This window comes from Salvia hispanica, chromosome 3, assembly GCF_029641045.1.
Source record: "Salvia hispanica isolate PSC_SH4W2 chromosome 3, Shi_PSC_v1, whole genome shotgun sequence".
NCBI classification, from domain to species: domain Eukaryota; kingdom Viridiplantae; phylum Streptophyta; class Magnoliopsida; order Lamiales; family Lamiaceae; genus Salvia; species Salvia hispanica.
Genome location: NC_142694.1, coordinates 16,320,759 through 16,435,024, shown reverse-complemented (window position 1 = coordinate 16,435,024; position 114,266 = coordinate 16,320,759). Strand labels below are relative to the sequence as shown.

The 114,266-nt window shown below is 36.3% G+C and overlaps 12 protein-coding genes, 1 long non-coding RNA gene and 2 pseudogenes across 16 annotated transcripts; 9 read left to right on the top strand and 6 right to left on the bottom strand.

Annotated features, from left to right (window-relative positions):
• Window positions 1-1,188: 1,188 nt before the first annotated feature.
• LOC125214831 (GNAT acetyltransferase (DUF699)) lies at window positions 1,189-11,399 on the top strand. The gene is made up of 27 exons (XM_048116002.2): window positions 1,189-1,348; window positions 1,715-1,830; window positions 1,927-2,018; window positions 2,555-2,726; window positions 2,811-2,933; window positions 3,136-3,309; window positions 3,530-3,640; window positions 3,718-3,851; window positions 3,958-4,051; window positions 4,222-4,320; window positions 4,616-4,752; window positions 5,097-5,194; window positions 6,025-6,145; window positions 6,229-6,316; window positions 6,429-6,528; window positions 6,601-6,653; window positions 7,428-7,604; window positions 7,688-7,725; window positions 8,321-8,414; window positions 8,900-9,079; window positions 9,195-9,303; window positions 9,390-9,459; window positions 9,531-9,675; window positions 10,279-10,407; window positions 10,637-10,762; window positions 10,840-10,905; window positions 10,979-11,399. Exons 2-27 carry the CDS (start codon window positions 1,726-1,728, stop codon window positions 11,219-11,221), a joined length of 3,078 nt encoding a protein of 1,025 aa, XP_047971959.1. The 5' UTR covers window positions 1,189-1,348; window positions 1,715-1,725; the 3' UTR covers window positions 11,222-11,399.
• Window positions 11,400-11,698: 299 nt separating this feature from the next.
• On the bottom strand, window positions 11,699-13,556 carry CPISCA (chloroplast-localized ISCA-like protein). The gene is made up of 3 exons (XM_048110764.2): window positions 13,306-13,556; window positions 12,134-12,352; window positions 11,699-11,954 (listed from the first exon to the last, which is right to left on the bottom strand). The coding sequence occupies exons 1-3, from the start codon at window positions 13,478-13,480 to the stop codon at window positions 11,812-11,814; spliced, it is 537 nt and encodes a 178-aa protein (XP_047966721.1). The 5' UTR covers window positions 13,481-13,556; the 3' UTR covers window positions 11,699-11,811.
• Window positions 13,557-14,298: 742 nt separating this feature from the next.
• On the bottom strand, window positions 14,299-16,109 carry LOC125215228 (ras-related protein Rab7-like). Its single transcript, XM_048116589.2, has 7 exons — window positions 15,884-16,109; window positions 15,756-15,782; window positions 15,566-15,665; window positions 15,346-15,492; window positions 14,999-15,222; window positions 14,648-14,680; window positions 14,299-14,548 (listed from the first exon to the last, which is right to left on the bottom strand). Exons 1-7 carry the CDS (start codon window positions 15,934-15,936, stop codon window positions 14,482-14,484), a joined length of 651 nt encoding a protein of 216 aa, XP_047972546.1. The 5' UTR covers window positions 15,937-16,109; the 3' UTR covers window positions 14,299-14,481.
• A 3,947-nt stretch (window positions 16,110-20,056) lies between these two features.
• Window positions 20,057-21,496, top strand: LOC125216294 (putative WRKY transcription factor 45). The gene is made up of 3 exons (XM_048117969.2): window positions 20,057-20,332; window positions 20,449-20,595; window positions 21,259-21,496. The coding sequence occupies exons 1-3, from the start codon at window positions 20,103-20,105 to the stop codon at window positions 21,404-21,406; spliced, it is 525 nt and encodes a 174-aa protein (XP_047973926.1). The 5' UTR covers window positions 20,057-20,102; the 3' UTR covers window positions 21,407-21,496.
• Window positions 21,497-23,935: 2,439 nt separating this feature from the next.
• On the top strand, window positions 23,936-27,304 carry LOC125211569 (small GTPase LIP1-like). 3 transcript variants are annotated; one of them, XM_048111426.2, is made up of 8 exons: window positions 23,936-24,330; window positions 24,746-24,837; window positions 24,922-25,063; window positions 25,324-25,628; window positions 26,444-26,497; window positions 26,580-26,707; window positions 26,913-27,126; window positions 27,230-27,304. In XM_048111426.2, exons 1-7 carry the CDS (start codon window positions 24,240-24,242, stop codon window positions 27,106-27,108), a joined length of 1,008 nt encoding a protein of 335 aa, XP_047967383.1. In that variant the 5' UTR covers window positions 23,936-24,239; the 3' UTR covers window positions 27,109-27,126; window positions 27,230-27,304. The 3 variants fall into 3 exon arrangements, with proteins under 3 accessions (XP_047967383.1, XP_047967382.1, XP_047967384.1); XM_048111425.2 differs by having other exon boundaries at window positions 26,913-27,304; XM_048111427.2 differs by having other exon boundaries at window positions 23,938-24,330; window positions 26,916-27,304.
• Window positions 27,305-31,778: 4,474 nt separating this feature from the next.
• Window positions 31,779-35,229, bottom strand: LOC125209346 (ABC transporter F family member 5-like). Its single transcript, XM_089066474.1, has 9 exons — window positions 34,350-35,229; window positions 33,813-34,154; window positions 33,495-33,635; window positions 32,992-33,168; window positions 32,733-32,891; window positions 32,557-32,658; window positions 32,323-32,451; window positions 32,110-32,214; window positions 31,779-32,031 (listed from the first exon to the last, which is right to left on the bottom strand). The coding sequence occupies exons 1-9, from the start codon at window positions 35,211-35,213 to the stop codon at window positions 31,936-31,938; spliced, it is 2,115 nt and encodes a 704-aa protein (XP_088922600.1). The 5' UTR covers window positions 35,214-35,229; the 3' UTR covers window positions 31,779-31,935.
• A 3,619-nt stretch (window positions 35,230-38,848) lies between these two features.
• On the top strand, window positions 38,849-40,985 carry LOC125210505 (uncharacterized). The gene is made up of 3 exons (XM_048110054.2): window positions 38,849-39,131; window positions 40,046-40,276; window positions 40,762-40,985. Exons 1-3 carry the CDS (start codon window positions 39,114-39,116, stop codon window positions 40,807-40,809), a joined length of 297 nt encoding a protein of 98 aa, XP_047966011.1. The 5' UTR covers window positions 38,849-39,113; the 3' UTR covers window positions 40,810-40,985.
• A 2,914-nt stretch (window positions 40,986-43,899) lies between these two features.
• Window positions 43,900-44,447, bottom strand: LOC125211810 (mitochondrial pyruvate carrier 4 pseudogene; annotated as a pseudogene).
• A 1,019-nt stretch (window positions 44,448-45,466) lies between these two features.
• LOC125216990 (large ribosomal subunit protein bL19cy-like) lies at window positions 45,467-49,098 on the bottom strand. Its single transcript, XM_048118792.2, has 5 exons — window positions 48,945-49,098; window positions 48,583-48,867; window positions 47,811-47,897; window positions 47,578-47,711; window positions 45,467-45,801 (listed from the first exon to the last, which is right to left on the bottom strand). The coding sequence occupies exons 1-5, from the start codon at window positions 48,969-48,971 to the stop codon at window positions 45,693-45,695; spliced, it is 642 nt and encodes a 213-aa protein (XP_047974749.1). The 5' UTR covers window positions 48,972-49,098; the 3' UTR covers window positions 45,467-45,692.
• Window positions 49,099-64,056: 14,958 nt separating this feature from the next.
• Window positions 64,057-65,800, top strand: LOC148930261 (cytochrome P450 71AU50-like). Its single transcript, XM_089069447.1, has 2 exons — window positions 64,057-64,935; window positions 65,105-65,800. Exons 1-2 carry the CDS (start codon window positions 64,060-64,062, stop codon window positions 65,717-65,719), a joined length of 1,491 nt encoding a protein of 496 aa, XP_088925573.1. The 5' UTR covers window positions 64,057-64,059; the 3' UTR covers window positions 65,720-65,800.
• Window positions 65,801-67,166: 1,366 nt separating this feature from the next.
• Window positions 67,167-68,947, top strand: LOC125209345 (cytochrome P450 71AU50-like). Its single transcript, XM_048108945.2, has 2 exons — window positions 67,167-68,094; window positions 68,178-68,947. The coding sequence occupies exons 1-2, from the start codon at window positions 67,228-67,230 to the stop codon at window positions 68,793-68,795; spliced, it is 1,485 nt and encodes a 494-aa protein (XP_047964902.2). The 5' UTR covers window positions 67,167-67,227; the 3' UTR covers window positions 68,796-68,947.
• Window positions 68,948-73,970: 5,023 nt separating this feature from the next.
• On the bottom strand, window positions 73,971-75,639 carry LOC148930260 (uncharacterized). Its single transcript, XR_016136904.1, has 2 exons — window positions 75,430-75,639; window positions 73,971-74,314 (listed from the first exon to the last, which is right to left on the bottom strand). It is a non-coding gene; the product is annotated as an uncharacterized LOC148930260 (long non-coding RNA).
• An 8,906-nt stretch (window positions 75,640-84,545) lies between these two features.
• On the top strand, window positions 84,546-86,216 carry LOC125209186 (cytochrome P450 71AU50-like; annotated as a pseudogene). The gene is made up of 2 exons (XR_016136575.1): window positions 84,546-85,399; window positions 85,490-86,216. The product of XR_016136575.1 is annotated as a cytochrome P450 71AU50-like (transcript).
• Window positions 86,217-88,272: 2,056 nt separating this feature from the next.
• Window positions 88,273-90,207, top strand: LOC148930259 (cytochrome P450 71AU50-like). Its single transcript, XM_089067247.1, has 2 exons — window positions 88,273-89,246; window positions 89,484-90,207. Exons 1-2 carry the CDS (start codon window positions 88,377-88,379, stop codon window positions 90,099-90,101), a joined length of 1,488 nt encoding a protein of 495 aa, XP_088923373.1. The 5' UTR covers window positions 88,273-88,376; the 3' UTR covers window positions 90,102-90,207.
• Window positions 90,208-102,352: 12,145 nt separating this feature from the next.
• On the top strand, window positions 102,353-104,114 carry LOC148930258 (cytochrome P450 71AU50-like). Its single transcript, XM_089067391.1, has 2 exons — window positions 102,353-103,278; window positions 103,359-104,114. The coding sequence occupies exons 1-2, from the start codon at window positions 102,400-102,402 to the stop codon at window positions 103,974-103,976; spliced, it is 1,497 nt and encodes a 498-aa protein (XP_088923517.1). The 5' UTR covers window positions 102,353-102,399; the 3' UTR covers window positions 103,977-104,114.
• The last annotated feature ends 10,152 nt before the right edge of the window (window positions 104,115-114,266 follow it).

The following is a 114,266-nucleotide window of genomic DNA, read 5'->3' as shown; positions in this document are numbered from 1 at the left end:
AGAAATGCAGCCAAAATCTTAACCCTAGGATTAGGTGATAACCAGTTTTGGGTTATTTTATAAAATCTAGATTTGATGTCATTGTTAGATCAATTTAGGTCATCCTTTATTAAAATGACCTAAAAATAAACTAACGGTGACTTGATTTTGTTTAGCGTTTCTGTATTTAAATCTAATTTTGTATGGATCAAAACCATATTTCCTAAATTATATAGGTGGAATTAGTGTTAATAGATTATGAGATCCATTTTCTAAAAAATGAAAAATTTATATTTTAGGATATAGACTGAAAATAAAAGAATTTCTATTTTTAGGAAACAAAGAGAGTAAATGATAATATATTTACATATATTCCAATATTTTGAGAAGTCTAAAAAATAGAAATATGAGTACAAAACTTGTCTAATAGGGTAAATAGCCATTTAAATTACAAAGTTTGGTCAAAATCTGGTCTATCCCACAAAGTTTGAAATCCACTAATTAAATAATGAAGTTTCAATTTTTATAGTTTATCTCATGGGGCGAATTTTAGGTGGAATCTTTGTTCACGTGGATTGAGATTTTAAGGTGGATTGAAATTTTAAATCACGAAAAGATGCGTGTATAATATAAAGTGTAATCACAAGGAGCTTGACCTTAAAGTTAGATTGAGATTTCAAGATGAATTTCAATGTAGAGAAAAGACCACCTATGGGATAAACAAGAAAAAAAAAATGAAACTTCATGATTTAATTAGCAAATTTCAAACTTTGTGGGATAAACCAGATTTTGACTAAACTTGGTGATTTAAATGACTATTTGTCCTATTACTCCAAAATTAACAAAGTCAACTCAATTCTATATAATTTAAACATAGATATATTTATAAAGATAATAGAATTAAATAATTTCAATATACTAAAGATAATAAAATATATTTAATAAATTAATATATAAATTTAATTACTGAATTTTAAAAATATATATTATATAAAGTCTAATAAATTCTCCATGCGTTCTGAAATAATAGTCCTATTTAATTATGATACGAGTATTAATAAATGTAAAAAAAAGTGAGTTGAATAAATTAGTAGAATATGAATCCTATTATTATCTCTATTTAGTTAAAAATATCAACTCGAAGATTCTATCTAAGTTATAAAATCTAAGTCATTGAAAGCCTAATATAAAACCCAAAGCCCAAATAATCTAAAGTTTAAATTATTCACTCAAACCCTCGCGCCTCCATCTCTTGACCACAGCTCTACCACTCTGCCTCGCCGGCTATCCACCGCCCAGCAACGCCAGTTTCCTCGCCGCCTGCCTACTTCACCTGCCTCGCCGCCCTCGCTGGGTTGTTCTCCAGCAGGTCTTGATTTGCTTCAAATTTCTTAGTTGATTTGGTTCTTTTCTTGTTTTTTTTGTTGTAATAGTATAATTCATGGAACTGTAAATTGGTGTTTATAGAGAAGTCTTGGCATTGTAAAGAGTCGGTCAAAATAACATTTTTTTGCTCAGACGTTTCAATCTTTACCAATAAGTTATCAGCTAAATATTGTATTTTGCTAGGTGAAGTTTCTGGTTGGGTTCAAGATCCAATTTTTATGTAAAATTGTTCGAGACAGAGCCTTAGAAACCAATGAATAGTTTTATAGTATGTAAGCTGTAGAAACATTACAAGATGTCTTCTGCCTACAAGATGGTTTCTAAAAACTCTCTTTTTATATGTGTATAGATACATTCACAATGAAAAAGAAGGTCGACGAACGAATTAGGACCCTAATTGAAAATGGCGTCAAAGCTCGTCATCGCTCCATGTTCGTTATTATTGGTGATAAGTCACAAGACCAGGTGTGTAATCCCAAAATTCTTAATGTTTTTGTTTTAATTTTGACTACTTTTTATTCGTGCTGAGCTGAATTTGTAACTTTTTTTTTTTGAGAACAGATTGTGAATTTGCATGCCATATTGAGACACTCATTGAAGAAGTCAAACCCGAATGTGTTATGGTGCTACAAGGAAAAACTCGATCTCAGCAGGTACTGGAAATAATATGATGTATTATGAACCACACCTTTTTTTTAATCCTACTACGTTGCTGAGGATGTGCCGATTAATTATTTGTGTAGGTTAATAGTTTTTTTAAATTGTTTTTACTAGTTGATCTTGGTAAAGTAAAATTAAAATGAAAGCTCCATTGGGAATTGTGATTGGGAGCGGATAATTGTATAGATTATACAGTTAGATATCTACATATTTGTAACAAAGGAGTACTATTCTTCCAATATATTGAATTTCTCTTCCGGAGCTGTAAATATTATGTGGAGCTTAGCAAGTAGCGTATAAGTTTTTCAATAATTTGTCATGGAAGAAAGTTTGTAAATTCCAAGATCTTTAGATGAAATCAGACTCTTGGTGGCATGAATTCCCATGTGAAGGCTAACCTTCAGAATATGTCTGTAGTGGTGATTAGTTGCTTATACTGTGTTCGAGTTCAGGGCATATATTGTGTGAAGGCTAACACTTGTCACACTAATTGCCTGAATACTAATAACTTTTTTTTTGGTAAATTTAGTCACAAAAAGAAGCGGGCGAAGCAAGTAAAGAAGCTAATGCAGAGGGGCTTGTTGGATCAAGAGAAGGCTGATCCTTTCTCACTTTTTCTTGAAACTACTGACATAACATATTGCCTATACAGAGATTCTGAAAGAATTCTTGGTAACACTTTTGGCATGTGTATATTACAGGTACAATCTGAATAACGGCACTGCCATTTGTTAGCAAAGAAGCATCCGCTGTTATAATTTGAATTTTTCTACTTCTTTACTTAGGATTTTGAAGCTTTGACGCCAAATCTTCTAGCAAGAACTATTGAAACTGTTGAAGGTGGTGGATTGATATTATTGCTGCTCCGCTCTCTTTCCTCACTCACTAGCCTCTACACTATGGTTATGGTATTGCCACAAAATCAAGTTCAATTCTACGATTTTTTTCGACAGGAGAAATAATTCGGAGAATAAAGAATCAGAAAGACCAAAAAAGCACAGCAAGAAACAAAAGAATTGCTTTTTTCATGGACATGAATTCACTTTTTTCTGTGTTTTTATTTTCTCGCACTAGTATTTTAGTTCACTTACTGGACTTGATTAATGTCAGGATGTTCATGAGAGATTCCGTACAGAATCTCATTCTCACGCAACTGGGCGCTTCAATGAGCGCTTCTTACTTTCACTTGCTTCCTGCAAATCTTGCATTGTCATGGATGATGAACTAAACATATTGCCGATTTCTTCCCATATGAAATCAATCACACAGTTGCCGGTTCAAGAGGTATATATGTTGCTATATAGAATTTTTCTATCTAAAGGAAAATTGTTCCGTAAAGAAATACTAATATTATTCTATGTTGCAGTGGCACATATTCTGCCAGTACCACCATCTGACTTTAGTTCCTTTTGGATATCTGCATGAAATGTATCACTAGATATAAGAAAACTTGTTGCCCTGGAGCTTTATGTGATTGTTTGCTGTTAATATTTGGTCATGACAGGATTCTGAAGGACTTTCAGAAGCAGAGAGAGAACTTAAGAGTTTGAAGGAACAACTGAATGGTGAAACTCCTGTTGGTCCTCTTATTAGAAAATGTTGCACAATGGACCAGGTAATATTTATTTTGTTGTCGGTATCAACAACCATTTTTTTCAGTTTGATAATATATTACTCTTTTCTTCCCAATAGGGTAAAGCAGTTGTTGCATTCCTTGATGCAATTCTGGACAAGAACCTCCGTAGGACAGTAGCCTTGCTTGCTGGACGTGGTCGTGGGAAATCAGCTGCTCTTGGTCTGGCAATTGCTGGAGCTGTTGCAGCAGGGTAATGGGTTGTACAAATATCACATATTTGATGAACTTCTTCCTTCCTTGTGCTCCAATTTTCTTGAACCCCTCTATTTTGACCCTGAAAGTACTGTTTACTGTAGATATTCCAATATTTTTGTTACTGCACCAAGCCCAGAGAATCTGAAGACCCTGTTTGAATTTGTATGCAAAGGATTTAATATGCTCGAGTACATGGTATGTGGCCCTCACTTCACATTTTTTATTTTTCAAAACTTTTTTTCTGTTTCGCAATCTAGTAGTTACTGACCTTAATTATCTAGTATGCCTGATAGCCTGTTATCGAATATGTATGTGGGGAAGTGTATACTGTTGAGTCTTTACGTCCTCGTGTGTTGTCCTTATAGGAGCACCTGGATTATGATGTGGTGAAAAGTACAAACTCTGAATTTAAGAAGGCAACTGTGCGAATCAATATTTACAAACAACACAGACAGACTATTCAGGTACGTAGAAATGTGATTGTAAAATCTTTCATTCCACTTTTATAAGCAATGAAGAAGTCATATCTGCTGGTCTTTGGACTACTTGTATGATTCCTATCATATTCATTCCTATGCTTTGAAGACATGGGGCTTTTTATTTTTTATTTCCTGCCATTATCGTTGTCGGTAAAGTATGCTACCCAAATTAAACAAGAAAAGAAAGGGCTTCTATTTTTTGCTTCTTTTTTGGTTTATGTTATCATTTACTTGAAACAAGGAAATGTTGCAAAATAACTTTATCTTGTCGAAATTACAGTATATTCAGCCACATGAACACGAAAAGCTCTCACAAGTGGAATTGCTGGTTATTGATGAAGCGGCGGCTATACCTTTGCCAATTGTGAAGTCCCTGCTTGGTCCTTATCTTGTATTCCTCTCATCAACTGTGAATGGGTATGGCATATGCTACTTACTTTTAGTTTATATACTCCATCTGTCAGCATGAAAAATGAAACATTTTCCTTTTTTGGGTTGTCCCATTAAAAATGAAATGTTTCCTAAAATGGAAATACCATTATCTCTACTTTTTCCATCTCTCTTACTCTATTCTCTCTTCATTAACTCACAAAACAACACTACATAAAATCCCGTGTCGAAAAGCAAACTTTTCATATTTAATGGGACGGAGGGTGTACTATTTTTTTCTGCTTTCTTGATTTTATTTTTTAGTACTTGGCACTTGATATTGCTAAAGGCGTTAAATCTACTACTTATTCATTTGCTCTCCTTTTCTAAAGGTATGAAGGCACTGGGAGGTCATTATCTTTAAAACTGCTACAGCAACTCGAGGAACAAGATCGGGTTTCAAGCAAACGTGTGGATACTACTGTATCAGGTCCAACATTTCTTTCCAGTCATGATCCTAGTCAATCATGCGTTTAGATTTCCTGTCAGTGACAATGGTTTCTTTGTACTTTTGACTTGATGGCAGGGTGACAGTCTGTTTTGTTTCTTTGTCCATGTTCCCTCCCCATTGAGTTTTCCATTTTTAGTTAAAACGAACTGCTACCTCTATTTCACTACATCATCATTAGTGGATTTCCTTATATTAGCCTGTGTTTGAAATTTTATAGACTTGTGGAAGCATTGACTGAAACTAAGAGCATATAGACTTCCTTTGGAAGTTGGACAGGCTGCGGAAATGGTCGAAAGTAGTTTGTAAATATGAGTGGCCACTTCCAGTCATGAATCTAGATTCCTGTGTTAGGGAATGTGTAACTAACTTAAGCTACAAATTTGAAGCTCTAGTGTCTTGTATACCTTCCATTATGATAGGAACAAAGAAATCATATTACCATAAAAGTAATAAAATGGAGCAGTAATTGTTATTGAGATTGAGTTATGCTGTTTTATTTATTATTTGATCTTAGTACAATAGTTTAGTGTCATTTCTGACCATTATCCTTTCTTACTCCTGTGTTGCATATGCAATTTTACAATGGCTGACTATTGATACTTTATGTAATTTGGTAGTATAATTTTGTTGTGAGCTCTTCTCTAAAATCGGGAACATTTTCCAGAAGACAATATTGCTCTACTGTCTTCCACTCATATTTGTTTTTTTTTGAAAAAAAGCAATATGGTCTTCTTATATGTTGGAAAAATATTCATTGTTATGGTTTCCATGCAAGTAGTTACCCTAATGTCAACAAACTTCCCCTGTAGGCCGATTCAAAAAGATTGAATTGAGTGAAGCAATCAGATATGCATCTGGCGATCCAATTGAAAGCTGGCTTCATACTTTGCTGTGTCTGGATGTAACACATTCCGTTCCTAGTATAAGCAGGTTTGTTTTTTACGTTGTCAATTGAGTTAAGGTGGAAAAGCATCCTGGTTTTGTTGAGCTAATTGAAATTCTTTGTATATTAGGCTACCTCCACCTAGTGAATGTGATCTATATTATGTCAATCGAGATACACTATTCTCCTATCACAGGGACAGTGAAATATTCTTGCAGGTAAGCATATACAAACATAATCATCTGTTTTTCTATATATTTTCTCTTGTATATGGCTATATGCTTTACATGTCTTCTAACCAATGTGGTTGCTGCATTTATTTGTGTTCAGAGGATGATGGCTCTATATGTTGCTTCTCACTACAAGAATTCTCCAAATGACTTGCAATTGATAGCTGATGCCCCAGCTCACCACTTATTTGTGCTACTTGGTATGGTGCTTGTATAAATTCATTTGCTTACTGTTGTTACTACGATCAGTATATTTACTCTTAATCGCACAGGTCCCGTTGATGAGTCCAAAAACAATCTTCCTGACATTCTGTGTGTAATTCAGGTATGCTGTTCTATTAGTTTGTTTCTTTTTCATTAGGTGATATAACCAAACTATCTTAAATAAAAATTACTAGACTAATGTGCTTAAACCTCACATTTCCTTATTGTGTTAGCTAGAAAACCTTTTATGAGTTTCAGGTTAATACTTCTGTTGTGTCGGTGAATGCATTTTTTTTCTTTGACCTTGCCCTGAATTTATTCATGAAAAGTCAACTACTTTGTCCCTTTTCATTTCAGCATATGTTCTTTAGGTTCTTTGCTGTCTTTACTTGTATGCCCAATTTTGTTTCTTACAAGATTATTTCGGCCTCTATTCCGTTTTTTTTGTATATATCTATATGCTTTTGAACAACTTTTTTCCTTCCCCAGATTTAAGCTTTTATGGCTGTGTCTTTTCCTAACTTAAATTGATTGGATATTGTTAAGGCCCAATAACTCTAATGGTCTAGAACCTTATTTCCTAGTATAAGTAAGTGGCTCAAGTCTTTGGTACAATACAATCTTTCCTTCAAACAATACGATATGAGAGGAAATGGCTGGGACCCTAGATGCAACCTCTTTGTCTATTTGTAGCAGTATAGTTCATTTTATGGATGTTCATATGAGTGATGAATACATTTTATTCTTTTCATGCACACTTGGGTTTTGTTTCTTCTTTCTATAATTTAAAATCGCTCTCCGATATAGCATTGATATTTCTGTATTATAATCGTTTACAATTAGGACTAATGACTGTATCCATACTGGTGTTGATATTTTATAAACTTGTACATAGATTTGCTTTGAGGGACAAATTTCTCGAAAATCTGCCCTTAAAAGCTTGAGTGATGGCCACCAGCCATCTGGAGATCAGATACCCTGGAAATTTTGTGAGCAGTTCCGTGAGACAGTTTTCCCAAGTCTTTCAGGTGCTCGAATTGTACGGATTGCCACACATCCTAGTGCAATGAGGGTAAATCCTAGCACCTCTTCAGTATATGCACAGATAATGTTTAAATGTTCACCCTTTGAACAAAATGTTCTATATATTTGCAGCTTGGCTATGGTTCAGCCGCCGTTGAACTTTTAACAAGGTAAGCTTATTTTTCTTCCAGTGTTTACCTTTTTCTCATTTTGTTCTTTAATAATCTGTCCTAAACTTAATAAATAAGGTTATAGAAACAAAAGGCTCTTTGGCATGATGACCAAGCTGCTTATGCATATGAGCATGTAATACCTTTGAGATTCTAGCCTTTTAGAAAAATTTCCTGATTGACTTGCAACACATTTGTGTTTTTAAATTTGACATTATATTTAGTATGCAGCTTTTTACCTCATGGAACTTGTGAAGAAATTATTGACCAAGCCATCCCAAGGGGATGTATTGATTTAATATTGTATATGAAGATATTGTTGTGTTACAGTGCATTTTTGAAATATTTAATCATATTCCTTGAATGGAAATTCAGAATTTGTGATCATTAATTTAAATTTCTTTTAACTTGTTGGTTCAAAGGGAGAAAGAAGCTCCAAGTTAAATTCCTGTGGTCTTTTTATGATTAGTAGCAGTATATGGAAGAACATATAATCTTCCTTATTATGCCAAACGGAGGAAGAAGTCCTTTGAATATAATTGGAACTTCTTTTTAATGTGTGAATATGTAATTACTGATGTGTTACTGCTTAAAGGTATTTTGAGGGCCAACTGACCGCAATCTCAGAAATAGAAGCAGAAGAACTTTTAGATGATTCTCCAGTCAGAGTTGTTGAGGCTGCAGAGAAGGTTTCGTCTGTTCCATACTTATTCTTTCTTGGTTTTGTGGTTATATTATTCTTGCACTGTTTATGTTTTTGCTAAAAGGATGCCTAGTTGTATTTTGCTAAAAGGATGCCTAGTTGACATCATGGCATGATTTTTTGAAATTGTTTTGTCATATATACTCCTGGGCGTTACTGTTTTGTGGTAAACTGTATCATCTTTGGTCTGAATCTATGTTATGTCTCGTGTGTGAAAAATAAGTTGTGCTAATGTTATGCACAAGCACAATAGCTTCACAATTAAAGGAAGCTGCACATTAAACTACTACTAAAGGGTGTATGCCTTTCAAGTTCTGCCCCCCCCTTATAATTTGGGGGGGGGGGGGGGGGGGGGGGCTTCTGGAAAATATTACTCCAACTGACAGTTTTTAAACTTTTGATGGTATTCATCTTTGGCTAATCTTTATCTACCTTTATCTGGATATAACTCCAAAAATAACATGTCTGCAGGCATCTCTGCTGGAAGAAAATGTGAAGCCTAAAACTGATCTACCCCCATTGCTCGTACCTCTCCGTGAGCGTAGACCGGAAAAGCTCCACTACCTAGGGGTCTCTTTTGGGCTCACTCAAGATCTTTTCCGCTTTTGGAGGAAACATGATTTTGCTCCATTCTACATTAGCCAAGTTGCGGTATGATTATTGTCTTTCTATTTATAGGTTTTTGATTTTCTGTTCTTTCTGCTTTTATATATTTCAATATAATGATAAGTTGGCTAACGAAATGGTTTATTATTTCTATAATTAGAACGCTGTTACCGGTGAGTATACATGCATGATTCTGAAGCCATTGCAATGTGATGACATCGAATCTAATAAATCAGATCCTTTGGGCTTCTTCAGCCCCTTTTATCAAGGTCTGTCCAAATTGATACCACAAGTTCATTGCAATCAGAGTTTGACTCTGTAATTTGAGATCCTTATGTTTTCCATATATTCTCAGTGTTCAGGAAGAAATTTACCAAGTTTCTAGGACGTTCATTTCGTGAAATGGAGTACAAGCTTGCTATGAGGTATACTTGTGATATTTGTCATCTCTGAAGAGCATTCTTGAATAATTTTATCATGCTTATGGCTTCTGCAGCATCTTGGATCCAAAAATCAACTTCTCAGATGTGGAAACTACACCCTCTTCCAGTGGAAATTTGAATTCAATTAGTGAAACACTATCATCCTATGCTATGATGCAACTAGAAGCATATACAAATAACCTTGTTGATTACCGCATGGTAAAATCTCACTTACAGATGATATATTTGTGTTTCATCTTTGAAGCTCTCAGTTCTTCTACTTGCCTTAGAGTCTGCATGGTTTGGTCTTTTTCATTCTTGGAGAAATTCTGCAGTGGAAAACATTACTACAAAGCAAGTTTTTGAATATAATTACTCGTAAATCTTCATGATTTATTTGGGATCAGTCAATCAAGGGCTAGTTGTCTTAGTGAGCTTCATTGGGATCATTCATTATTTATATCAGGAAAAGTTGAGGTTTGTTATTTGAGCATTAGTACTTGTTTTGAGCCCAGTCTCCGATCCTTGTGGTTGGTATTCCTCTTTTCGCACTAACCCCACACATGTCGTCTTCATACAACTCCTTGTTCAAAGTGGATCCTACCATAAATATAGAAAAACGCAGTTGCACAATAAGGCTTTTGTTTATCAAACCAATAACTCTAAAATGTAATCTGATTTGCCACTTTTTTTTAAAGCAACCATTTTGGATACTAAATGTTGGAAATAAAAAACATCCTATGTTTTGATTCGTTTACTTTTGATACATTCATTGGCTGATGGTAGTAAAGGTGTATCTGAGATCATTTTTCCATGTGTCAGACCGAGGATTTTGTGGATGATCTTGCCCGTGCATATATGATGGAGAAGATTCCGGTTTCCTTATCTTATGCTCAAGCTTCTGTTTTACTCAGCATGGGTCTGCAGGGAAAAGATATCTCTCGTATCGAGGTACTCAACTTTATTTCCTATGCATTCATTGGCATCCTTTAATCGAGAAATGTTGAGCATATCCTTAGATATGGAAACATCCGTATCTCACCATGATGAGTTAAAATTGCTTTTCAGAAATCTCACCATGATGATTTAAAATTGCTTTTTAGATATGGAAACATCTGTATCTCACAGTTTCTTATCTAACCAGAACATGTTTTGATAATTTGCTTCATTTGGTCTGTAGACGGAGATGAATTTGGAAAGGCAGCAAATATTGTCGTTATATATGAAAGTCATGAAGAAGTTCTACAAATATTTGAGGAGTATTGAACTGAAAGACACTCTTCCAACCGTGTCCCGCCTAAACGACGTAAGTGAACTGTACCATGCCCTGATGTAGACTATCTCGTTTTTTCTCTGCTTTTGTTTCTCATCGTTTGTTTTCAGATTACGATGGAGCCACTCCCCGTATCTCTAGACGATGATCTTAACGATGCAGCAAAGCAAGTTGAGGTTGGTGCAATTTTTGGCTCTTGGTATTTATATATAACACAATTAGATACTATTCATTAGTGTATAAATTCAGGAGGAGATGAAATCCAAGGGTGAAGGAGGGCTCAACCCCGAGTTTCTTCAACAGTATGCCATTGTTGATAAAGAGGCGGATTTTGAGAAAGCTTTGCAAAAGGGGTCTGGGAAACTCTCCGCCGGTGCTCTCGTTAGCATAAAATCTGAGAGGAAAAAGATCGACAAGCAAATCGATAGCGAAAAGAAGAGAAATAAACATGATCGAAGCAGCTCCAAATCAAACAAGAAGAGGAAAACCTAACTATATATTTATGTCCTTTTATTTTTCAAGCCTTTAACTGCAACGAGTGTAGTTTTGTATTGTTAGTAGTACAATTTTTTAGTGACACCATCTTTAATTTAAATATGTTGAAATTTTGAATGATTGTGGAGAAATTCAATTTTGTCTATTTCAATATATGCAGTATTCTAAATTTTGATATTGGCTAAATTATAAATTTGGTGCAAATTTACTCTAAATTATGTTACATGTACTAATTATGAATTGTGACTATGGATTTTCTGAGTTAAAGGTGCACAATATCCATTGCAGCTTACAAGGAAAAATGTTAAAAACTAAATGCAGTTGTGAAAATAAAAAAAATGGCATATGATAATTTGATATAATGCTTTCTTCCTCGCCAATTCAAGAGGTATTTTTGAGTTGATAATAACATGATAGTATTCAATTTTGTAATAAAGTAGCACTAAGAAGAGGAATGCAGCAACAAGCACCGCATTTAGATCAAAATAGTTGTGCATATGATACCAACATATAAAGTTTCAACTACTATGTCTTTGCTATGGTGCTGTATACATGTGAATATTCATTTTTCCAGAGTAACCAGAAGATTACATCTCCGCAGCAAATGATTTACCACACCCGCAGGTTTGAGTAGCATTCGGATTCTTGAAGTTAAAACCTCCCCCGATGAGTGCATCGCTATAGTCCAGTTGCATACCGAAGAGAAAGAGAAGGCTTTTGGGATCACAAACTGCATGTATGGTCAAAGATAGCAGCAAAATCTAAGAAGAGTAAACTGGATCATTACAAAAGGGTAAGGGGAAGGGTTTTCATAATATATAGATCGACAAGTCATAAAAATCTCACTGGTTTTTCGGTCTACATCACTAAGAAAACCTGATGATATTGAAGAAATGCAATTTCTTTTACCTATAATGAAACCATTATATTCCATGACTGAATCATCAGGTCTTGTATTTGCTTTGCTCTCGAACTCCATAGTGTAAGACATACCAGAACATCCACCTTGTTTGACCCCAATCCTGAGGCAAAGATCTTCATTGCGCTCAGATCTCATTTTATTTAAGTGCGTCAGTGCCTTGTCCGTCAAAGCAATAGCAGGCGCTAGTCCCCCAGCTGCTGATGGAGCTAGAGCATACCAAAAATGATAACAAAACTTTTATTAATCTCCTAGTGTTCAATCAAGTCAGGTCAATAATACCATTACTTATCTCCTCATAGAAAGGACTTATAAATCTTCATGTAAAAGAAACCATACTCTATTCCATGATTTCCATCACACGCAAGGTATTCCATCACACACTTGTCATATTTGGAAAGGTGATTAGGTAACAGACCTCGGTAGTATGAGAATGTATATCATTGTGGTATATACACAATCAAGCAATAAGACTTACATGACAGTCTAACGCTGATAAAAATAACAGGTCCAAAAGACTTAAATCCACATTAGATAATATAGTTAAGTTAAAACATGTAGTACTCCTTATCATTGAGCAAAAGCATGGGAGGCCATCATATGATGAACTTCACAGCATAGTGTATTCCATAATCCTTCCCTAAGACTACTATTCAACCGATCCTACATACCGTTGAAGGAAAAAAACAGAGTGACCACTAACAACCTATAGCTAATCCAATACCCCAAGACAAGAATTTTATGATAAGCTAATGGAGTAGTATATAGGTATATATGCTCACAAATAACGACTACTGAGTACGGTTGCATCGAATTAGGTGCAAATTCAAGAATCAAATTCCAAGAAATAACCAAGCCAAGGCAAGCTCAAATATCCAATCCCTAATTCAAATATCAAACATCACACATAAAACCGCCCAAACTAATATTAATACTCCTAACATTTTCGATTGATATAACCAATTTAGCTGCCCTATTTCCATCAAATAGCCTCTGTTCAACCTCGATAATTGCAAGCTACGACAAAAAACACAAATTCGAGAACAATTCTCCCAAATACGTAAAAATTGAATCAGCAACACGACAGATAACTTTTTCACTTTAACGACTCAAAATCAGGAAAGTAAATGGCTAGAAATTCGTAAATAAGAAATAATTGTACCTTCGACAGAGGCCGACTTAATTGACAAAAAGGGTTTCTTGCGGTTGAGAAATGAAGGGGAAAACCGGAAGGAGAGAGAGGAGGAAGATGAAGGGAGGGAAGAGAATCGAACTGGGGTTGAAGATTTGTGTAAGCGAACAAGCGGTGGAGGTTGCAGAGATTGAGAGAAAGCCATATTTCTGCTGAGAATTGATAGTCTCTAAGTTTCAGGTACAAATCGACAAATACCAAAGAGAAAAATGGAGAATACCAAAGAATAAATTCTGCAATTTATTCAACTCTATTTAATTGATTATATTATTTTCTTTGTTTGTGGCGCTAAAATATTATAGGGGGAAGAAAAAACAAGATATTTTGTTTTCTTTCGTTTCTCATGTATTTCATTTTTATTAGTCATCTTATATGAATATAATAATAAAATATAAGAAAGAAAAATTAAAATTTGTTGTAGTCGTCAAAAATAGAAGTAGATTTTGTGGATGGACTAAAACAATAAAAGAGACTATTTGACGTAGGAAGTATAATTTATTTCATATGACCAATCAAATAAACATAACTCATGCAACGACTCTTAAAATTGAAATTAATGGAATTTTTCGATTTTTATGAGCCGACCGTTGATTTTATTGATTCTCTGACTCAACCTGAATCTGTCATTGATTTCTAAATCTTTGTTAAGAATGATTGTTTGTTGTTTTGTTTCTTTTGCTTTCTCCTTTGTGTTTTGGATTCCCTAACCTTTGTGGTCGAGCATTTTGCAAATTTGTCTTTTGATAATTTGTCGATTCTTGACTTAGAGTAATCAATTTTTTTTATGCAAAAAAGGAAATAGCATGTTGATTAGTCCATTCAAAGTCATAAAATCTGAAGTACCAATTTTAAAATCCCAGATATACTTGCCACCCAAGTGATCTTGATTGAGTGCATATTGAAAATTTGTTTATTTGTTAGACTTGCATTGGACCAAAAATAAAACACAAACCAAACAATACATGTGCTTGTCTTCTGAAAATTGCAAGCTTTCACATTTAATTAATGATCAAATGTACATTAACGATGTGATGGTGCACTGAAAATGTGAGAATTGTTATAGTAATACACACAACTCCTATTATTATTAATGGAAAAAATGGATTTTACCTATCAATATATTAAGCATATATGATGATAAAATAATTAGCAAGCACATCCTCCTCTAGGAAAATCAGCTCCCGTCATAGATTCTTGAATTCTTTCAAGATCACTGCAACATTTTAATTAATTATTTAATCATCAAGACTAAATTTATAGTGCTTTTATAAAGAAAATAAGTAAATATTTAGTTGCATGGATGGAGGCTCACCAATGGGATGGCATCTCTTCATCAAGAGGCCAACTGAAACAAAAAAATTGATGTGGAATATATAAATTTATGGCAATGGTGTTCAACAAAAATTTAAATAATAATACTAGCATATTTCTAGTTATTTGGTACATGTTCATATGAAAACCAAAATTCGCGCTATCGTTCGAACTGAAAAGAAAAATTTGCACGACAACATGAACCTTTTATTGTATGAACATGAACCCCGGCACATCAACAATTTTTATAAAACAAAAACCTATCCCGCTCGATAGTTATAATTATTGAAGACCGAAGATCGTGAGTTCATATTCATGCAAAAATTCGAAGATTCAGAGGGAGAGATAGTACATGTTAATGGGATCAGTGGCTAGTGCAATCTGGGCACAATTGATGAATGCATCCTCAACATTGTAGTCTTCTTTGGCTGATGTCTCAAAATAAGGTATATTCCCTTTGGCCTCACACCACTCTCTAGCCGTCTTCTCCGACACCACCCGGCTATTTCCACCATCAACGTCCACCTTGTTCCCGATCAACACGAACGGGAACTTCTCCGGATTAGAAGGATCAACCTTCAACACACACACACACACACACAAAATCAATTAAGATAATCATATATTTAAAATCCATTTCGCGCTAGCATAAAATTACTAAAATGCCCTTTTCGGTTAAAAACAGTTTTATAGTAGTACCTGTTTGAGAAAGTCTTGGTGCCAAACTTGAAGAGTCTCGAATGACTTGAGCACGTTCACGTCGAAAACAAGAATGCAGCAATCCGCGCCCCTGTAGAACGCCACGCCCAAGCTCTGGAACCGCTCTTGCCCGGCCGTGTCCCATATCTGCTCGTTACAAAATTATAAATGGGGAACCATTATTGATCCGTTTAAAAAAAAAGAAAGAAATCTGGCTTACTTGTAAAGTCACAAGTTTGTCATCAATCTGCAACTCTTTAGTCACAAAATCAGCCCCAATTGTTGCCTTGTATTGGGCTCTAAATTTCTTGTACACATATCTAGGAAGATTATGAGTTAAACCAACAAATATATATGTAATTAATAACAATTAATAATATCAATATATCATCACTTCATGTTAAGGATACTGGTTCATCAAAGATGTTTTTCCCACCCTACAATATCATCACCATTAATCAGATATATGTCAAATAAAAAAATTACTACTATAAGATTATATACATATATATTGATATTGGAAAAAAAATAAGCATACCCACTGTCTCCAAGGAGGATGATCTTGAGCAAGCTTCTTTTTGGTGTAGTCATTGCAAAGAATGATTCAAGACTTTGTGCAGATTAATCTTGGACATATATGGACTATATTAAACCTTGATTGAAGTTTGAAAAGAAAATTAAATAATTGTAGGTGGTCATGGAAGAATCGTGCAATGCATGTCTGTAAATTGTGGATGAATTAGTAGTGGTGTCTGTCAATGAAGAAAAGTTGTGAGACAGCTTAGATTTCTGATTTTTTTAATGATCACATGTGGTGTTCCACTTCTTTAATTCTTGGTGGTTGTTCTTGCATGTAATATTTTCACAAACATGTAGGTAAATTAATATTTTATTTTTTTCCCATACACAATGGACTATTGGACTACGTAGGAAACTATGAGGAATTAGTCGGTTTATTATTTGAATGATAAATTATTGAACTATTGATTTATATCAATTTTGCAACCAATTAACATTCGGACATTGACATGCTTTGATGAGACTTACTTATGTAGTATGATCGGACATCAATTAAAATAAATATGCACTGAACAACATCATATTATATTAAATTAAATAATTTTATTTGTTGTACTCTGTTACATCTCATTTCTCATTTTCTCCATTCTACCTCAATATAAACCTCAATTCAACAAATGAAAAATTTAGTATAAACAACGTGGCTGCTTGCAATGTGATATTGTTTTAATTGATGTCCAAGAATCTCATGTAAATAAGTACTCAAACTAGGTTAGTGCCAAATCTTCATTGGTTGTAAAATCATAACAAATTAACACAATACAACATACTCCATAATTTGGTAATTTACATGTAAGATTTTAAAACTGAAACGCAAAACTGAAATTTATCGAAACTTTTGGAATTTTCGAGTAAATTGTCCTTTAAAAAAAACAAAATATAGTCATTTTGTCTGCACTTAAAAAAATCCTCCTTTCCGTGCAACTATTGTTATAGAGCTTGAATTTTACATAATTAGCCAAACAAATGTATTCGTGCAATCATGCCTATAAATTAAATATACAATCTTCATAATAAACTGAAATATACTGATTCATTTACCGATAGGTATTTTAATAATATTGGCTAGTTGTCAGTTTTAAAGTGACACCTTATAAATTATAAGTAAGAAACATTTTCTAAAAAATATTTAAATAAATATAAAATATCTCTTTATGTTTTACTACTACTACTACTTTTATACTCCTTGAAAATAATAATGATTAATATGTACTTGAAAACATATATATAGGGCGTTTCTCGACCATACGTGTACGTGTGACATCAAGAATCAAGATAATAGTTTCACCGGCAAAAGGTAGTAAGAAAAAGAAAAGGTAATCTGGAACTTTCTTGTGATTTCAAAAGTAAAGTAGATGACAATATTTACAAAGTTCAGAGATAATTGAGATGGAAACTCTATACTTTAAAAGTCAACCCCATGAACATGGTTCAATTGTAGATCGAACATTTGGAGCTTGTGGATCTCTATATAAAAGCAAGAAAATAAGCTCTAATCATTAAATAGATATGCTATGTGTGCATATTGGAGTATATGTATTATTAATTCTTTGTTCCAGCACAGCACAGACAAATTGATGCGAGTGAGCCCTTGGTGTTTAAAAAGATTTTCTTAAGGAAAGGTTGTAAGAACAGGGAAAAAGGAAAAAATGAAAAGAAAAAAAAGAAAAAAATGAGGAAATGTTATGCTATGCCCCAAAAGGCCCAAAACTTGTGTTTCATGATATTTAATTTAAATATATAAAACGGGCTAGGTTTGTGAAACAACTCAAACTTTATACTTATAAAGTTGTATTTAATTCATTATATTTTATAATTTTGTTAAATGAAGTTGTACTACTTTTTAAAGTTGTTTCGTGATATTTAACAATTTTTCAAATGTGAATTAAACAACTCAAACTTTATTATTATAATGGAAATATATAACGGGCTAGGTTTGTATAATAATCTTTTCTTCTAGCTCTTCAAGGAGATATCAGATCATTTTGGACTAACCTGAGCTATACAATAACATTCTAACTATTTAAGAAATGAGCATCAATTGATTATAGACTGGGATATTGGTATCTGAAATCATGAATTTTGGCCAAATTTTGGTATTTTTTACGAACTTTAAAATTGGTGTACAATATCACAAACTTTGCATTTTGTTTGTTATTTTCTATCTCAACTCAAATAAAATATCTTCGGAGAAAAACTAATTCTACGTGGGCAACCGTGAAATATTTATGATATTTTAGACCACTTTTTAAGTTTTTGGTAAGTAGGATAAAAGCCACGTAAAAAATCACGTTGAACTAGTAGTGCAAAGCAGGATAAAAACACACGTAAGTTAGTCGGATATGATGATTTAACCGCCATGAGAAATAACAAACAAAATGTAAAGTTTGTGATATTGTAGACTAATTTTACAGTTCGTGGGAAATATAAATATTTAGCAAAAGTTTATGGTTTTAGGGACCAATATCCCTCGTGGAATATCATGCTTGTGTCTTTGAAATGCTGTGCTTATGCAATGCAATATACTCACTCCGTCTACGAATAAGAGTCTCGTTTTTCCATTTTGGTCCGCTCACGAATAAGAGTCCCGGTTCATAATTACTATAAATGGTAAAGAGACCCTACATTCCACTAACTCATTCTACTAACATATCATTTAAAACTAATATATACAAGTGAGACCCATATACTACTAACTTTCTTCCACCAATTTTTCTTAACATTTTTTAAAACCCGCATCATTTAGAAATGTGATTCTTAATCGTGGACGGAGGGAGTATTTGTGTTTGTGATTTAATGAACTGTAGCTCTTATTTTGGATTGACGTGTACTACTATCTCATGGATTGTTTTGTTTTGGGCCTTAGTGAAATGCTAGAAAGAAGTAAAGCCCAATAACTTTGCAATACATTTCTTCTTTTATACACGAGCCCACCACACAAACTAAATGTGTATATTGACTCCATGTTTCTTCAATCTGAATTAGGATTAGTGTCTTCATGTTTTTGACATAATGCACGACACGGTACAAATAAGCACGGAATCAATGAATTATTATCAAATCTTATCATGTAATTCGTGTCCTTACTAGATCGACTCAATAAGCACATTATATCTGTGTCTGGCCCAACGTTGGAATACGCCATTACTTCTTCCGTCTCACTTTAGAGTCTCGGTTAAGTTTGGTACGGGTTTTAAGAAATGCAAAGGAAAGTTGGTGAAAAAAGATAATGGAATGTGGGTCCTACTTTTTTATATTAATTTTATAATAAAATGTGAGTGAAAAATGTGAGTGGAATGTAGGGCCTGATACCATTTATGGAATATTCCAACCGGTACTCCTAAAGCGGGACACCCAAAAATGGTAAACCGGGACTCCTAAAGTGGGACGGATGGAGTATTAATTAATACTATTACGATGATTATTATTATTATTATTATTATTATTATTATTATTATTATTATTATTATTTTAATTATCTTAATTATTAAATTTATGATTATATTTTTATTTTTTACTTTTCATATGACTCCACCATTCCTTGTCTTCACCTTCATGACTGTACTACGATGCCATCAGGTTATATCTCATTTGCAACATGCTTGAATTATTTTGTGTTGTCGAGCTCGTATCATATCATATTCTTATTATATCACTAACATCCATAAGATCAAGTCGATGATGAATTTATGTCGTGTGCGTATTTAGATTTAAATTGAATTCGTGTTTAGGATCATAATTTTTTAATAAGTCATATTCAGATTTGGTCTTTATAATTGGATTGTTATTGTATTAACTCGATAATAACACAACTTATGCAATTTACTGAGCCTAAACGTAACGTTTAAAATCCCAGTCGGCATACAACGTTAGCCCCCGTCGTGTATGGCGATCCCAGCTATGACGTATGTCCGCCAAATCTGATTGGTGGCATCAAATTAAATGACATCAGCAGCCGACGTCACCTAACTATTATCCTAACGCCACGTGTCTCCTTGTAGCTTCATGCTCTATGTCCACGAAAGGCCCCATGAAGCTGCAACCCTCACTTTTGAAGAGACAAAAAGATAAACATTCAAATTTCTTGAATAAAAAAAATCTATATTATAAAAAAGTGACTATTTCAGCAAATCAAACCAATTATTTTCCCTTCCACTTTTGTTCTAACACTTGAAAACATGTTGAAGCTAAAATCTACAACAAACACTACTCCTCAATCTCAAAACCCTAATTCTCTCAACCCTAATTGTGATCATCCACTCGAAGATCCTCTCTACTTCGACATCGCTAATTATCTCGTGTTCGATGAAGATTTTGGCTCAAACCACAATATTTCTTGTGAAAAAAGCCAAGGTGTTGTGGATTGCTCAAATGGATCTTTCACTTCACCTCCATTTGCCAATAATATGTTAGTTTTTCCTTTTGTTTTGATGCCTTTTTTCTTGATATTAGATGGGATCTCTGATTCTATGGTGATATAGATCGATATATGTTGGTAATTAATTAAGTTTTGGTGTTTCTTAGAAGGCCAAGGAGAGTAGTGGACAAGTACAAGGCACATGAGGATTGTAGATTTGCATTTAGAACAAAAACACAGCTTGAAGTAATGGATGATGGGTATAAGTGGAGGAAATATGGAAAGAAGATGGTCAAGAACAGCCCCAATCCCAGGTATATTTATTTGTGTGTTGGTTTTAAATATTTAGATCTTATGTTCTTGTAATTGATTTAACTGCTATTTAGGTATTATACATTTATAAGCATTTAAATTAATAATGAGAACTGGTTTGTTATTGATTTTATTAGTAATCAAATGATAGTTTCATATTGTAAAACACTAACTAGAGAATATAACATAGAGTTAAGAGTTTTAATGATGAATTTGATAAATATTGACCGTTAATTGAAGAAATTAAGATGGAATAAAATTGAAGAGACATGAGAATAAATATAATTTCAAATCACATTACACATATAGGTACTAGTGTTTGAGTAGGGCTCACACACAATGTCAAGTTGAGAAGGCTCAACTTGAAATGAAATATCTAATCTGTTTTGGCATTTCACCTATGAAATAGTTGTTGCTATAGTAGCATGTTGTAGTTCAATTATTTTCAATTTTTCTCATTGATGTAGTTAAATAATTAGTTTTTTTATTTAAAATTTTATGTTCCAAATGAATTAAAAAGCATATTGTTGTTGTGCACTTTTCTAATTAATGATCATATATATGTAAATATATCAATGCAAATTTAAAATGGATGATCTATCTCTCTCTCTCTCTCTCTCTCTCCAAATAAAATGATAAAATGAGAACATGTATAAAATGTGTAGGAACTATTTCAAGTGCTCAAGTGGAGGATGCAAGGTGAAGAAAAGGGTAGAAAGGGATTGTTTGGATTCAAGTTATGTGATTACCACTTATCAAGGAACACACAATCATGCCTCATCTACCTATTATTGCACTTCCTCTGCAATCTGATTAACTCACACCACTGCTTAGACAGTCTTCATGTGTATATATATATTTGCAACAAATATTAATTAATACTTATTTGGATGTTATTTGTAATTTTTTTAGCTATGAACATCTTGCGATATAATGGAGAGGTATTAGAATGAATGAAATATACTCCATATAAAACATGGGATCTTGTGTTAGACAGTGAGACACTGAGACTGCACTAAGATACAATGCAAAATCAAATGCCAACAAATTAGAATTATAAAAAAAAGTTAATTAAGTAATTTTGTACATATATATTTAGGTTTAATTTATTCTGATAAAAACTAGTACTAGAATTTTTTTATATATGAGAAAATCAAAATTATAATTGAATTGTTTTGATCTATACCAGTTAAAAATTGAAATGCAAGAGTTTGTCTTAAGTTGGTAATGTTGTCAATCGCTAAGATCCTAAATTGACAAACAATGTATTTTTTTTAAAACATTTGACTTATCCACTTTAGAATTTAATTGCTCCATAATTAAATAAATTAAAAGTGATAAGATCGAACTATATATATATATATATAGAAAGTTCCATCAAGAGAACAATTAGGTTGATACTGATAGGAGTTTGACCAAATTGTTAAATCCCAATATAGACTAGGATTATGCACTACAACAAAGTTTTCCAATAGAGAAAATTTATCAAGAATCATGACACTTATAATGTTACTATTAAATGAAAGTGCGATACGTTATATAGTACTCCCTCCGTCCCAAGGTATTAGACCAACTTTCCTTTTTGGGATGTCCCAACATATTAGACTCATTTTCTTTTTTAGCAAAAAGCTTCTATCTTATTTTATTCTCCACCTACTTTTTTCTCTCTTCTCTCCCCTACTTTTTCCCTCTCTCATACTTTACTCTCTCCACTTTAATTATTTAAATATCAATTCCTTAAATCATGTGTCCAAAAGAAGTGAGTCTAATACTCCGGGACGGAGGGAGTAGTAGTTAATATGTGTGTCACAAGAACATAGATATGTCACTAGATTTCGTGAGATTGAGAGTGTACGATAGTTAATTTTGTGACATTACTAGTGTTTGATTTATTTTTTAAAAAATAACCATAATTTAGGAAGAAAAAACATCCCTTAATTAAGCTAAGGGTAAGTTATCTTATTTTTTTGACTTTTTAGAACGTTTCTATTTATATCCTTAATTTTGACTGAGACATCAACAATACGAATGTTTTATGAAGTATGGATGATATAATTAATCGTACAAATTAGCATCCATAATAATATTAAAAAATATCATTAGTCGATCCTTTTGCTGTAGTGCATGTAAAAGTGCAACTATATTTAAATAAATTTTTATGCCTTTTTGGGCATGCACTCTTAAAGCAATAATGTGGCTGTCCTTGGCCGGCCACAAAGCAATATCCATTCTGTGTTGACTGTAAACACTTGACTCAAGTGTTTGTAACATTTCTCACTTGAAAATCATGGGTAAACTCCACTCTTGTTTTGAAGTGGTAGGAGCTTGGAGGGCTTGCGTCTTGGTGGTTCGGATGGGAGGACGTGATCGTACGTGTTTGCAAATGACTCGGAGGATGGTTCGAGGTTACCAAGGGTTAGAACGAATTGATTTCGACATTTTAATGAAAAGAAGTTTCATAAATGAGTATGATACGAAAATCACAGCAATTAGAGTATTACGGGAACGGGTTGTTAGTTGTTACAAAATGTTATAAGTGAGATTTGCTACATCTTATTATGGTTTAGCAAATTTGATCACACTGCGTTAGTAAAATTATGTAATTATTTTAATTTCTATTTCAGTAGTGGAGGAAATTTTTATTTGAAAATGTTTGAAATGAAGCTTCAATTTAATGTAAATTTCATAATCTTGCCGAATTACTATTTTCAGTTTTTCACACCAGGAATGATTTATATTCTGCATTTGTTATTTTCAAAGCATTTTACATAAGAATAAAGTTGTATATTTACACAGAATATGACTATATTCTGCATTCATGTATAATCGTGGTAAAATTTATACTATTTGCTATAGCAATTAATTGTTTTTTATTAATTGTACTACTTATTTATAGGGTAAATAGTCATTTGTATTTAAGTTTTCTCAAACTCTAACACATAATTTTCAAATAAAAATATTAAATTATGAAATTTCAATTTAAAATGACGTATAAAATAATATACTATGTGGTCACTTAAAAAAAATATTTTCTTATATTTTTGTTTATATTTATAGTATTTCTTTTCTTATTCTATTCAAACAATGTCTTTTTTAACATTGCAAGTACATATCGATTTGAATACGAATACGATTATGATAAATGAAAAAATAGAAATTTCATAATATAGTAATCTAATTTAAAAAAGATGGTATTCATAATATAGTAATCTAATTTAAAAAAGATGGTGCACGAGGATATTGTCAATCACAATAAAAGGGTATATTTAAAATGCCGAAAATTCCTTTCAAGACAGAGTCAATTTAGTTGCAGGAAATATACCAAGATACCATGTCATTTAATTGATCGAATATTTAATAATTACAAACCGATTACAAATATTGGCATGTCATTTACTTAATCGGTTGAATATATTTTCCCCCAAAAATTAGTAATTTCAAGCAATTAATCTTCCTGTTTGAAACATCTTCAATTAAGATCACTCGAACTGGAACAAATTCTCGAAAAAGCCCTATTCAGTGCCCCTTTTCGATCTCACCGCGCTTTGTGTCTCATTTACGCAGCCGATTTTGAGATTTTGGTTTGAATTTTTGGAATTGGATTTGAGTTGAGGGCCTATTTTGAGATATTGCTAGTTAGAGAGAGATGTTTTGGAGGGAGAGTATGAGGGAGAGCGGAGAAGAAAGCGGTGGCCCTCCTAGCGGCCAGGTTAGAGTGCTAGTTGTTGGAGATTCAGGTGAGCTAATGTTGTGTCCGAAATTCTCTCTTATTGTTTGTGATTCATCGTGCTTTTGTTGTTAGCGTGTTTGGATTTTGAAGCATATTCTTTGTTTGATGAAATTGAGTGATATATTGAGTCATAATGTTTCTTAAATTCTCCCAAAAAATGGTTGGAATTCATTTGTTTAGTTAAAATTGAATTGTTTTTCCTTTATTGAGGTTGTAGTTTGAACTTGCCTTCGGTTGTATCGTTGCTTGTTGATGGTGAATCGGTGATTCAATACTAGAAAGTATATATACAGCTATTTTGATCGATCAAAGTAGTGAATTAGCTATGTGATCATGAGAGGTCTCGAATTGCAAGGAGTTGATTATGTTTAAGGTTTCAGATCATGCTGTGACAATGCCTTTTGATTAATGTGTCCGTTTAGGTGTGGGGAAAAGTTCTCTTGTTCATCTGATTATGACGGGGTCGTCCATTGCTCAACCTCCTCAAACAGTTGGGTGTAACGTTGCTGTCAAGGTAATACTTGCGTATATATTCTTGAAAATGAATCTATTCTGTATACTCTGGATTGAGTTGATGTATTTCCTTTCCCATATGCAGCATGTTACATATGGAAGTTCTACGGGCTCATCAAATAACATCAGAAGCAACTTCGAGAGAGATTTCTTTGTTGAACTCTGGGATATATCGGGGCATGAAAGATACACTGACTGCCGGTCTCTTTTCTATTCTCAAATTAATGGTATATAAAAAACATTTTTCTCTTAATATTTTCTTTGAATTGAGTAATTTGTGCCTTTCTGTTAGCTGATCTTTCTGAACAATTACTTGCTATTTTAAGTTGATTACTCTTTTATGATAATGGTTTTCTGCTTAGTTGATTTTAATTGGTTATAGTACTTCATTGAAGTTTAGTTTGTTTAAAATTTTCTTAAGTTTAATTGTTTGATGCTTGACTATAAGTCCCTTTTTCTCCTTTTGTCACATGATCTTTGATTTTAGGTGTTGTGTTTGTTCATGATCTTTCTCAAAGAAGGACCAAGAGTAGCTTGAGCAAATGGGCAGCTGAAATATCCGCAACTGGTACATTCTCGGCTCCTTTATCATCTGGAGGTCCTGGTGGGCTTCCTGTTCCGTATATTGTTGTCGGAAATAAAGCAGACATTTCGGCAAAAGATGGTGCACGAGGAAGCAGTGGTAATCTTGTTGATGTAGCTCGACAGTGGGCTGGAAAGCAGGGCTTGCTCCCATCGAGCGAGGACCTTCCTTTGGTTGAGAGCTTCCCTAGCAGTGGAGGCCTTCTGGCAGTACGTCCGGCTTTCTTGCTGCGTTCATTTCAATTCATTTATCTAGTTGATGAGTTGCCCTTGACAGTGCATAAACCTTTCTGCTACCTACATTTGTTCATGAAATCAGTAGTAGTAATATAATTTGTGAATAAAAGAAAAGGAAATTTCATAACCTTTTAGATCTAGGAAAAGTTCCTATAATTTTCCAACAGAGCGATGAAATTTAATCTACTTTGTGGCAAAAGCATTGCAAAACATATCTGTCTTCTCTACTCTGCTTTAGTTGTGTTTTTAGTTTCTAAGGCAGGCATATGATTCAAAATCGTTTAATTAATAAGTTCGGTAGCTGAGTTGGTAGCTACAACATGGGAGAATTATAGAAGGGCTTTGTTATTAAGTTGGTAGCTATATTGAACATAGTCAAAAGTGCTTGGTGATATCGGTTTAATTATACTAGTGTCTAACTATGGAGTATGGGGGTATTGGTCTTCTAGGCTTCCAGCACTTGTTGATCTGAATTTGGAGTTTGTAGAACCTATTTGTAGTGTGTTTGATAATGTAAGTTTTTAATTTATTCTCTTCTTAGTACAGTAATTTCTCCTAGTGAACTAAACAAAAGTCGGCATTGATTTTATGAAAATAAATGGGAAAGCAAGGACTCTGGTGAATATGATTTTTCGAGGTTTCAACCTCATTACCATTTGGATTATAGATTATAGTATTTGCTTATATTGCCATGGTTTTGATTCCCAGTTGGATGTGTAGTAGTATGATAAAATCTGCCTTACTAGTTTCATATTGATGTGTTAACAATTTTTGGTTTCTAAATGCAGTCTGCCAAGGAAGCCAGATATGACAAGGAGGCCCTGATGAAATTTTTCCGAATGGTTCTGTACTTGTGCTCCCACTTGTTACTTATTGTCTGCTGCAAAACTTTTGTTTAAATGAGTTGTATATTTTGCGTGACAGTTGATCAGAAGGAGATATTTTCCGGATGAATTGTCTAGTTCAACCCCGTGGTCTGCCCAAGTCAAAGGCTCGTTTCCTGGGCCTGGTGAGATTTCCAGCGATGATGACCAGCAGTATAAAAATTCAAGGTACGACATACGCAACACAGCTAAGCATTGTATGTTCGAATTGCCTCAAGTTTTGTGCTCATTTTTCTATGTTCAGCTTGACCGCGTATTATTTTCATATAAATTTTCGTACATGCTAAGATAAGATGAGAAGAAACAAAATAGTATTGCTGAACTAGTTTCCAGTCTCCATATGGCATACTTCTTACTCATCTTATTCTGTTAGTAGCGCTTTAGGTCAGCCGTACAAGTATGATGTACTTCCTCCACTTCCTGCTCAGCACAACTTGACACCGCCTCCGACACTTTATCCTCAGCAGCCTATGTCGAAACCAGACAATTACAACATCCCAGCATTTGCCAGGACAAATTCTGAGGATTATGCTCGTGCAAGATCAAGGCGTACAGATATTAACGTGTGATCATTCCTTATAGTATATGTATGTACTCATCCTCTAATGCAATAATTTCGGAGTACTTTTGTTTAACAGATAGTACTTCTTTTCCGATCAGTTTTATGCTCACATTTGACAACGTGTGCAGGTTAAAATCGGTTACTCGTTTACACTTTATGTATATTTGATATCTATATGTAATCGGCTTTAGTTTTTTTCAGTATTTACGATAAGTATGATTGGGCTACCGTGTGTACATGAAGTGTGTTCTAACTTCTAAATCAAAACCAAAAATGATGTTTCCTCTTTGAAATATGGTGAGCTCTTGAAAATAAAAATGGTGAGTGCTTGTTCTTTGATTTTTTAGTTACCAAGACAGTAACATATGGCTTCATTTTAATAAAATTCTCTGTATATTTGATAAATTATATCTATAGATCATAATCGATCATATGGCTTATGTCGCTTGAATATGAGATTATAAAATGCACACAACAAAAACGGTTGTCCCAAGCTTTCACGCAGAAGAAGACTAGGTGACAACAAAAATAAAAATGAAATAATATGATGCTAATTACTAAATGTCTTTGCTATACGCTTTCACATCTTTAATATATTAAAATCATAAATAACGTTGTGACTTGAATAAAACTCAAGAAGATGTGGCATTTTTAAAAATTTTATACAGACATTTTAAAATGTGTGTGAACCAAAATAGTATATTTAATTGAAGATAAATCCCGAATTTTATAGGAACGTTCCAGTGGTTTTGGAGATTCCTGACCCATAAACGAGCGGTTCTACTTCTATGGAATTTGAGCAACGCATTAGCTAATAGTTGAACTAAAATATCACTAAAATCTTTATTTTCTTTCTATTTACTTTATTTTTTTTTTCTATTTTAACTATTTATTATCATTTTCAGCTATTCTCAAGCTGAGTGAATGAAATTAGTGAAGGCCAGAGGGAGTACTTAGTCAAAAATCCATAGGTTTTGATTAATTTGTTTCGATCTATAGGTAGAAATAAAAGTAAAATTATTTATTTAAATTATTAATTGGGCATAATCTATATAAAACTTTTAAGATAAGTTTGAATAAAGAACCCTGATTAAAAACCATAATTGTGAAAATAATAGACTGATTAAAAACCTTATTTGCAAAAATAACTAATATATTAAAAATGAATACACATGTTCATCAATTTATAAATATTCGTATCACATAAACCTTCATCTGTTACGAAAAACCCGACTAAAAATAAAAACCATAATTACAAAAATAGTAGCACATTAACAAATATAATTGAGGTAATGAATAGATTAAACACGAATGCAACGGTTATTAATTTATGAAAATGAACCTTAAACACTTTCTCTCTTAAAAAAAGTCGATCAATGTAGCATGTTTCATTCTCTCTTAAAAAAAACCCTTGATAAAAAACCTAGTTCGATGCCGGAAACCACCTAGACGGCATCGGCATCGGCACCTAGGAATTCAATTTTTTGAATTTCAATATACAAAAGTGATGATGTGCACATCCCCATTCCATCTCCCTCCGCAAAAACATGGGCATCAACTCTTGGTTGGATAGTTTGTTCACCATGTAAATTTATTTGGTATTGATCAAAAGATACGGGAAAAATAAACTAATTATTTTTTTTATGGTTCTGAAATTTTTTAGGTTTAGTATGTTATGTAAATTTAATTTGTTTCTGCTTGTAATGGATTCTATCATCTCAACTCTGTGATTTACTATACTATTTTAGTAACCCGCTTTCAAAAGTGATGACTTAATTCACAAACGAAAGTGTGCTTAAGAGTTAGGACTATGTTTGAAAATAAAATGATACTCCCTTTAAATTAAAGTAAAAATTTAAAAAGGTTTAACAAATATGATGTTGGTGATCTAAAAAAAACACGTTTTAAGTTCTCATCTTATACAAAATGATACACTCATATTTATAGTCAATCTCTACATATCTAAATTTTTTTCCATGAAAATCTAAACATTTTATTATAAATATCTATATTGAGATAATTCTACTTAAAGTATTTAAATATTCTAATACCTAATTCTAGAGAATTCTAGTGTTACATAATATCCAAATTTAGATAAGACTATGCAAATATTCGTATAGTATAAGAGCATCCGCAATGGTGCATAGGCCAGCTATAGGCCAGCCATTCTCTCCTCTGCCACATCAGCAATACTAAAAAAACCACCTGTCACGTCAGATTTAGGCCAGCCATAGGCCAGCCGCAATAAAAATAATTCAAAATATACTACATTTACGGAATTGAAATTGCGATATACGGAATTAAATTTACGACACATATACGGGAAAAATAATCCATTTCATTAAAAAAAAAGTACAAAGATTTAAAAAAAAAAAGTACATGATTTTTTTTTAAAAAAAAGGGCTTCAACAAACGAGGCCCGCCACTCTCTACTCCTCATCGCCGTCGCCGTCGCCGTCGTCCTCGTCGTCGTCGTCGCCGCCGTCGCCGCTGCCGCCGCCCGTGGTATCTGAGCCCACGTCGGAACCCCCCAGCCGTGACCTCGCCATCTCTAGATCAGCACGTATGCTCTCGAGCATCTCGTGCAGAAACCTCTTCTCCGTGGGGTCAGTGGCGTTCTTCCACTCTCGGAAGACCTGTAACATCTGAGCCCGCGTTTGGTTACGCGAATGGAGAGCGTACTCGAGTGGGGCGGGTGGGAGGGCGGAGGACTGGACCTCGCGGGGTGATAGGGGGGATCCGCCCCTCGCAGCCCGCTGCGCCCGCTTGTGTCCAATCGGGCGGGGGCGACCAGTAAAAGAAGGAGGGGATGGAAACTCCTCAGCATCCGGGGGGGAGGTCGTGGGATCCGCCGCTGCTGCCGCTGTAGTCGCCGCTATAGTTCAGTCGCTGCTTCTTCGGCCACCCAACGTCGCACCCCGCCCGGAACTTCTCCGAGTCCTTCAGCAACAAGAAGCACTCCCAGAAGGTGAACTCCTTATACTTTCCCTCCAAGGGGAACTGACTCGCGGCTATCCTCCGGGCGTCATCCTCAGTCTGCCCACTTCTGAGCTGACGGAGGGCGTTGGCGTACAAATTCGCAAAACGGCCCACCGCGGCCCTGGTGCGCTCCCACCCCTTCCGGACCTCCTCGTTGCTGAAGTCCTTCCCGTGCGGGCAGTGGTTCTTATAGGCAGCCCTGATCTTCGCCAACATGTTGACGACCCGCTGGTTGTTCGCAACCAGTGGATCGTCGCACACCTCCAACCACCCCTTGGCCACCGCGGCGTACTCATCCTCCGTCCACTTCCTCCGGCCAGTGGCAGCGGGCTGCGATGACTCGACGACCGCCTTGCCCTTCCCCTTCCCCCTCGTCTTCTTCCTCGGCACGGCCGGCGTCGCTGGAACGGGAGTATCATCGTCCCCGAGATCGATCCCCATATCATGCAATGACAGAAGGTCATCGCCAGAGAACTGCGTCTCCACCGGGGTCGACGTGTGGGACGAAGCCGTCAAAAAATCAAGCGAGGGCCGATATACCGCGTCCCCTCCCGGTGACCCCTGCACCCCCCCCGGCATCCCGGGATGCATACCGTGCGGCATCCCCCCCGGCATCCCCCCCTGCCACATCATCCCCATCATCTGCTGCAGCATCATCTGCTGCTGCATCTGGGGCATACCCCCCCACCCTGGCGCTGACTGCCCGCCGCTCCCCTGCCCGCCGCCCGGCATCCCCCACGGCATACCCCCCCGGCATATCCTCCTGGTTCCCCCCCATCGCCCTCCCCCCCCGGCGCACCAGCCATCATCCCCATCATTTGATTCCAAGGGATGTTAAATCCCGGGTCCATCTGCCCCCATCCAGATCCCACGGGTACTGTGGGAGTCTGAGAGCCGCTCGTCGCCGGACTGGACTCGTTGTTGTGATCCATCACTCGATGATGCTCTTGAACAGAAACTTAGAGAGAGAGAAAACTCGTTAAAACAAGTGGTGCAAATGAAAATGAAACGAAAATCGTGTTTATATATGATTTAAAAAAAAATATTAAAAAAAAATCGAAAATCGGCGCTGGCCGATCGGGCCTCCACAATGGCGGCTAGCCGATCGGCTAGCGTTTCGGCCAGCGACGAGCGATCGGCGAGCCCACGCCGATCCGCTCGCCGATTTTGCGCTGGCCGACTGCAATGGTTCGGCTAGCCGATCGGCCAGCGCGACGAATCGGCTAGCCGGTCGCTAGCCGACCATTGCGGATGCTCTAATGTCTTGATATTTTTATTACAAAAAGTTAATTTTCTTTTATTCCAATAATTAGCCTCTAATATCACAAAAAATTCAAAAATTTTAATTTTTACTAGTACGAATTTTAACTTGTCATCTTCTCGAACTTCGTCTTAGGTGCTGATTTCCCATTTGCGAGATTAGGTGGCAAATTTTACTACGTGGCTTGTCGGGAAGTTGACGTGGAGTACTTTGATTTCCCATTTGCGAGATTAGGTGGCAAATTTTAGCTTCGTGGCTTGTCGGGAAGTTGATGTGGAGTACTTGCAAATAATCGAATTATAATTCCCCATCCGCGTACCAAAAGGCTCACCAACATTATTTCCCTCAAAACATATAATATTGTATCAATATTCTAAAAAATATCTTTTAAGAGGAAGACACTTTTCTTCATATAATCCATAAAAAGAAGCATGGACTTTGAGAAGTTAACTGCAGAAATTTCATAAGATTGTATGTTTATACAAGTCATGATGTTCTTACTGATACAAGTTACCTATGTATGTAATTTCCAAATGAACAACATATACTAATTGAGCTATCATCCCCCCTAACTCTAATGCATATGACTCTCTTTCATTTCCATCTTTTAGCATTTTTATGTCCTTTGGATTTCTGCTTAGCAGCTTGAAACGCCTGCATCTTCTGCTTCTTCCGAGCTTCCCTCTCCGCCTGCTCGTAAAACAATAGCCCACACACATTGTGAGGTTACTTAACAAATGACCTAACAATCTCCAGCTTCATACATACCTTTGTCATCTTGGATTTGGATTTAGCTTTTGGAGACTTCTCCTCTAACTCGGCCTCCCTTTCGAGCTCCCTTTCTCTTGCTTCTAGGTTCTTCTCCAGATAATACTACGAGCATCAAAACAAATAATTACAGTGTCGATATTCTAAAAAATCGTATAAGAGGATGACAGTTTGATATAATCCATCAACAAAGAAGCGTGGACTTTGAATTACATTGTAGTCTCCTGCATAGTCCTGTATCGTCCCATCTTTTATTTCCAATACTCGATTAACAATTTGGCGAATGAAATATCTGTCGTGTGAAACAGTGATGACAGTCCCTCGGTACTCATTGATCGCCTCCTGATAAGTAAACATACCAAATCAAGAAAGAGTATCATGAATGTAATCGGAAATACTCCATCCTTCCAAAAAAAAGTGATACGTATGGGGGGTTAGAAAGCAAACCTCAAGCATCTCTTTTGTGGGTATGTCCAAATGGTTGGTAGGTTCATCCAAAACTAGAAGTGTTGAAGGTGTGACCATGAACTTGCAAAATGCAAGCCGGGCCTGTCGAAGGAAATCTAAATTCAGCTCCAACAGAATATTGCAACGAAACAATTACCATAGAAATGGATGTATACCTTCTCACCACCACTGAGAAAGGAAACCTTCCGGTCAAGCATATCCGCCTTGAAGTTGCAGCGACCTAGGAGACCCTTTATGTCATCGAGTCTCCAGTCTTCTGCAACTTCACCAACAGTTTCTATCACTGTCTTGTCCAGATCAAGGGCCCCCGCCTGCAAAAGGGATTGGGTGTCTTAAACCAAATAGAATAAGTGAAAACAGACGACAAATACCCATTTTTTTAGAAAGACATGGTAAATAGCAAAAACATTCCTGATTTTGCTCAAAATAGTTTGGTAAGACATTGTGCTCCCCAAGCAAAACTTCACCTCGGTCTGGCTTTACCATCCCCATAATCAGTTTCAGCAACGTACTTTTTCCACACCCGTTTGGACCAAGAATAGCAAGTTTCTCTCCCCTTTCGACTGTCAAGTTTGCATTCTTAAACAGAACCTGGGAAACGATTATTACATGAATGGAGCAAAGAAAGATGGCTGGTAGTAATGAAATAAACCCCATAAACAGAAAACATTCGCTAGTAGGGAAACAATTTTTTCATGAACTCCATAGAAATAGAACTTGCATATCTAATGCCTCACATAGAGTAAACTCTAGTTCTTCGTTTTGGAACAGATTCAATTCGTATGACAAACTATATGCTTAATGGCCACATGACTGATATGCTGAGACACAGAGTTCAGAATTTCGAAGCACTGAAATAAGTCCTGAATTCAAAGGAACAAGATCTCTATATAAAAGCTTTAGTACAAGTCAATTACCTTATCCTCAAAGCTGAAATCGAGGTTTTTCATAGTCACCACAGTTCGACCACTTCTTCCTCGCTCTGGGAACCTAATTCTGATCTGCTTTCGAATAAAAGGTTTCTCAACTTGCTCCTCATCCTTGAGTTTTTCGAGCTTCTGTTTCCACCACAATTTAAAAGACAAGAAGAAATTCTCAAGAACATAACAAGAATCATAAAATTGCGACTTACTACATGTCTTGAAAGTTGAAAAATGCGGGGGAGGTTAGAAAATCGGAAAGTATGAGACTATACTTAAGATCAAATACAATTGAACAATAGATTTAACACAGACCTTTTCAGCAGTAGAAGCACGGCCAGCATTAGCTCCTGCACTCAACCGGTTAATGAGCTCTCTAGTGTGTCCAATCTCCTTAAGCTGTTTCTCCCATGCACCAAACTGAGCTTCAACCCATGCCGCCTTTGCAATAACATAATCTGAGTAATTTCCCATATATGTTCTCGAAACACCCATGTCCGTTTCAACAATCTTAGTACACAACTGATCAAGGAAAGCCCTATCATGGGATATGATCACCATTGGCACATCTTGCCTCTTCAGGTAACCCTCGAGCCACTGAATCGTATCAAGATCAAGGTGATTTGTAGGTTCATCCAAGAGCAACAGGTCAGGATCCTGCAAATAATCTCACAGACGATTAACAACAACAACAACAACAACAGCTACATAAGTCATGTCAAATGCAGTCTAATCACACTTCTAAACCATTACAAGCAGCACAACCAACTCAAAACTATAACAAGCAGCACTATGAACTCAAAACTAATTCAAACATAGTTAAAAATCTAATCCTCACATGGCTAATGATACCTGCAGCAATATCTTGCCAAGTGACATCCTCATCTGCCACCCTCCGCTGAACGATCCAACGTGCTTATCCGCGTCCTCAGGTGCAAATCCGAGCGCAGGCATCAGCTTACTGATCTTGACATGAACCTCATCCAAATCCACAGCTTGAGCCCTGCACTGCAGCAAATCAAACTCATCCAACAGTCTCCCCATCAGCTCCATATCATCCACAGACCTCTCCAGCGCCTTCTGCACCTTCTCCAGCCTCTCAAAGACCTCCATTTCCTCCTCAAACGCGCTCAAAAACTCGTCCCACACAGTCCTACAATCCAAGACCTCAAATTCCTGGCTCAAGAATGCAACTTTCATGTTATCCTTCGCTTTGATCACAGTCCCAGAATCGGGTTCTTCCAAACCCGATATAATCCTCAACTGGGTCGTTTTCCCCGCGCCATTAACGCCGACAAGTCCAACCTTTCCCCCCCTTTTCACTTCCCAGCTAATGTCTTTCAACACTGTCACGCCTTTATAGCTCTTGCTCACGTTTTCTAGCCTTACCCCCGACGAAATGGAAGAGGCCCCGGTGAGAATTTTGTTGCCGCGGTTGTAATTGTTGATTGATTGTGCGGAGCTGTGATCGGAGAAGAGGGATTCGATATCTTCGCGGTCTCCTTGCTGAAGAGCGGCGGTGGGGGTGGCAATTGAGGTTGATTTGGAGGAAATTCGACGTGGGTTTTTCCTGAAGGGCGGGGTGTGGAGGAGTGTGGCGGAGATGGGGCGGAGATGGGGCTGCCGGACGGCGGGGATGGATTCGGGAAGGGGGATTTTTCCGATGAGAAATGGAGATTTTAGGCCTATTAATTGGAGGTTTGTTGATAATTCCATTATTAATTTCGTGTTAAGAATTACTACTATGAATCTTGTTTGCATGAAATGTATATATAAATAAAAAATAATTGTAATTTATACATTTATGGACTAATTATTTACTTTGTTTAAGTAGAACATTTAGTTCTAGTCTAACATTAAAAAATATTATTAATATTATAGTTGTATAAAAGTATAAAGATCACAGTTAATTTATTCAAGAATCATAAGAATTAATACTCCTGATAATTCCTATGGTCTATTCGTGTAAATTTAAGTCTTGTTTCAAGCAATCAATTAGATTGTGGTGCATATCCCCAATAATTTACAAGCCACGTTAGACCAAAATTTCTACACCATGCATTAGCCACGTGTACATTCTGGAATTAATGATATTCAAATCCGCCAAATTCATGAAATTTCAAAATTTTGACATTCTAGCAAATTCGATGTTACACGACTCATTTATATATGGACTAAAAATTTCGTTCATTTTCTCACTCCACATAATAATTAGATAAACTTTGACACGTTAATTTAACTGAGTCGGAAAATTAAGTGTTTTTATTTTGCTTACGGTTGAATATTACGTATCATTTTGATCATGAGTTATAGTGTTGGAGAGAAATTGAGATGTCCACAATCAAGGGAAAAAATCAAATTACCATATAGAATAGAATATTTTCCTTATTCTAGATTACCACGTATAGCATTTCATAGCATACAAAAGGATGTAATCAATTGAATAACACAATATATACTTCACCGATCTTTTCATCACATTATTCCATTACAATCAAATATATAGCAATGAACAATCATGTTTTGACAGAGTTTCTTGATGTTTTGACTGCACCTGTGCATTCCCTCTTGAGATGCCGAACTGTCTGCAAATTCTGGTGCAAGGTAATCGATTCTCCATCTTTCAGAAAATTACATAATTACAACAACAACAATGACAAATCAATATTTTTAGAATGTAAAAGTTATTTGAATGCTCGGAATATTATAGTGAGAAGTTACTTGGAGAGGTCATTATCATTCTCATATAAAAGCGAGCACTTCGAAGACAAAGAATCAGCCTGGAATGGCAATAACAACAACTTAGGGCATATGGGCCGGTTAAGGGTCCAATCTGCTTCGACTGCACAACACTTAGTAAGCAGCCTATAGCCATATGCAACCCTGTTTTGGGCCAACTCAAGCTTCTCCATTCACAACTCCTCTCTCATGTCAAATATCGTGGACGAAGATTACAAAGTTGTGCAACTGTTGTCGTGCAGGTCACACAACCGTATCCACACCCATGTGTACCTAGGAAGGGCAGATTGTTGGAGGGAGTTGGCCGACAACGGCATGCTTGATGATCTAGAACTTGTCGAGGAGAGTCCCATAAAATCTAAGCCAAAGTATAATGACTACTTTGCACATTGGCGCGTGTACCGTATGGACTGTAGTTGGGAGATACTAAAATTGGACATGATGAATGAAGTGTTTGAGACTATCAGAATTCCGATGGATCATAAATATAGTATGATTTTTTGCAGAAGATGAGTGCTCGTTTGTGCGATTTGATTTAATAACGTGGTGGATGGAGATTTATGAAACGAGATGTGAAGGAAGGGAATTGAGTTGGATTCGTGTGAAGAGTTACGAACAAGAGTATCCCTTTTGTGATGTACATCCATATGAGGTCAAGGATACGATGATTTTTTTGGAGTATCGCGACTCTATGTTTATGTATGATTATCATAAAAAGTACATCGTCTGCAAGGTGTCCACGTTGCGTAAACGTTACTACTTTACACGTAAGTTTATTGTGTATAGCGGCAGCTTCGATTCACTTGAAAATTTCTAGTGAATTTATGATTATTTTCTTATAAATTTTGATGCCCACACTATATTTTCTTGTTTTTTATAAGAGAGAATTTAAAAACATCACTCGCAATCAAAGATCCGTTTTTTCTATTAATTTCAAATCCAAGTAATGACAATCACTCATTGACTCGAATCAAATAAATCGGTGTTCTGCTCCGATACCTATTAGATGCTTAACTTTCAAACATGGTCCTCTATTAAGGTTTTTAGTTCAATTGACGTATGCTTTCTTGATGTTTAAGTGCATCCATGCTTAACATTATTGTTTCCTTTTTCTTATTAAATATATTGTAATTCAAGGAACTTTGTCATTTACTAACTGGCTCTTTGGCGTCATCTATATAGGTGGATTGATCTTACTAAAACTCATGCATTATTAAGCTTTTCTGTGTTTTTTGGAGTTCTTAAAACAAATAATGTCATCCAATTTTTTTATCCGATAGATGTCATTCAATCCTATATAATTGTCATCTTTTTAGCAACTACCTTGCTCGCAGAAAACAATGAAAGAAATATCCATAAGGTGTGCAGTAGAATTTCAATTTATAGATGGTAAGGCTCTTTGAAAATCCACTTTCTTATATCTTTAAATCACTTCAATTAAAGGGTGAAGTATGGGACATTGAGCAAGGTTTTACCCACCAACAGGGGCGGTCACATAAATAATCATTCATAGGGGCTGAGATTTCTAAATTTTATTTTGATGTATATTTTTGAGTAATTTAGATAATTTGTAGAACTTTTACACTATAACTTATACTCCACTAAACTTGACTAAAAATTTTTTAAAAAATTAATAGAAAAAAGTTTAAAAGAATATTTTATTGAGGGCTTAAGCCCCTCCCCCTACACTTTGGGTCCGCCCATCCCCACCAAGCATTTCTCAGATACAACCGTCAGGTACTCGATAGCTTTGTAAGTTCATCCATCCAAATATATACTCCTAACTAGTTTACTCCCTCTGTGATTTTTGTTGGTTATATCATCGTGGGTTGTTTCTATTATGGTAGGATTTTTTATGTGGATGTGAAACTTCCTCTTTGGATGCATCAGAACTTATTTTATTTCAAAGCTTATGATCTGTCTAGCAAGGTCTATAAGGAATATGCTCTGGATAGAACATTAGTTGCAATTAGAAATCAATGTTGACATGGAATGGTACAAATATTTAATGATTAAAATATAATATAATATTACATGATTAGACATGATTCAGATGATTATACTTGTCTTTAAACATGACTTACTTGATATAAACCAAATTTACACAATTTAAATCTGATTTACACAAACATAGATAATAAAATTTAATGGGTTACCCGAATCAAACTCTACCCAACACAAACTTAATTCGAAATTACCAAATTTTTATCAGGTCAACCAGATAAGTGCACAAACTGATTAATTTCGTGAGTGTTCATATTGTGTCGAAAATTATCTGGAAGGTCCAAATTTATCAAATGAAATCCGGCAAAGTACAACCCGCTTCAATCACGAGCTTGGGTGAAGCCCGACCTCAGCCTGTCCGGTTCGATACGGGCCTGGGCCAGCTGCGCAAGCCCAGCCATTAGACAATTCTAAACATCTAAAGAGACCCTCACAGCTAAGCAATGTAAAAACTAGAAAAAGTAACGTTGCTATGGTTAGCCAAACCGTGTTAAATCCCAGGGGCGATATTGTAATTAAAAACACAATTTAATTTTAATAACTACTTTTGATGATCTTATATTATAATGCTCCGTATTTAATTAGATTTTCACACAGTCACACATCATAGTTGTATTAAAAGGGCAGACGTGTGTAAAGCCATCTGTCTTAAAACCTGTGATTGCTTTCTCTTCTGCCCACCACAATTCCGCTTAATCTTGGGCCCTTTTTTCGATTTCTTGAATTTTTCATCGCTTGCTCTGTTTTCCAGTCGTAATTATATTACCCAAAAAGCTATCTTTTTTTTGTGGAACTGCTTTTTACAAGATTTTGGGTGGCAAAAAAGGGTGTTCGTTTAATTCAAGAAAATCCCAAGATTTTTAGTTTTATCTGATGGAAGATCGCAAGGAGGTATGTTGATTCTCGGATTTTCAGTGATAAAAATCGTTTCTTTTTTCCGTATCAAGTGCTTTTTTGTTGTATTAAAACAAATTCATGGTGTTTTCAATGTTTCTAAGCGTATGATTGTGTGTAATCTGTGTTTGATGTTTGAAAGAATCTGAATTGGAACTCAGATTTTCTGATTTCATTTAATTTTTCCTTGTTTGTAATTATCTGATTGTTGTTTTACAGTTGTTGCATGCACAACTATTATTTTAATTCTTGTTCTGTCTTAATTGTTGAAATTCTTTGTAAAGACTTGGTTTTTTTCTAGATGAAATGATGAAAATCAAATTGTTGAATTTTCTTTGGGAGTAATATTCTTGATGAAGTCAGAATTATGGATGTTGTTGTTTATTATTTTTTAGCTATTTTTTATGTTGGGATAGAAAGTCCAGTCTTAGTTGTGAATGTTACTGTTATGCTTCTCTGCCATTTTGATTTGTCTTCATTGAAATAATGGAAGATGCTTTCTGCAAAAAAGGAAAAAACTTTATTTTTTGATCTGTCTAACTGTCACCATTCAATTCAGAAGCACATGCTTAAGAAAGGCATGAATGAGTCAATTATAGAGATTAACAACTGTATCTGAGTAGTCATTATGTGGCTTCAATATTCAAATCAGATGTTGATCTGCATATGCTTTTGGACAGCTATTGGCAATGGACCGATTCTTCTTTTCTTCGTCTTTGGGTATATGACTAACCCTTTTGATTATATCGTATGAGTCGTATGACCTGAGTCACTAATTTCATTTGCAAAATCAACAATAATATATTGTAGATGCAATTAGGTTGAGATTGATGAGCATGAAATTTGGCATAATATTGAAAAAGGCTGGATTTTGATTGTTTCCTAATCACGAGCTTTTGGGGATTGTGTAGAGGAATGCGCCATGGCTATCCGTCCCACAGTTTGGGGACTGGGACCAAAAGGGACCGTTACCCGACTATTCTATGGATTTCTCGAAAATAAGAGAGATGAGGAAGCAAAACAAGAGGGACCCTTCAAGGGCTAGTCTTGGGAACGAGGACGAACTCATCCCTTCAACCACACGAGACACCACCGTAGCTCCTAATGATCATCGCGACTATCATCAGAACAACTCCCCAACAGTACACTTCTGTTCATATAGTATACCTGTGTTAATGGTCCACTTAAGTATCAGATGATGTGTATTTAGAAGAGTCGAAAAAGATATGCGCTATCAACCAACGTCTGATTTGAATGAATTGTTTTTTTGGGAAAAGTTGTGTATATCTTTTGCTTAAGGTCCACAAATGATTCAAGATTTTGAAGGCATGTGGTGGTGGTGTCATATAGCATCGGAGTCGTGTAGGTCGAATAGGATTGGGACGGGTCCCTTGATTTCGTACTTATGTTGGAAATAATTGCATTATGTCTGGTCCAATAGAATCTACTGGTGTACACTTGCTATGGATGAATGAATAAGCCATGTGATGCAGAAAGCAATGTCGAACGTATTGTTTAATTCATAAGAAGTGTCACTTCTTGTTGAGCAACATTGGTGCCTCATTGGCATTAGTATTTTTTCTTCAGAGTAGTGGTTTGTGATGTTGCTGACATTGTTGTGGTGCAGGCGAGGCGAAGCATCTTCAGCTACTTTAACTGCTGCGTTAAGGCTTGATTCGCTACGGGAGGCTGCATTTCGAGCTGTATGTTTGATGGTGTAATGAAATGTTGTTATTTACCTTGGGTTTTGACCATTGTTTATGAAACAGTTATTTGAACAGAGCATGATTACTGAAGATTTCATGTTAAACTTTATTACTTGACTTAAATTTGATAATAAGGTTTTGGTAATTAATGTGTTATAATTATTTACAATGCTTCATCTCGAGGTTTCTCATTAGTTATTCTCTAAGTTGATATTGAGAATTCATATTATCATAGGTGTGTGATCAATGTGTTATATTTAAATTTACGTGTTGTATTGATATAATTATGTCTTTATGTTGATAATTTTAATACACAAAATTGAAAAGTTATTAGTTATTATTGTAATTTAGTTAGCAGATTAACACCACTCTATTATCATATATCTATTATCATATATGTAATGAATCTCATGCTATAAGTCAAGACACTTGATAGAAAAACACGACATATTTTATGTTATAAGAATATCGATATAGGGGAGTGATCAATTGCTAACTAATTAGTATAACCAAACTAAGACTAAATCTTAGCCATTAGATTAGAAAATCTAGTGGTTGAAATAATGCCACGTGAATTATATTTTTAATTAAGAAAATTAATAAATAATATTAGAGGGTATTAATGTCAATTCCCTCTCACTAAAATCATCTTAAAACTTTAAATTTACGTAACTCTCTCAATTTAAATTATTTTTTCGCAAAAAATATATCAAATTAAAGATAATATTATAAGGATTCCAACGAAATCTCAATTGCATATGTTCCGACGACATTCGGATGATGAAATTTGATATTTTTATTTTAGTTTTCGTAAATGTTGATAACCAGATTTTTATCAACAAATACATCAAAAAGTCTCAATAAAACCATGTAAAAATCTCAATAAATATGTGTTGATATTTTCTTGTACTAGTGTTGATATTCTTATGTCATATTGTTGATATTTGTAATACACTATGTTGATATAAAAAAACATTCTCGAAAATTATCATATAATAACATAATGACGATATTACCCTTTTGTTGATATTTTGTCCACTATTTATTGAGATTCGTAAGATTTAATCTCATCCACTCATTTTAAATCTAAAGGTAGAGATTTGGTCTTGATTTTAAATTAGAGTGCTATAAGCATTAGAATGACTCTATGGATATAACTCATACAACATCTTACAATTTTTTCCATTATGATGGCTACGTTACATTAAAATTTTTATATGATTATAGTATTTTATTTACAGAGGATCCATTTGAATGATTTGCACATTGCCTATATTCTTGTCCCACCCCTCAATTGTTGAATGCCTAATTGGTTAAGCTATTAATATGTAACAAAATAGAGTACATTTAATTTGATATATTTTTCATAAAAATAATTTAAACTAACAAATTTTATATATTTAAGAGAGAAAAAGTAATTGTATAATAATTAAGTGAAAATTAATGTTAAAAAACAATACCGATCCCTACATGAATATGTCAACAAGACACCACTACAAACTGAAAAACAGTCTTTAAAGCATCCTCAACGCCGGATGTCCCGGCGGACTTCGGAGAGCCTTCGGGGAAGGGCGTGCGGGAAGTCCAGCATTAGGGCGACGGAGGGCGGATACGGATGTCCCGTGCGGACACGGGAAGGGCGCGGCCTTCGCGGGAAGGGCGTGCAGACATCTGCCATTGCGGCGACGCGCGGACTTCCCATTTTTTTATTTTTTTTTATTTTTATTTTTTTTAATCTATATATACAGCTCGTATTTTTCCCATATCCGTAGTGAAATTTTAATTCCGTAAATTGTTTAATTTGATGAATTTGTGAATTTATTTTAAACGCGGGAATTTGTAAATAATAGGCTACACTTAAAAGTGATGAATGCATTAACTTCTTTTTACATTTTTAATTCATTAATAAAAAAAATCTATTTAAAGAATTTTGCTCGGGTTTTTTTTTGTGTGCGTGGGTCCATATTATCCTCGTCCCATCTTTTTTCCATTAAATCATAAAAACGCTCTGCCACTGCTAGTGATTAAACTTAAAGTCTTGTGTCAGAAATAAATGGAGTTAGGTGAGAAATTCAATGTCATGTGTGGTCCTATGTGGCTATGTATAATAGATGAGATATTTATAAATTATAATAGTAATTGATTTGTATATTCTTAAGATATTCCAAATTAATTAATTTAAATTTTCCTGTAGCAAAAATTATTGCGTATTCTTTTTTATTTTATTTTCTTACTTCATATAAGTTGGAATACATGAATTATATAATTAACGGAAAATTCGTGAACTTTCGATTTTTGTGGTTTTTGTACACTATTTTGAATATTCCTCTAATTTAATTTGGTAGGCAGTCAAAGATTCCACGTCGCAAATTCGGCGAAAAGAAAGTCAGTCACACACCCACAAAAACGCTCAAGCTATTCAAATTAGACCAAATAGAGATGAATTCACGCCACGTCGAAGAGGGTTAAACCTCCTTAAATAAAATAATATTATATGATTATATCGACTAATGTCAGCAAATAATCACTTCTATTTGTTAGACGATAAATTGTGACTAAATCATCTGACGGTGGTTGTTGTTTGCGGACCGCATATGCTGATGTTGGATTTCAAATCAAACAAATCGAAATTGGCTTTGAATTTTTTTAATAAAAAGATAAAAACTGTCACATCAAATATAAGAATATTAATATCAAACAAAATAGAAAATCCCATGGCATGGGCAACCCTTCTGATTTGTTCAGTGTCGCCATTCATCAATAATTCACCGCACCTCTTAATTTCATTTTCCCAAACCCAACCATTTTTATATTCCAAGAAATTCGTCATTATACTCTGTCCTTCCATAAAAAGTATTGTCGTTTTGGACGGTTCATCAAAATTAATCTAATTGAAATAGAAAATTTTAACTAATACTAATCGTACTAAGTCATTCTGAAGATGGACCTCACAATTCACTAACATTACTTTCACCACATTTTTTTCTCCATATTTCTACTTTACCAATTACACGTAAAAACTCATGCAATTGTCAATTTATTTTTAGACAGAGAGAGTATTAAACTAAGTTACGATGATTTAGTATAATTCATGTAGGTTAATTAAAATCTAATTTAAGGCGTTGATTTAATTTTACAGAAAATGAAAGAAAGTGGAATAGTAAAGTAAAAGTGACCGGTGATCATTGGTCGACGGAGGAGTAGTCGTGGCGGAGCTTGCGGGAGAGCTGATAGAGACCGGTGCAAGCCATGGCGGAGTTGACGCCGAAGAGGTTGAGATTCCACGGCTTGATGACGAAGCAGTAGCGCGACCAGATGACCCCCGAGATGGCGATCACCGTCTGCTGCGGGTACGACAGCGTCTCGGGGGGCTTCGAGAAGTCCGACACGTTGGCGATGCTCAGCCCCCACTTGAACGTCGGCGCCCAGAAGTGGATCGTCTTCGGCCCCGCCGGGTGGTTCCACAGACTCCGGAGCTTCGAATTCATCTCTCTTTCTCACTTTCTCTATCTATGAGTAGCAGAGTAGGTGTTACTTAAGTTATAAATATCATCATATTTTGTAGTTGCTGTGTCTTTAAACAATTTGTCTTAACTATTTGCTGTGTATGTCTCTATCGGATTTGGCTTTTTGCTTCATGGAAGTTACCTATTTCAACCGTAAGTGTCGTACTAATCTTATCCCATATACTTATAATCTAGGTATGTCAAATCCGCCGGTTTTTGAACGGGTTTTTCAAATAAAATCTTTATTCCTAACTTTTTTTTTGTGTCTTTCTGAGTTTTGCGACAAAATGGCAGTTCAAAATTTTTAAATAGAAACCGAATCATAGTATTCCAATTTTGAATTAAAGTATAAAAGACAGTTCTGGTTTAAAATCATCGATTCAATTCTGATCATAATTAAAGATAGTGTCTACTCCATATCTCTAATCTAATTCACTATTAATTTTAATTTAAGATATGAAAACATATCGTCCACTATTAATAGTCTTAATACTGAATGATACGAGTGTTATTGTAAAATTAGTAAAATGAGAGGATACAAAATGATTGAATTATTATTACTAAAAAATAAAGCTAATATTATAAAGAAATAAACTTGTCAAAAATAGTGCTAGTACTAGATGGTTATTTTTATGAACAATCCAAAATATAGAGAAGAAGTATTAGACAATAAACACTACATAATACTTATATCTAGATTAATATTCATGTATATACTTAATTGATAGTGGATAAAAAAATATTCACCTATTTAATGTTACTATAATAGGTGGAGTGGAGTTCCATTCCGGCGGCTGTAAAGTCTGTTTGGTCTTATCTATCCAAGGTTTTGGGATTAAATATTTTCCTATAGTGGATAGTTGTTCTTGTATCCGAGTCATCGCTCTTTGTCTCTATCGCAGCGCAGCCGGATTATATATTCATTAGTTTTCTACATATATAAAATTTATTGTAACCTTGGAGTGCTATTATTTATGTGACTCGGTCAGACCATATTATTATTCAGTAATGAAGCTAAAATTATTCAAATGGTGATCCATTTGTGTGAGCTAATGTGGTTGAGGACCAATTCAAGTGGGCAGACATTAATTATGATAAGGAACAGAAAGGAACCTATCTATGCTATTAATTGGTCCTGCCCATAAATTAAAGTAAGTTGAACAAAAATATCATTCATTTATACAAAGGAATGCACATCCAACCAAAACTCAAAACCAGTTTAACTGAAGCTAGCTCGTACACAAAAAGCTACAGACTTACCAGAGAAGCTACATGCTTTGCTTTGTGGCTGTAGAGATACACGGAATACAGATCTAAGGTTGGTGCTGATCAACAGATGCTCTTTCCTACTTGAAGGTGGAGAGCCTTGGAAGTTTGTCGCGCAAATAGTAGAGCCTCGCCCTCCTCACCTTCCGGTGCTTGAGTACTTTTATCTCTTTGATGTTCGGTGAATATCTGTCCAAGTTACAATACCATGCAACACAAATCAACTTCTTTACGAATTGCTTTCAGATACAATATAACTGTGTACTAGTCTAACAATCAGCAGTTGCTCCAGCACAAAATGCAGGTCAATCTCAAATGAACATGTTTGCTAATCGAACCTATAAAGTTTGATATTAGCAACAGCCAGTCAAGAACTACAAGAATAATACTACCTAACACAGGTATAATCAATGCTGTAGTGACAAAACTAGACAAAAAATATTCCAATGCAAGATAAGTTGAATATACTTGCCAATGAATTGGCATATGCTGACGGAAATTTATTTATAGAATGAAGTTCACGTTTGCAAAATGAGCATATGAAAAACACATATTGAGGCCCAGAAACCCTAATTCATAATCCATTCCACATCTCCAAGGTTCAGATATTCATTTGAGACCAATGCACAAGGCTCTCATCTTACAGACATGCTGATTATAACCAAACATACCTATCTAACCATTGTAATAGAGGTATAAAGGTAATGTAAACTGGATTGTAGTCCTTGTAGTTGTACCTACTAAGTAACACTCCCTTTCTTTAACCATTTTTACTGCTCCTTACATTCTCCTCTTCAATAGTAAAGATAATTACTTGAGTCTCTGCTAAATCTCACAATTGTAAATCATATTCAGGGACAAGTCTATTTATTCTCGCTACTTTTCTTATCCTGTTGCAAGACTTCATACAAGTACTGAGAACAGAATCCTTTGAATCCCCAATATAGTGACTATTCTATTTGGAACAAAGTTTTTAAATTGATGAGGATTACCCAAAGAAAATCGTACTTAGTTAAATTTTATCAAGAGCAACAAATATTGAGTACTTATTTCTGATAATTCTCAATGCAAATTTAGGAGTGGAAGAACCAATACTTACTCCCCAAATTGGAGCTACAGCAACTTGGGAACATTAAAGCTGCACTCTACTATTCTTCTCGCACCAAAAATTATTGTGTTTCACTTCAATTCATTACTAACACCAAAATTACTCTGAGAATATTTAATTGAAGAGAAAACAAGCACAAAGTTTCTGCTCCTGCACCAGCATAACATATCACCTAATGACTGGTACCATACTTTTAAGTCAGTTTAAACGTATTTTAACATTTAACTATACATTTCCATCCAATTATAGTTACATCCATTGCTTCATCCTCACGAAAACAGTTTTGGGCTTTTATCCATGACAAGAAACATCTAATGAGATGGACTTGGTGAAGTGAATGACAAGATAATGTGACATTTAACTAAAAACAAGGAGTTCATCTATCTTAAGTGTTTCTTAACAAAACATAGTAAAGCATACAGGTGCAATCACAAGTCAGTCCTCTAGAGCTTGTGTTTTGAAGAGAAAATTGTGGTGTTTTTCAAGCTATCTATCAGATGGTGAGGTCAATGTTTTTTATTAAATAAACAAAAGTAACAGGATATAGTAGAAAACACCAGAGGCACTGGAGAAACGAACAGAAATGATGACCAAGATAAAACCAAACTGAAGTTTCCATTGGCTGAAACCCAACTAAAGTTGAATTATTCAAGACATTTAGTATTAACAGAGAGGTCTGGATAATTGACCAAGTTCAGACTTTCTGATATTTTCTTGGTTTCCTAACTACCCTGTCACTGTTAAAAGTTTAAATAGATCTCTGCAAACAAGTCTTGTTGCAATTATTAGTTTATTCTCATACAATAAGAAACAAAATCAGTAGATTAAAACAAAAACAAGATGATAAGTGTACTTACACTGGGAACACAATCTCAACTCCAACACCGGCAATAATACGTCGAATGCGAATTGTTGTGTGGATGCCAGCATTTTGCTTCGATATAACTATACCTTTGTATATAGACAATCTTCGTCTGTTTTCTGGAACTTCCTGCAAACAAATAGATGTTCTTGCTTTTAAAACTTGACAAAATTTGGCAAGTAACAATAACATTAGAGATGATTATAGTATATTCCATGGACAACTTACCAGCTTGATTTCCACGATATCTCCTGTGCGAAGATCTGGGATAGGCCTTTCACTGTCTGACGCTTCAATTGCCTTTTTGTTTAGTATCTGGTTGTAACAAGCAAATGCGGAATTCTTACACACCAATAAGTAAAGTCCTATTCTGCTTCTAAAATGTTCACAGGAATGCAAAACTATTTGATACAAGAGCTGTGTAGAATATACTTAGAACGTTAACTAAGGAGTACTATAAAATGAGTCTACAGTTTAGTATTTCAAACAGTGCATCATTTATTGGATTCCAAAACAGTTTTCAGACCAATTGTGCTACACTAGTGCCAAGTTTCTGAACCAATACAAAATACTACACAACTTTTACACTTCCACTGGTTATAGTTAGTTTGCAACAACAGAATTCGGAACAAAAATCACATTTATCAAGGATTAGTGTAAAGTAGAATAAAAATTCATCAATTGCTTCATGTTAGGGCCTTTTCTATACCTTGGGCTTAATTGGCACGAAACTGTGCATACTCTCCACAATGCCCCAATTTAACCTACCTAATCTACTCATGGAGAAACTCTGCATACTCTCCACATGATATTGTAAAATATTAAATGAGGATGCCATCTGTTCATGACTCAACCTAATCCAAAGTTTCCTTCATCTCCAGAATCAAAATTACTGAAAACCAGCAAAATTTTGTACATATTTTTTCTCTGGCCTTATCCTAGAATCAAAGCTAAACGAGGAATTAAGCAACGCTGATGAATTGAGAAAAGTGAAAAGTACCCCCATTATGTCGCCGAGCTTTATCCTAGGTTTGAAAGGCGGCTTCTCAACCTCAGCCTCTTCAGACTCCACAATATCCACATTTTCCTGGCTCTCTTCCACTACCGCTTCTGCTTCAGGATTGGTTTCAGCCCTCACCAAAAAAGACAACTTTTTATCCTTCTCCGCGAAATTAAATCCAAAAGGCCGCGCTACAACCAATCCGGGGCGCCGCAAAGAGAGTGCTGAAAGCGCCAATTTCCTCGGCTGGCATTGCGCCGAACATCTGGGGACCGTGAACAACGTCTGCGCATGTACATATATTGAAAAGCGTTTATTATTGAGTTTTGGAAGGCAATGAATGCAGAGAAGGGGAAATTTACCTGAGGAAGAAAGTTGGAGGACATCATTGGAGAGATTGATGCAGCGATTCGGAAATGATTTGATATCTGTTGAAGATGAGCTGAATATGTGTATGTATGTGGAGTGCAGCCTTATCTGCTTAGGGATTGAAATTTTACAGTGGGTTGAAAAGTGAAGTAATTTTTGAATTTGAGGTTTAATTAATTAATTAGTTAGGAGAATTAGGTTGAAATTGATTTGTTTAATCAATTATTTAGATTCCAAAACTTTAAATTCTGATTTGTTGGACACACCACGTGTACTGTGTTACGTTGAATATCATTTCCTACAAAACGATGATCGCGTCATCTTTATTGGGATTCTCTTTTACCACATTCAAAGAGCAAAACATCAACAAAATCGGAACCATCATAAACACCATTGATGTTGCGGCTCTTGAGTTTGTGCTCTTTGATGATGGAGGGCACGAGTTTCCTAACACGGGGTTCAGTGGCTAGCTTTACAACGAACAACAATGCCTAAAGGATCATAATTTGTAAAAGTATGAGAGTCAAGAGAGAGATCAGAGTAGTTGAAGGGTTTAGCTCCGTGAAATTTGGTGCCCAAGCGGCCGAAACCTTCCTTCACGTTGAGCTCCCTGAAATTTGGTGCCATCATAGCGTCTTGCAAGTGTTGACTCATGATCACAAGTATGTTAAGATTGAATCTCGCCATAATCGAAAATAAATTCAAATTTTATAATACTAATCAAACTTTATATTTTTTCAAAATATATATTTATAATACTCATAAAAGATTTTGTTTATATATAAATTGGAAAGTACTAATCTAATAGTAATAAATTGAATCATTTTCTTTTTTGACAAAAAACAAAACATCAATTCACTCTTACTTTATTTCATCACATATTTTACTCTCTTTTTACTTTATCCATCTATCCTATTTTTCAACATAATTTATTAATTTCCGTGCTCAAAATTTTTGACTCAACTTAGTTGGGAATAAGTGAGTACTAATTTTAATTTCAATTTCAATTTCGTAAATGTTGATATATTGTTTTTACGTCAACAAATGCACAAACAACCTTTCAATACAATACATGCCTATCATCGGTAACTAGGGGTGTGCATTCGGGTTTCGGTTCGGTTTTTCGCCCAAACCGAACCGAACCCGAAAAACCGAATTTAGGCTAAATTCAAAACCGAACCGAAACCGAAAACCGAAAACCCGAAATCCGAAAAACCGAACTTAAAAATCGAATTAAACCGAAAAACCGAAATTAAATGAAAAACCGAAAAACCAACAAACCTAAAACCGAAAAACCGAATAATCTACACCTAAAATCAGGAAAGAAAAAAAAAACAGAACATAAAATTTTAACAATTTCAAACCATTACATTGATAATATCCATAATCCATCAAGACATCAACTAACAAATACAAATATGCAATCCACATTACACAATAAAGGGCGTCGGAGCTGTGGAGACGTGAAGCTATGGAAGGGCGATGACGTGGTGCGTGAGACAAAGCCTTCTGAGTTGGGCTGGAGCTGGAGGGGCGACAGGCTTGGAGGGAGGTCGCCGGAGCTGGCCGATGGAGGAGGGGCGACACCGCGACAGGCGACGAACGGATTGGTGGAGGGGTTAGGGAGAGAGGAGAGCGGCGGATTCACAGAAGTCGTATGTTTCAATTTTCAATTTAGGGCTTTAGTTTTTTAGTATAATTAAATACAGTACTTAATAAACATACATTAATACATACATATATATAGGGTCTTGTTAGGTTGAGATTATTTAGCTAAATTGAGAAATGAGATGCAATATGGGCCACTAATCCACAAGCTAAACAAAATGTCAACAAATACAATATTATGTCAACAAGGGGGTAAAATTGTAATTTCATAAATAAAAAAAGCGTGAAACATCCAAACTGATTTCAAACCAGTTTCTTAAAATTTCTCTAAAATCTCTCGTCAAAAATCTCAAATCTCGCTGATCTTCATACAATTCGAATCCTTCAAAATCTGCAAAAACTTGCTGATTTTCAAAATTCAAACCGAAAACATTGAAAATCTTGCTGATCTAAATGACGAACGAAGAGGAAAATCGGAAAGAATCGGTTGAAAAATCGATTGAAGCTGAGGAACAGCAGTCAAAATCGGCGACGCATGAAGCTACTTCTTCAGGTTAAGAAATTGATTCAAATTTTAAGTATATTGCTTTGATTTTGGTGTTTTAAAAAACATCTTGATTTCGTTTTTTATGAATTCGATACTTGCTAAATTTTTTTGTTGATTTGCGATGGTAGAATCAGAACAGATTGCAAAGAAAAATGCTGCTGTAAAAAAAGGAAGAGAAGAAGCTTCACCTTCCAGTTAAGATTTGTTTTAATTTTTAAAATTATTGACATTTTATATACTAGCTATTGACATAGCTATAATAATATTCTGTTGACAGTAGTGTATTGTTGTTTGAATAGGTATTGACATAATAATATTAACATATTGTATGCTTGTTAGAGTGGCTGTAGAAAACATAAAAATGTATGGCTGTAGTAGTATGTCAACAACTATTGACATAAGGTATGCTTGTTTCAATGGCTGTAGAAAACATACAAATGTATGGCTGTAGTAGTATGTCAACAACTATAGACATAGGGTATGCTTGTTTCAATGGCTGTTAGGATGGCTGTAGAAAACATATGTATGGTTGTAGTAGTATGTCAATAGCTATTGACATATTCTAAGCTTGTTTAAATAATAGTTGACATAGTCATATTTATATAAACAGAGTATACTTGCCATAAACTTTATAAGATAATCAACAGGTTATGTCAACTTTAACTGTTGACATAATAGTAATAATATAATTGTTCTAACTATATATGGAAAATACCTTTTAATGATAGAGCACACTTAATGCCTGAAATTCTGTTAATTGTGATTGGTATATCTAATGAAATAATTTGAGTAACATACACACACTTGATGTCAACAGAGTACACTTGTTATTGTCATGATACTTTGTATAATTGATATAGATTTATTATGTTTGATTTTAAACCAGAAAACAGAAGAACATCCAAGCGAAAAAGGAATACCTCAGTATCTCAGAAAGAGTTAATGATTGTTAAGAAAAAGCAAAAGAAAAGTGTAGAGGATGGAAAACAGATTGTTATTGCTGAAAATCTATCTCAAAGGCTTCTAGTGAAAAGGAAGCCGATGTATTTTGTTGATGCAATAAGCGGACTGAATGAGAAACAGATTAATTTTGTGAAGGAGTTGGGTTTCGAGAGTGTCCTACATTTCAAGATTGATTACATTCCTAGCAGATTAGCATTAGTATTATTAAAATTTTTTGAAGAGAATAAGTGCAAGATAAAGCTTAACAATGGTAAACAAATTCATATCACTGAAGAGGATGTGGAGCTTGTATATGGATTCCCAAGAGGTGACATTACTTATTCTAGAGATAAGTATAAAAGTAATGCAGCTTTCATGACGAAGATAGCAAAGAAATGTGGTACGAAAAAAGAAAGTGTGAACCATAACGATGTTTTAAAGGTTATGTTGAATGATCTTCAAGGAGGAAGGCAGTTTAAGACAATGTTTTTGTTATTGCTAGAATCAACATTGATTGAGCAATCAACATGTGGAATGGTAAAATCTAAGATTGGAGAGATAATTGATGATCTGGATAACGTGAGAAATGTAAATTGGTGTTCGTATGTAATATCTGTTCTGTTCTCAAATTTGCAAAACAAAATTGGTCAATCATAGAGAAGAATGCATTTGCTGGACCACTTCCCTTCCTTATGGTATGTTTTACATTTTGCATTGTTGATTATTAACATAATTACATTAGGTTGTGTGTGTAGTTGATATAGCTCGTACTATAATTGACATAAGCTGTATTAGTTATTTTAAGTGGCTTTTGTATTTAGCTGACACGACACAATAGTAATTGACATGCATTTTTTAACATATGCAGCTCTGCTACTTAGACAGAGTTATACAAGACAAGCGTCCTGTTCCTCGGACATTTCCATTAATGAAAGGATGGAAAAGTGAGCATCTTCAAGCTAGAGAAGATAGAGAGATCAGTGCAGGAGTTTTTGGTTTAGGAAATATAAAGAAGAGATACATTCGAAATGAAGAGCAGCAGCAAGAGAATGAAGAACAAAGAGTTGATGTAGATGACAGTGGAGTGGGGTCTTCTTCTCAGAACATACTCCCATCAGATATGGTGAAAAATGTTTTAAAATACATCAATCAGATAAATGATGGAAGGACCAATCTTGTTAGAGTCCTCAAAGAAGCTTCTTCACAGATCAAGAATAATGATTTATTTGGATTTGTTTGTGACATTGCTAGAAGCGCAATTGGAAGCCAAAAATCTCCGGTTGTATCTGTGAGTGACACTTTCCTGCATTTGTCCCAGTCATTTCACATAGACGACAATGTTGCTGTTCATAACTGGAAAGCGGTATTTGACTCAATACGGAATGCTGAAAAAGAAAACGAAACACTTGAAGATTTGAATGAATTTCCAACTTTCAGATTGGGAGATTTCTTTGATAAAGTAAGCACATAATCAACCTATATTTAGATTAATACATCATTTTATTGATACATTGTTGAACTAGTTTTTGAACAGGCTGTAGAAGAAAGATATAGAGAAAATTTACCTATATCACCAGTTGATAATCCTGAAGAGGTCAGACAAACTGTTGACCATCTCTCCAACAACAAGAAGCCAATGCTTCAGAGCATGTCAACAAGCAAGCATCAGTTTTAGGATCTGAGAACAGAGGAAGTGAGATGGAAATTCAAGTACAAGTTCAAGCTGATAGGGCATCACCAACTACTAAATATGCTGGACATGTCAATACTCAAGAATCAATTATGGAATCTGAGAACAGTGGAACTGAGTTGGAAATGCAAGAAGAAGTTGAAGCTGATAGGGCATCACCAACAACTGAATCTCCTGGACAAGTCAATAATCAATCATCACTTATAGAATTTGAAAACAGGAGTAGTGAGTTTGAAATTCAAGCAGAAGATGAAGCTGATAGGACATCACCAACAAATGAATCTCCTGCACATGTCAATATTGAAGCATCAATTATAGGATTTGAGAACAGGAAAAGTGAGTTTGAAATTCAAGCAGAAGATGAAGCTGATATAGACTTAAGAACACAAAATGCCTTGCATCTATTATCAAAAGCATGTACTGACTTTGAAATCAGCAACAATGAAGATGCAATCAAGGCAACAAATGTTATTGTTGATATCATAAATGAACAGGTACAATTTATAATGATTATATTAAAATCTTGAATATTTTTATATGATTTTATATTAGTTATTGACATTGTGGATATCATAGTTGACATAGATAAAAATATAATTGACATGGTATAGCATGGAGTTTCAGGAAGACAGGGAGGCAGTTGCATGCTCAATTGTTGAGTATATGATGAGAGAGGGTATTGAAACACTGGATGACACTCCTCCTGAATCCAACATACAAATACAAGAACATAAAGGGAAAGAGAAGATGCATGAGGAAAAAGAAAAAACTCCTGAAAACACGGAAAGAAGAATGATTGTTTACAAGGTAAAAAAATGAATGAATTATTGTTTACATTGCTTGTAATAGTTGTTAAAATGTAATTGACACGGTTATTGACACGATATGTAGTGCAGTTGACATGATATGTAGTGTAGTTGACATAATCATATTAGTTATTGAAACAATTAGTGTAATATAGTTGACATGATTTGTAATTGCAACTAACATTAAATTCACTGACAACAGCATCTGAACCCTGTTCCGATATCTGAGATTCCACTGGCTGAAGCTAGAGAGAAACGAACTCGTGCTGAAATGCGTCCTAGCCCAGTGCTACGCTCACCATTTGAAATACGAGCCGTACATATGAAAACAACCCTGAACCCAGACGAAAGAGATATGTACTACTACATAGTAGAAACTGAAGGAACAAAAGAGTATGCACAATTTAATTCTTTGAATAATCTCTACAATCCTTTTATATTTACATGCAGTTGACATAATTTATGAATGATATTTAAATGTTGTCTGCACGCTTTCATTTCAGTGATTTATGTGTCTACACTAATGGCTTTGTTTGGGCAAGCAAAGGAGTGTTTTCATCTCTGAAACCCCATTCAGAAATCAGTACAGGTGTAATTGATGTATGGGCAGCACACCTGAACTACAAGGAAAGAGAAAGGGCAAAATCGTCACCTCCGCGCCTGTTTCTGACAACATCCCCATGCGTGAGTAATTCTGTGTCAACTATTTGGATGACAAATTTCACTAACAAAAAAATGTTAAATGCAGTATATGAATATAACAAATCGGCAGCCTCATTGGGATCCATTACAATCCCAGAACAACTTTGTGTCGCGAATTCAACAGGAGATTAGAACAATAGAAGATTTTGATTGGAGAAAGATTGATTTGGTAACAAATTTATTTTTGTGCAAAGATCTCACAGTTTCACCTACATAATTGACATGGATTGTACGTATAGTTGACATGGCTTAAAACATAGTTGACATGACTAGTATATGCCGTTGACACGAAGTTCACCATAGTTGACATAATTATATTAGTTGTTGACATGGCTAGTACGCATAGTTAACATGGTTTGTAACATAATTGACATAACTTGTACGTGTAGTTGACACGATATGTAGCGTTGTTGACATGACTGTTATGTGCCATTGACACGATGTGCATCATAGTTGACATAATTATATTACTTGTTGACATGACCAGTATATATAGTTGACTTAATTTTTAAGTGGTTGACATGTGCACATTAAAAACATGAAGGAGCATGAAAGCAAGGCATGTCCAACTTGTATTGAAATGTCAACAACTTATAACCAAATGTCAACACTTTGTATAAAGGTGTACAACTCAGAAAACAAATCTTAAAATAAAAAAAACAGAATCATAAATAGATGTCAATAGAGATTAAAATCAGATATAAACAACAAATGAGAAAATGTCAATAATTTGTAGTCTATGTCAACAAATAAATAAAAAAAAACCCCTGACTATTAAAAAAAAAAAACAATCATGTCTCCTTTCTGCCACAACTTCTAGCATTATGATCAGTAACTTTGTGACACTTTCCACAACGCCTATGAGGTTTATTTGCTTTTTCAATTGCTTTCTCTATGCTTGACTTAATCCTGCTTTTCTTGTCAGTTGCACCTCCTTTTGTACTAACCACATCTGGAGCATGGGCAGTTATTTCTTCAGGAACAGCAATACCATATATGTTCATGATTGAATCATTTTTATCAAGAGAAGACGATCCAGCACAGTCATCTTTAAAGATTTGAGGACCAATACCCGCAAGCAAATTATCCAAAGCAATCAAATGATCTTTATTTCTAAAAGCACGCTGATATAGACCAAAGTAACGACCATGACACCTGTTAGCAATCTGTAGTTGTCATCTTTGTTAGAACCTGTGCACATATAAAATGTCAACAGCATATATAAGATGTCAACAGTCTATATAAGATATGTCAACAGCTTAAACAACACATGCTAAAACTTAAACTGAAATATGTATAGAAAACAGTTTGCATACCTCTGTCAGACGCACTTTCATCAATTGTGAGACCATGAACTGCCTTTAGTAATTCACTTTTAAGCCAATGGTTACCAACATATTTCTTTGGAATATTGTTGACATCTTTGTTTCCGAGGATGAAAAAAAGGTGGCTGCATAGATAACCACACCTTAAAAATAGTTTACACTCACATTCATATGACTCAGTCTCTATCTCATGTCTAACTGTAAAGATCTTCTTTCTAGCATCAGAAACTTTGAAGACCTCGATGTTCTCCAATGTGGACATGCTAATCATCCGACAACTCTTATCAGCCTCAACAATCAAATCTTGTACCACTCTAAGCATCCTATCTGTGTAAACAGATCCCAATTGCTTCTCAAATGCTAAATCAGTGACATATTTTGGAGTGATTACAGAATCATAATAGTCAAGCCTTTCAGTTTGATTCCTTTGAGCATCAATGGCATTGTTATACTGAAGAGTGAAGTCAGCAAAATTGAACAACGGTTTCGAGTACCTCTTAAAAAAACTGTTTTCAGATTCTGAAAAAGATGTTGTTCTCATTAAAGAACCCATAGGAACATCTCTAAAGAAGTTTGTGATCCACATCTGTCTGATCAAAAACATATCCTTAAACCACTTATGATCTTCTACACTATATTTTTCAACAATACTAGTCCTTAATATATCAAACTCATCCGGATCTAACAACTCTGACCAAACACAAGATTTAAACTCCTTACTAAACTTTTCTCTATCAGAAATTGATTTAGGTATCTTCTCAAATAACTTGCTCATAATATGCCACATACACAAACGATGCCTTGTACCAGGTAATACCTTCTCAATGGCAAGCCTCATTCCCCAATCTTGGTCAGTGATTATGATTCTTGGAGCAACACCCATGCATTCAAAAAATACAGTGAAAAGCCATGAAAATGCATCACAATTCTCACCAGATACGAAACCAGCTCCAAACGCAATAGGACACCCATGATTGTCTTTCCCGGTAAATGGACCAAACACCATACGATACCTATTGAACAAATACATCAACACAAAACATCAATAATGTCAATTATAGGTATATGCTATGTCAACTATTAAATCAGAAATGATGCAAAGTACAAATGTATCATATGTCAACTACCATATCAACTACTATCTATGTCAATTACTAAGTATAATAAATAAACTACCTGTTTGTTGAATATGTTGTATCAAATGCTACAACATCTCCAAACATGTGGTAATGCTTCCGAGACTCAGCATCAGACCAGAATAAGCTCACTAACTTATTATCTTCAGGTGATAATTGATATTTGTAAAAAAAGCCTTCACAAATTCTCTTCTTCTCTTGCATCTGATTTAGGATCATTTGCACATCCATTTCTTTTAATTTCTCTTTAATATCACGTGAACAATTCCTAACATCAGTCAACGTACACCCAACAACATCATAACCACCGAAAAACTCTTTTAATAAGTTAAAAGTAGAGGTAGGACCGATGTTAGCTTTGGTGCAATCTTCAACAAACTTGTGATGAACATCATTCAAACTCCGATTACCTTTCATAAATCTCTTATGATCTTTGTCAACCATAGTATGATTGTGTTCCTCAACAAACTGATGCACAAGGTAATACTTATCACCAAAATCAGAAAAAAACTTAAAACTAATTCTCGCTCCACATCCACACCTTTTGGTGCCACGTCTACGTCTCTTCTTTGAAGATACTTCATCATCATCAGACACATTACCATCCTCAGATACATTAACATCAACATCCAACGAATCTACTGTATGAAATCCTTGTCTATTGCAAACAATATACTGAAAAATAATAACACCACCACTAGACCTATTTCCAAATCTTCGACAATCAAAACAACACCCCTGAGCATACTTTTGATAAAATGAAATTCCTTCCTCAAGAGAAGAAATTTTTTTACCTTCATAAGGCCTCAACTCAGGCTTGCAAATTGGAATAACAGACCCTACAACATAGAATATTTACCAAGGAACATAAATCATGTCAACAGATTTTCAAGTCATGTCAACAGAGAATAAATCAAAAACATAACAGCTTTAGTTATCTCTAAAGAGGTGGCTGCACTCTTGTAAAATTCTTAGACAATTGTTATAAGTTATGTAAGCCAAAATATCAGAACAAGCTTCAAATTACTAGGATCAAAATGTCCAGTTTAATTAGAATACACCGATTGAAACACATGATGTCAACAGAATAATTAACAAGTACACATAAATCATGTCAACAGAGCATAAATCACCAACATAACACAACAAAATAATGTTAATGAAACAGAAAGTGAACAAAGAGCATGGCAACAACACAGAATATTTACCAAGGAACATAAATCATGTCAACAGATTTTCAAGTCATTTCAACAGAGCATAAATCAACAACAGAATGTTAACAAAGAGCTCATAACCCATACTTTTCCCTTGAAAGTTCACAACTGATTAAGAAAAAAGGGTTAAACAGTCTACACCTAAAGTATCCATAGATTCCAAACTCAACCATGTTTCTCAACCTTCTAAGTATTTATGGTCTTTTGCTTAGCCAATAACTAACTGATTTTTTAAAATCAAGTTAAAGACTCTGATTATGGTCATATCATATGGACTTTTACATTAAAGAAAATCCAACCAAACATTGATCCACTAAGACTAACATTTATTTCCTCAGTCAAGAATTATTGAGCTGATTTCTCAAGTAGCTTCACATAAATCAGAAAATTACCCCTATAGTTATATCTAAAGACGTGGCTGCACTCTTGTAAAATTCTTAGACAATTGATATAAGTTATGTAAAACCAAAATATCAGAACATGCTTCAAATTACCAGGATCAAAATGTCCAATTTAATTAGAATACACCAATTCAAACACACTATGTCAACAGAATAATTAACAAGTACACATAAATCATGTCAACAGAGCATAAATCACCAACATAACACAACAAAATAATGTTAATGAAACAGAATGTCCACAAAGAGCATAACAACAACACAAAATATTTACCAACTAACATAAATCATGTCAACAGATTTTCAAATCATGTCAACAGAGCATAAATCACCAACATAACACAAAAAATTCATGTTAATGAAAATCAAACCAAACTACCTCCACCATTCGTCGACGTAGACTCGGAATAAGATGAAGAATCCATCAAATAACACTTAGCTGTTGATTATGAACTGAAATCGAACCTGAAGATGAGAAAATAAAATAAAATAAAACTAATTAGGAACAAATTTAACTGGGCATCAACAAATAAAGGATAAAAACAGAATAAAAGTGGGTATAATCGACCGAAAAACGTCAAAATCAACAGAGAAATCCGTCGAACAGGTCGTCTATTTTTCTAAAATTGAATCGCAAATCTGGTATCGTTGAAATCGTTGAAACCGTCTGAGTCTAATTTTGCAAATCAATTTAATCATAAATCATTAAAATAGATTCAATGAGAGATATGATTCAATCCTTAAATCTCACCAGAATCGCCGACGAAAAATAAAATCTGGTGAAGAACCCTAAATTAAAACGGGAAAAGACAGTTTTACCCTTTCATATTAAATTAATCAAATAATATTTATTGTCTGGCAAAATCTGGACCACTCATTTAATAAAAATGAGTGGCTGATATTGCATCTCATTTCTCAATTAGCCTAAATAATCTCAATTGATCATGATCCTATTAATATATATATATATAAAATATAATATAATTAAATATAATTCAGTTTTTCGGTTATTCGGTTTTTTTTCCGACCGAACCGAACCGAAAAACCGAAATTTTTCAAATTTTGAAATCGAACCGAACTGAAAAACCGAACAAACCGAACCGAATTTTAAATTTTCGGTTTGGATCGGTTCGGATATTCGGTTTTCGGATTTTTTGCTCACCCCTATCGGTAACATTGTATTGATATTTTTGTGTTTTTGTGTTGCAAAACACATACATGTAGTTGACCAAATCTATTACTATAATATTATAATAGATTGACGATTTTACGATTTTGTTGATATTTTGTCTACTATATATTGAAATTCATGAAATTTATAAAAATAATTAGAAAATTAATTAGGGAGTAAAAAATCAGAATTAAAAGTTTAATTTGGTCAAAATCGGGATGAAACCCGTTGACCGTTAGTTTTTAACGGAAATGTTGACGGGAGGACCAATTGTGATACGATTTGAAATGTGCAGGACCAATTGTGATCCGAACTGAAATGCGCACGACCAAAAAATCTGAAAGATAATGTTTAGGACCAAAAACGTAAAATGACCATATGTTCAGGACCAATTATGAACTTTACTCTTAAGAGATTACTGTATGTATCTTATCGTAGGAGTAATTTGTGGTATTATGTATGTTTAATCGTCGAATTACACTTTAAGAAAAGAAAAAATAACACCTAGCTAGCTACATCTTTAATTTAAGAGATTACTTTATTTTGTTACTGGAGGAGTAGAATAGGAGTAATTCGTGGTATTACGTATGTTTAATCTTCGAACCACTCATTTTTAAAAAAAATAACACTAGCTACATCTTTAATTTAAGAGATTACTGTATGTATCTTACCGTAGGAGTAATTTATGGTATTATGTATGTTTAATCTTCGAATCACTCTTTTTTTTTTAAATAACACTACATCTTTTTTAACTCAAGAGATTACTGTATCTATAGGAAATAGGAGTCATTTGTAGCATTATGTATGTATAATCTTCTAATCACACTTTTTTTTAAAGTAACACTACATCTTTAATTTAAGAGATTATTGTATCCAACCATTAATCATTATTCTCCTCCAGTTTCATGGGAAGCTCGGAGGAGACGAGGTCAGACATACCACCTCATGTTCATGAGATAAGTGAGGAGGAAGAAAAGGAGGAGCAGGAGGGAGAATAGGAGGAGGCTGAGGCTGATAGGCGAGGTTGAAATGGAGGCCGGTAACAAAATGGTGGAGACTTTTCTACTCATGTCCACCGTAATTGCAGGGTCTTGCTATGCTGCTATGCTCACCCTCAGCGACAACTTTGGCCGCCTAAGTGGTCCTACTACATTGGCGTACCTTCTCTTTGTCTTCTTTAACCTCGTGGCCATGTTTAGTGCTGTCTTGAATGTGGTTAGCATCATATGGTCATATTTTCTTGAGAGGAAGTCAGTCGGACGTGCTTTGAAGTTCTCGGCAACTTTCCTCGCTTTTGCCATGTTGTCTATGAGTTCCGCTGTCTCCTTTGGAGCTGCGGTAGTTGTGAAGAAATCCAAGATGATCTAATTAGATACACTTGCATTTGGAACAATTTTCTGCGTCATAGTGTATCAGTTCGCGCTTCCTCTGCTGATCAACACTAGATGCGTCAGATGATGTGCCTTATGGGTGGTCGTGGTCATGTGCCCATGCTCGTTGATGTTGGCTGCCTTGCTGATTGAGAAGAATGGGGAACTTTTTTATACCAGTTGCTTCATAATACAAGGTAACCGTGGAGGGAAGAAAAGCTAAAATTGCATTCAATACTGCGACAACCGACCATAATTTAATCGAGGTATTACATAAGTGTCCTGGGCAAGGCTTGTGAAAGGAAGTTGCATAAATTTGATGTAAAAAAGTACAATTATTACTCATACACTACAAAAATGTTCGTGCTCTCGTGCTAATTTCTAGTTTGTGCTAATTTCTATTTCGTGCAGATTTCTAGTTTGTGCTGATTTCTATTTTAAAATGATTTCAATTTCGAGGATTCATTCAACTTTCGTGCTAATTCTAGTTCTTGTTGATTCTATTTTGTGCAGATTTCTAGTTTGTGGCGATTTCTATTATAAAATGATTTCAATTTTGAGTCTGCTTCACGAGACCCTCCATAGGTTCTATGTCCATGGTTGTGGTGCTCTCGACAACCATCCTTCTAGTTTTTGTGGTTATGATTTTATTAATTAAAATTGATTCATAAATGTATATAATAAATAAATTTAGCTTGATAGTAATCTTGTTAATAACCAAATATTTTCATAAAATAATCATAGAAATAAACCAAACAACAACATATGTCCTTTGTAACCAAACCATAGCATATTACACTGAATGGATCTAATCAGATTAAATTGATTGAGAGAATCAACCTTGTTGAGTACAAACCAATCCCACATCGAGAGTTTGAGGAAAGTTGGAAGATGTATATAATTCTTGTGCAACCCTAATCAGTTTGAGGCCTTTTGAAAGTGACAAAAAATGTTTGACTCAAAGTGAACAATATCAAACTGCCGTTGCAGTCGACAATCCGAACACAATTAGCTTTACTCGGGGTAAAAAAAACTAACAAATGGAATCGTGGAGATCAATCTTGGTTATGATGTTCATCTATCACCTTATAAAGTTACAACTTTCAATACTACCTATTTCACACTTTGAAAAATAAAAAATATGACTACCAATTCAAATAAGGGTAATTCCACCCAGATATTATAGCAAATAGTGTTATTCCTCGCCACCAACTCAATATATCAAAGACAAAAAAAAAAAGTGTATTCGATCCTTAAAAAAGGTCAGGGTTTGATCCTCGACTTTGTATATGCATAGTAAATTTAAATTCTTGGGCCAATTGTCTCGTGACTCTCCCAACCCTCTACATTAGCAAGGGAATTAATTAGCCGATAGATGTCCTGGTTAAAAAATGTATTCGAATCGAATCATAAAATTACGAGTTTGATTATCAAATAATCTGGAATCTAGCAAAATGGATCCATTTAATCATTCCATGTAACCGATGATTATGCCAATGCAATCTATACACGTGTAAGAATTGGGTGAGGAAGAATAGAAAATCATAGTACTATTAAATTTCTTTTAGGAAGTTCAAGACATCTCGTATCAATATTTTTGGAATAAGTTCCATGTTACAGATTTGTGTTGACTATTTGAACATTCGAAAATCAATTTATTTTCTCAACATTTGAACGTTGTGGTACCTTTTTAATTTCATTAGCGAGATAGGCCTGAAAAGCCGCCATTTCGAGCTCATGCCATTTGGTTCAGGTAGGAAGAGGTCATATCATCCTGTGATTTAATATTCCAATTTCAAAGTTTACGAGATATACCATAATTTGACCAAATTGCATGATTTAAACAACTATTATCCCTTTTTAAAAATAAACAACATGAGCATATAATTATAAGAAATGAAGATGGACTTATTGATATAACAACCACAAACTAACAAGGATTATATAATATGAAGATGGACTCACTGAAAAAAACCACCACTAAGTAACAAGGATTCGTTGAGATCAACATTTATCTTGATACTCACGTTGATCTATCCGCTAAAGAAGTAAACTTTACGATACTAATTTTTGTTGTCTAAATTTTTTACTACACCATCTAGGTTACCATCACACGTTAAATATGCCACCACTAACAAACCACACATTTCATAAATCAGATTACAATCGAATTTCACACTGAGATATATTGCAAAAATGGCATGGCTATGGGCGGTTTTATCAGCAACCCTACTTGTTTATTTCTTTAAAAAACTAGTCTGCCCGAAAACCCGAAAAAAACTGCCCCCGGGCCCGATAGGCATTCCCTTACTAGGCCATTTCCACCTCCTCGGCAAGAATCCCCATGTCGACCTATGCAATCTAGCCCGAAAACACGGCCCGGTCATGGGGCTGCGCTTCGGCCCCGTGCCCGCAGTCGTCATCTCATCCCCGGCCGCAGCCGAGCTCGTCCTCAAGACCCACGACCTCGTCTTTGCAAGCCGGCCCCCTCATGACGCCGCGCGCCAGCTAAGCTACGAGCAGCGGAACCTCGTGTTCGGGCCGTACGGCCCGTACTGGCGCAACATGCGGAAACTCTGCACGTTGCAGCTGCTGAGCAATTTCAAGATCGACCGATTCCGGCCCGTTAGAAAGGCCGAGATCGGGCTTCTTGTTAGCTCTCTGAAGCACGCCGCGGAGGGGGGAGAGAGCGTTGATCTCAGCGCGGCGATCTCGGCCGTCAACTGCGACATGAACTGCTTGATGATCTTGGGGAGGAAGTATTCCGACGGGGAGCTTGATGAGGAGGGGTTTAGAGCGCTGTTCATGGAGACCGTGGCGGTGGCGGCGCAGTTCAATCTCGCCGACTTCTTCCCCTACGTCGGGAGTCTTGATCTGCAAGGGCTGAACCGGAGGATGAAGCGGTTGAGCAAGGTGTTTGATGGATTCTTGGAGAGAATCATCGACGATCATGTAACGAAGAGGGGGGAGGAGGAGCGGAGCGAGGACTTTGTTGATACGATGATGGCGATCATGGAGTCTGGGGAAGCTGGGTTCGAATTCGACCGGAGACATATTAAGGCCGTGCTACTGGTCTGTCTCATGTTACTTGAGTCTTTATTTTAGGCACGAGGTTTTAAGAAATTTTATTTCTAGTGTCTTAAGTACGGAGTATCAAAAGAGTAAAGTACAAGAAAATAAAATAAAAGAATTACTCAAGTAACATGAGATAAAAAAATGAGATTTTTTTACATTGGTGCAGGATTTACTCATAGCAGGAATGGATACGTCTGCAGCTGCAATAGAATGGGCAATGTCGGAGCTGATGAAACATCCAGCAGTTATGAAGAAGCTCCAGCAAGAAGTGCAATCAGTGGTGGGATTGGATCAAATGGTTGAAGAATTACATTTAGACAAACTCGAATACTTGGACTGTGTGGTCAAGGAAGCCCTGCGTCTCCACCCTGTGGTGCCCCTGATGATCCCGCACGAATCCATGGAGGAATGTGAGATCCAAGGTTTCTACGTGCCTAAAAAAGCAAGAGTTATCGTGAACGCATGGGCTATAGGAAGGGATCCTGATGTTTGGGCTGACCCAGACTCTTTTACACCAGAGAGGTTCATTGGTAACGAGATAGACCTGAGAGGCCGCCATTTCGAGCTCATACCGTTTGGTTCGGGTAGAAGGGGCTGCCCGGGGCTGCAACTAGGGCTGACCGTGGTGAAACTAATGGTGGCGCAATTGGTGCACTGCTTTGATTGGGAGCTTCCTGGTATGAAGCCCGGTGAAATAGACATGTCTGAGCACTTTGGTTTGGTGACGGCTAGAGCTAAGCATCTCATGGCCATTCCTAGGTTTCGACTGCATGTGTCTTGAGATACATCTTATGTATTAGCAGTATGATAAATAATTATGTTGAAATAAAAATGTCGTGCACGTGGAATTAGGGCTGTAATCGAATTTAGTCCATCATGGAGTTTGTACTTTTTTTAACATTGAGAATTTCTCATTAATCAGTTTACATTTCCTTTTCTAAAATTACTATTGTTAGGGAAAATGCCAAAAAAAAACATGAAGTTCGGCAAAAAAATCTGATCCATCCCGCGACTTAAAAAAAGACATTATATCATAACTTTAATATTTTTCTCAATTGTCCAATAGTAAATTTCAACATGCTAAGTTTCTAAATTTATCAACATAATTCGTATATATGTAAAAATTAGACATAAATGACTAAATGTATTAAATGACCTCATTTAATTAGCCAAATGTTTTACTCGCATTATATTTTTCATTTACCAAAAGCAATTTGAGACTTTGAGACTTAAATAAGTGGGAAAATGAAATGAAAGAGTGGATCTATTGATAAACATGAAATACTAGTATAATTCAACTAAAATCTATTCATTTAAGTGTTGATCTTTTGATTTCTTAATTCGACTCAAATAAGGAAAATATCTCTTCTTAATTCTTCATTCTTGACTCAGTCTCCTTTTGAATATTCTCTATTCTTGCCTACTTGTTTCAACAGTTAATATGACCAAAGACCATGAATTCCACACTTCAATTGTCATATCGTAAGCAACAACAAATGAACAAACCACATTTTTGCCGTACTCCTTAAAGTCTATCTATCACATAATTCACACGGGTGGACCATCGAAGATACTGTCGCAATGGAGTATTTCCTATATACGTCAATAAATGTTCCAATTTTAACTGTTTCTTATTTAAGAAATTGTTTGATTTTGTAAAAATAAAAATAATAAGGAAAACTTAGTGTAACTTGATTGCTACTTTTATATTGGTATTACTCCTTCCGTCCCTGAAAATTTATCACTTATTTTCATTTCCGTCTGCCCCTAAAAATTTATCACCTTTCACTTTTACCATTTTTGGTAGTGGTCCTCATATTCCACTAACTAATTCTCACTCACATTTTATTATAAAACTAAGTATATAAAAATAGGATCCACATACCACTAACTTTTTCAACTCACTTTTTATTACATTTCTTAAAATCCGTGCTTGGTCAAATGACGAAAAATTATAGGGGACGAAGCGAGTATGATAGAATGTGAGTGAATTAATATGAGATTCACATTTTTAGTAAAAAATAATAAAAAATATTTATCGACAAATTTAAAATACTACTAGAAAACAGTGGGTGGGCGGAGGGAGTACTACATCTTTGACGTACACATAAATCGCATGTGTGAACCGTTGAAAATAGGTATTATCATGATCACAATACTATACTAGATTCTAACAACATTTTCATGCACGTTTGTATCTATAAATACTCCATCTTCATTTCCGGAATGAGCACCTAAACAACTAGCTTCACCAAAAATACACAAGCATTGTTAATATTAAGTTGAAAAATGGCCATGATTTGGCTTGTTTTATCATTAATTGTGTTATTGTATTTCCTCCAACAACTTCTCGGGCCGAGAAGCAAGAAGAGGCTGCCTCCCGGCCCGAAAGGCCTTCCCATATTAGGCCATCTCCACCTCCTGGGGAAGAATCCTCACCGTGATTTACACCGCCTGGCCCGAAAACACGGCCCGATCATGGGCTTGCGCTTCGGCTTCGTGCCAGCACTCGTCGTGTCGTCTCCCGCTGCAGCCGAACTCGTCCTCAAGACGCACGACCTCGCCTTCGCCAGCCGGCCTGCCAACGAGGCCGCCGCGTGCATACTCTACGACAAGAGAGACTTGGCTTTCGGGCCGTACGGCCCGTACTGGCGCCAGATGCGGAAACTCTTCACGTTGAAGCTGCTGAGCAACGTGAAGATCAGCCATTTCCAGCCCATGAGACGGGCCGAGCTCGGGCTTTTCGTTACTTCTCTTAAACGGGCTGCTGAAACCCGGGAAGCCGTTGATCTCAGCGCCCGGATTACGGCCCTCAACTGCGACATTAACTTCTTGATGGTGTTTGGGAAGAGATATTCGACTATGGAGGACAAAGGATTCGAAGAGGCGATCAAGGAGGCGATGGTGATTCTGGGGAAATTCAATCTGGCTGACTATTTTCCGTACATTGGCGTGCTCAATCTCCAGGGATTACATGGCAAGATGAAGAGAGTGAGCAAGATTATTGATGGAATTTTGGAAAAAATAATTGATGAGCACGTAAAGAGGAACAAGAAGCAGACAGATGGAGACATCGTTGATACACTGATGGAGATTATGGAATCCGGAGAAGCGGGATTTGACTTTGATCGTCGCCATGTCAAGGCCATTCTCCTCGTAATAATAATATTTATTGTCGCTCTTTTAATAATACTAGTTTGCGTGAATATTCATGTTTAATTTTTTTTTATATGTACAAGGATATGGTCGTCGCAGGGATGGATACCTCATCAACAGCACTGGAGTGGGCAATGTCGGAACTGATGAAGCATCCAGCAGTAATGAAGAAACTCCAGGAAGAACTGGAGTCAGTGGTGGGATTGGATCAAATGGTTGAAGAATCACATCTTGGTAAACTCAAATACTTGGATTGCGTGGTCAAGGAAGCCCTGCGTCTCCATCCCGTGGGGCCCTTCTTGATTCCTCATGAATCCATGGAGGACTGCGAGGTCGGAGGGTTCCACGTGCCTAAAAAAGCAAGAGTGATGGTGAATGTATGGGCTATAGGGAGGGATCCCGATGTTTGGCCTGACCCTGACTCTTTTACACCAGAGAGGTTCGTTGGTAGCGAGATAGACCTGAGAGGCCACCATTTTGAACTGATACCGTTTAGTGCGGGAAGGCGGGGCTGCCCCGGGATACAATTAGGGCTGACGGTGGTGAAACTGGTGCTGGCGCAATTGGTGCATTGCTTTGATTGGGAGCTTCCAGATGGGATGAAGGAGAGTGATGTGGACATGACTGAGAAATTTGGTTTGGTTAATGTTAGATTGAAGCCTCTCGTGTCTGTGCCCACTTATCGTTTGCATAAGCATTGAAAGTTTGTGTTATTATTGATAGTTTGTTTCTAGCATGTGCTATGAAACAAAAGGCTAATTAATGAGTAACGATAATATAAGATGTAAGACTACCATGTGTATTGTATATCAATCAATGCATATTAATGAGGAATAATCACTTCTTCCGTGAATGTATGCAAAGAATGATGATTTGAATATTAATGAGCAGAAAAATAATCTGAAAACATGCACATTTCTTGGGATTCTTCTTCCATTGAAATGAATCCACCTCAATGTGGTTGTTTCACAAGCCAACAATAGTTGACTAACCTTGTAATGATTTGCATTTATTTCAAAGAGTGTTTGGAAATTGTTTTCATTTGCAGCTACGATTGCTGCACACCTACCACATTCTTCAAACTTGTTTTGATCATAATAATACGTGCATAATAGAATAAAAGACTATAAATGTATTAAGTTTGGAATGATTCAATATACATATGTATGATTTGAATAAATATTACTACCTCCGTCCCTCAAAATTTATCCCATTTTGACCCAGTACGCGTTTTAAGAAATGTAATGAAAAGTGAGTTGAAAAAGTTAGTGGATTGTAAGTCCTACTTTTATATATTAGTTTTATAAAGAATGTGAGTAGGAATGAGTTAGTGAAATACGTGGTCCATTATAAAAAATGATAAAAGTGAAATGAGACAAATTTTGGGAGACGGACGGAAATGGAAAAATGGAACAAATTTTTAGGGACGGAGGTAGTAATTAGTATCACTATTCAAAACAAATTAATACTCCCTCCGTCCCATTTTAGAAGTCCCGGTTGAGTTCGGCACGAGTTTTAAGAAATGTAAAGGAAAGTTGGTGAAAAAATATAGTGGGACGTGAGTCCTATTTTTTTATATTAGTTTTATAATAAAAGGTGAGTGGAATGTGGGGCCTAATACCATTTATGGAATATTACAACCGGGACTCCTAAAGTTAGACACCCAAAAATGATAAACCGGAACTCCTAAAATGGGACGGAGAGAGTAACTTTTTAATCAACACTCAACACCATTTAACAACAAATTAATTAGAATCATAAAGAATCAACAAAGGAAATCCGAAATCAAGCTTATAATACACTCTATCTATGACTTAAAATAAATTATCTAGGTGGGCTCGTTTGGGCTAGTTGGAGAAGTGCTACTTGGCAGAGGGCTGGTTCTAACTAATCAGAGTATGGATTGGCTCGGGTTGTATCAGCTCCCTTAATCTTAACATTTTCTCTCTTTCTCTTACTTTCTTCCCAAGAGTTTTCTCAATTTCAATTTCAGTGAGTTTTCTCAATTTCAATTTCAGTTAATAATCATTTAGCTATTTCTCGTTTCCTCTCATATTTTCTTAATTTCAATAAAACTTATATCATTCAATACAAAGATTATTAATAGGGGACATGACAATGATGGTGTATTTTATAACCACTCACTTTTCTTTTTCTGCTATATCAAATGATGTGTATTTTCAGTCAACTCACTTATCTTTTTCTACTTTATCGATTGTTTATACGTCAAATTCATGTGATATATGACACTATAGGACAACCATAAATTTATCACCACAAGTGTTTCATCACTACAAGTTAATTGTCATTATCTAATGCAAATGAACAAATCACATCTTTTCCGTAAGCACCTTATAATCAATGCGAATGAACAAATCGTACACACCTTGAATTTGTCATACATGACACTCTAGGACAACCATGAATTTATCACCACAAGTGTCTTATCATTACAAGTGTATTGTCATTATCTAATCTAAGATGACAATTTTTGGCATGACACGATAACACGACACGAATCTGTACGAAATTAATGGGTATGTGTCAAAGCTTATAGGGTTCGTGTCCTTATCGTGTCGACACGATAATAACACAAAAATTTTGTGTCATGTTCGTGTTATACGTTAAGAAATAATATTAATATATTATAATAATATTATTAATTTATTTATTTTAAAATTTAAATTAGGTTTAGTCTGATGGAGCACTTAGTACTAGCATAGTGTCATGTCCGTGTTACACGTTAAGAAATAATATTAATATAGCCGTTATTGTGTCATGTCATATATATGTTGTTATCGTTTCGTGGTTGACCCGAAGTGGTTTGTGTCGTTAATGAGATCGTGTCGTGTTTGTGTCAGAGGGTAGCAGGTCGTGTTTGTGTTCGTGTTTGGAGTGTAATTAACGGGTCGTGTTCGTGTTTGTTGCTATCGTGTCGTGTCATTATCGTGTCGACACGATAACGACACAACACACACGATTTGACCCCCCTAATCTAATGCGAATGAACAAATCACATCTTTGTCGTACACACCTTAAAATCAATGCGAATGAACAAATCACATCTTTGCCGTACACACCTTATAATCAATTCTTATATAGTTGAATTATTTATTTATTTTTTTTTGAAAAGTTTCTTCAAAATTAAGACATTCCTATATTATAATAACTTGCTCACTTCTTTTTACTTTTTTCTCTCACTTACTTTATTCTCTTTATTCTATTCACTTTTCTACATTATTCTTTCTAACTTTTTTCACTTTCTTACTTTTATCTCCCTCTATATAAGAGCATCTCCAATGGCAATAGTCTAGCCAAAAACTCCTCCTGCCACATCATCAGGACAAGAAATCCCTCCTGCCACATCATCAGGACAAGAAACTGGACAAGCAATAGCCTAGTCATAGGCCAACAAAATTATAAAAAATCAATACATTACAATCACGCAAAATACGAAATTAAATTTACGACACAAATATAGGAAAATGCAATAAATTTTATTTAAATTAAATAAAGTACATTAAAAAAAATTACATAATTAAAAAAAAACCCCTCCTGCTTCCACACACGAGCCCCGCCTCACTCCTCATCGTCGCCGTCGCTGCTACGTGCGCTAGCCGCCATTGCGGCCGCATACTCTGGAGGAGATAAAAAAGAAGCCCCTTCTTCACAGGGTCAGGTGCCGCCTTCCATTCACCTATGATTTTCCACATGTTCAACTGTGTTTGTAGATGCGCGAGGCGGGAGAGCTCGGTGGGGGGCGATGGGGGGAACCAGGGGGGTATGCCGGGGGGGATGCCGGGCGGCGGGCAGGGGAGCGGCGGGCTGTCAGCGCCCGGGTGGGAGGGGGGGGTATGCCCCAGATGCAGCAGCAGATGATGCTGCAGCAGATGATGGGGATGATGTGGCGGGGGGGATGCCGCACGGTATGCATCCCGGGATGCCGGGGGGGGGGGGGGGGGGGTTCAGGGGTCACCGGGAGGGGACGCGGTATATCGGCCCTCGCTTGATTTTTTGACGGCTTCGTCTCACACGTCGACCCCGGTGGAGACGCAATTCTCTGGCGATGACCTTCTGTCATTGCATGATATGGGGATCGATCTCGGGGACGATGATACTCCCGTTCTAACGAGACCGGCCGCGCCGAAGAAGAAGACGAGGGGGAGGGGGAGGGGGAAGGCGGTCGGCGAGTCATCGCAGCCCGCTGCCACTGGCCGGAGGAAGTGGACGGAGGATGAGTACGCCGGGGTGGCCAAGGGGTGGTTGAAGGTGCGCGACGATCCGCTGGTTGCGAACAACCAGCGGGTCGTCAACATGTGGGCGAAGATCAGAGCTGCTTATAAGAGGCACTGCCCGCACGGGAAGGACTTCAGCAACGAGGAGGTCCGGAAGGGGTGGGAGCGCACCAGGGCCGCGGTGGGCAGTTTTGCGAATTTGTACGCCAACGCCCTCCGTCAGCTCAGAAGTGGGCAGACTGAGGACGACGCCCGGAGGATAGCCGCGAGTCAGTTCCCCTTGGAGGGGAAGTATAAGGAGTTCACCTTCTGGGAGTGCTTCTTGTTGTTGAAGGAATCCGAGAAGTTCCGGGCGGGGTGCGACGCTGGGTGGCCGAAAAAGCAGCGACTGAACTATAGCGGCGACTACAGCGGCAGCAGCGGCGGATCCCACGACCTCCCCCCGGATGCTGAGGAGTTTCCATCCCCTCCTTCATTTACTGGTCGCCCCCGCCCGGTTGGACAGAAGCGGGCGCAGCGGGCTGCGAGGGGCGGATCCCCCCTATCGCCCCGCGAGGTCCAGTCCTCCGCCCTCCCAGCCGCCCCACTCGAGTACACTCTCCATTCGCGTAACCAAACGCGGGCTCAGATGTTACAGGTCTTCCGAGAGTGGAAGAACGCCACTGACCCCACGGAGAAGAGGTTTCTTTACGAGATGCTCGAGAGCATGCGTGCTGATTTAGAGATCGCGAGGTCACGGCTGGGGGGTTCCGACGTGGGCTCAGATACCACGGGTGGCGGCAGCGGCGACGGCGACGACGAGGACGACGGCGACGGCGATGAGGAGTAGAGAGTGGCGGGGCTCGTTTGTTGAAGCCCTTTTTTTTTAAAAAAAATCATGTACTTTTTTTTTAAATCTTTGTACTTTTTTTAATGGAATGGATTATTTTTCCCGTATATGTGTCGTAAATTTAATTCCGTATATCGCAATTTTAATTCCGTAAATGTAGTATATTTTGAATTATTTTTATTGCGGCTGACCTATGGCTGGCCTAAATCTGACGTGGCAGGTGGTTTTTTTAGTGTTGCTGACGTGGCAGAGGAGAGAATGGCTAGCCTATGGCTGGCCTATGGCTGGCCTAAGCACCATTGCGGATGCTCTTAGGGCGCACCAACAACATCATAAAAACAATCACAGACATGACATAACATTTAAACCGCTCTTATAACACCATAATCATGATTTCAAAAAATAAAAGAGTTTAGGAAATAATGCCCACCTTGAGTACTTAATCCGAAATTATATTCTTTCTTTTGCGATCACGATTCACTTGCTAGGTATCACCTTTGAATTTAAAATAATCAAGATGCATGTATCTTAAAGCTTTGATTGTTTTTATCGATAAGATTGCAAATTTTCCAATTAGAAGCTTAAGTATTTCGATTAATTTCGGTCGCCCAAGGCATCGCGACGACGCCGGCCAGCCGTTCACGTCTTCAACAATTTTTGCAAAAGAAAACTCGGCTCACAGGGATTTAAGTAACTCGTTCCAATCCCAAATAATTATATTAAAACATCCTCCACTTGCTCAAGGAATAAAACAACCACTCTTAGCCCAACTCAAAAAGAAATAGACAAGAAATAAAATTTCCCTAGCCCACTAAATTAAACACATTGGCTTAATGAAAGAATAGAAGTACATAATCCCTTCAAAAAAAAAAAAAATACACGTAGCTTCCATTTTGAAACCATCATAAAAAAATAATAATAGCATTAACAAGAAGCCAAAAACTCCCTTTCCCAAAATTATTCACGCCCACTGTCTTCTCTCTCTGTCACATTTCTTCAAGAACACATCGAATTTGAAAATATTCCTCAAAATTAGAGAAGAGATCTCCCCGAGTTCCCGTCGGGTTCTCCGCCATTCCAGCCCGCCACCACTGTCGCTAGGCCTCTGATAAGTTCTCGCCGTCTCCTCTCCACGCACGATTATATTGAAAGGGATCTTTGGGCTCAAGAAAAAGGATTTAGTATTTGGGTTCAAAGAAGGGATTTAATTAAATTAAATTGGGCTCAAGACCTTGACTCTTTTATACCAGAGAGGTTCGCTGGTAGCGAGATAGACCTGAGAGCAGAGGTGGCCAAACCAAACCGGACCGCCGGTTAACTACCGGTTCCCAACCGGCACCGGTTCCGGTTCGAAATTCGGTTTCACGGTTATAACGGTTCGGTTACGGTTCCAAAAATACGAAACCGGAACCGGCGGTTAACCGCCGGTTAGCCGGGAATATTTAGCTGTCGCCTGTAGGTTCCTAGGGTTGCAGGCGTAGGGCTGAAAAAGGCCGGAAAACCGCCAGTTTGTGTCGGAAAACCGCCGGTTTGTGACACAAAACCACCGGTTCCCGACGGTTCAGGGCTAGGTTCAGGCGTAGGCGTGTAGGGTTGCAGCGTAGGGTCTGAAAAGGTGTCGGAAACCGCCGGTTTTCGATCAGAAACCGGCGGTTTTCTGACACAAACCGGCGGTTCGGTCAGAAACCGGCGGTTTTCGACCGTTTTCAAATTTGAAATTCAATTTTTTTTCTTTTTTAATATCAAATTTTTCCCCCATTTTTCGTCTATAAATACCCCCTTCTTCATCACTTCTACTCACCTTATTCTTGTGTTAACAAGTATTTCTCTCTCAATCTCCAATTCTCTATTCTCTACCTCATTCTCTCAATTTACTCTCTACTTGTTTACTTAAGTTGTACTTGTATTGTTGTATTTTGTAACTTGTAATTGTATTATAGAAATTTACATTCAAAGTTTCAAATCAATAAAATTGCAATTCTTTATCGTTATCGTTATCAATTCTCTTTGGATTTTACTATAGAATTGCAATAAAAGTTATAACTCTAAGATTTAAATAACTCTAAGATTAAAAAAAATAAAATAAAATTGAACCGGAACCGAACCGGAACCGCCGGAACCGGAACCGGAACCGGCGGTAACTGGCGGTTAAACCGGAACAGGATAATCGGTATCCGGGCCGGTTACGGTTCAAGCTTTCGACGAACCGGAACCGGCGGTTTTCGAACCGTGGCCACCTCTACCTGAGAGGCCATCATTTTGAATTGTTACCTTTTGGTGCGGGAAGGTGGGGTTGCCCCGGGATACAATTAGGGCTGACGGTGGTGAAACTGGTGCTGGCGCAGTTGGTGCATTGCTTTGATTGGGAGCTTCCGGATGGGATTAATATGACTGAGAAATTTGGTTTGGTTAATGCTAGAATGAAGCCTCTCGTGGCTGTGCCCACTTATCGTTTGCATAAGCATTGAAATTTTGTGTGTTATTATTGATAGTTTGTTTCTAGCATGTGCTATGAAACAAAAGGTTAATGAGTAACGATAATATACGATAAGATGTAAGACTACCGTGTGTATTGTATATCAATCAATGCATATTTTTTTTTAGAAGATAAGGTAATTTTATAAATTTAAAGTGTTTCTTCAGAAGGCAAAATATTTTCTGGAATAAAGTTTGCCTCTACAAAGTTTAGACTTCTAGACAATAAGTGGGCAACACGATTACAAGCTCTAGGGATGAATTGAAAATCGATGACGTCCCTTCTAGCAATAGCCAAGATGTCGTCTTTCACAACTTCATTGTAAGGGTCAAGATCCACATCACCACGTAGTCCCCTGATCAAATTTTGGTTATCACATTGCACATATACCTTAGAGATATTATGCAAAAGGGTCATATTCAAACCATACTGAATTGCGATACCTTCCATCAATGTCGTTGACCCAGCCACTCTAAGTTTGGTCTTACAAGCAAAGACAACCACCCCCTTTTCATCTCTAAAGATCGCCCCCAATCCAACACGACCATTCTGGAGAACATTTAATCACTATTCATCATAAGAGTGCCCGATGGAGGAGGTTCCCATTTCTGCAAACTGCAATGTTCAATTTTATTTCCAACATTCTTTTCAAAAGTGTCAAGCATTTCCATCCAATTTTTGTGTGCCAATAAAAGGATTTCTTCCCAGTTAAAAACTTTTTGGTCAAAGTAAAATTCATTTCTCCTCTTCCAAATATTCCATGCAGTACAAGCAAAAAGTGTAAAGCAAAAAGTGTAAAGGCTTCATGGGGTAGTTTTTCCAAAAGAAACCAAACCACTTGCTTAAAAGAAGAGCTATTAAGGAGATGAGAGTCCAAGCGAAGAGGGCCATACCTCCAGACATTAACCACTTCAGTACAGTGTAGCAGTAGATGATCACTTGACTCGCAACTCAAGCCACAAATCTCACAAACAGATCCCGCCAATGACGGACTCAGAAAATATAAATCGTGGGATCGGATACAATGTATAAAATAATACTCCCTCCGTCCCAGATTTGTAGTAATGTTTTGCCATAAAAGTCCGTCCCACATTTGGAGTAACATTTAGAATTTACCATATTTGCACATAAAATTTTACCCCATTATTCACTAAAATTACACCCAAATGTCATTATCTACATTAAAATAAATCAAAATAAAAATAACAAACCAAAAAGTCAAAAAGGGACCCACGAACTCACTTAATTTATTACACACTCCATCATCTCACTTCATTTATTACACACTCCATCAACACACTTCATTTATTACACACTCCACCTCTCACTTCATTAATTACACACTCCACCAATTCCTTAAAACCTGTGCTATAACTAAATGTTACTCCCTCCGTCCCAAGGTATTAGACCAACTTTTTTTTTGGGATGTCCCAAAATATTAGACTCATTTCCTTTTTTAGCAAAAAGGATCTATCTTATTTTATTCTCCACCTACTTTTTTCTCTCTTCTCTCCCCTACTTTTTCCCTCTCTCATACTTTACTCTCTCCACTTTAACTATTTAAATATCAATTCCTTTAATCATGTGCCCAAAAGAAGTGAGTCTAATACTCCGGGACGGAGGGAGTACTACAAATGTGGGACAGAGGGAGTATTTTATAATATTTAAATAATATTTTTAATTTGTATTTAATTTTATTAATATTATACAATTTCTAAAACAGATTGAAAATTATAAATTAAATATATTAATTAATATTAAATAAAAATCAAATCAATGAAGTGTTTCGGTTAACAATTTTTTCATAAGTTTTGATCTATATTCATTACTTCCAGTTGATACAAAAATCAAATTAAAAAACCACATTTCCATCTTTTCGGATAATTATGGGAAGCAAAAAACCAGACATAAAAATTGTACTCCAACAAAAACATAAAACAATAATATAAAAAGCTTCTAGGTTTAACACTACGCTAAAAAGTTCCGCCGCTTCTTCTCAAAAATTTATAGTACTACGTGTTCTCAAAAACCTTCCTCTTCACTTCAGATTCAAGATTCAAGCTATCTTTATCCTAATTCCTTCTAATTTCTTATCTTATTCCATTTTATTTTATCAATTGGTGATATCTATTTCTCTCTTCCTTCTTAAATCTCTAATTTTGTGGGGTCGGATAAGGAGTTGCAGTGGCTCGGGCGGCCAATCGCAGAGGTTTTCGGCAGTACTCATCGGCCGGTGGTGCCGTGGTGGGGTCGGCCGACCCCACCCGACCCCACCTGGGTCCGTCGTTGGATCCCGCATCAATGCCTCGACAATACAGATTTTCCTTAGTGGGCAAGATGTTTACACATGCTCTCCATAAGAAGTGTCGAATTCTTGGTGTAACTTTTGAATGCCACAATCTTTTCTAGCTAGTTTCCAATCTACTTGAGGAGGCTTTATATTCTTGACTTTTCGCAAGAAATGTACCCGCCAAGTGATACGCTGTCCTGACCGAATATATTCATTTCTTATCATATCCCCATATTCGTTTATCATCCAGTATGCGATTGCTAAGTGGTATAGCACAAATACGGTTCGCTTCATCCTTGTTAAAAAGTTTGTATACTGTCTCTTCTTTCCATATCAAATTTTGTTGGTCAATCAAGTCAGAGACGTAGGAGTTTTATGCTCCTTGGAAGGTTTTTGGTGCTGAGGGATGCAAGTCATTTATCCATTTTTCACCAATAATTGAAACTTTTTTCCCATTACCAATCCTCCATGCCATTCCTTTATTCACCAGCTCACGGGATGCAAGAAGGCTTCTCCACAAATAGCTTGTATGATGCCCTATAGTAGCACTGAGGACCTCCTTTCTTGGATAATATTTTGCTTTAAGAAGTTTACTAATGAGAGAGTCAGGTTTCTGTATTATTCGCCATAATTGTTTACCTAGCATAGCTAAATTGAACCGGCGAAGATCACGAAATCCCAATCCCTCATCCAACTTGGAGGTAGTTAGGCAGCTCCATGCATTCCAATGGATTTTATGTTTTTCTCGCACTCCACCCCAAAAGAAGCGTGCCATTGCCTTTTCAATCTCATCGCAAATGGAAGCCGAGAGAAGAAAGCAGCTCATTGTGCAAGATGGTATAGCTTGAATGATAGCCTTGATAAGTATTTCCTTACCTGCTCGTGAGAGTGTATTTTTCTTCCAATTCTTTAGTTTTTTATGCACCCGCTCCAATAGAATCTCAAAACCTTGTTTCTTTGATTTCCCTATTACAGTAGGAAGCCCCAAATATTTTTTGTTGAAAGGGACATCATTTCCCTGTGTTTTTGCATACAGTTAGCTCAGATTTCTCGAGATTAATTTTCTGCCCAGAAGCTTTTTCATAAATGTGGAGAATATTTTCCAGTTCCAAAGCTTCCCTCTCATTTGCACGGCAAAAGAGAATGCTATCATCAGCGAAGAAGAGATGAGACACTGATTGTGCTGACCGTGCAGCCTGGTAACTGTGGATATGAATGAGGAATAATAACTTCTTCCGTGAATGTGTGCAAAGAATGACTAGAATAATAATGAGCAGAAAAATAATCTCAAAACAAGCACATTTCTTGGTATTCTTCTTCCCTTAGAAATTAATCCACCTCAATGTGGATGTTCCACAAACCTACAATGGTTGACTTACCTATTAAAAATTTGCATATATTGGGAAGAGTGTTTGGAAATTGTTTTTCAACATTTGCAGCTACGATTGCTGCACACCTCTCACGTTAATTCTTCAGATATTTATATGTACTTGTTTTGATCGTAATAATATGTAGAATAAAAGAATATAAATATAGTAAGTTTGGAATAATTTAATATAAATATGCACGATTTTAATACAATATTACTCCATTTAATAAATTTTTTAAGCATACAACCCCGTGTAAAAAAAGAAAATCCGAGATCAAGCTTAGGGCATTCCCAACCCCATTCCAAATCCAGGCCCCAAGTCCCCTCCACGTTATCATTCCTCTAAATTAGAATTCCAGACCACAACTCTTCTAACCCTGCAAGCCCCAACTCGGGACACAACTATTAAATTGCACTATTCACAACTTCAACCTATTTTATGAGTGAATTAAAAAACGCTGAAAAATTAAAACTGGGAAAATTCATTGCTCAGTCGAAAAATGAATATTACAAATCCTAGAAAAAAATTATTAAGACCTAGAAAATAAAAATCACAACTCCTAGAAAAAAATATTGAAATAATTTAGAATAGAAATGGTGAAATTGGTGAAAGAATGTTGAAGAAATGGGTATAAATAAGCAAAAAAAAAAAAAAAACAAAAATTTAGGGGTTTGCAACCTGTCCCGCGTCGCGTAACCCTGAGCTGGGCCGGACCCCGGGAGCGGCCCAGGGACGCAAATGCAGCCCCAGGACTGGCCCAGGCCTTGACTCTCCGCCAATAAACCCTGTTCCCGGGCTGGGACTCGCGATTTGCGGCCCGACCCATAGTGTTGAGGATGCTCCCATAAGAGCATCTCCAATGCCGGCTAGCCCGCGTTGCTAGCCGGTTGGCTAGCCGAACCATTGGAGCAGGCGAGCGAGAAATCGGTGAAATTTTCGGCGTGGGCTGGCCGATGCGCTGGCCGCCATTGTGGCGGCCCGATCGGCCAGCGCCGAATTTTGATTTAAAATATATATATATATATATATATATATAAACGCGATTTTAGTTTCATTTTCATTTGCACCACTTGTTTTAACGAGTTTTCTCTCTCTCTAACTTTCTGTACAAGAGCATCATCGAACGATGGATCACAACAACGAGTCCAGTCCAGCGACGAGTGGATCTCAGACTCCCACGGTACCCGTGGGATCTGGATGGGGCCAGATGGGCGGGCAGATGGCCCAGGGTTTAACGTCCCTTGGAATCAGCTGATGGGGATGATGGCCGGAGCGCCAGGGGGTGGGAACATGCCATGGGGTATGCCGGGCGGCGGACAGGCCAGTGGCGGGCAGGGGTGGGGAGGTATGCCCCAGATGCAGCAGCAGATGATGCAGCAGATGATGGGTATGCATCCCGGGATGCAGGGGTCACCGGGGGAGGGGGGGGGGGGACACGGTCTATCGTCCCTCTCTGGATTTTTTGACGGCTTCATCTCACACGTCGACCCAGATGGAGACGCAGTTCACTGGCGATGACCTTTTGTCATTGCATGACATGGGGATCGATCTCGGGGATCCGGACACTCCCGTTCCAGCGGGGCGGGCCGCGGCGAAGAAGAAGAAGACGAAGGGGAAGGCCAAGGCGGTCGGCGAGTCGTCGCAGCCCGCTGTTGACGACACCCCCGCCCGGAGGAAGTGGACGGAGGATGAGTACGCCGGGGTGGCCAGGGGATGGTTGGAGGTGTGCGACGATCCGCTGGTTGCGAACAACCAGCGGGTCGTCAACATGTGGGCGAAGATCAGAGCTGCCTACAGGAGGCACTCCCCGCACGGGAAGGACTTCAGCGGGGAGGAGGTCCGGTAGGGGTTGAAGCGCATCAGGGCCACGGTCGGCCGTTTTTCGGTGTTGTACGCCAACTCCCTCCGTCAGCTCAGTAGTGGGCAGAATGAGGAGGATGCCCAGAGGATAGCCGAGAGTCAGTTCCCCCTGGCGGGGAAGTACAAGGAGTTCCACTTTTGGGAATGCTATGAGTTGCTGAAGGACTCCGAGAAGTTTCGGGCGGGGTGCGACGCTGGGTGGCCGAAGAAGCAGAGGCTGAACTATTCCGGCGACTACAGCGGCAGCAGCGGCGGATCCCACGACCTTCCCCCGGATGCTGAGGAGTTTCCATCCCCTCCATCATTTGCCGGTCGCCCTCGCCCGGTTGGACAAAAGCGGGCGCAACGGGCTGCAAGGGGAGGATCCCCCCTATCGCCCCATGAGGTCCAGTCCGCAGCCCTCCCAACTGCCACACTCGAGTACACTCTCTATTCGCATTACAAAACGCGAGAGCAGATGTACAAGGTCTTCCAAGATTGGAGGACCGCCACTGACCCCACGGAGAAGATGTTTCTTCACTCGATGCTCGAGAGCATGCGGGTTGATTTGGATGCCGCGAGGGCACAGATGGGGGGTTCCGACGTGGGCTCAGATACCCCGGGTGGCGGCAGCAGCCGCGGCGACGAGGAGTAGAGAGTGGCGGGGCTCGTGTGTGGAAGCCCTTTTTTAAAAAAAGAAATCATGTATTTTCTTTTGGAATCTTTGTATTTTTTTTTAATGAAATGAATTAATTTTCCCGTATCTGTGTCGTAAATTTAATTCCGTAATTTAATCGTAATTTTAATTCCGTAAATGTAGTATTTTTTGAATTATTTTTATTGCGGCTGGCCTATGGCTGACCTAAATCTGATGTGGCAGGTGGATTTTTAGTACTGCTGACGTGGCAGGGAGAGAGAATGGTTGGCCTATGGCTGACCTATTTGCATTGGAGAAGCTGTAATATCTCTATATATTACTTAAATAAATTTCCTAGGTGGGCTCGCTTGGGCTGGTTGGAGAAGTCTTACTTGGTAGGGGGCAGGTTCTGGTTGTCAGATGACGAAGGCAGACTGTGGATTGGCTCAGGTCGTATCAGTTCCCGTAATCTTAGCATTTTCTCTCTCCCACTTTTTCCCTACTTTTGTCAATTTCAATTTCAGCTAATACTCCATAATTTAGCTATTTATTGTTTCCTCTCCTTCTTTCTTAATTTCAATAAAATTATATTATTCACTACAAAGACTATTAATAATGAACATAAGTGAATTTGCATTTTTAACCAGTCACTTTATTTTTCTATTATCTCAACTGAGGGTGTATTTTTAAACCAATGAGGGTGTATTTTTTAAACCCTCACCTTTTTTTTTATACTTCGTACGTCCTAAGTCCTAACCAAGTTGAGTATTTTTTTAGGAGTGTTTTGAGTTATTTTTTTTTAATATAAAATATTCAATCACTCTTACTTTTTTTTTACCTACTTTACTTTCTGGCTTTATTTTCCCCGCTTTATTCATTCTTTCTACTTTTCAACACAATTTCTGAAATTTCGTATTTAAATTTTTTTACTTAATTTAATTAAAACAGAAGGAATATTAATTGTTAACCACTCACTCTTTTTTTTTCCCTATTATATCGTTGTTTATAAGAGTAATTCATGTGATACATGACGCTCTAAGACGACTAAGAATATATCACCACAAGTGTGTTATCACCATGATTGTCTTGTCATTATCCAATGCGATTGAATAAATCACATCTTTGCCGTACATTCTTTATAATCAATACTCCGTCCCTTCGCGAATAGGAGTTCCGCTTTTCTATTTTAGTCCGTCCGTGAATAGGAGTCCTGATCACTTTTACCATAAATGATAATAGGGTTTCACCTTCTAATAACTCATTCTACTCATATTTCATTTAAAAGTAATATATACAAGTGAGACCCCCACTAACTTTTTTCCACTCATTTTTCTTAATATTTTTTAAAACCTGTGCCGTCATGAAATGAGACTCCTAATGACGGACGGAGGAAATACTTAAATCCCATGATGGAACTACGAGAGATACTCCCTCCGTCCATCAATAATTATTCTATTTTGCTATTTTTATCGTCAATCAAAATTATCGCGTTTGATTTCTTACCAATTTTAAGTAATTGATCAGCACTCCACTGACATTATCTCATAAATATTTTATTTCCCCGTCTATCTTTAAAAAATTCTATTATTATTTTATAATATTTACAATTTAGAAAATCATTTACCTGTTTATTTTTTGTTTTGGTATACATAGCCTAACGTTCCACCGATATTTTACACTCATAATTCATTAAAAATGGATCTCACATTTCAATTACTTTTTCTTTTTATTTTTTTTTCACAAAATCAAATGCAGCTTCCGTCCGTGAAATGTTGTCCAGTTTTACCATTTTAATCTGTCCGTGAAAAGTTATCCATTATGCTTTTTTTTTCTTTCTATTTTTAGTAAATGGACTCAACTTTCCACCAACTCTTTATACTCATTCTATCATAAAACTAATATATGCATATGGGATCCTCATTCCATTAACCTTTTCAACTCACTTTTCTTCATATTTCTCAAAACTTGTGACGAGTCAAACTTGGACAATATTTCATGGACGAAAGGAGTAATTTCTTAAAATCTGTGTCAAATAAAGATGATTCTTTAAATGGACGGATGGCGTATTATAAAGCTAATATATAAAGAATGACTCACCTTTCACTATCTTTTTCAATTTACTTGTCATTAAAGTAGTACTCCCTCCGTCCCTTGTTACTCGCACTTTTCATTTTAGGCCGTAAATTTGCGATTAATTTTTCGTGTAATAATATTAGAATTTTAAGTATAATGAGACATCACTTAATAAAGGACCTCTTAACTTGAACTAACATATTAATTAAATGCATTAATTCTAACTTAAACTATAAATAGTGTAAGGAGTTTGTGACGAGCCGAAAAGCAACAGTGCAAGTAACATGGGACGGAGGGAGTATTACTTGTAACTCCTATAAAGTTTATTTGAGCCATATATTTATGGATGGATGGAGTATTTATCATTATCTTAAAATGGCAATCACTATATCCATGAAAAGTAGTTTTATTTGTGGAGGACATGAGTTTTATTGAGATATTGGTAAAGTATTGAGAGAAGAAAAAGGGGACAAAGCGTGAATACCATAAAATGGCAAAATAAGATTATTTTTGGGTGACGGAGAGATTACATTTTTTAACGCGCGTTTGTGATTAACTCCATTTACGTTTTTAGCGCGTTTGTTTATAAATTCCATTTTCATTTCTAACACAAAACAAAAGAAAACAGTTTCACTACTTAACTTAGCCATCAAAGCTAGTTTCACCAAAAGAAGAGAAGCAAAGTTCCAATTAAGCCGAAAAATGGCCTGGACATAGCTGGTTTTATCAGTGATTGTGTTTATCTATTTCCTTCAACAACTTCTCGGGCTGAGAAACAAGAAGAAACTTCCTCCCTGCCCGAAAGGCCTTCCCATATTAGGCCATCTCCACCTAATGGGGAACAACCCTCACCAAGATTTGCACCGCCTATCCCAAAAACACGGCCCGATCATGGGCTTGCGCTTCGGCTTCGTGCCAACGCTAGTCGTGTCGTCTCCCGCTGCAGCCGAGCTCGTTCTCAAGACTCACGACCTCGTTTTCGCCAGCCGGCCTCCCAACGAGGCCGCCGATTACATACTCTACGATAACAGAGACTTGGCTTTCGGGCCGTACGGCCCGTACTGGCGCGCCATGCGAAAACTCTTCACGTTGAAGCTGCTGAGCAACGCGAAGATCAGCCATTTCCAGCCCATGAGACGGGCCGAGCTCGGGCTGCTCGTTGCTTCCCTCAAACGGGCTGCTGAGAGCCGCGAAGCCGTGGATCTCAGCGCCCGGGTTACTTCACTCAACGCCGACATGAATTTCTTGATGGTTTTTGGGAAGAAATATTCGACTTTGAAGGAGAGAGGGATCGAAGAAGTGATCAAGGAGACGTTGGAGATTATCGGGAAATTCAATCTGGCTGACTTTTTTCCTTACGTTGGCTGCTTAATCTTCAGCGATTACATAGCAAGATGAAGAGACTGAGCATGATTTTTGATGGGATTTTGGAAGAAATAATCGATGATCATATGAAGACGAAGCAGAAGAAGCCGGCTGCCGACATTGTTGATACACTCATGGAGATTATGGAATCCGGACAAGCAGGATTCGAGTTCGACCGCCGCCATGTCAAGGCAATTCTCATCGTAATAATATTGTCTTACGTTGAATTATGCATTGTATCGAGAAACTGAATATCCACATTTTATTTTTCTCTTTGTAAGGATATGATTGTGGGCGGGACGGATACCTCATCAACAGCACTCGAGTGGGCAATGTCGGAACTGATGAAACATCCAGCAGTGATGAAGAAACTCCAGCAAGAACTGGAGTCAGTGGTGGGATTGGATCAAATGGTTGAAGAATCTCATATCGACAAACTCAAATACTTGGACTGTGTGGTCAAGGAATCCATGCGTCTCCATCCCGTGGGTCCCCTCTTTAATTCCTCACGAATCCATGGAGGATTGTGAGCTCAGAGGATTCCACGTGCCTAAAAAAGCAAGAGTTATGGTGAACGTGTGGGCTATCGGGAGGGATCCCGATGTTTGGGCTAATCCGGACTCTTTTACACCGGAGAGGTTCATCGGTAGCGAGATTGACCTGAGAGGCCACCATTTCGAACTGCTACCATTTGGTGCGGGCAGGCGGGGCTGCCCTGGGATGCAGTTAGGACTGACGGTGGTGAAACTTGTGCTGGCGCAATTGGTGCATTGCTTTGATTGGGAGCTTCCGGATGGGATGAAGGAGAGTGATGTGGACATGACTGAGAAATTTGGTTTGGTTAATGCTAGAGTTGAGCCTCTCGTGGCGGTGCCCACTTATCGTTTGCACAAACATTGAAATTTGATGTTATTATTGATAGTTTCTAGCATGTGATAGAAATAAAAGATGCTATCTTACTTTTATATAATTTTATAATATAATGTGAGTGAGACAAAGTTAGTGGAACGTAAGGTCTATTATTAAAAATAGTCAAAAGCATACTGGAATTTTATTGGTGTATAGACAAAAATGACAATATGGGAAATTTATTGATGGATGAACGAAAATGTCAAAATTAGAAATTTATTAATGGACGTAGAGAATAGCTAATTAGAATATACTCCAAGGGATGTAATCAATTGCTAACTAACTAACAATCCCAAATTGAGACCAATTTTCAACCATTAGATTAGAAGATCTTGTGGTTAATATAAGGGTTTTTGGCTTTTTAAACCAAAATCTTTCCCCAAATTCCGGTTTTTCCCATGAACTATGAGATTTGTTTTTAAAACCCCGAACTTTTATTTCGTTAGGATTTTCCCCCGGCGGGTCAACGATGAAACCCGGGTTGTCTACATGTCAATTTTAATCCTATTTGTCACTAAATTGATTACTTGGATCCTATTTGGCACAATAATACATACAATCACAATTATTACATAACAAATGACAACTTTTGAATAAACAAAACACAACTTTAACATTTTGAATTATGCTATTCGGGTCGGGTTGGGAAAATCCTAACGAAATGAAAGTTCGTGGTTTTAAAAACAAATCTCATAGTTCATGGGAAAAATTGAAATTCGGGGAAAGGTTTTGATTTAAAAAGCCAAAAGACAATTTTCAACCATTAGATTAGAAGATCTTGTGGTTAATATAATGCTAAGTGTAATATATTTTAAATTTAAATAATTATTAATTAAATTAAAAGGGTATTAATGTTAAATCTTATATGTAGTAATTATAACTAACTACTTTCTCTCTCCTCAAAATCATCTCAAATCTTTAAATTTACGTAACTCTCTCAATTTATATTATTTTTCGCAAAAAATATATCAAATTAAAGATAATTTAATAAGGATTCCAACGAGATCTCAATTGCATATGTTCCGACGATATTCGGGTGATGAAATTTGATAAATTATATTTCAATTTTCGTACATGTTGATAAGCAGCTTTTATCAACAAATGCAACAAAAAATCTCAATATTATGCATGTCCAATCTCAATAAAAATGTGTTGATATTTTCTTGTCCTTGTATTGATATTCTAATGTCATATTGTTGATATTTGTAATACACAATGTTGATATAAAAAAACACCCATGAAAATTATCATATGATAACATAATGACGATATTACCCTTTTGTTGATATTTTGTCTACTATTTATTGAGATTTGTGAGCTTTAATCTCATCCACGCATTTTAAAATCCAAGGGTGGAGATTTAGTATTGATTTTGGATTAGGGTGCTATAAGGATTAGAATAGGACCCCTATACTCCAATACAATAAATGGTCATGTTTCAGAAAAGGAAAATTTAAAATTGTTAATTAATGACATTCTATTTATCTCGAAGAAGGAAAGGTAAATGAAAGAAGTAATACATATCATGTATTTACCATCTCAAAAAGTGAAATATACACTTCCAAAGAGTAACACTTTCCAAAGAGAAAATATATATAGGAAGGTAAATTATTTTTTAAAATAAAATATTACTCCCTCCGTCCCACATAATTTTACCCAGTATTCCATTTTGGACCGTCCCACATAATTTTACCCATTTCACTTTTATCATTTTTTATAGTGGACTTCATATTCCACTAACTCATTCCTACTCACATTTTATTATAAAACTAATACTTTAAAAGTAGAACCCACATCCCACCAACTATTTTAACTCACTTTCCATTATATTTCTTAAAACCCATGCCGGGTCAAAGTGTGTAAAATTATGTGGGACGAAGGAAGTAGTAGTATAAAATGCATTCCAAAAATATAAGTACAATATCTTCTCAAATACCTTTCTCTTTTGAAAAATAATTTTTCATAAAAAAAAAACAAAGACAGTAGTTATAGAATTTTACCTCTTTCATTTTAACTTTACCCGAGATGCTCTTAGAAGAAATCCTTACCACAATTTTCTTTTCTTTGCCTAAATTGAATGGACATGCCACTTGTTATAGCCGTATACACCTTACAATCACATGGGTCACGTTTATAATTATATGATCTTTCGTCTCAAACACATGATGACACTATACTAGAAAAAAGAAAGTACGACTACTTAACCATCTAGCTTCACCAAAAAAAAGAAGAGAAGCAAACCTCAAATTAAGTTGAAAAATGGCCGTGATTTGGCTTGTGTTATCAGTGATTGTGTTTATCTATTTCCTTCAACAACAACTCGGGCCGAGATACAAGAAGAAACTGCCTCCCGGCCCGAAAGGCCTTCCCATTATAGGCCATTTCCACCTGGTGGGGAAGAACCCTCACCGTGATTTGTACAGCCTGGCCCGAAAACACGGCCCGATCATGGGCTTGCGCTTTGGCTTCGTTCCAACACTCGTCGTGTCGTCTCCCGCTGCAGCCGAGCTCATTCTCAAGACACACGACCTCATCTTCGCCAGCCGGCCTCCCAACGAGGTCGCCGCATGCCTACTTTACGACGGGAGAGACTTGGCTTTCGGGCCGTACGGCCCGTACTGGCGCCAGATGCGAAAACTATGCACCTTGAAGCTGCTGAGCAATGTGAAGATCAGCCAGTTCCAGCCCATGAGACGGGCCGAGCTCGGGCTGCTCGTTGCTTCTCTCAAACGGGCCGCTGAGAGGAGGGAAGCGGTCGATCTCAGTGCCCGGGTTACGGCCCTCAACGGCGACATGAACTTCTTGATGGTGTTTGGGATGAAATATTCGACTATGGAGGAGAAAGGGTTCAAAGAGGCGATTAGAGAGGCGATGGAGATGGTTGGGAAATTCAATCTGGCTGACTATTTTCCGTATGTTGGCGTGCTTAATCTTCAGCGGTTACATGGCAAGATGAAGCGAGTGAGCAAGTTTTTTGATGGAATTTTGGAAGAAATAATCGATGATCATATGAAGATGAAGAGGCGGGACGAGCAGACTGCGGACATTGTTGATACACTGATGGAGATTTTGGAATCCGGGCAAGCAGGATTCGACTTTGACCGCCGCCATGTCAAGGCCGTTCTCCTCGTAATAATCTTCTCTTTCTTTAATGCACTTATTTTTAGCACAGAGTTTAAGAAATGCATATTTATTGTGTTAATGATAGGTAATTAAGTGAATAAAATAGAGAGAATAAAGAAATATATGGAAATGACTAAACCATTAAGAAACTTACCGAAATAGAAAAGAGACTTGACCATAAATGAACGAGTAGGCAGTATATTGAGAAACTGAATATCCCATTTAATTTCTTTTTTTTGCAAGGATATGATCGTCGCTGGCATGGATACGGCATCAACAACCCTGGAGTGGGCAATGTCGGAACTGATGAAACATCCAAGAGTAATGAAGAAACTCCAGAAGGAACTGGAATCAGTGGTTGGAGTGGATCAAATGGTGGAAGAATCACATCTTGACAAAGTCGAGTACTTGGACTGCGTGGTCAAGGAATCCATGCGTCTCCATCCCGTGGCGCCCCTCTTAGTCCCTCACGAATCCATGGAGGATTGCGACGTCGGAGGGTTCCACGTGCCTAAAAAAGCAAGAGTCATCATTAACGTGTGGGCTATCGGGAGGGATCCCGATGTTTGGGCCAATCCCGACTCTTTTACACCAGAGAGGTTCATTGGTAGCGAGATAGACCTGAGAGGCCACCATTTCGAATTGCTACCATTTGGTGCTGGAAGGCGGGGCTGCCCCGGGATACAATTGGGACTTACGGTGGTGAAATTGGTGCTTGCGCAGTTGGTGCATTGCTTTGATTGGGAGCTTCCCGATGATATGAGAGCGACTGAAGTGGATATGACTGAGAATTTTGGTGTTGTTACTGCAAGAGCTAAGCCTCTCGTGACTGTACCAACTTGTCGTTTGCGTAAATATTGAAATTGGATGTTATTATTGCTAGTTTATAGAATGTCCAGCATTGAGTGATGTTTTGTACCTTGTCTGTTTTAATTAAGTGATTCAGTTTCGTTTCTTGTGTGGCAAAGGCTTGTTTGGCGTGGGTGCTCTTTATGTTTTCTTGTGAAAGGGCTTACATAAGAATCTTTTTCGATAATTTTTTGGTATTTTTCGATGCAATACGAGCGATATACTCTTTTGTCGGTATTTTTACCCACCCCTACATAAGATGTTGTTGGTGCATCCGTAACAAGGTAAAGGAGGGTGTCGGATCACTCGGAGGGATGCGGGTTTAGGCACTCACATTGCTAGAGGGGGAGCTAGCTAGAGAGTTGGGTACCAAGAGGTGGGGCATCGGGTTTGGGTACGGGTGGGGGACGACGAGCAATCCGCGTCGCGACAGAGATGTCGTAGTACTACTAAGTAGAGGGAGGGATCGGAGGGAGGGAGGGAGGGAGGGAGGTCTACACAAAAATTGAATGACTTTACTTATTTACAAATGTATGAACTTCAATGAAAAATTGAATGATTTTATTTATAATAAATTATTTATCCTAAAATAGCTAGAGGGTAGAAAGGTCTACACGAAATCAAATCTCGTTACATTTAACCAAACATATTGTTTTTACTTGTATCAAAAATTGATTGAATATAGCTTTGATTTTAGTATTATAAATGTATAAATTTTAAATCAATTGAAATATAGTTCAGATAATATTTATTTTTAAAAAATAACTCCAAAACGAAATAAGTACTCCTATCAGATTAATGTAAAAGAATATTATTTTATTATTGAGTGATATAATATCTATATAACTTAATTATAGAGAACCAAATTTATTACTTCATAATTGAAAATCAAATTTTATTACAATTTTCAACCTAAAATGTAACATCTCGGAATTTAGAACCCTAATTTTAGAGCCCTAGAATTAATTGTTGATGACGTGGAATCGAGAATGCTTTTATTTCATGTGATGATATGGTCGAATTGAGTCTAGGGTTTGCGTTGAAAGTTTGAAAAGTCAAACTTATTGATTTAATGATGTGGCATGTGATATATTAATTTATGAGATTGTGTGGTAAATTAATTGTCTAAGGGTGAGTGGGAATATTAGAGAAAATTTCCATAAATACTTTCCACCCAATTCTTGTGATTTTCGACCCCCCTTGATTTTAGAGGAGGAATTCTATTTTTCCGGATTTAATTTAATTCTTGAGATATTTATCCAAATTAAATCCAAGACCCAAATATTTCCTTGTGAAGAGAGAAAAATCGAGCCCCTTTGTTTCTTGGTGATTTTCGAAAATCACCTATTGTGGGAAGGAAGGAATTTATTTTATTTTAGTTAATCCCTTATTTGATTTCCTTCCATACCTAGAATTAATTTATTCTACCAAATCTTTCCATACTTCAAGAGATCTTGCCTTACCTTATTCTAGGCAATATTAAAAATCCATGCCTTATTTAAATAGGCATAGGGACGCCTATTTCCATCCCAAGTTGGGAGAATCCTTATTTTTATTTTGCTCCGTGATATTTTATTCTACTCCGTAAAATATACCAAAACAAAATCTTGGCTAAATAAATAGCCTAATTTTCGAAACCTACATGCCTTGGAACCCTAGAGTTTATTTTTGGTATTTCTTCTTCCCTACTCTATAATATTGATTATTTAATTGTGGAGAATAACATCTTACCAAATATTCTAAAGATCTCATTGGACTCTATAAATAAGAACCAAAACCCCTAACCCTAGCCCCCACATTTTCGAAAACCCCCTCCCCTCACCCTCTCAAATTTTCTTCTTCCACACACCAATATTTTGTCATCCTTTGAGAAGAATTAGAGTTTGAACGCCAAGATTCTTGAAGAACCAAGTCTCTACTTTGTTTCTACCGATCGTTTTTCTCTAAAAAGGTATTTTTGTTTATGAGTTCTTCTTCTTCTTCTTCTTTTTCTTCTTCTAACCGATTAATCGGTCTTCTTGAACCCTCATGCATCTTGGTTGAGTGAAAGTGGGATAAAAGGGATGTGGGAATATGTTCATGTGTGTGTGTGTGTGGCGTGAGTGTGTGTGTGGCGTGGGTGCGTGTGTGGTGTGCGTGTGTGTGTGTCGTGTATGTGTGTTTGTGTGCGTCGTGTATGTGTGTATTGAGTAGTGTGTTTTTGATGGCTAAATAATCTTGTGAGATAAACATGATCTTGATTAATTAGTAATGATAAGATAAATCAATGGGAAAAGGGAAAAAAGTATTGAGACATGCATAAGTAAGAGTAGCATTGAACCTAATTTGTGATATGTGCCTATGTGATTAAAAGGTGAAACTTTGGTTGCGAAGCCGGATAACGGAAAAGCGAAACTACTTGAAAACTAAGCAGTCGAGGTGGGCTTTACTCTAAAAACTCTCCTTTTATTTTGTCGAAAATATTGCTTGGTGTTATAAGGGTGGTTTAACTGTTATGCCATGCCTATGTTTGTTTAAATGTGATGTTGGATATGCTTATACGAATTCGGGTCTGAGTATGGGCCGCAAGCCCTACCAGGCTGTGTACACCGGGAGCCGTCCTTGCTAGTCGGCCGGTCTCGCTTTCGTCGCACCATGGAATGTTGTGATTGTTATTTTGATGAGAAAATGGGGGATTATTTTAACTGGCCAGTCTATGAATATATATTTTGTGATACTCGTGATATTTCTCTTAACTACTTAAAACTCGAGTTCACTTGGTAAGGGTGGCATAACTTATAAAATGTTTTGGCAATGAGCTCACTGAGTATTTCAAAATACTCAGCCCTGCATGTGTTTTCCTTATGTGCAGGTTGAGCGATGACGAGCGGTGGCGGGTGTTGAGCATGATAATTAATTAAGATGGATAATCTGAACTTCAAGTGTAGTTGTGTCTTCATACATAGCTGCTCTTTTTCTCTTGGTCGTCTTCCGCTGGTTTTTGATACACTTAGGATTTGTTCTTGGGATATTTGCATCTTGACTTCGATTTGAGGCCTTAGCCCTTTTCTTGCGATTTTGTCTTGGATATTATGTCGTACTCTTGAGATTTGATCGTTATTTAAGAGACCTCTTTCTCTTTCTCATTTAAGCTTCTAGGTTAAATTATGGCTTTAAATACTCTGATAGCTCTTTCAATTCTTTTGGTCAATATCTTTAAATGAAACCCTAGCCTATGTTTACTTTTTTGGAGTCCGTTTGGGTAGCAGCCGCCGCATTTATTGTACCCTAGGAGGGCGGGCTGTTACATAAAATAATTAGAGAATAAAAAGTATACTACTATCTTTATTGGGTTGAAGTATAAAATAGGAAGAAAAAGACATGTGGTAATACTATTCAGACTTACAATCAGTGTTTTAAAAACCGGTTTGGACCGGTTGGTCGGACCGGTTCGGCCGCGAACCGGTGACTCTCCGGTCCAATTAACCATATAAAACCAGTGGAGCATTGAACCGTTTTGGACTGGATGAACCGGCTGGTTGGACCGAAAACCGGTCGAACCGGTTACCAAATTTTTTGATTTTTAAAAATGAATTAAAAATCAATTTAAAAAAAATTTACACTAAACTTCCATTTCATATTAACCCATACTTGTATTGGGCCTATGAATTTATAAAAACTAGCTTAAAAAATCATTTATGTCTTTCTTTTATAGAAGTATTCCACAAGATTGTGCTTTCATTTTTCAATGTGGGATGAAAAGCTTATTTTATAGTCATCTTTTACAATCTTTTGCCTTTACTTTTTCAATGTGGGATGTAGTTTGTTTTGTTAATATGTATTATTCCCTCCGTCCCGCTTTAGCAGTCCCATTGACTTTTCTGTCCTCTTTTTGTAAAAATGATAAAAAAAAATAGTTAAAGAGGATAAATGGTAAATTAAGATAGAGAATAATATAGAGAAGAGTCTTATATACCTTATTGTCTCTCTTAATTTACCATTTCTCCACTTTAACTATTTTTTATCATTTTTACAAAAAGAGGGCAGAAAAGTCAATGGGACTGTTAAAGCGGGACGGAGGGAGTACTTCATATTATATCAACTATCAACTATATACTAATTGTATATTTATAATTTAAAGCTATATACATATTTTATATCATAACTAAAATTAATAAATCTTAATTAACTTTCAAATAGAGTTTTAATTACTAATGCTTAGATTGAAAATAAAATAACAAGAATATATAATGGGAGAAGTGTTCATAACATGAAAATTAATACATACTTCCTCCGTCCCGGATAATTCGGGTCACTTTGACCGGGCACGGATTTAAAGAATTGTAATGAAAAATGGGTTGAAAAAGTTAGTGGAATGTGAGTCCTACCTTTATATATTAGTTTTATAATAAAATGTGAGTAGGAATGAGTTAGTGGAATATTGGGTCCACTACCAAAAATGGTAAAAGTGAAATGGGACAAATTATGTGGGACGGACCGAAATGAAAAACTGGGACGAATTATCCGGGATGGAGGGAGTAGTATAATAAACATATGAATATGTATTTTTACATTACTAGTATTACTCGTTAAGAATTGGTATATATATGCTTTATCTATACTTATATATCTCTATATGTATTTAATTATATACTCATATATATATAAATGCTATAAATGTTACAGTAAAACGGTTCGACCGATGGTTCGACCGGTTGGATCAGTTGAACCATGAACCAGTAGTCTCGCCGGTTCGCTCGCCGGTCCGGTTTTTAAAACATTGCTTACAATTATATATATTTTTCAATTTTCTAAGGCCTATAAGATGCAGACTCCATTTTTTAAATATAAATAATTAAGGAAAAATTATAATAGTACTATAATTTTCTTTATATAACTGTAAAATATGGTCAAATTAGTCATAGAAGTATGTAATTAATGATGCTAACCATTCAAAATACTTAGATTTTATCATATTCAAATTTAAAAGGCATTTTGTACGTATAAGTTTTGTTAATTTATCTTTATTCATTTGGAATTGTGTAAAACCCCTTTCTGATCTCATTCACTATAAATTAATTGAATACGTACGCCTTTGCCGCGTAAACCATGTAATCAAAATAGTAAGCACTAATATAGTACTCCCTTCGTCCCAGAGAAGTTGACACACTTTCCTTTTTAGTTTGTCCCACAAAAGATGTCACATTTTCCTTTTTGGAAAAAGTTCTCTCTCACATGAATATAAAAATTATATTTTCTCTCTTCATTTAACTCATAAAACAAAACTTTCTAAAATCTTGTGCCATTTTCAAAGTATGTCAACTTCTCTGGGATGGAGGGAGTAATCTATTTCCACAATCAAATTAAACAAAGAAAACCAACTAACACAATAAAAGAAATTGAGAAGCAAAGTTCAAAGTAAGTTCAAAGCCCAAAATGATCAAAAGCCCAATGGGCTCGGATCGGCTAGCGTTACCCATATTTTTTTACATATAATGGATCATGAATCAGGGTTAGGCCCGATGATTGCATAGACGCAAAATATGCCCGGCCCGCATGTGTTATGGCTTTGGAATTTTAGGAATATATACTAACCACATTATAACGTTATTTGATTTTATGAATATATATTCTTGGGAAGCTTATACTATGTAGTATTACAAGAATGGTTTTTGTTAATAAAAGGGATATTGGCACCTAATATTTGATGCACTATTTATTAACACTAAAAATAACTGCAAGTATACATGGTAGATTTAGTATAGCTAAAGATCAGTACCGGAATATCGAACACAGGGAATAAGATTGCAACTGACTACCATATACTAAGCGTCATATACTATCTAGAGACACAGAGATTTTTGGGTTTGGTTTATTAAACTAGACAGAAAATAAATAAACAAATAAAATAAAGCATAAAAACTTATGATACAAAGCAGGCGTAAGAAAGTAGAATTTAAGGATTCAAAACACAATTGACTTCCTTGAATTACGGTCTCTAGAGTTATTAAGTCAGTCACTTAACTAGATTAAACCCCCTCCCGAGGTGAGAAATCCATAGATTAGGTGTAATAATTGAAGTCCCTTTCTAATTTTTAGACCTAACTCCTAAAAGATTGTAAAGACCAATGACCTCACATGAAACCTCAACTCTCCCGAGTTCTATTGAATTAAAGTGTGAATTATCCCTCGTCCAAGTCAATTATTTCGTCTCCCGAGTACTCTAATCAACTCTAGCATGTATTCAAGAGGTAGTTAATCAATTGAATATAGTAGGCACAAGGATAAATCAAATAACTGCAAGAGCTAACAAGGAAAATCAATTGAATATCTTCACCAAAAAAATCCACAAAAGATGTTCTACTCAAAGACAAGTAAAAACTACAAATAAAGTACGAGACATGAAAGAAATAGATAAAACCCAAGGTCGAATCTTCAATCTTCAGTCTTCTCTTGCCTGGATCTGCAGAGCTCCGCTCCAATGGAAGATGGATGAATTAAATGTGGAAGATGGAATGGAAGAATCTATAGAGGGGGAAGGATTGGAGGCTCTGAGATGAAGAATATAAATTAGGTTAAGAGGTATTTATAGGGTGGAAAAAGGTTTAGCTTGATAATTTTCGTGCCCTAGAATAATTGGGAGAGATTGGGCTTCACAATATAATAATTTCTTTTCTTCCGTGAATTTCAACCTAAAATTCCGCCAACTTTGATTGCACTGCGCAATGTTCGTAGAATGGTCATAACATTCTTCACAAAACTCCGATTGAGACGTGCGAGATATCCACGAAGCTCTTTCGAAGACGAAGAGAATGGTATGAATTAAGCACTGATTGGACCTCAAAATCGCTGGCAGAATGGGCTCGAACAGAGGCTGCTGCACCTTGGCCTTTTTGCACCTTTTTTTCTATCTTTTTCTATCATTTATCAACAAACACATCAAAAATACCAAATGTATAACATATGAAATTTAAGAACAGAATTTGCATGATTGACATTTAAAACGAGTCAAATCTAGCCCTTAAAAACATGCAAAATCCGTGTTTGTCAATATCATGAAACTTTCAAAAAGTTGGGATTTTTTCTACCAATTTTCAAATTGGCAAATAATATTACGAACTTTATCTCGAGTTTGTTATTTTCCACCAAAGAAAAAATTCCGGCAAATAATATCATGATACGGATTTTTTTTTCGTAATTTCTCGACAACAACTTCAAAAGCTTCAAGTTTTTTAATTTTTTATAATAGTTTTTCTTGAAGCACACCCTCCAAAAGTTGTTCTTCAATCTATTAATATAGCCAGAATTTTTTCTTTGGTGGGAAATAACGAACTCGGAGTAAAATTTATGATATTATTTATCAATTTCAAAATTCGTGAGAAAAAATTAACTTTTTAAAAATTTCATAATATCAGGTGTCAATATCTCAAAATAAGATTGAAAATTTAAATATAATTAACGGACTGTGTTGATACAATGGGTGGTTTAGCGTTGCGCACACTGGTTCAGTGATTGTGCTTAGCTATTTCCATGCACCATCACCGCATTTGTAAATGCCAAATCTTTAGCTAATTTCAATGAATATGTGTAACCACACATTTGCCGTATACACACATATAATAAATATAAGTTCATAGAATAATGTCTCATTTGTCATTTTGATACTTTCATAAAAGTTTAATTTACTTTTTTTCTAGTACGTGGTCAAAAAATATGTGGGCCCCAAGTAAGATATTTAATACCTTTGTTCAAAACTAAATTGGGTCGTATTCTTTTTTGTAATATCTCAACTTAGTTGAGTCATTTCATTTCTGAATAAAAACCAAAACCAAACATCCAGTTGCTCTTATTCTATTTCATTACTTATTTTACTCTCTCTTTATTTTTCCTATTTTATTACTTTTCAACAGAACTTTTTAATCTCTGTGCCCAAAAGTTTTGGATCAACATAATAGGAACAGAGGGAGTATATAATTATATGACATTTAAAGTAGAAAGGTATTAAAACTTAAAATATAAAAACACAATATCTATGTTACGATTCATTAATTTTTCTCTCAATATAGTAAGCAAATAAAAATTTGTATATATTACTGCAGGATTTACTCATACCAGAAACTAATGAGATATGGGCATTAAGACAATCTTTTATTCTCTTCTACTTTATTTTCTTTCTTATTTTAATTTTTCTTCACTTTATTTATTTATTGTTATTTTTTCAAAATAAGTACGAAAAAAAAGAGTCATCTTAACTGGGACAGGAGGAGTATGATTAATGCTCCCCTAGTTTATACATATGCATTTATTTTGTTAATTAAAAATGTTATAAATGTAAATTTTCTACTCTATTTACTTAGCATGTCTTTTTCTAGGCCGGAAACACGGGGAGCACTAAATTGGATTAGTACTTAGGCATAGTCTAGTAGACTATTCACGACTCCATATTACGGCTAGTTAGAATAATGACTATGATATCATAGTTTGTGTTAATTATATTAGTAAGTGATGCGTTTCACAGTTTAATAAGTAAAATAAATTAAATTATCTTTAATTTGTCTTTGATGCAAAGATTGAATATCATATTAATTTTTTTTATAGTACTCCCTCCGTTCCATAGTAGTAGAGTTATTTTGTCATTTTAGTACGTTCCATAGTAGTAGAGTCATTTCCTTTTTTGATAAAAGTCAACACATTTTTTCCCACCTACTTTACTCTCTCTTACTTTATTCTCTTTACATCTCTCTACCTTTTTCATTTCCTATTTAATTCTTCATTTACTTAATTCACCTAACACAATTTTTTTTTAATCTTCGTGCCAAAAGAAATGCCTCCACTATTATGGAACGGAGGGAGTAGAAAATAACCTCGATAATATATATGCATGAACTGAAAGTGAAAAGATAAAGGACGATTCAGTAATTTATTTCGCTATCTTTTGGTTCAATTTCCAAAGTTGTTACTGTAACTAGCAACTTTAATTTGTGGGTTAATTTTCATTGCTGAAACATGGGCATCAAGACAATTTTTTCCGGACCATAAAAATAACATGGCTATATATGAGCATCATACGCACGATTAAAACTTGTAACTTGCTCTAGCATAGCTATTAAGGGGTATGTTGACGAAGAATTGGATCCACTTCGTTAGAAAGAAAATTTTACTAATAGAAGTGAACTATTTTTACTGTACGAACTAAAATGAAACGAATTTTTATTTTTGTCGTACCGATGTAGAGTGTATTGATTTGAACAAAACTTGCGTAGACGCGTGCTATGATGCACAGTAAAAATATTATTAAAATCATTAATTAGGAAATTAACTAGGTGTTAATTAGGGTTGTTAAATGCATGTTTTCTGTAGTGTGCACGTAATACAGACCACGTATGACTATTTTGGTGCATTAACATTTAACGTAGTCGCATTTTATTTTGGGATATTGGCACCTAATATTATGAAACTTTCAATAAGTTGAGTTTTTTCAACGAATTTTAAAATTGACAAATAATATCACGAACTTTATCCTAAGTTTGTTATTTCCCATCAGTGAAAAAATTCTTGTTATATTAATAGATTGAAGAACAAATTAGGAGGATGTGCTTCAAGAAAAAACTATTCTCAAAGATTGAAAATCTTGAAACTCTCGAAGTTGTTGTCGAGAAATTACGAAAAAAAATCCGTATCATGATATTATTTGCCGGAATTTTTTCATTAGTGAAAAATAACAAACTCGGAATAAAATTCATGATATTATTTGTCAATTTCAAAATTCGAAGGAAAAACTCAACTTTTTAAAAGTTCCATAATATTAGGTGCCAACATCCCTTTTATTGTTTACAAATTTTTTCTTTTACTCCAACATCTTTTCAATCTTTCTCCCTAATACAAGTTTTGTACTCCATTGAAACTTTTATTGCATTACAGTTATGTAAATTATCACTCATGATTACACCTATAAGTTGTTACATTTCTAAATAATTTTAATTTTAAATCACGAGAACATGTTGTCCGTCTCGGTTGCATAATCCGTTTTAATTTTGCAAGATAAATAATCTAGCATACAAAAATGGAAATTTGACAATACTTTAAAATTTTTGTTAATAAAAATGTTACAAATATGGATATGTATATGTTATTTTCTTCTAGTCTGTGTAGTTTCATGGCCGGATACACTTGATGAAAAAACATAAGGGGCATTAAATTTGGCTAATAACATGTTAATCAGAACAAAACGTGTGTACGCGCGCGCCTATGATGCGCGCTTCCCTATTAATTAGAATTATAAAATCGTGAGTTTAATTAGGACAACTATTAGGGTAATTAATTGGCTAAGCCTAAATGTAATGTTTAATTAGGACAACTAATTGTTTTGTAGGGTATTAATTGGCTAAATATCATTAATAATATAGCCTGACCACTGAATTTTTATGCTATTTTCTGTGGGACGCATGTATATTATGTAATTCAGACTATATAGAATTATTTTGGTTCACCATAAAAATAATTTCTTTTCATTTCTGACAAGTTTCCTGGTGTTAGTTAGAATTTTTCACAATAAATAAAACTCCCACCATCTTCTTATTTATTTCTCTTAATTAATCAAAAAAATTATGTATTAAAACTTTTAATCTATCGGTACGTATGTGAAAATTATGAACTAGCATGTCCCTAAATTTTTTATTTTGAAAGAGTTAAATAAGACATTACGCTCACACGTCATTTATTTACAACTTATACCATTACATTGCACTAATGGTGATGTTGAGTCCACTATCTACTCACACTAATTACACTATCATTTATCTCTCTATTATTTTACCAATTATACATTGTAATTCGTGTCGAACCAAATGTTCATATTTTTCAGAAATGGATGGAGTATTACTTTATACGGAGTAGTTTATTACTCGAAGATTATTACACCAATAAATTACTCCCTCCGTCCTATTCAAGATGTCTGCATTCATGAATGACACAAGATTTTAGGTGAAGTAGTTGAGTATGATAAAGTAGAGTGAAAAATGTGATTGAATATTTTAATGAGAGGGAAGTGAGAAATTTATTTCCAAATATGAAAAATGGACATCTTGAGTGGACAAATAGAAAAGAAAAGGTGGATATTATGAGTGGAAAGGAGGGAGTATTATTTTTTTAGTTATTATAATTTTAATATTAGATCACGAGATCAATTATCTGTCTCAGTTAAAAGTATAAGAATCTACTTGATAACATAAAATATTTACAATTTTTAGTTATATTAAAGTAAAAATTTAAAGATAGTGAAACTTAAGCCGTTTGGTTTGTTGTTGTACATCTAAAATCTATCATAGATCCGATCCTCTAATCTTACAACCATATGGCAGATCCAGGAATGATAAATGGAGGGGGCGAAATATATATTAGTAGGTTGGTTTAGGGCGAAAATGATATTTTTTTTCAATTTTCGGGATGACGTCGGGACAAACGGAGGGAGCAGACATGGTAATTTTACGTCCGGATAAGAAAAAATTAGTCGCACGGACCCCTCCTGCCCCCCTCTAGATCCGCCACTAATTATCAAAGACCAGACAAACCACTCATCAACCAACTCTTAATTAAACATTTAATTAATTTTTTCAACTTCTATATTATCGATATTCTTATTTATCAACCAATCATATAATTATACATCTTTATTATATTATTTTCAACGATATTGATCTTGGATTAGGTAGAAAATAAATATCAAAATAACGAAATATTGAAATACTGCATTTATTGTACAAAAAATATCGATATTTTGGTATACCACAATTTTTGGTATGAAACAATATCAATTTTCCTATACCGCGTTATACTGCAGACATGGTATATGTCGAAAATCAGTATATCACACACAATAAGGGCACGATAACTGTATCAAAAATGTATCATACTGAATTTTTGTGATGCCAGATTGTGGTATAACAAAAAATTTGTATTGTATCCGTATGATATTTTGTCATACTGTAGTTTTCGATACAACATGCGGTATGAGGTTCTCGACCCACCCGAATGATACCACATATTTATAACAATTATAAATACTTGTCATAAAAATAACTAAAATATTAGTCCAATTTAAATAATTAATTATTTTTAAAAATGAAATATGCCTTAAAAATTTGGAAAAAAGTTACAAAAAAATCAAACATATAAAGTACAACAATTTTAAATAATGATCGAAGTTTTTTCTTTAATACTACTACATCATTTAGGTTATCATCACCCGTTAAATATGCCCCACACACACAATACATAAATCAAATTACAATCTTCCAAACTTGATCATATCAACAACTTATTCACTAGGAAAATGGCAATATTGCTATGGGCGGTTTTATCAGCCATCCTACTTGTCTATCTCCTCCAGCAACTTCTCGGCCCGAAAACCCGAAAAAAACTGCCTCCGGGCCCCAGAGGCCTTCCCATATTAGGCCATTTCCACCTCCTTGGCAAGCATCCCCACGTCAATTTGTGCAATCTAGCCCGAAAGCACGGCCCGGTCATGGGGCTTCGCCTCGGCCCGGTCCCCACTGTCGTCGTGTCGTCCCCGGCCGCGGCCGAGCTCGTCCTCAAGACCCACGACCTCGTCTTCGCCAGCCGGCCCGCTCACGAGGCCGCGCGCCAGCTAAGCTACGACCAGCGAAACCTTCTTTTCGGGCCGTACGGCCCGTACTGGCGCAACATGCGGAAACTCTGCACGCTGCAGCTGCTGAGCAGTTTCAAGATCGACCAATTTTGTCCCATGAGAAGGGCCGAGGTCGGGCTTCTAGTTAGCTCTCTGAAGCGCGCCGCGGAGGGGAGAGAGAGCGTCGATCTCAGCGCTGCGATCTCTGCCGTCAACGGCGACATGAACTGCTTGATGATTTTCGGAAGGAAGTATTCCGACGGGGAGCTTGATGAGGAGGGGTTCAGAGCGCTGTTCATGGAGACCGTGGCGGTGGCGGCGCAGTTCAATCTCGCCGACTTCTTCCCCTACGTCGGGAGTCTTGATCTGCAAGGGCTGAACCGGAGGATGAAGCGGTTGAGCAAGGTGTTTGATGGATTCTTGGAGAGAATCATCGACGATCACGTGGCGAAGAGGGGGGAGGAGGAGCGGAGCGAGGACTTCGTTGATACGATGATGGCGATCATGGAGTCCAGGGAAGCTGGGTTCGAATTCGACCGGCGCCATATTAAGGCCGTGCTACTGGTCTGTCTCATGTTACTTGAGTCTTTATTTTAGGCACGAGATTTAAGAAAATTTGTTTTAAATAATGTGATATAATGCAGGATTTACTCATAGCGGGAACGGATACATCTGCGGCTGTAATAGAGTGGGCAATGTCGGAACTGATGAGACATCCAACAGTGATGAAGAAACTCCAGCAAGAACTTGAATCAGTTGTGGGATTGGATCAAATGGTTGAAGAATCGCATTTCGACAAACTCAAATACCTGGACTGCGTGGTCAAGGAAGTCATGCGTCTCCATCCTGTGGTGACCCTCTTACTCCCTCACGAATCCATGGAAGACTGTGAGCTCCAGGGTTTCTACATACCCAAGAAATCAAGAGTTATTGTGAACGCGTGGGCTATAGGAAGGGATCCTGATGTTTGGGCTGATCCGGACTCTTTTACACCTGAGAGGTTCATTGATAGCGATATAGACCTGAGAGGCCGTCATTTTGAGCTCATACCATTTGGTTCGGGTAGGAGGGGTTGCCCGGGGCTGCAACTAGGTCTGACCGTGGTGAAACTGGTGATGGCGCAATTGGTGCATTGCTTTGATTGGGAGCTTCCAAATGGTATGAAGCCTAGTGAAATAGACATGTCTAAGCACTTTGGTTTGGTGACGGCTAGAGTTAAGCATCTCATGGCTATTCCTAGTTATCGACTACATCTGTCTTGAATTTCTTTTGAATAATATCTGATGTTATTTTATTTAGAGATATATTTTACGTCTGCTAGTATGATAAATTATTGTGTTGAATAAAAATGGTGTGTATGTAGAATTAAGAATGGAATCGAATTTAGCCAGTTATCGTAATTTTGTATTTGTATTAATCGAATATTAGCGGAATAAAAATATCAAAATTCAAAGATCCAATCGAATACTACAAATTATTTGAACAGCTTATAAGCCTAATATAGATGTGTTGTTTTTACTAAAAAGGGAAATTGAATATTGAAATAACCTAAAAAAAAGGAATATCACTCGCTTACTCCATCCATCCCCTAAAAATAGGAACTTTTGAAAGAGCATGGTTTTAATGTAAAATTGATTAAGTAAGAGAGAGATAGAAAGAAAAATGGTTAGTAGAAATGAGTTTCAACTCATTAGAGAGAAATAAATTTCTTTAAATAGAAATGCCACCATTTGAAATTGCTACCATTTGGTGGTGAAACTGGTGCGCTGCTTTGATTGGGAGCTTCCTGATGCGATGTGATAAATAGTGAGAAATTCCTGATGCGATGTGATAAATAGTGAGAAATGTCTGCAATGAGTGATGTTATGTGCCTGTCTCTTTAATTAAGTGCTTGATGCTCTACAGCTCTAGCTTCATGTCTCGTTTCTTGGTGTATATGAGGATTGTTTGGCGTTACGATGGAGCTCTTTATTTTTTCTTGTGTAGGGGCTTACATTTTTCTTTCCCGTTTTTTTTGTGCAGGGGCTTACATATATGAGGTTCTCACTTTTCCAATCAATTAGTAGATTCTAAAACTAGCAATAATAACACAAAATTTCAATACTTATGCAAACTACAAGTGGGTACAATCACAAGAGGCTTTAGCTCAAGCAGTAAGTACACCAAATTCTCAGTCATGTCCATATCACTCCCTTCAATCCCATTCGAAAGCTTCCAATCAAAGCAATGCACTAATTGCGCCAGCACCAGTTTCACCACCGCCATCCCTAATTGTATCCCGGACCAATGAACCTCTCCGGTGTAAAAGAGTTGGGGTTAGCCCAAACATCGGGATCCCTCTCGATAGCCCACTAACGGCCAACGAACTATGAGAAATAATTCAAAGAAAATACTAATTCATGCTTGTATATACATTTAATCTTACATATCTAGAACACATTTAATTGCATGTATAGCAAATTAAATCCTAAAACATGCATTGAATATATTATATATCTATAGAAGCCCCAAATACTTTGGAACTGATGCAGAGATAATTAAATTTTGTTAAAAATAGAAATGACTCAATTAACTTGGAACTCTTAATAATAAAATGACTATATTAACATGGAATATGTTAATTCAGCGATAATAGTACATAACTAATTAGTTTGTTTTCCCACGCACGTTTGTGCTTATATAATCTATTAACTAAACCAACTAAGGAAAAAAAAAAATTAGCAAGGTTCAAAGTAGGTTAAAGAATGACCTTAATTTAACTAGTTTTATCAGTGGTTTTGTTTATCTATTTCCATGCAACATAACCACAATTGTAATTGTTGTTGGAAATGTGAGAATTTGGAAGGTTTTCAAACCTTTCATTTTCTAAAGTCTTTTGGCTTTTCAAGTTAAGGTAACCCCCAAGTGGTTTATGAGGATCCTTAATGCCGAGACTTTTGGAGTGGTCTCTCATATCCTATAAATAGGCGGGTTTGAGAGATGAGAAGAACACCAACAGAAATCTCTCTTTCTCTAGCTCTCTACATCATAGTGTGCATTGATAGGAGCATTGCATAGCTCGATTCTCGGAACTCCATCAAGTTCGCCGGTGCCTAGCGGGTTTGAGGTGCTTCTACACGCTAGGAGGAAGTCGTTTTATCTTTGGGGGCAATACGCCATTCCGTGAGCACTAGCCGGGGCGTAATTTGTCTTGCGGAAAGAGGGCTTCCCTCGACTCGACTTATAGTTCGGTTTGTTTTATTATTTCCGTTGTAATTTTCATTCCATTTATTGTTATTATCTTCCTTCGATTGTAATAGTTAGAGTACCGCCTGTAACGGCTTGGGAATTTTATCCCGTTATTTCTAACAATCACAAGAAAAATTAGTGTACTCTTCTAAGACAGGGTTATACCAATCGAAGTTGGAGGAAACATGAGCTCCAAAGCTGGAATGAAGAAACGAATAGTTGCAATGTCGATGTGCAATGAAGTGGTTAATTCCTTGAGAGCTATTCTCTTGAGAATTATGTTTATCGTTTGTCATTTGACAAGCAAGACCAATTTTGACTTGGTAGTAATAATTGGGATTCATGTGGTGTTGAATATACCAATGCACATATGGTTCAATATAATTGTGTACTTATTGATGGAGACAATCTTGTGCAAATTATTTGAACGTGTTGTTATAAACAACAAAGATCACGAGGTGGTCGCAATGGTCTCCGACGTGGACCATGGTAATAATCCAAATGAATGGTTTATTGATACGGGTGCCACATGTCATGTGTGCTCCGAGAGAAGCATTTTTTCTACTTACAGATCCGTTGGAGGTAGAAAAGTACGCATGGGAAACCAAGCCTCTTTTGAGGTAGTTGGTGTGGGTAATGTGTTCCTAAAACTAGGATCTGGAAAGGTTCTTACCCTTATGGATGTGCTGCATGTCCCAGACATCCGAAATAATTTGGTGTCAGGCTCACTTCTAGTAAATCATGGATTTTCACTAGAATTTGAGTGTGAAAAGGTTATATTGACCAAGAATGGAAAATTCATAGGTGAAGGCCACCTAGTGAATGGGCTTTTTGAGCTGAATGTTATAGTCATTCACCGTGGAAAAGGAAAATGCAATAAGCAAGATGACACATCCTCTTATTTGCTTGAGAGCTCTGATTTATGGCATAATTGATTGGGACATGTAAATCTAAATGCTATAAAAAGATTAGTAAATCTTAATTTACTAAAAGTTGATAAGTTTAACTCACAAGAAAGATGTGAAGTGTGTGTTGAAGCCAAAATGGCTAAGCTGTCGTTCCATTCGGTAGAGCGGAGCACAAAACCTCTTGAGTTGATCCATACAGACGTATGTGATTTGAAATTTGTGCAAACAAGAGGTGGTAAAAAGTATTTCATCACATTTATAGATGATTGCACAAGGTATTGTTACCTTTACGTATTAAGAAGTAAAGATGAGGCAATTGAAGCATCTAAAGACTTCAAAAATGAAGCCGAAAATCAACTTAATTGTCGAATTAAGTGTGTTCGAAGTGATAGAGGTGGTGAATATGTGGCGCCGTTTGCAGAATTATGTCATGCAAGTGGTATAATTCACCAAACCACGGCTCCATATTCTCCTCAATCGAATGGTGTTGCTGAACGCAAAAATCAAACACTGAAAGAGATGATGAATGCTCTGTTGATTAATTCAGGTTTACCCCAGAACATGTGGGGGGAGGCTGTGTTAACGGCAAATTATATCCTAAATAAGATTCCACTAAAAAGTAGGGATGTGACTCCCTATGAGTTGTGGAAAGGCAAGAAACCTTCGTATTCATACCTCAAAGTGTGGGGGTGTTTAGCAAAGGTAGAAGTGCCGCCTCCGAAACAAGTTGCTATTGGCCCTAAAACAGTCGATTGCATCTTTATTGGCCATGCACTTAATAGTAGTGCATATCGTTTCCTAGTCCATCAGTCAGTTGTGCCTGGCGTGGCTGAAGGATCAACGATAGAGTCAAGGAATGCTATATTCTTTGAGAATGTTTACCCTTGCAAGAGGCAGGAAGATCTTTCTAGTGAAAGAATGATGGATGAATCCACTAGTTCTAATCCTCCAAAAAGGACGAGGTTAAGTCCTGAGGATGTAGAACCAAGACGTGGTGAAAGAGTTAAAATTGCTAAGACTTTTGGTCCCGACTTCATAACCTTTATGTTGGATGATGAACCAAAGTCGTTGGCAGAAGCGCTGTCTGGCCCAGATGCGCCATTCTGGCAAGAAGCAATCAATAGTGAAATTGAATCAATTATGAAAAATAACACATGGGTAGTTAGTAAACTTGCCAGAAGGTTGTAAGACCTTAGGGTGCAAGTGGATCCTGAGAAGGAAATATAAAACTGATGGTACTATTGAAAAGTACAAAGCTCGCCTAGTTGTAAAAGGCTTTAAGCAGCAAGAAGGATATGACTTCTTCGACACGTATTCACCCGTTACGAGAATCACTTCCATTCGGGTGCTTCTTGCGATTGCTGCTTTGCACAATCTTGAAATTCACCAAATGGATGTGAAAACTGCATTTCTGAATGGTGAATTGGAGGAAGAAATTTATATGGAGCAACCTGAAGGGTTTGTAGTACCTAGCCAAGAAAGGAAGGTATGCAAACTAGTGAGGTCTCTATATGGATTAAAACAAGCGCCTTTGCAATGGCACTTGAAGTTTGACAATGTGATGTTGTCAAATGGGTTCACTATCAATGAGTGTGATAAGTGTGTTTACATTAAGAACACAAATAATGGCTTCGTTATTGTGTGTCTTTATGTGGATGATATATTGATTATGGGCAGCAATAGTGCCATTATCAACGAGACCAAAAATATGTTGAATAGAAATTTTGACATGAAAGATATGGGTCTAGCTGATGTGATTCTCGGAATCAAGATTAAAAGGAATCCTGAGGGAATAGCTTTGACACAATCTCATTACATTGAGAAAGTGCTTAAAAAGTTTCACTCCTTTGACTGTGAGCCAGCTAAGACTCCATTGGAACCCAACGTGCATTTGAGTAAGCACACGGGTGAGCCTGTAGCTCAAGAAGAATATGCAAGGATCATAGGGAGTTTGATGTTTATCACAAACTGCAACCGACCAGATCTTGCGTGTACGGTGAATAAGCTGAGCCGATTTACGAGCAACCCAAGCAAGGAACATTGGAAAGCTCTGCGTAGGGTTTTGAGATACTTGAAGTATACTCTTAACTTTGAGCTGCAGTACACAAACTATCCCCAAGTACTTGAAGGGTACTGTGATGCAAATTGGATCTCTGATTCAAAAGACTCGTTTTCGACGAGCGGGTATGTGTTCACTGTGGGGGGTGGAGCTGTTTCGTGGAAGTCAACGAAGCAGACGTGTATAGCTCGATCCACCATGGAATCTGAGTTTATCGCTTTAGACAAAGCAGAGGAAGAAGCTGAGTGGCTTAGAAACTTCCTAGAAGATATTCCATGTTGGAAGAAGCCAGTGCCGACAGTAGTGATACACTGTGATAGCCAAGCAGCTATAGGGAGAGCACATAGTGGCTTATACAATGGTAAGTCTCGACACATTCGTCGGCGACATAATACCGTGAGGCAGTTGATCACAATGTTGGGACTACCGCAGCGGAAGACACGGAAATCAAACAGGTCCTAGAACGGATCTATTTAGGTGATTATGCATTCAACTCCAATTTCATGCAATATTCATAGATCTATAGATATAACATCAAATAAACACATAATCATGCAATTTGATGTAGATTCGATTGTTACCTCATTTTGATCCATCATAGGATCGAAGTTGCTAGCTGCACCACCCGGAGATCCTTGGTTTATCGACCGTGAATCTTCCAAACTATTCCCTAGTCCTTGGCTATTCATCCGTGTGGGCGGATCTTGAACAACCAAAATAGTCTTGAAGAGATCTAGGAAAACCCAATCACAAACTCAATATTGTCTTGATCTAATCCTATGAATTAGGATAGAACAAGAACAAAACAAAAACCCTAATTCTCCCACGTGCCAAGGCACGGAAACCGAGGCAAGGGGAGAGAGAGAACGCCGGCGGCGGCGGCTAGGGTTAGAAGGAGGAGTGTTGTCTTGTGATTGTATGCTAGGGTTTCCACATCTCATCACTATTTATAATGGACTTTGTTGGGCTAGGTTGGGGATCCATGGAATGACTTAAGTGTTGGGCTCACCCATTAGATAAATTGCTAATTAAATCAAATGACCCATGATTTAATATATTATCAATGGAATATTATTTTATTCCACTAAAGAATAATATTGCACTCCCACTTAAATCACCAAATTACAAATAACTTGGGTCCATTTTATTTTATAATATTTCCCGCGTTTAAGATTATCTTGATCCATCAATTTAATTCTTTTGTCTGCTATGTGACTAGAATTAAATTAATTCTCCAAAGAGTTTTTCTAGTTTGAAACTTTATTTATTATTCGTGGAATAAATTCCAACTGCGCAGATTTCTGAATAATAAATTCCTCTTTCAAACACCTCATTGGGGATCACCCTTTTAGGGATTTAATCATACCACACTGGGCACGCGAATTCTATGAAATAATATTCCAATACCTTCATGTTATTCAATTACTACTACCCAAGATATCATGAACTTGAGTTACGTACAAACTCTCACATATTGATAAGTCAAAGTGGCGTTTGATTGAATAAACAATATTGATATTAATATCATAGACTAGAAAATACTAAACTTTCTTGAAATATATTCTTTCAGTAGATAGCAATAAAGAATACATTTCGGATTAGATCCTTTCAGTGCTTTACCACACCGGTGTTACTAATCTCATCTTAGGTAAGAGAGAATTATCACAAACACCGCAACCGTTCCAATAGGTAGCCAAAGCCTATCTAGGTTGTGAATACGTTTTTCTTCTTACTAGATCTGGCCAAGTCCCCTACTGGAAAACTCATGAGGAGATTCATCGAACTTCCCTACTTGACCTTCTTAGTAAAAAGCCTTAGACTTGTTTATCATATTTCAATAATAAACCATTTATATTATATTATTTATTCTCATAAATAGGTAAACAAGTGGATGTGGCGTTTCTCGTATACATGCACAAGCTGACTGTACAAAGGCATGTACGCTCGAAGCATCTTTTGGTATACAAACCCCAACAATCTCCCACTTATACTCAAAGAATGCTTTCGAGTATACCAACCGCTTTATTGGCCTTGTGCTACACATTCACAACACATTTTCTCCCACTTATACTCAAAGCAGGCTTTGGCCACTATGTACTCAAAACTATAATTCTTTAAAAGAATCTACCAACATAGTTTGCTAGAGTACATAAAACGAAAATATACTTGTAATTTATAACCTTAATTCTTGCTAAGGAGCACGATTATTTGATCAAAATATTTCTAGGCCCTTTGATCCAGTGGAATAATTTTATGTGCCTTTCTCAAGCGCACTTATACATATTCCTCTATCAAAATCCACTATTTTGATCCTTCTGAATTTCTACTAATTAAAGTAGAACACTTATAGCAAATATAAAGTTTTAATCATGTCGAATATGATTCCCAAAACTTTAATTATATAATACCAACTTAACTTGGTATTAACCTTGCCATATAATTTGTGATGTAAATTTATGCATGAACATAATTACCTCATCACAATGACTAATTGGAAATTAGTCCTTATGACAAAATAAAACCGAATGATTGCATTCTTTGTTTTATAGTCATAAATTCCAAGAGTTCATTTATTTAACCATTTGTTGTGATCTTTAGAAATACTGTCTTTGGAAATCCAAAAGCAATTCTAATTTTAATAGCTAACTTGGAAATGTTATTAGAGTCTTAGAAAGTGTGCAATTCATCACTTCTTTCTTTCTAGGGTGTGAACCCTTTTAACTCTATCAAACATTACCTTAATTCCATTTATGAATATTCTATGAGACAAAATTTAGCTCCCACTTTTAAAAATAGAAAAATACTAGTCTCAATATTCTTTAAGGCTATTAAAACAATTTAAATAGTGCTTGGGGTTAAATTCATCCTAGTTTAATAAAATGAGCTATGAAGCTCTTATTAAACACTTAGAATTTAATCATTCATTTAAGAAAAGCTCCCACTATTTTAATTATCACTTTCACAACAAAATAAATAAAATAATAACTAATCAAATAGTCAACTCTAGGCTTGGAACATTAAAATAAATTTAATGTGCATACTATATTTACTATACAAGAATTTCTAGTATTTATAATAAATACTTATCTTGTTTCTAGTTGAATTTAATTTACTTGTCTTGTAATCAATTATTGTGATTATTTTTCTTACACCTTATTTGAACAAACGCGATCATAAGATCATTTTATTTTGTATTGAATCCATGTCGAACATTAATATTCTATTGACTCATCAACAAAATAATGGTTCAAAAGATTCAAGGATTAAAGAAACTTAATAATCAATATTTCTACAAGAAAACTTCATAATAATTGAATCAACAAATTTAATCACAAGTAAACATTTTGATATTAACCATGTTACATTTGATGTCATAAATAATTGGATAATCAAAACTTCATTTATCTAATAATGCAAGCATTATAAAATGACATCGATAATCCAAAAACACAATTGATAAACTAGGAATAAAATTCCATATCAATAATCCATATGATATCAAAACCAAACAATATCAAAAACTCTTAAAATTCAACAATGTAAATAAAGCAAAATAAGCTTGTCTGACTTGAACATGATCATCTCAAAAGTCCACCCCTTCTGTTCATCTTAGTTTGAGCAGCCACAAGCTTGTTATAAAGCTCCAAAAATGAAAACCTTTTGTCGCTAAACAAAATTTCATCTCTGACTTCATTAAAGCTATCTGGAAGCCCATCAAGGATCATTATCTGTTGGGTTTCTGGGTCAATTTTCCCCCCGACAAGTGAAGTTTATTGAAGTAGCCAAGCATGACTAGGGCGTACACCCCCACGTCTTGGCTCTCTTCAAACACATCATTCCTTAAATGCTTCATGGCGATACCAGCTCGTATCTTAGAGGACTTTTCTTCAAACCACGTGGGCTTGTTGACCAACGGCCTTTTGGGATCGTCAAACCTCTCAAGGGCATTGCCAACACTGGCTAAAACGAAGCCCTTGAGATGACATTCCGCGGTATGCCACTGATCACGAAACTCCTTGTCCTCTCCTTGGAGATGGTATGTGGGCGGACGATTCTTGCTGAGAATCAACCTCAAGTCATTGATCAAACGATCAACATCAAGCTTACTTTTCCATTCCTTAAACAATTCAGAGTCACGCTTCCTTGAACTAAGTATGGCATAGTAAATATCCCAAGTATCAATCATCTTTCGTTCAAGCTGAGAATAAATACCAACAATATAAACATGTAAAATTTCAAGGAATTGCAAATAACCACAAAACAATTCATCAATTTTACATCCACAAAAATCAAGCACAAACGTTCTTCTACGAGGAAGCCGAGTCTTATTCATGCAAGAAATTCATTATTTTTACTGGCCACAATGTCGACAGATAGTCCAGAGACCATAAGAATGGCATGGCTGACTAACACTGCTAAAGCGTATAACCATAAAATTAAGCACTAAGGATTCTTTACTTGTGCGTGAACTCCTCTAAAGAAAGGTCGAACCGGACAAGCACCTCCTCCTATAGCTCCCTCTAAGCATTATTAAAATACAATCCTTATAATTTCGCAGCAATATTGCTCCGGTAAAGACCAGTCGCGATATTACTGAAAAACTAATTTTACGATTTTAATAACCTTTATCTAGAGAAGTCCAAACTTACGAACTGGTAATGTTCCTCCCATAAAGACAGGCCGGTCACTACTTCGCACTAAGACCAATTTTATGGAGGCCATATACAAACGTGTTGTAATTATCGCTTCATATTTTCTTGTTGGTGGTTTTAATAGTTTAATTATCACTTAAGCAGATAAGGCAGGTATCCACATTCAAAGAATAATTAAACATGTACTAGCTATGCATGCAATGCAATAAGTACATAGCTGATGCACGAGTTAAACTAGATTTTAACAAATAAAATCATAACTCAAATTAAATATCCATCATTCATCAATAAAACATGTAAACACATTTACAAAAGGTTCACATAAACATAATGACGAAACTTGATCATTTAATTAAGCATCTAAAATAAATAGATAGAATTAAAATTCCATCTTCACATAAACAAGATTATCTAGACATTAAGTCCAATCTTAAACAATCATACATTATTAGTTAAAATAACGTATCTTGATTATTAGAATTACCTTTTAATACTATTAGGATTTACTTAGATAGAATTAATCCATCCTTATCCTAAAATTAATGTCTAGGTGTATATCATAAAAGGTTAGCTAAGTCTCAATTTAAAATGCCCACTTGGATACATAAATCCGCATTTATCCAATTAAGACTAAATCCATTTAAAACGCACCAATTAAATTCGAGAATTAAAATTCTCTTAGCTTTCATAAAATTACATGACAAG

Bases quoted from the DNA above. Each gene is read 5' to 3' on its own strand.
- LOC125214831 (XM_048116002.2), top strand. From the start codon at position 1,726: ATGAAAAAGAAGGTCGACGAACGAATTAGGACCCTAATTGAAAATGGC. The intron at 1,831-1,926 runs GTGTGTAATCCC...TTTTGAGAACAG, and splicing joins GTGATAAGTCACAAGACCAG to ATTGTGAATTTGCATGCCAT. The intron at 5,195-6,024 runs GTCCAACATTTC...CTTCCCCTGTAG, and splicing joins TGTGGATACTACTGTATCAG to GCCGATTCAAAAAGATTGAA.
- CPISCA (XM_048110764.2), bottom strand. From the start codon at position 13,480: ATGGCTTTCTCTCAATCTCTGCAACCTCCACCGCTTGTTCGCTTACAC. The intron at 12,353-13,305 runs GTACAATTATTT...GGTATGCTCTAG, and splicing joins TAAGTCGGCCTCTGTCGAAG to CTCCATCAGCAGCTGGGGGA. The intron at 11,955-12,133 runs GTAAAAGAAATT...CCATACATGCAG, and splicing joins ATATAATGGTTTCATTATAG to TTTGTGATCCCAAAAGCCTT.
- LOC125215228 (XM_048116589.2), bottom strand. From the start codon at position 15,936: ATGACTACACCAAAAAGAAGCTTGCTCAAGATCATCCTCCTTGGAGAC. The intron at 15,666-15,755 runs GTATCCTTAACA...TAATCTTCCTAG, and splicing joins AAAACATCTTTGATGAACCA to ATATGTGTACAAGAAATTTA. The intron at 14,681-14,998 runs GTACTATCTCTC...TTTTTGTTTCAG, and splicing joins GCCACTGATCCCATTAACAT to TTGGCCTCTTGATGAAGAGA.
- LOC125216294 (XM_048117969.2), top strand. From the start codon at position 20,103: ATGTTGAAGCTAAAATCTACAACAAACACTACTCCTCAATCTCAAAAC. The intron at 20,333-20,448 runs GTTAGTTTTTCC...GGTGTTTCTTAG, and splicing joins CCTCCATTTGCCAATAATAT to AAGGCCAAGGAGAGTAGTGG. The intron at 20,596-21,258 runs GTATATTTATTT...TAAAATGTGTAG, and splicing joins AAGAACAGCCCCAATCCCAG to GAACTATTTCAAGTGCTCAA.
- LOC125211569 (XM_048111426.2), top strand. From the start codon at position 24,240: ATGTTTTGGAGGGAGAGTATGAGGGAGAGCGGAGAAGAAAGCGGTGGC. The intron at 25,064-25,323 runs GTATATAAAAAA...CTTTGATTTTAG, and splicing joins TTTCTATTCTCAAATTAATG to GTGTTGTGTTTGTTCATGAT. The intron at 26,708-26,912 runs GTACGACATACG...TTATTCTGTTAG, and splicing joins CAGCAGTATAAAAATTCAAG to TAGCGCTTTAGGTCAGCCGT.
- LOC125209346 (XM_089066474.1), bottom strand. From the start codon at position 35,213: ATGGAATTATCAACAAACCTCCAATTAATAGGCCTAAAATCTCCATTT. The intron at 33,169-33,494 runs GTAATTGACTTG...ATCGTTTCCCAG, and splicing joins ATTTCAGCTTTGAGGATAAG to GTTCTGTTTAAGAATGCAAA. The intron at 32,892-32,991 runs CAGGAATGTTTT...CAATCCCTTTTG, and splicing joins CAAACTATTTTGAGCAAAAT to CAGGCGGGGGCCCTTGATCT.
- LOC125210505 (XM_048110054.2), top strand. The intron at 40,277-40,761 runs GTACACTTCTGT...GTTGTGGTGCAG, and splicing joins ATCAGAACAACTCCCCAACA to GCGAGGCGAAGCATCTTCAG.
- LOC125216990 (XM_048118792.2), bottom strand. From the start codon at position 48,971: ATGATGTCCTCCAACTTTCTTCCTCAG. The intron at 48,868-48,944 runs GTAAATTTCCCC...GTACATGCGCAG, and splicing joins CCTCCAACTTTCTTCCTCAG to ACGTTGTTCACGGTCCCCAG. The intron at 45,802-47,577 runs GTAAGTACACTT...TAACTTGGACAG, and splicing joins GTTGAGATTGTGTTCCCAGT to ATATTCACCGAACATCAAAG.
- LOC148930261 (XM_089069447.1), top strand. From the start codon at position 64,060: ATGGCATGGCTATGGGCGGTTTTATCAGCAACCCTACTTGTTTATTTC. The intron at 64,936-65,104 runs GTCTGTCTCATG...ACATTGGTGCAG, and splicing joins ATATTAAGGCCGTGCTACTG to GATTTACTCATAGCAGGAAT.
- LOC125209345 (XM_048108945.2), top strand. From the start codon at position 67,228: ATGGCCATGATTTGGCTTGTTTTATCATTAATTGTGTTATTGTATTTC. The intron at 68,095-68,177 runs GTAATAATAATA...TATATGTACAAG, and splicing joins ATGTCAAGGCCATTCTCCTC to GATATGGTCGTCGCAGGGAT.
- LOC148930259 (XM_089067247.1), top strand. From the start codon at position 88,377: ATGGCCGTGATTTGGCTTGTGTTATCAGTGATTGTGTTTATCTATTTC. The intron at 89,247-89,483 runs GTAATAATCTTC...TTTTTTTGCAAG, and splicing joins ATGTCAAGGCCGTTCTCCTC to GATATGATCGTCGCTGGCAT.
- LOC148930258 (XM_089067391.1), top strand. From the start codon at position 102,400: ATGGCAATATTGCTATGGGCGGTTTTATCAGCCATCCTACTTGTCTAT. The intron at 103,279-103,358 runs GTCTGTCTCATG...GATATAATGCAG, and splicing joins ATATTAAGGCCGTGCTACTG to GATTTACTCATAGCGGGAAC.